The sequence below is a fragment of the Populus trichocarpa genome, chromosome 1, assembly GCF_000002775.5.
Source record: "Populus trichocarpa isolate Nisqually-1 chromosome 1, P.trichocarpa_v4.1, whole genome shotgun sequence".
Classification (NCBI taxonomy): Eukaryota; Viridiplantae; Streptophyta; class Magnoliopsida; order Malpighiales; family Salicaceae; genus Populus; species Populus trichocarpa.
Window position 1 is genome coordinate 14,683,578 of NC_037285.2, and position 115,780 is coordinate 14,799,357.

At 32.1% G+C, this 115,780-nt stretch overlaps 10 protein-coding genes and 2 long non-coding RNA genes across 21 annotated transcripts; 7 read left to right on the plus strand and 5 right to left on the minus strand.

The window, feature by feature from the left end:
- Window positions 1-12,633: 12,633 nt before the first annotated feature.
- Window positions 12,634-15,725, minus strand: LOC112329092 (uncharacterized). The gene is made up of 2 exons (XR_002984567.2): window positions 15,597-15,725; window positions 12,634-13,482 (listed from the first exon to the last, which is right to left on the minus strand). It is a non-coding gene; the product is annotated as an uncharacterized LOC112329092 (long non-coding RNA).
- Window positions 13,350-16,403, plus strand: LOC127905383 (uncharacterized). Its single transcript, XR_008059345.1, has 2 exons — window positions 13,350-13,489; window positions 15,858-16,403. It is a non-coding gene; the product is annotated as an uncharacterized LOC127905383 (long non-coding RNA).
- Window positions 16,404-21,666: 5,263 nt separating this feature from the next.
- On the plus strand, window positions 21,667-27,883 carry LOC7490955 (phospholipid:diacylglycerol acyltransferase 1). Of its 2 annotated transcripts, XM_024586239.2 has the most exons (7): window positions 21,667-22,151; window positions 23,136-23,358; window positions 23,488-23,771; window positions 24,796-25,114; window positions 25,428-25,687; window positions 26,310-26,802; window positions 27,556-27,883. In XM_024586239.2, exons 1-6 carry the CDS (start codon window positions 21,703-21,705, stop codon window positions 26,791-26,793), a joined length of 2,019 nt encoding a protein of 672 aa, XP_024442007.2. In that variant the 5' UTR covers window positions 21,667-21,702; the 3' UTR covers window positions 26,794-26,802; window positions 27,556-27,883. The 2 variants fall into 2 exon arrangements, with proteins under 2 accessions (XP_024442007.2, XP_024442002.2); XM_024586234.2 differs by lacking the exon at window positions 27,556-27,883 and having other exon boundaries at window positions 26,310-27,086.
- Window positions 27,884-31,953: 4,070 nt separating this feature from the next.
- On the plus strand, window positions 31,954-38,996 carry LOC7478112 (polyadenylate-binding protein-interacting protein 3). Of its 2 annotated transcripts, none has more exons than XM_002298067.4 (15): window positions 31,954-32,182; window positions 33,222-33,380; window positions 33,451-33,606; window positions 33,755-33,885; window positions 34,161-34,351; window positions 35,006-35,183; window positions 35,274-35,510; window positions 35,756-35,880; window positions 36,013-36,082; window positions 36,209-36,236; window positions 36,625-36,950; window positions 37,148-37,294; window positions 37,698-37,796; window positions 37,929-37,991; window positions 38,520-38,996. In XM_002298067.4, exons 2-15 carry the CDS (start codon window positions 33,242-33,244, stop codon window positions 38,547-38,549), a joined length of 1,920 nt encoding a protein of 639 aa, XP_002298103.2. In that variant the 5' UTR covers window positions 31,954-32,182; window positions 33,222-33,241; the 3' UTR covers window positions 38,550-38,996. The 2 variants fall into 2 exon arrangements, with proteins under 2 accessions (XP_002298103.2, XP_024445812.1); XM_024590044.2 differs by having other exon boundaries at window positions 31,963-32,182; window positions 36,209-36,242.
- A 6,619-nt stretch (window positions 38,997-45,615) lies between these two features.
- Window positions 45,616-50,501, plus strand: LOC7478113 (uncharacterized). Its single transcript, XM_002298068.4, has 8 exons — window positions 45,616-45,790; window positions 46,807-46,919; window positions 48,031-48,102; window positions 49,123-49,158; window positions 49,606-49,651; window positions 49,782-49,869; window positions 50,015-50,072; window positions 50,185-50,501. The coding sequence occupies exons 1-8, from the start codon at window positions 45,712-45,714 to the stop codon at window positions 50,233-50,235; spliced, it is 543 nt and encodes a 180-aa protein (XP_002298104.1). The 5' UTR covers window positions 45,616-45,711; the 3' UTR covers window positions 50,236-50,501.
- A 3,203-nt stretch (window positions 50,502-53,704) lies between these two features.
- LOC18094726 (pentatricopeptide repeat-containing protein At1g80150, mitochondrial) lies at window positions 53,705-59,054 on the plus strand. 4 transcript variants are annotated; one of them, XR_008056978.1, is made up of 4 exons: window positions 53,706-55,882; window positions 56,257-56,334; window positions 56,545-58,462; window positions 58,557-59,054. XR_008056978.1 is itself a non-coding variant. In XM_024591436.2 (3 exons), the coding sequence occupies exons 1-2, from the start codon at window positions 54,439-54,441 to the stop codon at window positions 56,287-56,289; spliced, it is 1,152 nt and encodes a 383-aa protein (XP_024447204.2). In that variant the 5' UTR covers window positions 53,705-54,438; the 3' UTR covers window positions 56,290-56,334; window positions 56,545-59,054. The 4 variants fall into 4 exon arrangements, 2 of the variants coding, with proteins under 2 accessions (XP_024447204.2, XP_052301981.1); XM_024591436.2 differs by having other exon boundaries at window positions 53,705-55,557; window positions 56,545-59,054; XM_052446021.1 differs by having other exon boundaries at window positions 53,705-55,323; window positions 56,545-59,054.
- Window positions 59,055-59,704: 650 nt separating this feature from the next.
- On the minus strand, window positions 59,705-60,964 carry LOC7478115 (O-fucosyltransferase 13). Its single transcript, XM_024591493.2, has 2 exons — window positions 60,900-60,964; window positions 59,705-60,464 (listed from the first exon to the last, which is right to left on the minus strand). Exons 1-2 carry the CDS (start codon window positions 60,962-60,964, stop codon window positions 59,705-59,707), a joined length of 825 nt encoding a protein of 274 aa, XP_024447261.2.
- A 3,176-nt stretch (window positions 60,965-64,140) lies between these two features.
- On the plus strand, window positions 64,141-65,572 carry LOC7490956 (glyoxylase I 4). The gene is made up of 3 exons (XM_024591482.2): window positions 64,141-64,394; window positions 64,551-64,656; window positions 65,026-65,572. The coding sequence occupies exons 1-3, from the start codon at window positions 64,240-64,242 to the stop codon at window positions 65,281-65,283; spliced, it is 519 nt and encodes a 172-aa protein (XP_024447250.2). The 5' UTR covers window positions 64,141-64,239; the 3' UTR covers window positions 65,284-65,572.
- Window positions 65,573-71,578: 6,006 nt separating this feature from the next.
- Window positions 71,579-74,909, plus strand: LOC7478116 (peptide deformylase 1A, chloroplastic/mitochondrial). Its single transcript, XM_002298071.4, has 4 exons — window positions 71,579-72,029; window positions 72,515-72,604; window positions 72,712-72,779; window positions 74,355-74,909. The coding sequence occupies exons 1-4, from the start codon at window positions 71,628-71,630 to the stop codon at window positions 74,593-74,595; spliced, it is 801 nt and encodes a 266-aa protein (XP_002298107.4). The 5' UTR covers window positions 71,579-71,627; the 3' UTR covers window positions 74,596-74,909.
- A 10,304-nt stretch (window positions 74,910-85,213) lies between these two features.
- On the minus strand, window positions 85,214-90,612 carry LOC7478117 (probable polygalacturonase At1g80170). Of its 5 annotated transcripts, none has more exons than XM_024601684.2 (9): window positions 90,426-90,611; window positions 89,142-89,273; window positions 88,867-89,037; window positions 88,762-88,782; window positions 88,406-88,613; window positions 86,563-86,644; window positions 86,370-86,478; window positions 86,119-86,235; window positions 85,214-85,808 (listed from the first exon to the last, which is right to left on the minus strand). In XM_024601684.2, exons 1-9 carry the CDS (start codon window positions 90,462-90,464, stop codon window positions 85,530-85,532), a joined length of 1,158 nt encoding a protein of 385 aa, XP_024457452.2. In that variant the 5' UTR covers window positions 90,465-90,611; the 3' UTR covers window positions 85,214-85,529. The 5 variants fall into 5 exon arrangements, with proteins under 5 accessions (XP_024457452.2, XP_024457441.2, XP_024457434.2 ...); XM_024601673.2 differs by having other exon boundaries at window positions 86,563-86,641; window positions 90,233-90,611; XM_024601666.2 differs by having other exon boundaries at window positions 90,233-90,610.
- Window positions 90,613-97,666: 7,054 nt separating this feature from the next.
- Window positions 97,667-98,479, minus strand: LOC7490957 (uncharacterized protein At1g15400). The gene has a single exon (XM_024603670.2). The coding sequence runs from the start codon at window positions 98,373-98,375 to the stop codon at window positions 97,998-98,000; it is 378 nt and encodes a 125-aa protein (XP_024459438.1). The 5' UTR covers window positions 98,376-98,479; the 3' UTR covers window positions 97,667-97,997.
- Window positions 98,480-106,938: 8,459 nt separating this feature from the next.
- Window positions 106,939-111,876, minus strand: LOC7490958 (uncharacterized). Its single transcript, XM_002299567.3, has 3 exons — window positions 111,727-111,876; window positions 109,889-111,187; window positions 106,939-109,145 (listed from the first exon to the last, which is right to left on the minus strand). The coding sequence occupies exons 2-3, from the start codon at window positions 110,933-110,935 to the stop codon at window positions 107,061-107,063; spliced, it is 3,132 nt and encodes a 1,043-aa protein (XP_002299603.1). The 5' UTR covers window positions 110,936-111,187; window positions 111,727-111,876; the 3' UTR covers window positions 106,939-107,060.
- Window positions 111,877-115,780: the final 3,904 nt, after the last annotated feature.

Below are 115,780 nucleotides of genomic sequence, written 5' to 3' on the forward strand. Positions count from 1 at the left end.
ACCCAGCATCAAATGATAAAATAAAAAAATAAAAAAAACATTGAAAAATAATCCAAAGCAACTCGTGTTAATTTGACTAACCTGCAACACACAATAATCTCAAAGGAAGGAAAGAGAAAATGAATAGAAAACTCAAGGCCTAATAATTTAATATTAAATAACAAAATTAAAAAAAACTGAAGTTAAATCAGGCTAATCTTCAAAACTAGCAATTGTGATCATGAGAACAAGATGATCCTACAAAAGACAAAAATAAATCTTGAACAAAATTGTTAACCTTAAAAAAAAAAAGTAATCAAGACAATAAGAATCAAATCTGGTATAAAAATTAATGAAAGAAATTGAGGGACAAAAGTGAAAGAAAGAAAAAAAAAATCAAACCAAGAAAAGGATAAAAAAAACAACAATCAAGAGAATGAGTACATGTTGATATGAAAACAAAACAAAAATAAATGAAAATGGATGAAATTAAAAAAAAAGAATTTAAAAAAGAATTCAAAACAAAGAAAAACCAATCACAAGAAAAATAAATCATAATTGAAAAACAAAATAAATGGGAGAACAACATGAAAGACAAAATAAATGGGAGGAAAAACCTAATTTTTTGCTAACCCGACATGAATTTAAAGGAATGAAAAGAGAAAATAGAAAGGAGAAAAAAGGTCAACCATTGTGATTTGAATAACATGTATCACTCCATTCGTTTCCGTTAGACATTTCAAATGATACAACAGTTAAAAAGTTTTTATCACAGAATGATGCTATATGCGTCGCTCGAAAGGTGCAAGAACCATCTACTCGCTAACATTTGTCTCGCACGCATTAATAATTTATTTATTTATTTTTATTTATAAAAAAACTAATTTGTCCCTATTCAGACAGAATATAACAACACTAATTTCTCACATTCTATAGCAAATGACTGAGCTCTTTGAGGTTTTTTGTTTTATATATAATAAAGGAACAAGCATGACCTGCGGGTATATATAATCAATGACCATGACCGAGAGGACATAGGTGGCAGGTAAAGGGTTAATGCTGCCACACGAAGGTGGCAAGGAGCCAGTCTCTTAACAGGGATTTCGGGCTGGCACTTTTCGAGCACTCCATGGAGAGTCCTGCATGGCTGGCCTTTCCAGGTTCTATCAATTCAGGGGCGAAAAGGGGAGTGGCTGCATACAATGATGATGGCGATAGGCACTGCACGGAGCACTCATGAAATCCTCATTCGGGAAGAAAAGCTGCCCTCTTTCTGTTCGCTAACTTCTATACACTGCTTAGAATCAGTAAATCCCATCTGGGTTTCGCAACCACCAACTGGCGGTGGTCCAAAGGGAGCATTTCTAGAACACGTCTTTTGTTAGCAAAAGTTAAGATTCTTAGGGTTTAGAGATTTCGATAGCTTTGGTTTTCTTATGGATTTGTTCTGTAAAGATTGTTTAGGTGAAATTAAGAATATCATCGACAGAGTGTTTTGATATGTATTAATTTGATGTCTCATTTATTTTTTATTTTTTTCTCTTTTTTCTCTCACAACTGATTTAATTAATGATTCACAAACAGGCATATGGTCTACAAAGAATGTAAGATGGGATTGGAGTTAGCTTTGCCTAGTCCTTCCAACAAGGTTTCAAATTAAAGCTGCAAGCAACTCCAGACCAATATAAGCTCTAATCTTATATATGAAAATACCTATAATAGTTATAAAACTCAACAACTTTAGCATAAATCATAAATAATTATCAACTTTTTCTATTGATTCTGATTTGTTTTTAAAAGTATTCGAAACAAAAACTTATAGACAGGGGCAGACCAATAATTGTAGGGGTGAGCAAAAAAATCAAAAAACCGAATAAACCGAGAAAACTGGAAAAAAAATAACCAAAAAAATCGAACCGTGAATAAAAACCGATTAAACCGATTAAAATTTTGAAAAAACCGACCGGTTCGGTTTTGGTTTTATAAGCCTGAAACTGAAAAAACCGAACCGAACCGAACCGAAACCGGAAAAAAACTGAGCCAAAACCGAGCCAAACCAGAAAAAACAAACCGAAACCGTCCGGTTTGAACCGGTTTCTGTTTTTTTTTTTTAAAATTCGGTTTGGTTATTTTTTTTATATAAAAACCGAACCGAACCGAAAATGATCACCTCTAAATAATTTTAGCCCTTGAATTTTTAAAATTTTCATAATAATTAGGCATTTAGCCCCTCCAAAAATAAAATATTTACTCTCTAAAATAAAATTTTCATAATAATTAGGCATTTAACCTTACAGTTTTTATGATGATATCCCGGTTAAAATTCTATAGTTCCTCTACTGTATATAGACACGCACACAGATTGGTAAATATTTAAAGGAAGCATGCATGCTAGTTTAAATTCGACTAATTTTTGAAAGCATCAAAACAAAATGAGAGGGAAGCTTTTAAGGAGCATAAATACCTACCCATCTAATAATTCTAAAGCAGTGAAACACCCACCACTAATAATAAAAAAATAAATCGGCATATCATATAAATAATCAATTAATTTTTAAAAAATAAACACTTTGAAAAGCAATCGTTACCATATTTTTATATACCCTTATAAACTACTTGTTTGTGTGATGATTTTTATATAATCAAGAGTTTTTGTGTTTTGAAAACGAGTGTTTCTTGAAAATTTTGAATTTTTATTTTTCAAAATAATATTTTTATGTATTTAAATTATTTTAATAAAATAACATCAAAAATAAATTTTAAAAAAATATATTATTTCAATATATTTTTAAATAAAAAATATTTTAAAACAAACACTACTTATAAATCATAAATGAGAGGAAGGGACATGCATGGATATGTGCAGAGGGTGGACGCATTAATTTGAGGCCACCAAAAAATGCATGACGGACCTTGTGGACGATGATTACTGATCTGATGTAACTGACCACAAGAAGGGAAAGTTATGATCTGGTAGGACCATCCCTCACCCCCACCACAAGGCCTCTATTTCCCTGCCGCATCCTATCGCTTCTTGGTGGTGATTTTTATTTACACCTGGCGGGACCCATCTTAGACTTGTTCAAGATTTTGAGAGAGATCCACCAACTTGTATCTTCAAAATATTTGCTAGGCTCCACAAAACCCGGAACCAGTGACATGTCACTTGGCTGAGTGAATGGCTGGCTGGCTATATGACGATTTGTGTTCCTTGACCCACATGTGAGACCCCAATAATATAATGAAAGTAAAGCGAGTGAGAAAGCCAACAAACCATTATTCATTAACATTATCATTTAATATTAATGAACAAGTTATTTAAAAATTATGCATTTTAGACTGATATCATTATAAAATACAATAATCTTCTTAAAAATAGTGACATGTTTTGACAATTATTTAAATATTATTTTAATAAATTGATTTCAATAGAATTTTTTTATCAAAGTTTTTTTTAAAAAAAAGAAACATCTTAGAAAAGCACCAAGCACGAAAGCCCAAGCATGTAAGGATTAGAAGGGCATGACTGCATGCCTTTTTTTTCAACGAGCAAATAATATGTTGTTCACCTCTTATTTTTTTATATAATAGATGATTCATTGCTTGTTTGGGTAGATAACTTGTCATCTTTTAGTTGATTTTTTGTGGTAAAAAAATCAGGATCTATGCTTCTAGAACTCAAATTATCTCAAGAACCTTGATAAACTCATTTCAAATTTTTTCTTAAAAAAACTTTACGTGTTCTTTGAATTAAGTCTAAAATCAATCTAATCTCGACCTAACACCTTAAAGCCATGTGATTGGTCTTGATTCAATCTTCAAGGTTTCAAACTCGACCTTTGGACCCAATCTAATATGCCTCAAACTTGGTCCAAACCATGAGCGCTTCAAAACTAATCACAATCCAAACCTAGTCCACACCATAGACGCTCTAAACCTAATCACAATCCAAACTTAGTATGCTTGAACTTGAACCTTAGCTAACACAGGATCTTCGAATCCTCGCTTGAATTTTGAGTAACCTAGACTTGCTCTTGGCCCGGACTTGGTTCTAATTTTGGTTTTGTACCCACTTTTAGGTACTCCAAACCCAATTCCAACATAAACCTAAACTCCCTATACTTAATTTTTAGACTCCTTGAAACTAGTCTCAGCCTAAATTTAAGTGATCCGAACTTGGTTTTAAACTCAATATGATCATTGTATAAACCTTAAGCCCCTCAAACTAGATCTTATCATGGATAATTAGACATTGGGGATTTTTTATAAGCTTGAATCATAGACGCCCCAAAACTAGTTATAACTCACCAAATACCTTCACAATCTTAGAATGAACCTGAGCATCCATATGAGGCCTTCAAACATGTTATTAAACCAACTTCCAAGTACCCTGGATATCGACATTAGTCTTAAACTTTACTCTTATTACCTTGGAATTATTCTTAAACTTACTCTCAATCGCCTTAAATGAAATCCTATCTCGAGTTCCGGTCTTTTTAAACCAAAACTTAGTACAAAATGTGGTCCCTTTAAAAATAATCCTTAGCTGAATCGTAGGAGTCTCGAACTAGGTCTTAACTTAAAACTTGTCAATATAATTAACATTTATTTTGTGAGACTCTTAAATTTGACTTGATTCTCAAAATATAATATTGATAGTGTAAAAATCTAATTTTTAAAACCTGTTTTTTTTAGTCTTTGAAACTTTTTGCTACTTTTATTTACAGGAAAACATAAAATTAAAGGAATATAATATAACTCAGTGTCTGTAGTTTTGATAAACGAATTAATTAATTCTCCTTATTTTAAAAATTAATTATTTAGTCATTTGATGAGTGTTGACATCAATTGATTTGATATACATTTATTTTAAAAAGTCTTTTTTTCACTATTCTGTCCATGATATCTATTTATTTTTCCTTTCTTGTTTTTAAAAACAAAAAAAATGGAAAAGAACATAAAATGACGAAAGAAAACTAAATAATTAGTTCTTGAAACAGGAGAGACTAATTAACTTGTTTCTCTATCAAATAAAAATAAACGAGTTTTCATATGTCGTTTTTAAAAACTTGAAAAAAAAATAGTAATTATTTATTGTCAAAAAGACCTCGACCTGTGACTGTGAGCAGGACGAAGGGCATGACTATCGCGTGATAGCACGTGCAAGGCGGCCCCACACAAAATGCAAAAGGATAAGGAGGTGCCGTGGTGCCCAAAAGGGTCTCCTACCTCTGGGCCTCCGGGATTCCCGTAAAAAGCAACTCCTCGTCGCTCTCTTCCTCTCTTTGTTATAATACATAACTTTTTGACACTTGTCAGTTATTTTTTAATGTAAAAACATTATATATATAGATTTTATCAGTGTATTTTTATAGTTAAAATTTTTTAAGTATAAATTAAAAAGGTGTGTGTTAATAAATAAAAAATTATTAACAATAACTAAAAATAAAATTAGAAAAATCAACTGATAAATATAAATTAAGATATTTAATCTTGCAAGACAATATAATTTTTTGTGTGTTATTAGATCGTTTTGATATATTGATATCAAAAATAAATTTTAAAAAATAAAAAATATATTATTTTAATGTATTTTCAAGTAAAAAATACATTTTAAAAAACAATATCTACAATGAAAAGAAAAAGAAATAAACTTGCTTAAGATGTTGAAAAGAAACGGGCACCAATGTTAGGTTCAGATTCATTAATGCTTGAGAAACATGTCGAGATTCATCGGCGAGCAAGGCCTGTATGAATTCTACACATATCAAACTGCTGGTTCAGAAATACAAACCTCGTCTGTTTCCCCTTTTCAGAACAATTAGCCAGCTCCTAAACCCTAATCTTTAATTCGATAGTCTTAGTTTCCCTTTCCATAGCCTGGATGAATTCAAGAAATACTTGTCTAGGCAGACACTTGCTGCCTTGAACATTTGAAGTATATAGCCAGCAGTTATTGGCTGACATTTAACACACGAGTTAAGGAAAAGGTTGGGCGCGAGAATGCTTTTCTTCGAAGTTTTAAGGTAACAACAACTCTCATCCAACTCTCCTCTCTTCGAAGGAGGAAGCGGAAAGTAGAGACTGCGTGCTGAGAGCAGGATTGTCTATACAGAGCATACGCTGTCTTCCAGCTAAGCCTACAGTACTTTTGCGCAACTTTCTGTCCCCTTGCATATATAGCATATGTGATTGTGGGAGGTATAACGCATATGCTTAGCATTCTTAAATCAGTATTATAGTGTTCGTCTTTGCAAGTAACTTGGGCTACTCAAGTGAAAGGCTCTAGGAAAGGACTAGACGGGGCCTGCATTACGCTGTGGTATCGTTTAATTTATTTTAATTTTTTTTATTTTGGTAAATTATGATGTTTAGGTATTGGAAGAGTGTTATATATATTAAAAAAAAACAGAAAAATCAACTATCAAGGTTATAGAGTAGAGTAAATCAAATAAGTTGATTTTACTTTAATTAGATGATCATAAAAAATACATAATAATAAAAATGAACTAAAATTAAAAAAAAAATTGATAACGATAACTTTGGAAAAAAAAATGTTTTCAACAATAGAAAAAATAATGTAGTTCAATTCTTATATATGAAATTGAAAAAAAATCATATGAAAGGGTTAACAAAAAAAAAATATATTACAAATTAAAATTGAAGATGAAATTTAAACCAAACAAAAAATTTAAATTATAGCAAAGAACAAAAATTAAAAATAAAAAGAATAAGACTTAAAGTTGAAATATTAATAATTAAGAGGAAAATTTTGAGTTGTCAGCACAATTCTCGAGGGAATAAGAGAGGAAGAAAAAAGAGAGCTTCGCTGATAACAATTCATCTCATAACCACCATCACGCGCCACTCTAATAGAAAAAGACATTGTGAAGGTTCTGACATTATAAAATAGTGTTTTTGAAAATCAGGAGGTGTTGTAGGCGCTAGAGCATGCCTCTCATGTGCCAATATTTTTTTGTCTTCTAAAGATAAATCAACCATTTTATTCTGCTTGGAGAAGTAAATAGATGCAAGTTTTAAAAGATTTTGCTTTTAAATATAATTTAATAATTTTATTGTTCTAAAAAAATTGAAAAAATACATCCACCCTCGACTAATCTTATAATAACTAAAAGGCCGTGTAAAAATATCAAAATATTCTCAACACCAAAGTTATTGTTTTCTTTACGGCACAAAAAATAATTACATTATCACTATGAATAGTAAAATATATTTTTGTCTTCCATTTGAGTATTTTGTTACATGCTTTGCTTGGCTCACAGCCTGTGGCTGCAGTTAAGGATGCAAAATGGAAAAAAGTATGGTTGTAGGGTTCTAAATATATTAGTTCCGCTGCAAAAGTGTCATACAGGCATACACCATCATCACTGCGTGTGGAGAATGTTTGCTTAGGGTGATATACAAAACGTCAAGGACCATATTCCATATATAATACTGTTTTCAAAATCCTCTGTTAAAATAATGTGTGTTTTGGTATTGTTTTTTTATTCAAAATTGTATTAAAATGATTTTTTTTTTTTTAATTTTTTTATATCAGTAAATCAAAATCATTTATAAATACTAAAAAAATATTAATTTAATATATATTTTTAAAACCAAACACACTCAAATTAACATTGGAAAGCACAAATGCTTAGTGGAGACAGGATATGTTGGGACAAAGGCATAAGGCAATTTAGTGCATACAATTCTAAATAAAAATTAGTACCAAATCCAAATGCAATAGGCATATTAAGTTTAGGCTTTAAAAGGCACTAAAAAAAGCCCTAGGATCAACAAGCCCGCTTTTTTACATTACTTCAGCTTCTGTTTTGCGTTTTTATTGACTGTTTTGATTTTTCAAAAGAAACATTACCATTTCCAATTATGTATATAAGTGTTTGGTATTGTGGTAGTTTTTTTGTTGTAGTTTGAAAAAAGTTGTTTTATAAAAAGTACTTTTAGTTGAGGTTTGTTTGATATTTATATATATTTGGTTAAAACTGTGGTTGAAATTGAGATTGAACAAAAACGTAATTTAATATGTTTAGTTAAGAATGCTTTTCAAATTGAGGTTGTAAAATAATTTCAAAAAAAATATATTAATATTGGTGGTTTTTAATTTAAATATTATAAATTTAACTACTGCTATTGCATCATGAAATAAATAATACTTTATATAAAATATTTTTTATTGTTTCATTAAACTATCTACAATTCCATCACATATGAAATACATCCGACAAGGACTACAGTTTCCTTGGTTTCTTAAACGCACAACAATATTAGGTAAAATATCATCAGGAATAAAATTGGAATTGCAATCTCCGTCTAATTTATCATTAGTGTCATTGAATAATGTTAAACACTATTTTTTTTTAAATAAAACACAATTAAAAATTAAAAATAAATTTTTTTATTTTATATTATTGGGTCGAATAGGTTGGTAGTTATGTTTTAAAATATATTAAAATAATATTTTTTTATTTTATAAAATTTATTTTTGATATTAATATATAAAAATTTAATCTAATTTCTATTTAAAAAAATAGCAAAATAACGATAATTTAACCATAATCCAAACATGGCCATAATCATCATTTATAAGAAGAAAGCTAGTGATGGCTTGACATTGACATATAGAGAAAAAAATCTCTATGATAGTAGAGTATAATAAATTACTTTATCCGGGCATAAATATCTAGCACCCCATGGATTTAATTTCTTATTATGGGTAGAGCTCGTAGAAAATGAGAGCTCAATTATTTAATTTCCAAATTAGAAATCGAATTTACTGAAACAAGCGGGAAGCATATGAAAGCAGCCCTTTGCTGTTTCTTCTCACCGTGCATTGCAAACGCAGTAAATAATGGGACTCATGAACAGTAAATGTTGTTTCTTGCTTTACCAAACATTTGGCTCCTGTGTTTCGCTACAAACGCAAACGCCACCTCGTAAACAAACGGTTTCTAAAACTACTTGCTAAGAAATTGTAGCGATTTAGGGTAGCTCTGAGATATTTTTCAAATTCGATGCTCGTTTTTTTTAATTGCATCCTTGTATTCCTAATTTGTCAAAAACATTTAAGAGGAGAAAAATTCAATGCAAGGAGGGCAAAGTGTAAAATAAGAAGAAGCCTCGTGGCCGTGTAAAATTAGAGGAAAAAGTTTTCTTTGGTCCTTATACTTTTCTTTTCCTATCTTCATAGTCTCTATAATTTTTGTAATTTAAACTAAACTCAAAAGTTTGTTTCTTTTACATTTTAGCCCCTGTAAGTGAGAGAGAAAAGAGAAAGACACCAAATTCCGGGTTGAAGAGAGAAAATTATCGGTTAACACAGATTTCAACCGTAAAATCATCAATCTTGATGTCAACGAGTTCTTTTCGGCGAGAGGAGTTTGATGGCGATTGTTTCGGACCTTAATCTTTTCTTGCCTCGAAAAACAAATCGAGGTCGAGAGAGAAAAACCTTTCCTAATTTAATTTTGTGTTTTTAAATTATTTTGGAGGGTCTTGGAGTTGATAACTGGGTTATGAAAGTTCTAAAAGTTGTTTATTAGGTGTTTTTAAGTGAAAATACGTTCTTAGAATAGAAAGAGAAAATCAAACTCAAATTTTCCATTACCAGAGTGGTGGTCGGATTATAAAAAATCAAGTGACATATCATTTGTTTTTTTAAAAAAAAAACTCATTGGCTATTTTTTTTTATCTTTAGAAAGTTGCATCATGTGATCTTACTTGACTTTCATGCTACAAGATACAGCACACCCCTGACTACTTGTTATTTTGCTTTTATACTATATTTTCCCTCCAGGTTCCATGAGTCAGGGCAGCCAACAAAGAAGCAACGATCCTTGATATCAACAACCATAGAGGTACCTACCTGTATTTGACCTGATTTATCACTGTTTAATTCAACGTTTAGAAATCACAGCTATTGGTTCTCAAAATCAATACACGCAGTGAAAACGATAAATTTAAGGTAATATTCGGGAGTCACTAGGATCCTGTTAGACAAATTTTGAGTTATTTAAGAATTTATTACTTGAAAATCTAATCTTCTCCGGCTTTGAATAATTCTTTAAATACTGAGTTATTGCAAAGCACAAGCCGTCCAATTGTCCCGTTTCAAACGATAATCCACGCGAACCACCGGTAAGAAATCTTCTTAATCCCCATTTAGAAGAGGGGGATTGCTATACCTAGAGTGTTAGCTCTTTATTCCGTGACTTATGCAGTTTTTCTGTCTAACAGATAACCTATTTAAAATAAAAAGGCATAGTTTTATATTTATAGTGAATCATAAAAACCCTATAAATGGTAAAATATATATTTGCCCTTTAAATAATATCCATATATTATTTAAGGATAATTTTAAAAATTTAATCAATCAAGTCCCTACTTGATTATTCTAATACTAGAATTATAATATTTGAATTTAATACATTCTAGTACTTAATTTCTAAAATTATTTTCAATCAAGTCACACTTGATTAATTATCCCAATTTAATTCCTAAATAATGGTTCTTAATATGTGTAACCCATTAGGTTCCTAATACGTTGGCTCAAATATAAATTATAATTCTAAATAAATACAATTAAATAAATTAAGCAATTTAATTTATTATAAATTCAATAATTGATTAATTTATATTTGAAAATCAAGTGCATCATCTAGTAACGTGTCATAATCCCTAAAATATTAAAAAAGTCATAAGTGGTTTGACTTAACATTTCAATGATCGGTTTCTCAGTGTAATTATTATTTAATAATGTTTCGATTTAGATATTTTAGCATAAAGTGTATCTACCATGACAAATCATATTTGTTCGTAACATTACAGTCATTGATCATTTGAATAATATTTGAAACTCTTTTCAAATCTCATTTCACCTCGCGTAAGGATTTAACAATCAATACTATTTGAGAACACGTGAAATATTTTTTCTAATTCATCTAAGGTGATGAATAATCTCTTAATCACTCAAATACCTTCATATAGTTTATGTTATATCCAATGTCTTCCCATTTGTTACCTTTACCAAGATAATGTGTAACAAGATCAAAACATAACACTCCCTGTATAAGATAACTTGGTGACTCAAGTTTAAGGATCACTTATACGACCATCATGTGAGCTTTTCCATAAACACAGGTGGTGTCTCCATATGAAATTCTCATACGGGTCAGTTTAGTGTATATGTCTTATAACAAGCACATACATATTAGTTTTAGGTACCCCTTATATTCCAGCTTATGAGAACAACTGCTTCATTTCATAAAAGAAAGTACATAATATATATCAGTCATTACAACTCTAATAAATGTCCAATATTAAAAGATCATTGACCAAGAACATTTAGGAACAACACTTTGATGCAATAGAAATCCTATAATTATAACATCTTTATAATTTCATTTGCAAAATATTTTTGTTCCATGGATTTTATCTTTGTTGTAGATTCATCTATCAAACATTAAATTCATAAATTAATGAATTTTAAAGATAAATAAAGATTTTATTTAATAAAATTAAATATGTTTTACATAAATAAAATAGTGTCACGTGTAACCAATTGATTAGCTACAGGACATATAAACAAACAACAACATCGTCCACATCTAATCAAGCTATTTATTTTTTTCCTTTCCTTTTCTTTATCATTGTTATAACCTGATTTTTAACATTTTTTTCTTATTTTTTCCAAAAGAAATAGCAAAAAACAACAAAAACAAATCCAAAAAATAATTTTTTTATGTATTTGCATCGTATTTTGCATTTTCAATGTCTTTTTAAAAAAATTCAAAAATTTACTTTCGATTTCAGTTTTTAAAGCGCTCATTGTAAAATCATTGATTTATTTTTCTCCTCGAGTCGATGTTAACGTTGCCTAAAAAAATAAAAAAATATTTGGATAAAGAGACCAAAGTGCAAAGGAAAAAAAAAGAGATTAAAGTGATTTTGAGTTGATTGGTCACTAAATTTGCTTGAAGGCCAAGCAATTGAGATAAGAAAAGCAAATTACAACATCGTCCATGTCTGTTCAAGTTGTTTCTTTTTTTCTTTTTTTTTCTTTATCATTGTCATAACCTGATTTTTAATATTTTTATTCTTATTTTTTTTTTAAAAAAGCCAAAGAATAGCAAAAAAACAACAAAAAAAAATCCAAAAAATAAATTTTTGATGTATTTGCGTTGATTTGTTTTTTTTTTTTTTTTGCATTTTCAACTTCTTTTTTAAAAAATCAAAAATTAAAAAATTTACTTTCGATGAGTTCAATTTTTAACGTATTTATTTTAAAATTATTTATTTATTTTTCTCATCGGGTCGATGTTAACATTGCCTATTAAAAAAATAAAAAAAAATATTTAGACAAAAAGACCAAAATACAAAGAAAAAAAATGAGGAATGAAAATGATTTTAAGATACTTAGTCACTAAATTTATTTGGAGGCCTGCCTAGCAATTAAGAGAAGAAAAACAAATTATTTTTCTCACACACAAAAAAAAAAAAAAAAAAAAAGATTTGATATGAGCATTAGAAAAAAAAACATAAAAAATTAGTTTGAGCATAAAAAATCATACAACACGAAATACTCTTTCACCCACCACTCACCAGCATACTCACACTAAAAGAAAAGAAACAAACAAATACACGAAAAAGTTTCTCTAACCTCCCAAAGGCACACAAAACCCGTGAGAGGAAGAAATATATATATCTTGTTTTATTTATTAAAAATAAAATAATATTTTTAATTTAAACTATATATAATCTATTTATTTCTGTTACTTTGAATTGCTTTCACAACAACAACTGTTTGAAGGAGCAACATCAGTGTAGCGTTGCAGTCGCCCCTCTCAGCAGTGCAGCAACTGACATCTTCCTCAGCTGTTCGTGGGATTTATTTAATCATCTTAGAAGAGCAGCTCTGCACCAGCACAACCCTTGTAACTTCATCTTCACTGCACAACATTAGCAACATCTCGGTCTTTATTAGCTACCAGCAAACAACTGTTCTTTGTTCAGCAACAGCTGCAGTTTCCTCCTCAGCAGTTCAACAGCGGTGACCGACATCCTCTTGCAGCTCCTTCTTCAGCAGCAAACAGCCTCCCAGTCCATTGAAGCAATACAGAAAGAGCCAACCAGCTGCAACAACGGCTTTTCTCTTCGATCTGAACACAGTAGCGCAGAAACATCATCTTGCTCCAGCAGTGTAGCAGTCGTTAGCAAAGCAGGCAAGGTGCATCTCTTCTGAGCAGCAGTGCCAGCCGCCAGCTCCTCCAACACCAGCAATAGCCTTTCTTCTATGCAGCCGAGAGCGCTAGTGTTCCAGTGACTGAGTTACAATTCTAGTAGCCTGCTCTCTTGTGTTTTTTGCCATTTGAAGTAGCTGGAGTCTCCATCAGCAGCGGTTGAAGTCTTCAACAGAGCAACTTCTTCTTCGTCCAGCAGCGCAGCTTCACTCCAGCATCACCGTGGCAGATGTCAACACTCCAGCTTCTGTGAGGTAAAACTTTTAATAAACTATAGGTATCTTTTTACTATATATTTGTTGCTTCGGGTTTGCCAAAGGGAAGGGAAGAAACTGCCTTCATAATGCATTTTCTTGGTGAGAAAAACGAAGGGAAAAGGAAGCATGTTGTGTTGTACCTAAATGAGACAGCAATGGTGACTTTTTCTTTAGATTGCATGGCATGAAATATTGTTGAAATGCTTCATTTTGATCTTCTAAAAAGCTGAAAGAGAGCACCTGTTATTGTTGATGAGCTGAATTTTTTTTTTATGTTGCTGCCGGTCCAAATAGACCAGGCCAAGACTGGACCTGAGCCCAGCTCATGTAGCTGATCTGAGCCTATTCTTGTGTTTTTTAGGAGTGTTTCGCCAAACACGATTTTAAAATATTTGTTGTGCCTCTGATTTTGGATAAGAGCGTGTATTTTCTTTTAACACTTGTTTGTTCCTTATCTTTTTATTTTGCCAAAGAAGATCTAAATAGTTTTTAAAAATTCTGAAAAAGTTTAAGAATTATTTTAAAATTATTTATGGGTATCTCACTTATTCTTTAAATTTTTCACTATTAGGATTGTAAATTTGTTCTGTAAGACTGAACTAGTATTAAATATACCTGCTTTTTTTTAAAATCTCAGAAAAAATACAAAAAATAAAAGGTTCCTGTTTTGAAATAAAATACAAAAAATATATTTTTTATTCATGTGCATATGACCAAGTCTCTCAAAAAAATAATAAAAAATCATATTTGTATAAATAATAATACAAAAATTTAGCATATTTAAATACAAAAATTCAAGAAAAATAGTTTTGTTGATATCTTCGCATGTATTTTTAGATTTACTAACCACTTTATGAAATCTACGAGAACTTGACCTCCATTTTAAAAATACCATAAAAATTATTTTGTTTGTCTGAATATCAAGGATTACGAACTTATACATAAGATGCATTCCTAATATGAAAAGAAAAATGCAAAAAATATGTTTTGACATTAAAATAGTTAGGTTTTAACATGATAAAATAAGAATTTTCTTATCGAAAAGAACTTTTCTTAAACCTTAGATAAACCAACTGTTAGACAACACAACTACACATTAGTTTATATCAAACAGACAAACACTACAATTTACTTTAGGTAAGATATACTAAAAGTGATATGTCCTCCCTATACATAAAACTCTGAGATCAATTAAGTTTTTTACTGACCAAAATATTAAATGACGACTCTATCCTTTTTTATTGATAAAGATCAATAATACTTTAATCTTTCCACTTATCGCTACAACAAAGATCTCATTTCGAAAGGATTATCACTAGAACACAACATACATGCAACAGAATAGTGTCGCACCCGACATCGCGGCGGCCTTAAAAATAAAAGTATATCATGGAAAGAATGGATTTCTGGCATCCTATTCTTTGATGGGGAACGGTCTTGTTTAAGGAGTCGCCACCTAGTATTATGGTCACTAGAAACCCTAACTGGTCAACAGAGATTCTATGGTACGAGAATGGTTACATAAAAGAGAAGATATTATCACCCCTTAAACGTTCTGCCTGAGGCAGACTGCATTGCTGATTTTGTCTTAAATTGCTAAATGTTTATTAGTTTACGCTATGATAATTTGCTTATAATATTCCTGACTCTGGCGTCAGTGAATATTCAACTACGAATATCTCCAACTCTGGCGTTGGTAAATATTACGTAGCTATAAAATAAATTAGATCAATATTTTTTTATTTCCTACTCTAGCGCCAGTGAATAAATAAATAAAAATAAATTTATTTTTAAGCATGCACATATTTTTATTTTTCTAGCTAAATAAAATAAATATAACAAATAAAAATAATATAAATTTAAACCGGTATTTTTATTCCTGACTCTGGCGTTAGTGAATAAACCAATAAATTTACATTATTTTTATTCATGCATACACATTTTTTTTTGTTTACTTTTTTTTTTTGGGGGGGTTGGGCTGGACCCAGCCAGTGGCCCGGCTGGGCAAAGCAACACGCGTGAGCTAATTCACGCGTGTTGCTCACTGTTCAATGTGCTAATTATTTGGAGAATGAAGCAAAGCGTGAGGAGAACGATTGCTTACCTGATCTGCTGGAGGCGATGAAGACGACGACGAAGTTGATGTTAGACTATGTGTTTTCTGCTTGCGTTTTTCCTTTTGCTTTCCTTGTATTTCTGTCTGAGTTTATTCCTCTGTTTCCTCCCCCCCCCCCCCCCCCCCCCCCGAATTCTCTCCGTTTTTGGTCTCTCTCTCGCTGTAAGTTCCCCTGCTTGTCGTCTCCTCTCTTTATGCTCACTTCTGTGAATTTGTTTTGACTGATTCTGGGTCTTTCTTTGTCTGCAGGAACGAAGGCAATGGTTGTTCCTCTGCTTTTCTCCTTCTCTTCTCTGTGTATATTTTTTTTTGCTCTGTTCTTGTTCGTGCTCTGCCTCTCCCTTTCTTTCTCCCTGTTTGCGTCTTCCTTTCTGTCCCCCGCGTCTTCTGCCTCTCCCCTTTTGCTGGTTTTGCCTTTTTTCCTCATGCTCTGGATCTCCTTTTCTCTCAGTTTTTCCCCAGTTTTTCCTCAGTTTTTCTTCCCCTGTTTCTGTTTTGTTTTCTGCCCCTGTCGTTTGTTCTTTCTCTAGCTTTTATAAAGCCGGAGAACGTGGTAATGATCTTGGGAGTGAGCCATAAAAACTGGGGACTTGGACTGCATCGTGTCCCACGAGCTGCAGTTACAGATTTCCTGCTGAACCAGTCTCTCTTGGGCGAGGAATAAGGTGGAGAATAGTGGATTCAGAAACGGCGTCGTTTTCTTGAAATGTCCATTTTCAACTTGGCCCCTAAACTTCTGACATTTAACAATTAGGTCCCTGATTCCTTTAATTAAGTAATTCCAAGTTCAAATGAGCCTCCAAACTTCCAATTTATTTTGTCTTGGTACAAATTTCAATATTCCTCATTTTTTTCATTTCATATTTGTTTTTAAAAAATAAAAATAAAAAATTAGGTTATGCATTGGGCCTAAAGATTCATTAATTTAAAGTTTGTTAAAAATAACTCAAATAAAAATCTATAAATTCAAACTGGAATTATTCAGTTTTAATAAATATAAAACCGAACCAAACTTAAACGGGTAGATCTTTTATTTGGTTTGATCCAAAGTTATAAAACAAAAACTCAATTCGATTAAATGACTCCAAACCGAACCACTGGAACCGAAGCTCATCTTTAATTACGAACAAGGATCACGAGTAATTATTTTTACAGTGAAATGGTACATATTTATTTAGGCAGGGAAATTGCTGAGATAAATGCATGGTGATGGGTGATGGTCGGTGTTACTGATACCTTCTTCTTGCTATATCCTGACAGCACAATCCTCGTCCTCACATACTTTTCAGAGCCATCAGTGAAGCAAAACCCACATCTTCTTGCTATATTCACGCCGCACACCTATAAGGGTCCTATCTTTTTTCATCCTACCCTGATTAATTTGTTTGGCTATTATTTCCTATGTGCTGCATCAATTTGATTATTAGGTTTTTTTTTTTTTTTTTTTTCTAAAAGTGGTTTTTATGGAAAGTCCTTTTTTTAAAAATAAATTATTTCTTGATTTGATAATATTTTAAAAAATAAATTGGAAAACTCTTTTCAATGTCAATATCATAAAAAATTAGCCTAAAAATAACTTATTAATATTTTTTTCAAGTTTATTAAATGAATAAGGATCAAATTTAACAGATAAAAAAGTTGAAGGATGAAATTGAAAATAATCTAATTTTATAAATTATTTTCAAAAAATTAATTAGAAAACAACTAAAAAGTAAAAACAATGACTCGAGTAAACCCGAGTTAACTTGACAAACCCGTTACCCGGGTCATGAAATTGAGATAACCCAATAAAAAATAAATTGAAATAAATTATGAAGCTCAATTCTCAAACTACCTAGTATTGAAGGATAAAATTAAAAAAAATAATTATAGTCAACTCAGGTTAACCCGCTAAATTCATAACTCGAGTTATAAGAAGGAAACGATCTCATAAAAAGTAAATCAAAACAAATCACGAAGCCTAATTTTCAATCAACCCAATGTTGAATAATAAAAATAAGATAAAAAATCAATTAGAAAAATTTTAAAAAAAACTCGAGTCAATCGAGATTACTTGTTAAACCTGTGGTCTAGATCATAAAACTGAGATGATCTTATAAAAAGTAGATTGAAAAATAATTATGAAGATTAATTTATAATAAACCTAATATTGAAGGATGTAATTGAAATTGATAAATCGATTAAAAAATAACATAAAAATAACATGATTAAACTCAAGTTAACCCGCTAGAGCCGTGACCTGAGTTATGAGATAAAGATAATCTCATGGAAAGAAAACCAAAACAAATCACAAAGTCTAATTCTCAATCAATCAACTATTTAAAGGTTAGAATTGAAAAAATTCAATTCAAAAACAAAAAAACTCGAGTCAACCAAATTAATCTGTCAAATTTACAATCGGGATCATGAAACTGGATAACCTCTAAATATATAAATAAATAAAAATTATAAAGTCTAATCTCTAATAAACTCAATAATAAAAAAAATTAAAATTAAAAAAAATTGAATAGCATCATGAGAGGAGGGGTATAATAAACCTTCTCCTCTTTTAGTTTTTTTTTTTTGTTAATAAGTCTTTATATGATGAACCAAATTTCTAATAAAAAAAATGTCCATCAAAATAATAAAAATAAAAATAAAAATAAAAATGAATAAAGAAAAGAGAGTCTTGTATAAGAAAATATATTTTTTCTTCTAAATTTAAATACTTTGATTTTTCACGAATCGCTATTTTAGTTGCTTTAAAATTGTATTGAAAAAACCATGTTGTTGATAAAAAAGAATTGTCTACGTTGAATTAAAAAATAAATATATAAATAAGAAGAAAAATTGTAACCCAATAAATATATCTTGACTTTATAATTTAAATCATTGAGATTTTTCAAGTACTTATTTTAACAGTCCAGGATTAAATAAAAATAGGTTCGGAGAATTACCCTGCAACATCTGCCTGCAAAAAAACACTACTTTCTCTCTAATAACCAAAGGCTTAACTTTATCATTTTACACACTGAACAAACTCTTAAAAACTATACAGCCTGAGTTTTGTATTAGGGGTGAGAAAAAAATCAAAAAATCGATTAAATCGAAAAAATCAGAAAAAAAATAACTGAGAAAACCGAACCGAAAAAAAAACCCGATTAAACTGATTAAATTTTTGAAAAAACCGGCCGGTTCGGTTCGGTTTCGATTTTATAACCAAAAAACTGAAAAAACCGAACCGAACCGAAACCAACAAAAAACCGGAAAAAAACCGAGCCAAACCGAAAAACCGAGCCAAAACCGAGAAAACCGAGCCAAAACCAGGAAAACCGAGCCAAACCGGTTTGAACTGGTTTTTGCCCTAAAAAAACCGAACCGAAACCGGTCGGTTTGACCCGGTTTCGGTTCGGTTTCAGTTTTTTTTTTCAAAAAAAAATTTCGGTTTGGTTACTTTTTTTGATAAAAACCGAACCAAACCGAAAATGATCACCCCTACCTCGTATATGTTAATTTCCATCTTAGTCACTATTAAGTCTTTTCTAAGATAATTAAAATTAAGTTTAAAAGAGCTTAATCACAATTTAATTTCAGTTTCATATAAGTTTATTTTAATTGCATGTAAAAAGACGTTATCAGTTTAAGAAACTGCCGACCGTTTCTTAAGCACAAAAACACGAGGTTACCTTTTACGACCCATCCTCCACCACTCATTCATTCAATCGAGAATAAGAGATATATTAGGAGATATTCTTGGTAGAATTTATTTTTTAAAAAATATTTTTTTAAAAATTAAATCTTTTTAAAATTTAGTTGAATCTCACTTTCAAAAAATATTGGATGAGGATATTTAAAAATATGATAGCTATGATTTAAAATATATATTTTTAGAAATAATATTTTTGATATTAAAATAATATTTTTTTAAATTTTTTAAAATTATTTTTGACTTCAACAAAAAAAAAATTTAAAAATATATATAAAAATTAATTTAAATAAAAATATTTTAAATTTTAAAAAAATTATAATTTCAACAACATTTTCAAACGTGGCCTTTACATGCCCGGAGACCCATCACCCAATAACAACCAGCCACGCCACATCTTTTATTTGGCCATCACTATGGGACCCATTACAATCTGTCCGCATCCAGTCACACGTACAGCACGTGTTGTTGCATGGATCCCACGTAAACTTTCTCTTCACCATCCGATCCAACCTTACGGTCAGCAAATTTCTCAGTCAAAAGAGGAAAAACTCGATGCAGAAAGTTTTTAAAAATATTTATTTACATAAAAATATATTTAAATTATTTTTTAATATTTTTTTATTTTTAATTTCAGCACATTAAAATTATTAAAAAACACTAACAAAATATCAATTTAATATATTTTAAAACCAAACACATTTTTAAAACACAAAACAAACAAGCATATTTATTTTGGTGGATTTTTACTGAAATTTGAAAACATTACAGTTATATAGTTTGATTATGGGTCACTGACTTTACATATATTTACCTATCTCACCGTAAAATTTCATTTTATTGTTCTGTTTGTTAATTAATTACTCTGTTATTGTACTACTTGTGTATGATATGGTCAAAATGTGACCCAATAGTATTATTGATTTGAAAATAAAAATAAAAATAAAAATTCATAACATCATGTGCTTATTGTTTTATAAAAAAAAATCATATTATTATTTCATGATCAGCTACTTACGATAACTATAAATAATTATTCTTATTTGACTGTTTAATATAATTCACTTAAAAAATATCAATAATTGAATTTATAAGAATTATTAATGAATTCCATTTTTATAATATATAAAATACAATATTTTTTCAATAAAGATATTTATAATTTGGTTTTATGATACATAATATTTTTAAGAGTATTTTTATTTAAAAATATATTAAAATAATTGTTTAAATTTTTTTTACATTAATTAATTTTTTTCGCATACTATCACCGTTGAAATGGTAACTTTATGTTACTTTAAAACGTTTACACAATCATGGATCACATAATTAACAAGAGGCCAATGTTTTTCCTTAATTATCATTCACTTCTAATTTAATCTATCAAAATCGTGCCTTTTTTTATTTTTATAATAAATGAACTTCCTAACTTTTTTATTTTATTTCAAAATGAATTGTTGTCCTGTTAAAGCAAGCAACGACAGGATTTGAGAATGTTTGGAAATACTGTAAAAACCATGTTTCTACAAAATTCAAATTGTTTTTTTTGTTAAAAGTTAATTTTTTTATTTATTTTGGATAATTTTGATGCGCTGATCTTAAAAATAATTTTTAAAAATTAAAAAAATATCATTTTAATATATTTTAGCATGAAAAACACTTTAAAAAATAATCACAATCACACTCTCTTACATTGTCTTAATCTTGTTTTGACTCAGGAGTTATTATTATTATTATTATTATCCACGAGAAAAAGATAACCAATGATTGTCCCACAACATGTGCCTATTACAGGAAGTGAGGAGATGCTAGCACCTTTCAGAACATTCGTGATCATTTTAACTTTCCTTACTAATGGAAAATACTACATTAACATGGAAAAAACACTAGTAGTTAGAGTATGTTTATTTTTCTGTTTAACAAATATTTTTAATTTTTAATTATTTTTTTAATGTTTTAAAATTATTTAGATGTATTAATATAAAAAATAATTTTTTTAAAAATTATATTATTTTAATATAGTTTTTGCATTTGTTTTAAGTATTTTTTTACAATATTTTTGATTTAAAAAAATATTAAATTAATATTTTATAATGTTTTATAATTTTAATATTCTAACTTAAAAAATAAAAAATCTAAAAAATTAATTATTTTAATATATTTTTAAATAAAAAATTATTTTAAAAATCAACAAACATCCCTCAACGTCGGACGTTTTCAAATAAAAAAGTTTTCGAGTTTGTTTTTAATAGATAAGACAAAACCCATCTTAGCTTAAAAAGCCCATTTTTATATTTTGTTCGACTCTCTCAGTTAAACTCAAATTGCACTGTTTCTCTATTTCTTGTACTAGATTCTGCTCTTTTTTAAGCTAATTAATCACCCCCCCCCCCCACCCCCACAGAAACAATGGCCTCTATTCGTCGCCGAAAACCCGTCGAACCCAGGAACACCTCAGTACAAAAAGAGGAGGAGGACGAGGAGGAAGAAGTAGAGGAGGACTATAGCAAAAACAAACACCGTAGGAAGAGTGACAAAAAATCCAAACCAAAATGGTCATGTGTAGACAACTGTTGTTGGATTGTTGGGTGCATATGCGTAACCTGGTGGACTTTATTGTTTCTTTACAACGTTATGCCTGCTTCTCTCCCTCAATATGTGACTGAGGCAATCACTGGTCCTTTGCCTGATCCACCTGGTGTAAAGTTGAGGAAAGAAGGACTCAAGGCAAAACATCCTGTGGTTTTTGTTCCTGGAATTGTAACTGCAGGGCTTGAGCTGTGGGAAGGGCATCAGTGTGCTGACGGGTTGTTTAGGAAAAGGCTTTGGGGTGGAACTTTCGGTGAAGTGTATAAAAGGTAGGCATGGATGATTGAATGGTTTTTCATTTGTTTTGACTTACTATTGATAGAATACTTTGTGTGTTTGGTATGTGCGTGGCTGTCCGTTGAAATGGAAATAGAAGTGGTAGGTATGGATGATTGTTGGGTTTTTCATTTGTTTTCACTTACTATTGATTGAATACTCTGCGTGTGTTGGTATCCGTTGAAGTGGAAATAGAAGTGGTTTGTTCTTTCAATGAGTCTATACATTTCTTTGCCAAATATAATACATGGGGTTTGTTAATTTGGAGGCGTTTAGGTGCTCAGTGTTTCATGAGCTCTGTTGATTAATTGTTTTCATTAAGCTTTGCCTGTCATTGTTTTCATTAGGGTTTAGTTTTTTTGGGCCTCTTTTCCTATTCTTAGTAGATTTGATTTCGGCATATCACTAATTGATTTTGTGTGATGTAACTATCACGGGAAGGAATGTGGCCAGTTGTCGAGGAGACAAATTAGTTTGTTCTTGGTTGATTAGTCAACTTGTTTCCGTTTTTGGAAATCTTGGTATCAGTATTTCATTTTTAAATGGCTTTCCTTTTTCGCAAGACTGGTGTTTGAGATGTAGAATGGAAGAAGGTGGAGAATTATTGTCAATTAAAATTGCTTCTTAGTTGGTATTGTTCCAACTATAAATAGGCAAATGCGATGTCTGATATCATGTGCACTTATGATGAAGTCAGGTTCGATCACCTTAACTGATACTTTGAGAAAATGACCTTGCCCTTCTCCTGGTTAACTAGGACCTTATACTCTACATGCTACACCGCAGAAAAAGAGTGAGGCAGTAGCTATCTGGAACAATAGTCTATAAAGACATTCCTAGGGGTAACACTGCTGGTCCAGATTAGATATCATTGCCAGCTTTCTCACTGTTAGTTGTGTGTGAACTTATGGAGTTTCATAAATGCCTTTTGTGCTTTGTCAGGTGATTCTTCATTTTCTTTGTTGGGTGTTTTTTAGGCCTCTCTGCTGGGTAGAACATATGTCTCTAGACAATGAAACTGGATTGGATCCTCCTGGTATAAGGGTCAGGCCTGTCTGTGGACTTGTGGCAGCCGATTACTTTGCTCCGGGATATTTTGTTTGGGCAGTTTTGATTGCTAATTTGGCACGCATTGGATATGAGGAGAAGACAATGTACATGGCATCATATGACTGGAGACTTTCATTTCAGAACACTGAGGTTTCTGTCTATTCTTTTTTAGGAACTTAAGTTTATCATTCGTGTCCTTTATGCTGGCAGAATTTATTTATTCTTTGAACCTGGTACTTTCACCTTGAATGAATTTATCTGTTGAACTCAATTAATCAGGTTCGTGACCAAACATTAAGCCGCATCAAGAGTAGTATTGAACTTATGGCTGAAGCAAATGGTGGAAACAAGGCTGTTATTATACCACATTCCATGGGTGTTTTGTACTTTCTGCATTTTATGAAGTGGGTGGAGGCACCAGCTCCAATGGGTGGCGGGGGTGGTCCAAATTGGTGTGCTAAGCATATCAAGGCAGTGATTAATATTGGTGGACCTTTTTTAGGTGTTCCAAAAGCTGTTGCTGGTCTTTTCTCTGCTGAAGCGAGGGATATTGCAGTTGCCAGGTCGATCTCTAGCTTAACTTTACTATAGTTAATGGGTAGCAAGCTTCTTATGGCTATAACTCTACTGTAGTTAATGGGTAAAGGCTCCTCATGGCTTGTTTAAAGATGAGTGTGACTCACACGGGGAAATCATAACTTGCAGCAAAATGATACATCATCTTGAATATTTTTCCCTTAGATGATGACCATAAATATCGACCTATTTAACTCCATTTATTTCATTTTCAAAGTCTGTTCTTTGATGACATTCTGAGATGTCCTAAAGGTCTCACTCAGTAGCCTACTTTATTACACACCTTGGACAAAAATTCCTCTTGTCTGTGACCTGAAACACTGGCAATGCATGTAAACTTGGAGAAACGTAATTTGTGCATGCCAGAAATTCCTCAATTTGCATGTTAAACGGGAGAAACTTATTACGGGCAAGTATTGTGTTATGCTATATTGTGTTCTGAGGAAGTTTTTCTTTTCTTGCACTGACATCTGAATTATTGGTTCTTGAGTGGCAACTTTCTTAGTCTAATCTCTATCTATTGTCTGTCTTAGTTATTTTCTCAAGTACAAATGATAATTGGTTTGAATGATTCGAAATTTTATTTATTAAAGGCATAAACTTTCACATTGTGATATCATTGTTGATAATTTTTTTGGTAGGGGCTAATCACAACTACAGTTCTAACGGGAACCACTATACTTCTTGCAAAGTATGAGATTTGGGTTTCTTTCCTTTGCCTGATTTTTAATATCTTTGTTCCTTTCTACTCATCCTATTTCAACCTTTTGTTCTTAAATCTGCTTTATCTTTTTTTTTTTTTTAATTTTGAGATGAGAAATGGCTCTTTTATTGCTGAAGGACAGTTGGTCATGCTATTGCTTTCCTAGAGGCTCTTGCTCTTATGGACTTACTTGGCACAATTTATTTGATTATCTGTACACGACTGCTGGTCTTAATTTATTTATATATCTGTATACCAGCACTGGTCTTGTTTGTAGTGAATGTTTTAGAACATCCCTCAACCTGCAGGGCTATTGCACCTGGTGTCTTGAACAATGGCTTTCAGACAATGCAACATATAATGAGAATGTCTCGCACATGGGATTCAACCATGTCAATGATTCCTAAAGGTGGAGACACTATTTGGGGTGATCTTGATTGGTCGCCTGAGGAAGGATATACTCCTATGAAGAGTAAGCAAAGAAATACTGACACCCAGAAAGCAAGCCAAGATGGCCCTGAAAGTGAGATCTCTCAAACAAAGAGAGCTAATTATGGAAGGATCATATCATTTGGGAAAGATGTAGCTGAGGCACTTTCATCTGACATTGAGAGGATTGACTTCAGGGTAAGTTTATTTGTTTTGCTAAATTTGTTGAAAAGACAGCTATATCTTTAAATTTCTAGCTTATCTGTGCAAGTTTTTTCCTTTTACCATTTGACCAAATTATATTATGCAGATTTAATAACTTTTACCTTTTACTCTCTTGCAGTCAGTTTTAAGATTAGAATTTTTCATTTTGTTAATTATGACTCTGTCTATTCTTCACAGAAAGATTATACTAATCTCTCATTCTGAGTTTTAGTGCTTTTACACATCAGAATTAGCTTTTAAGAAACCCCATTCTCTTTAATATGTTTTGTTCTATCTAAACATGCAGGATGCTGTTAAAGGCCAAAGTGTTGCAAACACCTCCTGTCGCGATGTGTGGACAGAGTACCATGACATGGGATTTGGAGGTATTAAAGCTGTTGCAGAATATAAGGTTTATACTGCTGAATCTATGATAGATCTGCTGCGCTTTGTTGCCCCAAAGATGATGGAGCGTGGCAGTGCTCATTTCTCTTATGGAATTGCTGACAATTTGGATGATCCAAAATACCAGCACTACAAATATTGGTCAAACCCCTTGGAGACAAAGTGAGATTCTGTCCACTTAGTCAGTTATACATGGAAACTGTGATATGTTAGTCTTCTTGGCAGTAGTTTTGTGATGTGTTGAACAATAGCGTCTAGTCATAGTGCTTGCATACACTCCCATTTCAAAGGTATGCTTATGTATAAACGTGCCAACTATAAATAGCTATATTTTTTAAGGAAGCCAAACTATATACTGATTTATAGTGCGAATTGTGCTAAGAGATATAAACCCTAAGAATTAATTTGAAAATTTTGAATGACTATTGCGCCACTAAAAAAGCTAAATCAACACTAACAAGTTTGAACATGGGAGATTCTCTGATGTAGATTTTTTTATATATATAAACATGCAGTTCTGTTAATAAACATGCTAGTCTGCAATTGTCATAGATGCACTGTACAACATTATGTTCTTGATATTTAAGATTTCTCTTTCCTTGGTGTCACAAATCCACTTTTGAATTCCATTTTCTCAAATGTTTTCTGCTATCAAGTCTCTTGGGTTGTTATTTTTTTCATTTCTTTTCCATGATGTCCAATTACCTGATTGAATGCCCTAGTGATGAGTGTCTTACAAGGTCTTCACATCGATTGCTGATAACCCCTCACTCTGGTTTTACAGATTGCCCAATGCCCCAGAAATGGAGATTTTTTCCCTGTATGGAGTGGGCGTACCAACTGAAAGAGCTTATGTTTACAAGTTATCTCCTTCAGCCGAGTGCGCTATTCCATTTCAGATTGATACGTCAGCTGATGAACAAGATGAAGACAGCTGTCTGAAAGGTGGAGTCTATTCTGTTGATGGGGATGAGACTGTTCCTGTTTTAAGTTCAGGTTTAATGTGTGCTAAAGTTTGGCGTGGGAAAACGAGGTTCAATCCTTCAGGAAGTCGAACGTACATTAGAGAGTATGCTCATTCTCCTCCGGCAAACTTCTTAGAAGGCCGGGGCACCCAAAGTGGTGCTCATGTTGATATAATGGGAAACTTTGCTTTGATTGAGGATGTAATGAGAGTGGCAGCTGGTGCTACAGGAGAAGAATTGGGGGGAGATCAAGTTTATTCAGATATATTTAAGTGGTCTGAGAAGGTCAACCTACAACTGTGATTGCAAGTGGTATGTGCCTTCTGATGTGGGGCCAATTTTTTTCTTTTTGAGAGTGCATTTTTCTTTTGGTTCTTGCTGTTCGTCCAGGTCTTGTATTCTGGTCTGAGCATTTGTGGCAATATCCATTCTAGAGTCTTGACCATAGCTGCTACAACAGTAGACCTTTTCCATGTCCTTGTTGCTCCGTGTCCATGTTGTGGATGATGTCAATCTTCATGGATCCAGCGAATCGTGGATGGATTTCTAGCAATATTGGATCTTTCATTTCAATGTCAAGCTACTTTCTTCTGCTATTTGATTTGATTTGTGGCCAATGTTTCCTTCGAAGTTGCCGCTGCCCTATGCCTGTTGGTTTGGTGTTCCTATTCGTTGTCGACTTTTTATTAGTGGACATCTGGTAACACGGTTGAAACTGTATTTTTTAAAAATTTAATTTTTTATGTTTTTTTTTTTTATGTTTTTTGGATTGTTTTGATGTGTTAATATTAAAAATAATTTTAAAAATATATAAAATATTATTTTGATATATTTCCGAGAAAAAACACTTTGAAAAATAATTCTCGGGTACTTCATTCAATCTTTTAATGAAAAAATTTCAAGGCTTTGTAATGTGACCCCAATATTTTCTTTATCTGTTCTCATTCTCCATGGCCCGGCTCTTTTCATTTCGTTGCCAAACAGCTGCACTCAATTTGGCGGTCCCTATTTCCTATTTGAAGAAAGTTTCGCTGAAACTTGTGTCATTTTTTTTTGTCAATGCAGTGTGAGGCTTCAGGACAATGTTAGTGATTCAGTCTTGACAGACCAGACATTCTGTGGGTTTGTGCTTGTCCTGAACATTAGAGCTTGAAGACAACGCAGGCAATGGAAGCGAAGCTTGTTGATTTCTTCTTTGAAAGTAATGGTGAAGGAAGCAGCAGAGCTGGTTACAAGTTAATGGATCAGTGGATATAAACTGAATCGCAGCTACTATCTTTGTTGTTTCTCGCTCTTGATTATTATTGGTTAATATTCATCAATTGCATTTGTATAATTCCTATATCTGTGTTCTTACATATGAAAATGTATTGAAAGGAAGTGATGGAGCTCAGGTGACTTGTCCTTGGAACTGTAGTTTAGGGTGGCTATATATGTGGGAACCATTTCTAGAGCTAAACGAATCCTGATAAGGATTCTGGCATGATGAGGCTGTTGTTAAAGCTGCAGAAGATGCATAATCGAATTGAGGACGGTGAGGTTGCAAATTTTGGATATTTTAAGATTGAGATACCATGTGAGGAAATTCACGTCCATCCCTGGTATTTTTCTAACATCTAATTGTCTTAAATATATGATATTTTAAAATATTACATTGGATACAAACACGTGGAAAATATGTTGTTTAGGAAGAAAAATAAAACCATACAAAAAAAATATATATATATATATATAATCATCGGAATTAGGGGGGCTGACAGGGGTAGAGCCTGCAATGGAATTAGGGGGGCTGACAGGGGTAGAGCCTGCAAGGAGGGGATTTTGTTTTTCCAGCCCCTTCTTCAATAAATTAGATTTTTAATTTTATATATATATATATATATATATATATATATATATATATATATATATATATATATATATATCATCGGAATTAGGGGGGCTGACAGGGGTAGAGCCTGCAAGGAGGGGTTTTTGTTTTTCCAGCCCCTTCTTCAATAAATTAGATTTTTAATTTTGTATATATATATCATCGGAATTAGGGGGGCTGACAGGGGTAGAGCCTGCAAGGAGGGGTTTTTGTTTTTCCAGCCCCTTCTTCAATAAATTAGATTTTTAATTTTATAAATAAAAAATTTTAAATTGCATCCCCCTAAATTTTTTAATTTTACTGTATTTAGAAAATTCTACTGTATGAACCTGTTTAAAATTGTGATAGCGGACTAGCGGTAGCAGTTTAAAGTGCTTTTCGCTTAAAAATATATTAAAATAATATTTTTTTTTTTATTTTTTAAAAATTATTTTTGATATCAGCACACTAAAACAATTTGAAAACATAAAAAAAATTATTTTTAATAAAAAAATTAAAATTTTTAAAAACACGATTTGCAACGTGTTTCCAGCCCAGAGCCTAAAACTCCTAAGGGTCTCTCAGTGCTAAACCATAAGGTAAATTAACATGTGCAGTATTTGGTAGTTTTTTTTTTTTAATGAAACTAATATAATTATATGTTTTGTTGAAGTGAAAATAGGTTCTTAGTTAGATTTTTCAAAACAAAAGCTTTTATAATTTTCTAATCGTAGCATGAATTATATTGACACAAGATTTTAGACACAAAAGATCAAAGACTAACATGGAGTTGAAAAACAAAACAACAATAATTTTTTTTTATCCCAAATAACTTTTTCTTACGTGCTTGGTAGTTTTCTTGAAATTGTTTATGGAATTTTGAAAAATTAATTTTGAGTATTTTTGCAAACACAATAACCCTAAAAACTTTGGCCCTCAATGTTCTTAAAAAAAAATTACTCCCTTCAAAAGTTAAAATCTACCTGAGTTAAATTTAGAGTTTGCTTGAAGAGTGTGATAAATATTGTTTTTTTAAGTATTGTTTTGCTAAAAAATATATTAAAATAATATTATTCTTTTTTATTTTTAATATCATCGTATCAAAACGATTGAAAAAACAATAATTTGATGCTAAAAAAATTTAAAAATTTTCAAAAACACAATTAGACTATAAAATCAAACAAGGTCTTAGGGTGTATTTAGAGTGAGGTGAGGTGAGGTGAGTTTGGGTTTTCTAGGTGCAACTCATTTAAGCACAATCCACACCTCACTAAAAGCTAAAATTACATGCTTTTTGGTGCTTTGTTTTTTGGACCCTGTAAAAAAAAAACTCAAACTTAAACTCACTTCACCTCACGACACTCTTAAATACACACTTATATCTCATTGACCATTGCGTTTCATATAGAGATTGGGTAAAATTTGAAATTTTATTTGCTTAAAATTAATTTTTTTTATGTTTTTTTGATAGTTTTGATATGTTGATATTAAAAATATTTTTTTAAAAATAAAAAATATATTATTTTGATGCATTTTCAAGTTAAAAGCACTTTGAAAAGCAACCGCTACTATATTATTACACACCTCTTCAGTGTATGTTTAGAATTGAGGTGTGGTGAGATGATGTGTTGAGTTTTTTTGTAGGTACAATCCTCTTAAAGCACAAACCACATCTCATTAAAAGCTAAAAATACATGTTTTTTGTTATTTTTTTTATCCCACAAAAACACCCTAACCACACCTCAATCCCAACACACATTAAACGTTTAACAGTGAAATCATGAGACACGTGACCCGCGCTACGTCGTGGTCTTATCAGCTTTTTTTTAACGTACAACATGGATGTTTAGGCAATTATGGTATTTGTAAATAAACAAAAAAAAAAACCCCGATGTTTGAGTCATTAACTTGTCTAGATCCAATAAGATCAAATAATGTAATAGTTTGATTTAAACCATTGACAACAATAGCAGATGAATTATAAAAAAAATAGTTGATAACAATAAACTAGAACAAATGAGTCACCATTATCATACCTAAAATGAGAAGAAAGAAAATAACGTTGGAGACTCGTCGTCATTCAACCGTGGACAATGCCCACTACCAAAAAACCTTTACTGGGATGATCAAAACCCCACTACAAAAAAGTGCATGACAACATTAAAAGAAACTGTATGAGTCGCTAGAGCAACGCCGTAAAAAAAACAAAAAAGAAGAAGTGATCATCTACTTATATTCAACCAATCAATTCTATTTAACTCAAGAATTAAGTTTATTTATGAAAATAAACTTAATATAAAAAAAGTAAAAAGACACAAAAGAACCCAATCAAATAAAAAAACAAAGGATACAGAAAGTTGGAAAAAAATAGAGCCTGATCTTTAATTAAATAAACATCAAAGGATAAAACTAAAAAACCATTAGCTTTAAAAATTATTAAATAAAACAAATAAATCATGAGCGAACCCTCTAAAGTTGAGTTAATTTTCAAAACTTGCAATCTGTGAAATCTTAGATCAAGAAGCTAAAATCCAAATAAATTAAAAATTGAAGGATGAATTCGAGTAAAAAAAAATAATTTTAAAAACTTTGCAAAGAAAAAAAAACAATCAAAAGAATAAGGATGAAATCTAATAAGAAAAAAACAATTGAGAGTAAAATCAAAAAAGAAATTAAATAAAAAGACAAAATCTAATAAAGCTAGAACTTGTTATAAATAGCAAATAAAATTTCAATTTCATAAATTATATAAAATAAAGAAAAGAATAACCAAAGGAACTTGGCCTAAATAAAAAAGAAAAAGAAGTTTAATGGTTAATCTGAAAAATTATAGGGTAGGAACAAAGACCGAGAAAGAGAGAGGTAAGAATGGAGAAGAAAAAAGGATGGGTTATCGGCGACAAATCAACAAACTTATTTATGCATGCACTATTTTTTCATGGAGAATACACTGAGATGCATTGAAAACAACCCTAAAAAGATAATTTTGGCATTTTAAATCAGCTACACGCATTGTCCTAAGACGTCAGAGTTGGCATGCTAACGCTTGCACACGCGTCAACATATTTTTTTAATTCCTTTTTATTTATTAAAATACTTAAATGACCCATCCAAACTCATTAATTATAAAAAAAAAACCAGCAACAAAATGACACAAATACCCTTTAACCTAAGGGTTAAATTATTTGACATCAAGGACGCCAATGCCTCCTCCATTGTCAGTTATTTTTTATTTATTCTAATGGTAGATATATTATTTTATTATTCAGATTTCTATGAAAATACAAAAATAATCCTTAGTAGAAGCTAAGAAAATTATTATTTTTTAAGGGTAGTGATGTAAATTAACTATATAATTAAAACATAAAATATCTCATATCCCTAACTAATTTTAGAACACTAAAATTGTCCTAATGCGAAGATTGTTTTACCTTAAATATTTTGCTAAAAGTTTTTTTTTTAAAAGGCCAAGGAGGAGAAAATACTATTTTCATTCATAGTTTTCTCCTTTTCTTTTAGGTTTTTTCCCCCCACCAAACACTCCCTACATTCGTATATACCTGATCATTCCTCCTCCGTTTCAATTTTTATCACCACCCTCTGTATTTCACATTCTCTTCAAAATAACATACCCAAAACTCCCCCCCCCCCCCTCTCGATCGATCACACCGAGTCCTATCACTTCCCCTCGCTAATACATGTATATACACTCTCCTCTCGTGATTTACGCTCTGTGATCAAAAACCCTAACTCAGCTAGTCCAATCCCCCCCCTCCCCCCACTCGAGTCGTCGACGCTGCGTCAAAAGTAAATTACAGCTTAATTAATTAAAGCTTATTGCAGGTAAATGACGATCGTTTTCGTAATTACTTCTGTGTCTCCATTGATTTCACACTTTCAGTATTTTCAAGCGTACTCAAATCAAATAACTGCTTTAAGTTTTGAATCATAATAGTTTAATAAGCAATTTGTGTATTAGGGTTACTTTAATTCATCCTTTTGTTTATTTTCTGGTTAACAACTTTAGGGTTTTATACTGTTTTATTGTCTATGTGTTGATTTTTGTGAGATGAGATGCATAAGGGCTGTCAGATTGACTTGTGTTGCTGCTGAGTTCTGATTGTTAGGAAAGGGGAATTTCTAAGACAACTAATGTTGTCTGTTTAGGGTGTCTGTGTGTCGCTCTAGTTGCAGGGTTGATGATCTTTTGGATTAAGAATTATCAAGGGTCTGTTGAGACTGGTTAGAGAATGCATTCTTATAAAAGAAGAAATCGTACTGGAAGTAAGGGGGTAAGAATTCCAGAAATGAGAGGAACGGTGTGACTGAGTTTCAGAGCAACTGAGCTAATTAAAATTCTTATTGACATGAGGCTATTCTAGATTTGTTGAAATGAGTAATGTAGTTTCCAGTGTTGGGTGCTCCTAGTTTTACTAAGTTATGCATTGGCACTTGTTTACATGTTATACTAATTTAAAGGTGCGTGTTTAAGACTGAGATAATAACCCATATTGCTAAGATCACTAAATGAACAGGATAACACAAATGAATATAGCCTTTTGAAATTGTCACATCTTGTTGGTGGTGGTTAGTATCATGTCAGTTATGCAAGTTTAGCACCAGTAACTGCATGGCACCTGTGTTACTAAACAAGGTGTTTGGTTCAAACTTGTCAGGGCTGGATAAAATTATATCTCTATGTTTTACTCCATCTATGGCCATATTGCTTCCACATGTTTGGAAATTTTTGGCGTACCCTTTTCCCCTTAAAATCTGTTTGTTACTGCATCTATATGTGCTTTCAAGGTATCTATACTTATCTTTGGCGCCACACTGTAGTGCATTGATTTGAGCTGACTTTAAACCTGTTTGTGTTTGTCAGAGGAAGGTGCTGCTGTTGAGATGAATTTGCAACAGGCTATGCAGCCCAAATCTTCTGCTAATGGTTTTGGTCGTCGGAGAACTGAAAAAGATTGGGGGACAAGGTTTGAAAATAAGGTGCAATCTGGAAAAGCACACACCAATAGACCGAGTAATGCAGGTGGGCTTCCATGGCCTGAAGCTCTTGTCATTCTAGATTATATATTCCAATTCTAACAATGTTGATATAGGTGCAACGGGAAAAGTTGGAGTTTGCGAGAGTCCTTTGCGTGATCGGCTAGTATATTTAACAACCTGTCTTATTGGCCATCCCGTGGAGGTCCAGCTGAAAAATGGATCTGTATATTCTGGAACATGTTACACAACAAATGCTGAAAAGGAATTTGGTAAGTTTTGTCGATTTAGTTTAGTTGAAGAGATTTTACACTTGTTGTTAACTGTGTTGTAAATTGATTCTAATTATGCTCTACTCTCATGTGCAATCCTGTGTTTAGTCTATTTCCTTCTCAGCATTCCCTTGCTTTTCAATTTCAGCAATAATTTTGAAAATGGCTCGCTTGATAAAGGATGTTTCTCTCCGAGGCCCAAAGGCAGAGTGTGTCAGCAAGGCTCCATCAAAGACTTTGATTTTACCTGGAAAAGAAGTTGTACAAGTTATTGCGAAGGTTCTGCTGCATTTCCTTTCTTTTATATTCTGCATCCTCAAGTATGGTCTCTTCTTGAGTGAAGTTGATTTTCAAGTTGTTTACATGTGGTTCTGAATGGAATCCTTGAGATGATATTTATTGGATAACAAAGAACAAAAAAGGAAAAAAACTGCATTTGATTAGCTAGTTAATGTTGTAGAGGACAAGTTGGTTGTGTAAGGCTATATGGATGTTTATGTTTTTGCTCTTTGTTTAGTGGTGATTTAATCAGGCTTTATGATATATGATGCCAGGATGTCTCTGTTACCATAGATGGGATGTCCAATGAGCTCCAACAAGCAAAGCAGCAAGAAATTATGATCGACTCCTTTATATCACAGTCACGACTTGTTGAAACAGAGAGAGAGCTGGAACCTTGGGTCCCTGACGAAGACGAGCTACAATGCCCTGAATTAGAGAACATATTTGACGGCCATTGGAATAGGTTGTTATATTAAGTATTTCTTTCCCCAAATTTCTTGGTAATTGTTCTACTGTTTTTAATCTTCTCTGGTAGAGTAGAATTTCAACTGACTGATTTTTTACTTTGCTATCAGTGGCTTGTATTTTTGTGAATTAAATTTGTTTTCTCGCAGCTTTCTAATCATGTTTTTCCATCCTCTTCCATTTAAATTCATCACAATTATAGTATTAATTTGAACTGGTCAGCAAGATATCATAGAAAACCTTATTCTGGAACGAATGCTTTCAATAGATTACATCCCCTGAATGATGTCTTTGGGAAGTGTGTGGACATATTCTCTGCTGTCCCTGCTTCTTAACTATGGTTAGGTTTTTCAGGATTTGATTAACTTTATGAAAATAGAGGTATTGAAGTTCAGATACAGGTAGGCTAAGGTTAAACCTTCTGTGGTTGATACAAATATATAATTGAATTGGAACCCAGTGTCACATTGGAGTTTTGGCTTGTGCTACCAATGATAACCCCCCCACCCACCCCCCCACCTTACCTTTCTCCATTGATATATGCATCTTAAAATTTCTTTTTGTTTTTTTCCTTGGTGTTTGTAATTTCGTAGCATCCCCATGTTATTTTTATTACTGATTTGAAACCTATTTTTGTTTATTGGCATATTAGGGGCTGGGATCAATTTGAAACAAATGAAATGTTGTTTGGCGTAAAAAGCACCTTTGACGAGGAACTTTATACAACAAAGCTGGAGAGGGGTCCTCAGACGAAAGACATGGAAAGGGAAGCATTGAGGATAGCAAGAGAGATCGAGGGTGAGGAAACAAGAGACCTTCACTTAGCAGAGGTGAGGTTATCCTAATGTTATTTACTGCTTCTATTTTGGTTTATTTTTTCTGCAAGTTTGTATTACTTCTTTTGTCAATTTATCCAACAGGAAAGAGGCATCCATCTTCATGAAAGTTTTGAGGTTGATGAGGAGACCCGATTCTCTTCAGTCTATAGAGGTGGAGCCATTGATGATGGTGGGCATGAAGAACTTGATGATGTAGTGTTGAGTTCTCTCAACAGTGAAACTTTTGGAGGGCCATCTGCCTCTTCCATTAAGAAGTCTGCTGATTTGACCCATGCAAAAAGCAATGTTGGGACTCGAGTGTTATCAACCTCTTCCTTGGTATTTTCTCAAATAATCACTTTCAGTTTATGTAGATATTGTTGTTTAGCATTTCTAATCAGAGCATATTTTTTACTTGCTTTATAATTCTAAAAATTATTTTTAGCATATTTTCAACATGGAGCACTATGTAATTTATTTTAAGCATTCCTTGCCTGGTAGTTAGTTTTGATTTATGTTATTTCTTTTTTAAGGAATTACTACTTATTGCCATACTTGTACTGTATTTCTATCTTTCTTTTCAGGATGAGGTACAATGTTCTCAATCAAGCACTTGTGCAGATTTGCATCATCCAGGATCTCATGATCATGCTGCAAAGCTGGCATCAGAACCTCCTACTAGTTTGTCCACTTCAGATAGTGAAAGCAGGTTGTTACTATTGTATTTAATTCAGTATTTCCTTGATGATAATTTAAGTTGCATTTCATTACACGAAAATGGTTTTTGGGAGGACAAATGAATTTGTCGTGCTGTGAAATTCTTGAATTCCATTTGTAATAGGGCCCAAGAGGATCGACATTTTGAACATGGAGAACTTGACAGCATTAAGGAGCGTGTAGAAGAGAAGATGGTGAGTCAAACTTTAATGACAATTTTTTTTTTTTGCTGAGAACTTGGAAGAGAGCTTTATTAGTTGTCTTTAATTGTGATGCCTCTAATATAAACTTGTTCTTTGTTTCTATTCATCTAATTACAGCTAACTGAGGATGCTCAATTATCAAAAGGTAAGGGTGAGTCAGTAATTCTGCAATGCTTTTACTTCATTCATTCATTTAAGTTGTAGCATGAACGTCTTTTATTATGAAGTCATTGCATTAACTTGTCAAAAAATAAAGTGAGTTATGAAAATGTCATAAAGAAACAATTATTTAAAAAATTTGTTCAGTTTACTTTCTTACATTTTTCCAGCTACACTTGGCCTATTTAGTGTGGCAATTTTTGCATAGAAAAGTAGGGTACTTGTTAGAGAATAATATAAATTATATCTTGGGGTCTCATCTAATATCTTAAGCTTTTGAGTTTAAATGATTCTTTGACAATACCTACGGTAATGGCACATGGCGCATTTTGAATTTCTTCATCTTTCAATAATCATTCTATTTTTTTCTGTAGATTCTAAGTCATTGGATGACAAGAAAAATGAATCTGATAAAGGGAGGCTATCCTCTAATACCACTGCATATACCCCTTCATCCCATGTCTTTTCAAAAAATAACAAAAAGACTAGTTCCCCTGGCCAACTGTTAGATGGTGTGGCATCAGCCAAGGGAGCTGTAGAAATGCAGCCAGTAAACTCTCGTGGACGACCTGGCAGTTCCGCATCATCAAATTCTGACCGTGCAGGTGCCTTGCCAGCTTCTAGTGGTCCTGGTTTATCACCAAGCTCATCAATGGGTTCATTATCTTCTGAGAAGTCAACGTTAAATCCCCATGCCAAGGTTTGTTTGGTTCAACATTGTATATATGAATGGATATACTTTCTATTTTTCAGCAGTAGCACAAGCACATGGAACATACTCTATTTGTCATACATATGAAGGGTACGGCATATTTTAGAATATATTATCTATAGTTCTCTGACACTGGCTAATATATTTGAGTGTTCTTTGTTTCTATTTTTTTAATTGGTTATCAGGAATTTAAACTTAATCCCAACGCCAAGAGTTTCACCCCTTGTCAAACACCTGCTAGGCCCCCTTCCCCAATGTCAGATGGTTCCTTCTATTTTCAACCTAATCTTTCTGCTCCACCACATATGCATGGGATGCCTGTGGGAGTCGGAGTAAGTACTGACATGACTTATTGCTTCTAAGATATAACTTGATTGCTTATTTGTTCTGCCTTTTGTATTTAGTTTAAGTATAAGAAGAGCTAGGTTCAGTGATGCTTTCTTGTGTCTTTTTAGTCTCCATTCTGTGGTTGGAAAACTGATGGATGATTCTTTTTCTGTAGAAATGAACTAAAAAATAATAGTGAAAAATGTAAAACTGATTTATAATATCATTCATGAATTATCTTGATTCAATGGTGTGATTCTATCTCTCAATGCTTACAAGTACTCTGGGAATGGTGATTATGTCCTTTAGATGTAAGAATATGTATTCGACAGATGGTATGGGTGGTTCTTTTTGAACTTTACATCCAATTTCAGTTATCAGAAGTGACTAACTTCCAAGATTTTGCAGCCTGGACCTTCATTCAATGGGCAACAGCCTGTCATGTTTAATCCTCAGGTTACACCATTGCAAGCTCCACAAGCATATTTTCATCCAGGTGGACCTCAGGTACCATATTTACTCGTGTTTGAGGTGATTTTGGGATTCTTCAGGGCATGTCACCTCAATGTAAAATTGTTTAGATAGTTATCCAAATGTACACACACACATATATGACTAGTTGTATACATGTAACTGCAGTTCGGGCAGCAGATGCTTCTTGGCCACCCTAGGCAAGTCTTGTACATGCCAAGCTACCAACCTGTAAGCAATTTCTGATCTTTAATTTTAATAGGGAGGACCTGTCTTGTCTGTTTTTTTTTCCTTGCTGCATAATAATGAGTGCTCTATAAGAAAGACACTGAAGCTGGTTTCATCTGCATGAGTGGGGAGCTACCATATTTCCAAAGTTATATTGAAATAGAGAACAGCGTACATAATTTGTTTTAAAGAAAGCCTAAAATAGCTGTTTTTCCATTTAACAAATAGAGAAATAGAAGCAATATTTGAAGCTTATATTTTTTTGGGAAGGACTGAATTCTGCCCATCAATTCACTAGTCATGACTTGGTATGATGTGATTGAAGATTTAAGGAATGTTTTATTTAATTATCTTTTTCCTGTGGAGGAGGATATGTGGTGGTGAAAGATGAAGGAATGCAATGCATTAGGCATATGCAGTTGGGGTGGAGCATATTTCTATTTTCTTGAAAATGGAATGTAACTTACCTTCCCCTGCATATGAGGTCACTGGAACTGGCCAACTTATGTACATTATATTGTTTCCATACAGGAAATGCCATATAAAGGACGCGAGTTTTGAGTTATTGACTGCTGTATCAACGGTTTCGTACTCTGCACATTAAGAATGGATTTTGAAGATGTTGATTGGAACAATTACTGGGGATTTAAGTCTAGTGTCCATGAAGATTCTGCAGTTCTTGACATGCCAAGTTGGGGCGGAGGAAGTGGATTTGTTCTGGGATGTATCCTTATGACCTGTGTGCCTCATTTATACTGACTGGATTGTTATTTTTTTTGTCTTGTACTTATTTTGACTGTTTTCTTTCGATAAAGTAGTTTTGGACCAAATAAGGTGTTAAAGTTTGTGTATTGTTTATGTCCGTGTATATTTAGGCAGTTGCATTGGGCGATTAAACTTCCAACTCAATGCATTGACATCTCATGCCAACCCTAAATATCTGGAAAAAGAATAGTTTTATCTGTTCTTTGTTTTATTGGAAAAATAAAGAAAACGGTTTTTTGAGCCTTTGAGGTTTGGCTCAGGTGGGTGGTTGGTAGATTTGTGTGTGTGTGTGTGGCATATCTCAAGTAAATTTGACCCGTTAAATCCCTAAAACCCAGGAGTAGTTTTCTAGCATGTTCTGTATAGGCCGACTCTCCGAAATATGAAAGGTAGAAATTGGACTGCAAAATTCTCGGACTACTACAGGCCTGCTAGTGTGGCTGATTGTTGTGTTCAAGTATTATTTTAGAATAAAAGAGATGACGATAACTAGGCGATGAGATGAAATAAAAGATTAAAGATAATAATGTGTTTGGTTTTGAAGTATAAAATATAGCGATTGTTTGGTTGATGAATGAATTTATTTTATCTATGTATTATCATAATCTAATTAATTTATTTTAATTCTTAAGATTGATTTTTCATATTAATTTGATAAAATAAAAAAACGAATATATATATATTACCAAAAAAATAAAACAGATGGTGAATTCATTGTTTATAAGAATAGTACTTCATTTTTTGTTTCTGTACTTAGTTTTTTTTTTGTTTTTTAAAAATATTCTCTAACATTGGATTTATATTAAACTTTATAATTTATTTCAATTGATTTTTCATGGGATTGTTAGTTTTATGATCTAGGTTGTGGTTGTTGGTTTAATAGGTTAAACTTGATTGACTAATGTTTTTTTTTAAATTGATTTTTATTCAATATTATCCTTTAACATTGAATTGATTTATTTTCTATGAGGTTATCTTATTCTCATAACATGTGTCGGGGATTTAGAGGGTTAACTCGGGTTAATTTTTTTGTTTTTTTTTTTTAGAATTGATTTTTTTTAATTTTATTCTTCAACATTGGATTGATTAAAAATTGAGCTTTATTATTTGTTTTGATTTTTTTTATAAGTTTATTCCAGTTTCATGACTCGGGTCACAGGTTTGGTAAGTTAACCAACGTTAACTAGGGTCAATTTTTTTAAAAAATTTCATTAATTAATATTGGATTGATTAGAAATTGAGTTTCATAATTTATTTCTATTTGTTTTCTACTAGGATTATCACAATCTCATGATCCAAATTGTGAATTTGATAAATTAATTTGGGTTGACATGAGTTGATCCAATATGTTTCGGTCTTAATATTAAAAAAAAAAGATATCGTATTGAAATTTTTTTTTAAATTAAAATATATTTTTACCGATTATTCGAGTTGTTTTTAGACCTGTCAAGTTTACCAGGTTATATTAAATTAATCTCTGCACAATTTATTTATTTTTTAATAGAAAACAAGTTACAACGCTTTGATATTTTTTGTGTTAAAAAATATTTAATTTTTTATACGAGCCAATAGTCTAATGTTTGATATGCACGTGTATGCATGTGTGTCTACGCGTGTTTGTGATAAAACATATTTAAAAAGGAGTACATTAAAACATATATAAAATATCTCGGCTTGGAACCAAGGCCAATTTCTATTGGTTCAGAATCAAGCCCAGACGCTGAGGCTAAAAAAATTAATAGACAACGTGTCATTCATTTAATGAACAATGAGTCATTTGTCATTGTCTTCTCTGACACTTTACTCACTGGAATTTGGACATATTATTGATTTCGATAAGCACTTAACGACCATTTAGGAAAATAATATTTTCGGTCTTATTTTCATAAAATAAAATACGAAAACACTCCACTCAACGTCATTAATACAAATATAACATTAAAATAACTTTCAAACAACTAATCAGCACACCAATTTAATTTTAAACTAACTTCAAATCCATATATCTTGTTTGGTTATTTTTTTTCTCATATTTTTTTATGATTTTTTCTTTTATATTTTCTAGTTTTCCAAATCTAACCGTGAAATTTAAATTAATGGTTCAAATATGAATGTAAGGATAAGATTGAAATTATGAAATGTTTATAGGGATATTTGTGAGAAAACAAAAATTAACATGTTATATTTATGTTTTTATCTCTTCTTTTTAGATGGATAGAAAACTAGCTAAAAATTATAAATTTTTTAACTTGGTTATATTTATGTTTCTGTAGCCTTTGTCCCTTCTTTCTAGAGGGATAAGAAATTGGCTAAAAATTATCAATGAAACAAAGATAAAAATTCATTTTTGTCTCATTCTCTAAAAATAAATGTATTTTTTTTGTTTCCCCATCTTTTACAAACATCAACCAAACACCACCCAAGTGATTTTACTATTTCCAAGTAAACTAGTGAATAAATTATAAAAGCAAATACTAATTATTGATTGATTTAACGAGTTGGTGGAGCCACTCATAGTTAGACTACAAATAAGTACTTTGTACCTCATGGTATTTCTTTATAATTTTCCTGCAAATCTAACTTGTGAATTAGTTAATCCATGAAAACATGGATAGTGGTATTGTTAGTGTGTATGGAAAGTAAGATATGTAATTTGAGAAAAAATGAACGGTATTATTCATAAGGAATATTGGATTATTGGCTTTCAAATGAGAATGTCAGACTAATTAGCAACCAAGATGGGTTGACCGGATTAAATGGTATTCATAAGGAATACCGTATTATTGGCTTCTAAATGAGAATGCTGAATTGATTGGTAACCAAGACAGGTTGACCAGATTGAATGATATTCATAAGAAATACCTTATTATTGGCTTCCGAAAGAGAATGTCAGATTGATTAACAGTCAAGATTGGTTGACTGGATTTAATGATATTCATAAGGAATACCAGATTATTGGATTCTGAATGGGTTGTCCAGATTGATTGGCAACCAAGATGGGTTAACTGAATTGTTTAGCAACCGATATGAGTTGGTTGGACTGGTTAGTAATCAAGATGGATTTCTAGAGTAATTGATGGTGATTATGAAAGAATATTGGAGTGTTGGTTTTCATGCAGGGATACCAGAATGATTAATTATATAGTAAACCTCAAGAGATTGTTTGGGGAATGAGTGAGTAAATGAAATAACAGGGTTAAATGATCATAAGAATGATTTAAAATATTGCCTAAATGAGATTTCTTAATGTTATATTAATTTATAACTTGAGACTTAAATAATGACATTAAATTTTGTCATAGGTAATCTACAGGCTCAACAAGAATAGTTAATAATTGCTACCTTAGTTTAGATTTAGAAAATACGGACTACCATAATGTATAATCTAGCTTTTAAGGTTGTAATTATGGATATTCTTTTTATGTAACTAATTATTGAAATTTGCAAGAACTAAAGTTGTAAATGGATCTTATGCATGACATTACATTTTGTATATTGACAATATAACTAATTTGACTTGTATATCGGTAATGTAGATTTTATTATAATTAACATGTTATTTTATTAATATTACTGCCGATGTGAAGATTAATAGTCAGAAAAGTATTATGGATTGATGAGATCTAATTAAGGAATGATAGATATAAGGAGATGAGATCTAGGATGAGTGGATGGAGAATAGATGGATGGATTTTGTATGAATATGTGGTTACAAAGTGTTTTTGATTTTGCTTGATTGATGTCGACACTTGGGACATCTAAAATACAAAGAAAATTCTGCTGAAATTTTACTAAAAATAATGTTAAATTAACGTAATACTAAAAGATAGAAACTAATCAAAACTTAAGAGTAACGTCTTGGTATATCTGGTCAACTAATTGAGTTCTAAATAAACCGGTCGATCAATAAAAAAAATTACATTGTTTGCGGATTTAGCATGAAGGATTTTGTACTCAAATATTGGAGATGCTACAAAAATTATTCTTCCAAAGGCATTTTTAATATAAAAAATAAGAGATCACGAGTATAATGTTTTTTCAGTTTATTTTGATAGAGAAAAAAACTAAAGTTTGAAAAGCTAAAAAGATTTTTCCTACACACACTTCTAATTTATATATTTAATAATTATTATTTGTAAGTTTTAGCTAATCTTTAAAGGAATATGTTTCTTCCATTTACTTGCTAATATGGGATCTCATTAATGACATCAATCCTGAATATTATCTTAGGCGTTAGTGTCTATATTATTGCTTAACATAAATATCATCATTTGATGAATACATATTTATATAGATACTTTATTGTGTGAAATAAAAAGTTCTGATACCTATTTGAAAAAAAATCAAAAATCAAATACTTAATTATGAAATTAGACAACTTCAAACACTTTTATTCTATAATTAACAAAACACTAAAAGAGCTTGGCAATCCAATGTTTATTTTATTGTACCCGCTCACCCAATGACACTATGAATTTACATAATGTCATTTTTTTATGGTCACAATTTTTTTTATTTGATCATTTCATATAAAAATGATTCAAGATTAGGCTTGATGGTTTTTTCAATGAACTTAAATTTGGGTTCTCACGGATTAAAAAAAATCTTATCAATGAGTTAATGCTTAATTTTGTGAAAAATAATTCATTTTTTTTTATAAAAAAGTTATAATAAAAGGACTACAATTCAAAATAAAGGGGAAATGTATCTTTTTTTGTCCTTAAAAGGAAAAAAAAGAAGAAATCATTCTTGAAAACTAAGGTGAAAAGAGATAGAAAAAAAGGAATTCTACATGGGTTATCTATCGGAACCACACTAGAAAAACATCATCACCATGCGTTGCTGTGAAAGGGAGCCTTTGTCAAGATGATTTCAATGACACCAAAGAAAGATTTAATCAGAGTTCAAAAGAAGTTGCACGCGCCTCCATTGGTGATTCTCCTCATGTATTTGTGCTTGTGTTACACATGCAAGACATCCTTTTCTCTTCATTCAATTTAGTTTTTGCTTATCTAATAACTCTTTAACTCGGTTTTTAATTTCATCTCATTGAGCCTAATGAAGGCCTAATTGGAAAGAGAAGATGAGAAGGTAAAAGAAAGAGATAAAATGGCCCAATTGATTTAGCTTATTGTTGTCATGTTCATGGTCTAGGGTTACGAGTTTGACAGATTAATTTAAGTTGATTTGAATCAATTAAATATATTATCATTTCAATATAAAAAGATATAATTTTTTTTTTAAAAAAATGCTAGCAAGAATGTTAATGATACCTTGAAACTGAATCCACTTCGTAACAAGACCAACATAACTAGTTGCATTTATTTTACTTGTATATTGATATTTTCATTAGAGTTAAACAAACATATGAAATAATCCTAAGCATCAATTATAATTCAGTAGTTTGGATTTGAAATGATTTTGAAATAAATAATTTAAATTTCCTCTTAGAGAGAAATAACTAAAATAACTATTAATTGTAGAAGATTTTAACCAATCACTAACTTGGTGAAATGAATTTTAATAATTGAAATATTTTTCTCATAAATATTTTTTTAAAAAACAAATTATTTTTTTAACGAAACAAATAGAAGAAATATCATATCGTGCAAAAAAATATTTGAAATTACCTTTGGGAAAAATTCTCTGTCTAACTGACATATCAACATAGCGTTTAAAAATCTCCGACATGTCGTTCAATGCTTGTCCGCAGCAAGCATTGAGCTGTTGCTGTTCTCCTACAAAAGCAACGCCTCTTCAGTAAGTCTAAGCATTGTTTTTAAAATTCAAGTTTACTCATAAAATTATAACATGTATTTAACAAATAAAATCAAATTAAAAACTTAAAAACTAGTAAAATTAGATTTAACTTGTGTAAAATTAGCCAAGTTAATAAACTCGATAAACTTGATTCGATTTTACGAGTTTATTAAATTTATGATATGAACAAAGCCAGATTCAAATTTAATCTTAAAATGTTTGCTAATCAGTTTTGCAAGATTGAACATATTTTTCAAACCGTATATTGGATAGAGCTAAAATTTTAAGGTCAAATGGAGTTCAGGAACATACTATTTTAGAGGATCAAAGTTAATAGATAAATCTTGTCAAATATATAAAACTAGACCTTTATATACTGTTTGAGACATATATGAAGCTACCACTGGAATTTTACTGCGATTAATGGTTAGCTGGAAACTAGACTAAAGCTTTCTAACCATATATCGTAGGTCCAATAAAGCATCTAGACAAGAGAGAACAATATATTTTAAATTATGACTCAAATATGCCAAAAAAATATGAAAATTAGAGATTCGGCCTACATGAAAAAATTTTAACACGAGGAATTTTTTTTATTCTATTCTATTCTATTTATTTAATTATTTTTAATTTAAATTTTTTTCTAGTGTATTAGAAATTATTTAGAGGTTTATTTCATTATTGAATTTATGTTAGTTAATTATTAGTTTAAACTCATTAGCTTGCAACCCGAAAAGAGTCCATTAGAATTTATTGTGATAGAAAGTTAGAAACAACCAAGTTGTCATCAGGTTTATTTGTACTTTTTACCATTAAGTGATTCCCTTGTATTGAAAAATTTTGTTCTGAGATTTTTTATTTCTCTATATCATTAATTTATTGATTCATGTTATATATCTTTCTCATTTTATTTAGATAATTAATTAATTATAATATTATTGTCTTATTTTATTATATATTAATGGAATTTATTTTTTTAACTGAAATTATTAATATATAATTTTTAATTATAATTTTATGATTTTATATTTAATTTTTAATTGAATTTACTATCCAAATTTATATTGTATTTTTCATGCGGTATTATAAAAAAACGTTTTTAACAACTGTAGACTCTACAGTGTCTTGAAAAGCCTAAAATCACAGAGAAAGAAAGAGGGTAGAATCAATCACAATCACAAGAGAGAAGAAAAGGAAAATGGGTTGGATCGGAGACACCGTAGACTCCATTAAATCGATCCAGATTCGGCAGCTACTCACCCAGGCCGTCAGTTTAGGTTAGTTTCTTACTGATACATTATATAATTCCTTTTTTCAGAGTTTGAATTTTGAACTCATTTGGTTCTTTAAGAGAGCGATTGTTTATGCTTTTTATCGTTATTTTTTTTATTGCCTGGTTGAATTGTGCATGAAATGTAGTGCCTGGTGGGTGAAACCGCCGTGCAGTGACGATACTGAGAAGGGCTTTAATTTCAGTTGGTTTCAAATTTGGAGCTTTAACATCATAAAGGACTGAAATTTAGGAGCTTAATGTAGTCACTGGATTCATATCGAATCGTACAATGAGCTTAATTTGTTTTTATTAGCGATGAATATACCATAAAACACCAGATGCAAAATTGCCTGAGAATTTTCATTTTTGGACACTGTACTGTCTTTATATGTTATCAGTGAATAATGGGTTTAAGCATTTGAGGCTGACTATGATTCTGTACCAATTGGGTGCTTGCCATTTAATCATTTATTGAAAACAAACTGCGGAATTATTGCAATCTGTTAATGTAAATGCTATCTCTTGCATGGTTCAATGCAATTTTCGGTTAATTAAGCTAAATCCCATTCTACTGTAATTTGTTTATATTAGTCTGGGACAGGGGTTGTGGTTGACATGACTAAGTGTTCAAATTTCCATTTTTTTCTCAATTGAAGAACCTTTCATGCAAATTCTTAGTCCATTTCATAAAATGAATAGCATAGAATAAAAGTAAGCAGGTAATACCTAGATTCTCTAATATTTGATCTGTTGTAGGTCCTTAATTATGTAAGCTAGATAATTCAGTTTATGACATTGAGTACTCCTGTTACATTTGTGATTTGTTTGCAGCTGGTTAAGTTACCTCACCTCCACTTTGACACTTTAGATAGCATGCCTTATTGAATTTCAAATTTTCAAGCACAATCTGTTCGACATTAGAGAAGAAAACTGCAGTTCTAGAGAACTCTGTGCTGGTGTTTTGTTGTATTCCTTCTGCTAGGATATCTGGTGTTTTGAACCTTATTCTTTTGGCTCTAGGAATGATTGTTACATCTGCACTGATAATATGGAAGGCATTGATGTGCATCACTGGCAGTGAATCTCCTGTGGTGGTTGTTCTCTCTGGAAGTATGGAACCTGGCTTCAAGAGGGTAAGCAGACTAACATGGGAATCATGGGAATTATTATTGGTATAAGATGATCTTTAATCAGTCGTGTTGTCTCATTCTTCACTCTTAATTTGTTATCTAAATACATGATAATATACACATACAGTAACAATAATAAAGGAAGAGACGTGCATTTTCCCCTATTTTGTCAAGAATGGAGGATCAGAATCATTTCTTTCACCAGTTTTCACAATTATGGAAGCTGAGATTGAATTCTTCCTCAGCCTTGATGTTTTCTCAGCCAAATGACCTTGTCTCTTGGAGGCTCTGAAGAAGTCAAAAGTTACCATGTCGATTTTTGTGAACAGTTACCTGTATATATGTAGCGGATTTTATGACAAAATGTTTACCCATCTTCATGCATTCCCCTTGTTTTTTTTACCTTCTCTTTTGAAGTTCTTTGATTGCGAGCACCTTTTTACAATTTAGTGGTGGTGGCCAATTTGTTTTTGGGAATGCTTTGTCTTAGCATAATACTCTTGGTATATCCTTGACAAGAATTACACACTTTTTCATAGGATTTTCATTTTAATTAGAAAGAATGGAGAAATTGAATTGAATTTACATTTTTTAACCATTCACAAATAATGGGGACTAAAAATATTTATTAACATTGCTCCTCTATGCTTGAATTTCTCTCTTGTTATTGACCTTGATAAAATTTGATTCCCCATTTCTTGTACATAGATATTGTAACTATTTGCATTATATGACCAATGCTTCAGGTTAAGCATAAACAGTGGCAACATGAAACCACATTGTGTAAATGATTTATTTGGATGCAATGGAAGACTTACAGGACACCATTTGCTTGTTATTGATGTATTTAATTACTCTGCTCCTTCTGAATATTTCCAATGAAGTCTAACATCAATCTTCAATTAGCTAGTTGATTTAGTAAATTCATTTTTGAATATTTCAGGAGATTGTTGTAGTAATGCTTCATCTAAATATTTGCAGTATGAAGTTCTTCTTAGTGCTTTAACTGTTCTCCTTGGTTTCAGTGATGATAATACTGTTTCTTTGCACTTGAACTCCTTTAATCTATAGTATTTGATCAGACTGCTTGATTAATTATATTCACTTTTTGCAGGGTGACATTTTGTTCTTGCACATGAGTAAAGATCCTATTCGCACAGGAGAAATTGTTGTTTTTAATGTTGATGTAAGTCTCAGATTTTATATATATATATATATATATATATATATATATATATATTGTTTGCATAATATTCTTGGTTGTATTCTCAGTCTGCTTTTATGTAGATTGATGAGGCTTCCTTCTGTTTTCCAGCATCTGCTTTCTTTTCAATTGCTTTGAAATGAGTTTTTGGTTTTGTGACACTATAACTCTATTATACAATCAATTTTGACTATAAAAATATTTGGTTTTGCAATATTGAGTACTACAGTCGTATAACTTGTATGCTTGATTATACTGTTGGCTGAAGTATTTAGGTTTGGATTTTATGGAAACTGAGGTCCAATGTTCTTGTCCTGAGTGATATGCTTGCGCATATGAGCATGGATATCAGAGGAACACATTTGGTTTTAGGGGCCTTCTGTTTGTGAAGATTTTTCATGTGCTTTTATTTATGGCTATTAAGTCTGGTTTGAGATAACTTAACTCAGTTTTACCCTTCTCTATTATTTCAAGCTTAGTTCTAATATTCTTATGACATTAAAACATAGTTTCCTTTATCAATAAATAGAAGCTTGCAATCTTATGATGGGAGATAATGGGAAAGGACCGTCAATTGATTGAACAATTGCATATATCAGATTATAAGAAGTTCTACCATGTTGATTTTACCTTTATATTGGTTGAAAGATGGAGTTTAATAATTTATTTTAATTGTAAATCAGTTATACGTGAAACAAAATTTTGTTTTTCATGGAAAACTATTATCAAGTTTTTACCATAACACTTTAAAAGGCAAATGGATGTTAAAATATAAATCTAGCATATCAATTAAAAAATGGTCTGTAATGTGATGTAGTTTTGAATTTTCAGTTGAGTGATTATTTGGGGCTATAGTTCAATACAAATTTTACAGATGTTCTTTGATGTTTTGTTTGTGTACTTGTAATATTTTCTCCTTCAATATTTGCTCATGTTTTGTCATGCTTCTGCTTCTTTTCCCCATTAATATGCTCATTTTGAAAATACTTTTTCATTGATCAGGGTCGTGAAATTCCAATTGTCCATCGTGTGATTAAGGTAAAGATTTGGCTGACCTTACTGCACATTTAGTTTAATGCCATATTGATATCGAAAACTACTTTGGATAAGCTGGGTGCCACTACATGTGAAACAACAAAATTGAAGTTATGCATACCGGATGCCAATACCAGTGAGAGTATATGGGTTGTGTGTGATAGTTGGGTTGGGAGGAACATGTCCTTTGTTTGCCTATCAGTTAAACACACCTCAAGTATGTGGAAATGGATGTTGACAATGTCCTCCATTTGCCAAGAAACTACCAGGATAAATAAACTATGTTGTATAGTAGCTGATATGACCTCCTTAACCTGATCTCAAATTGAAATCTTCTTTCATGAAAATAAGGGAGAAAACTAAAAAGCCGTCTCATCATTAATTGCAAACATATTTTAGTCAATTATCATCTTACTGCTATGTAATGACATAGTTTTAATTTTTTTGCAGGTCCATGAAAGGCAAGATACTGGGGAAGTTGATGTCCTCACAAAAGGTGTTGGCTTCTTCTAGATATTATCATTGTACAACCCTTCTCAATGTTGAAAATTTGTTTATGATCTCACAAAATTATCTTTTGTTGTTCTATTGAAAATCCTGATATACTTAAATGATACTTTTTCCAGGAGATAACAATTATGGGGATGATAGGCTTTTATATGCTCAAGGGCAGCTTTGGCTTCAGCGGCACCACATCATGGGCAGAGCTGTTGGGTAAAAAGTTTTGACTGTAACTCTATCTTCTTTTCCAGGATTTGTTTCTTGTGTCATGCTTTTTAGTACTCTTTTCCCCCCCCATAGTTTTAGAACTTGATAGTATCAAGTAGATTCTTCATGTTGCTTGCTTTCATTTTTGCAGGTTTTTACCTTATGTTGGTTGGGTAACCATTATAATGACTGAAAAGCCTATTATCAAGGTACTTCTTCTCTGTCAATCATTTGCCACAACTGAAATCTTGTTTCTTGACTGTCACTATGATACAAAATAAAAACCCTGTTTAATTAATGACCTTCTTTCTTTTCTTGCAGTATATTCTTATCGGCGCGTTGGGATTGCTTGTCATAACTTCAAAGGACTAATGGCTGAAACAAAATTCAAAAGCTGCAATGTAGTAGTTAGTACCCATTGTCCTGGCTTTTCCTTGAATGTATCATTTTGTTAACCATTTTATAAGTTGGACAAAAGAAAGAGTTGGTTTATTTGATACATTAAACTGGTAGATGATCATGCACCACGAGCATTGTTTTGTTAGATATTTGGTTTAACTGTTCCACGTTTACTGCTTACGCCCAAGTCCCTCGACATTTTAAGCTGAGATGCTGGAATGAAAGCCGAATTAGTGAAATGAGTTGATTCTGAGTTTTTCAAGTTAATCTTTCCCTTCACAGCCGATGTTTTTTGTTTTTATACTGCGATTTTCATCAGATAAGCTTCATCGGAGCATTTTATTTTCGAAATATTCAATTGTTTAATAAAAGGGGGAGCTGAGTTTGGCTTCACCGTTTTTATTGCTAGAGTTCCTCAATAGACTACAAGTCCATTGGTAATTGAATTTAGGGAGAGAGCAACTTGTCATTTCTCCCGCCTTACCAATCGCATGGAATTGATATATTAGAGCCGCCTGTTTCAAATTTGATTTTAAGGTCTTTTCTGAAGAGAACCCTTGTTGTTCTTAAAGCTGTCAGCACCTTCATATAACAGAACTGCAAGGGGCAAAGCCAACCTGATGAAATTGAAGCGCCTTCATGCTCTATTTTATTTATTTTTCTGGAGGACAAATTTAGTTTAATTCTTTTGTTTTTTTCTTTGGATTCCTTTTATATATATACTAGTTACATGCCCCGCGCGATGCCGCGGGTCAATTATTTTTTGCATTTTAAAAATAGTTAAGATCTAAAAGTATTAGGTTTTTTTACAAAGTTATACCCAAGAGTCTCAGGTTTGGTTGCAACGCCTGATCCAAGAGTAATGTTTATAATATTAATAATAACATTAAACTTGGGTTAACCCTTAGCATAAAAGTGTCTGGATTGCAATACCAGACCCAATAACATTGGACATGGATCTGGCTGCAAGGTTGTGTATAAAAGTGTGATAATTTAATAAATTAGTTAAAAAAAAACCAATAGGAAAAAAAAACTAATGAAAAAAAAGAAAAAAATATATGAATTAATTGGGTTAACCCTTCAAACCAGGTTAACCCGTCATACATTGAATTTGCATCGTGAAAGCTTGATAGTTAAAAAGAAAAAAACAAATTAATGGGTTAACCCAGAATTAACTGGGCTAACTCGTCAAACCAGGTTAACCTGTCAAACCCAGAATCCGTGTAATGAAAGTTTGATAACTAAATAGAAAAAAATTTAACATTAACAATTTAAATTAAACAAAAAAAATTAATTAAAAAAAAAGCATCAGCCTTTTCACAGTGGACTGCACTGTGCAGTTCACAGTCAAAGGCATAAAAAAAAACTAAAGGCATCAGTCGAGAACTACTTAGAAAAAAATTTAATATTAATAAACTAAATTAATTAAATAAAATTAATTAAAAATAACAAATAAAAGAAAAAAAACCTCTAAGAAGAAAAAAAACTAAATAGAAAGAAATTTAACATTAACAAACTAAACTAAACGAAACGAAAAAAATAATTAAAAAGAAAAAAAAAAGCAAAAAATAAAATAAAATTCATGTTAACTCGTCAAACCAAGTTAACCCGTTAAACCCGGGATCTGTGTCATGAATGTCTGGTAACTAAATAAAAAAAAGTGAATATTAACAAACTGAACTAAACAAAAAAAATTAATTAAAAAGAAAAAAAATCCGGGTTAACTCGTCAAACCATGTTAATCTGTTAAACCCAGTACTTGTGTCATGAAAGTCTGATAACTAAATAAAAAAAAATAAACATTAACAAACTAAATTAAAAAAAAATATTTATGAAAATAATAATAATAAAAAATTGACGGGTCAACCCGGAATTAACTGGGTTCACCCGTGAAACCAGGTTAACCCGTGAAACTCGAGATATGTGTCATGAAAGTCTAATAACTAAATAGAAAGAAATTTAACATTAACAAACTAAACTAAACAAAAAAAATTAATTAAAAAAAATAAAGAAAAAAACAAAAAAAATCCCAAAAAGCATAAAAAAAACAGCTAAAAAAACTTAGATAACCTTAAAAAAAAAAAAAAATTTATGAAAATAATAATAATAAAAAATTGACGGGTCAACCCGGAATTAACTGGGTTCACCCGTGAAACCAGGTTAACCCGTGAAACTCGAGATATGTGTCATGAAAGTCTAATAACTAAATAGAAAGAAATTTAACATTAACAAACTAAACTAAACGAAAAAAATTAATTAAAAAAAATAAAGAAAAAAGCAAAAAAAAATCCCAAAAAACATAAAAAAAACAGCTAAAAAAACTTAGATAACCTTAATAATAATAATAATAATAATAATAATAAAAAAAAAAAAAAAAGCCTAAGGAAGGAGTCAGTGTTTTACTGTGGACTGCACAGTGCAGTCCACAGTAAAACACTGACTCCTTTTAGTTATAGTTTAATATATATATATATATATAATGATGATGATGACTGATCGTTCAACAATTCCTGACATTCACTCATTTTTTACATCTTAGAGTGTATTTGGTATTGCGGTAGCTGTTGTGGTTGTGGTTTAAAAAAAGTTGTTTTATAAAAAGTACTTTTAGTTGAGGTTGGTTTGAAAAAATAGGTGTTTGATTAAAACTGTGTTTGAAATTGAGGTTTAAGAAAAAATAGTTTAATGTGTTTGGTTAATAATGTTTTTGAAATTGAGGTTATAAAATAATTTTTTTTAAAATATATTAATATTGATGGTTTTAAATTTAAATATTGTAAAATTAATTACTCTTATTACATCATGAAAAAAATAATATTTTATATAAAATATTTTTTATTATTCCATTAAATTATTTATAATTTCATTACGTCCAAAATTCATCCGGTAAGAACTATAGTTTTCATAACTTTTTGAACGTGTAATAAAATTAGATAAAATATTATCAGATATAAAATTGGTATTACTGTGCGCGTAAATTTAATTCACTCTATACTAGTTTTTCAAGAAAAAAATATTGTTCATCGCGAATGAATTTAATTCTCTAAACTAGTTTTTTTTTTTTTTAAAATTAATACAATTAAAAATAAAAATAAAAATAATAATAAAAAAAACCGAGAACAGTGCAAGTGAATTGCACTGTTCACGTGAACAGTGCAATTCACTCATGAACAGCAGTGAATTACACTGTCCGCAGGTTTCTACAGTGCATGCATGCAAAGCAGGTTAGTAAAATAAGTTTTGTTATTACCAAACGGCTGCGGACTGCGTTTTAAATAAAACGCAGCCGCAGCCATGTAGACAAACGGCCTCTTAAGCACACCTATATTCCAGTTGCATGTTTTTTTTAAATTTGATTTTTTTAAATTGATTTTTTTTAATTATTTTGATAATATAAAAATATTATTTAATATATTTTTAAATAAAAATCTATTGCTACTACCCATCTCTGTATTCGTATAGTCTTCTTTGTAGTGGAACTCTTTTCCATGAATGAGTTTAGGGTCAAATTTTTGACACGAAACAAAGCCCAAATCCCCTCATAACCGTTCGCAGACACACCGGCTTACCATCATCTTCCCAAAACACTAGGCAAAAATGCAAAAATCCTAACTTCAAAACCGAACCCCCCCGGTCTCCGTTAAAGAGCCAAACCTCACTCTCTCCCTCAGATCCACTCTCTCTTTCTACTCATATTTGTTTCTATAGCCCTACTCTCTCTCTCTCTCTCTCTATATATATATATATATATATATATATATATATATATCACATGAAACAACTATATTCATATACAGCTCCTAATTGTTCTGAACTATCTCAAGTTTGCTTTTTTTTTTTTTTTTGAGTTTTCATCCCTTTTGGTTTTCTATTTGCCACACGGGTTTTGATGATTTCTTCAACTCGTTGCCTGGGATCATGGTTTTAGCATACGGGTAATCTTCTGTTTTATAAAATTCCTCTGCGAGTTTTCCATATGTCGTGGGGATGCAATTTTATTAAGATTTTTGTCAAGCTAGTCTCTTGAATGTGGGCTGGCTTTTGTGTTTGTTTGATAGAAATCCTCTTTTTTTCTGGGTTTCTTGTTGAATGGATTGTGAAGATTTTTTGACATTACTGCATAGAATCTTGAGGTTGGGACATGAGTATGTTTCAATTTGAGGAAGAAATCAAGATATGCTCTCTCTGCGGGTCACTCGGAGATTCCGCAACTTTGCTGCTGCCGTTTTATTAACTCATAGCCCTGCAGCTGTATCTAATCTCATTCAGAACCAAAACCAGAAGCCTTTGGAGGAACCTGCACTTCTTAAGCTTAAAGCTGAGAGAGACCCTGAAAAGCTATTTAATCTTTTCAAGGCCAATGCTGAGAATAAGCTTGTTGTGGAGAATCGGTTTGCATTTGAAGATACCGTTTCTCGCTTAGCTGGTGCTAACAGGTTTGATTACATTGAGCATTTACTTGAGCACCAAAAGACTCTTCCACAGGGTAGGCGCGAAGGGTATATGGTGAGGATTATAATGTTGTATGGAAAGGCTGGAATGATAGAGCATGCTATTGATACTTTCCATAATATGCATTTGCGCGGATGTAAAAGGACCGTTAAATCCTTCAATGCTGCACTCAAGGTTTTGACTGGAACCCGTGATTTAGCAACAATTGAGACCTTTGTCAACGAGGCCCCAAAGAAGTTTGATATCGAGTTTGACATATTTTCAGTTAACATTATTGTTAAGGCTTTATGTGAAAGGGGTGTTTTGGATAAATCATATTTGCTCATGGTAGAGATGGAAAAGTCAGGGGTAACGCCAGATGTCATCACATACACCACACTTACATCGGCATATTATAAGAATAACAAAGCAGAGATTGGCAATGGATTGTGGAACCTTATGGTGCTTAAGGGGTGTTTACCCAATCTTGCAACATTTAATGTTAGGATTCAGTATTTGGTCAATATAAGACGGGCATGGCATGCAAATGATGTGATGCGTTTGATGCAGAAAATTGGGATTGTGCCCGATGAGGTTTCATATAATTTGGTTCTAAAAGGCTTCTTCCAGGTTGGTCATTTTGAGATGGCCAAACTGGTGTATTTTTCCTTACGTTGCAAGGGGCATAAATTTAATGTTAAAGTTTACCAAACAATGGTTCATTATTTATGCAAGGGTGGGGAATTTGATTTGGCATATACAATGTGTAGAGACTGCATGAGAACCAACTGGTTTTTGAATGTGGATACCATTCATACACTGCTTGAAGGGCTAAAGAAGAATGGGCAGCTTAACAAGGCTAAGGTAATCTTGACTTTAGCCCAGAGGAGAGTGCCACCTTTTCCTTCAAGTCATTTGAGTTCCATGCAAGCTGTATTGTCTAGAAGTTGAATTGGGGTGATGGAAATACTCAGATAAGCCTGATTCTGTAACACCCAGCTTGACAGCAGGGACTATTCTTTTCATTATATCAAACAATACGTTCACAGAACAAAATGGACATCATATCTTCATCCTTAACATCAAACAGGGGACTTCCCCTTTCTTCAATTAATTGATTTTAGCGCCTTGATTAAGTTCCTGGCGAAATGAAAGTTATAAACTTATAGTGGATGGTGCCATGATTCCTGTAAGTTTTCAGGCATTTTCTTCCTTTATTATTGTCTGTTTCAAATCCAATGATCTCTCTTTCTAATCTATGAGTGTTGGAGCATGTGCTTTTTGGACTTTCACTGTGTCAATAGTCACTCTACTTGCCGAAAATCAATGTCTCGTGCCATCTTTATTCACCTCTATCTACGTGGATTAATGACATTTTTTAAAATCATCATGCAACTTCCTCATTGTGTAGTGCATTTATTTATGAATACGACCATGTCTTCTGCCCTGACTTGTATGTTAGCCAAATTTACATCAGATGTGTTACATAAATTGGCTTTCAACTAAAATTTTGATTTGATTTTTCATTTCTAAGGTAATGCCTTTTTTGTGAAACTTTTGCAGCTTCATTTGACTAAGAGTTCGATAGCCAGCTGAAAAGGTGTCTTCTTTTTTATATCTATGACTTAGATGGCAACGTTGGTAAGCATCAAATATTTTGCACATTTTTGTTTCTTGGGCTTAGCAGATGCATCAAGTTGATTTGTGGAACTTACTGCTTCATTGTTCTAAATGCCTTCTATTTCAAATTTGAACTTTTGTTAAGTACATCACTGTAAGCTGATAAATGTTAAGAGTGATGGCTGATGTTTTGATACAATTTTTTTTTCTATTTTCATTGTTATATTGGAGTATGTGATGCAGGACAGCTGGAGGCTGTTTCAAGGCTGCAAACTGCGACGTGAATAGTAATTTTAGGGTCTGAGGTGATCTTTCGATGGTCAATAGCTATAGGACTGACTGGGCTAGAACGAGTGGATGTTTAGTAATTAAATGGAGGTTGTTTGATGGTTGGAATATGGGAGGATTTGAATTGCTGGAAATTGTAAAAACTATTAGCCACGCTAAAATGGTTTCTAGGAGTCACATTAGAGGAAAGAAAACGAAGCTTCACACCTAGAGTTCTTAGGAGTCACACCTAAGAGAAGATTGAGTTTCTGGAATTTTTATTCATGAACTGATTCTTTCTGTATTGAAAGATTACATAACCTTTATATAGAGTTCTTTGGACTTATCTTCCTATATAAGAAAATATTAATAATCTTATTTAAAATAGGGAAAACGTAATAAAGCTAATTACTCTTTAGGAATCAGGACTAATAAAATACTAAATAGAAAATAAAATCTAGAACTATAGAATTTCCAGTAAATCTGGAAATTTCACAAATAACCCTGTCTACGAAATTATACTAGAATACAATAATTTTGCTTCTTTTGTTGTCACACTACGTACGAGTAATAGCTGCCGTGGGTGTTAGTGGTTTCATCTCTTAAATAGTTGTTGCAACATGAAAAATCCAACAAATTGTAGTAACATCCTAAAAGGAGAGAGCATTTTATAGTTTTAAAAATATGGTTACCATTTTTATTATTTGAATTGTTTTTTGGAGGTAGGTAAACTATGAAAGGTTATTTAATTTGGTGAACCTGTTCTTGTGATCATACTGGGTTGACCCCAAAATAAAAATGCAAGTAGAATTGTAGAATATTTTTTCAATAAGTCTTGTATATCTTGCCAATAAGCGATTCAATAGAGTTCTTTGTTTTTGGAAATATGCATACACAAAAAAGGCAAGGATTCTTAGACATTGATTTCAGAAAAGGCTACCGGGGTCCCGATGTATTTTGGAAATAGCGAGAGGGCTCTCCAATACCCTTAACATTAAGTCTAGAATTCCACCAAGTATTTGCCTTGTTAGAAGTCAACACTCCAATATGACACAATATGCAAGGTAACTTCGTGAGCTTTATGATACGAATATTCTACTTTCCTTCTTTGTGAAGCCAAATTCACATGAGGTAGAAGGCAAAACACTTTGGTCAGCCCTTCCTTGTCACCCCCGCAATTCACCGCCACTTCCTGTTCCATCCTTTTCTAAACAACCAGCCGACTTCTCTGAAGTTGCACCTCTGGTGAAATAATGAAACAAGCTTCATCGTGCAAATATTACTAGTTATGGAAACAGAACAAGTCATCCTCTGGTGGTAATTGTTGTTTATAATCCCTTCTGGCGATTATATATGAAGGAAGACTACCGATGTGATAAATTCGAGTACATTAAGTATGGTCTAGGGGTAAATATTGCCCCACCAAGTGAAGATGAATTGTCCTTACCTATGGGGGTGAACGGCTTCCACGAATCATGCTATTTGTCACTTTTCCTATCTTCTGACCTACATGTTGAAATGCCCTGTATAGTCAATTGCTGCATGAACACTAGGATGGACTGAATCACTTCTATTCATGTATATTTAATAACGGATAGGTAAGAACAAAAAGTAGACACATTGGAGGGTTCTAATGAAATTGATTCATGAATACATGCTTCTTGTCCCGCCGTAAGGGAAAAAAGGCATCCTTTCCTGTTCTTGAAATCCATCTTTCTGTCCAAATGGTAGGAATTCTTACCTTTTTCGTAATTGTAAATGGGAAGAGAGGAGACCTGTAAAAAGGATGCTGTTGCAAAGTAATGGGGCAACGGCCACAAGATGGAATATTTTAATGGGGCTCTTTGGCAGCAGAAAATGAATTTGAATTGACACATTCTTGGTTTGTGGCTTTCTACTAGAAATTCGATCTCTCATTTGATTGATGCATTCAGTGCTCAACAGAGTAACATTTTATGGCTAGTCTCTGGTTGCAGATCTGGATAAAGTGGGATTACTAGCAACAATTGGTGCTGCATTTTTGGGCATGAACAATAATGTCTTATAATTGAGATACCTGAACGCCTTCCGCTGCGTATTGTGAATTGAGTTTGGTTGTTTATAGGATTCTGTGTTTGACCAGGCAACTTTAGATGACACTTGTTAGCACTAGTATGATGTACGAAGCTCCGTCCTGTTGCTCCAGTTTTGACTATATGTTTCATACCTGAAAAGCTTGCCTCTAGTTAGAGATATCCCTGCATACTCCGCACAAGCTTCCAAGACATAGAAAAGTAGCTGTTGACGGAGATATATCCTGCATTCCCCTGTTGTCATCTATATGGTTGGAGTCCTTTAAAAGGAGAAATTTCAAATGGTAGTGTTTTGTCATCTTCAAATTCAACTTTTTGCTGTAGAGAAGGCCTCAGAAGGCTATAATATTCATGCCGTTTATTTAATGGTGATTGGGGAGTGGCACAGGGTTTTTATTTTAAGATTTTGCCTTGGTGCCGGCGGTCTTTTTAAGATCGCCTTAGATTAACTCAAGTGAGTATAGGGAGTTAGGATTATAAAGTTTTTATGAACATGAGTCTCCTACAACCCTTGGTTGTCGAAAAAATGTTTCAGGTACCAGATCAGAAACATGGTTCGCAACCATTTTTTAATCAAAATTAAAATCTCTCATGTAATCAGCATCATCAATCCCTCATAAATTGAATCAAAATCAAACCCATTATTCACAACTAACTGTAGATAACCAACATTAGTTTTCTTTCTTCTAGTCTTCTCTCCTCTCTCCTCTCTTCTCCAACTTCTTTCCTCTCTCTTCTTCAGCTCCTTTTCCTTTACATTTACTACAAAGTTTAATATTTCCAGACTGGTTAAGGCGACAGTAATTTTAAATGCACGAAAGTCATTCCTTGATATCACACGATAACGGGGAAGAAAAACACGACTGGAAAATCACCATGTGTGCCAGTTGAAAGCAGCTCCTGATAATGAATCTGAAGCCTGTTCAAAAAGCGTAATGAATCTGTAGATATCCTCTTTTTGATGGCTGTTCTTCTGCCAAATGTTTAAAAGCGTTTGTTTTGGATAAAATCAACATCGGGCAATCCACCAAGCTCTCCGAGAACAACCGGTGTCAAATCATGTACAAAAGGAAATACAAGGAAATCACAGTTTCACAGAAGCAGTCAGGCAGAGCAGACCCTCTTCCCATGGAAAAATCTTCTTTATGAGCCACCCATAAGGCTTGCAACAACTCCTTCCCATCCAAGCCCTTAGAAGTCATCTCTACATAAGCTCTCCGGCCTAGGAATAGGGTATTATGCAACCCCTCATAAGCTCGCATCGCAGCAACCATCTTATCCATGTTCCTGAAAAAAGTGGCCACGTACGAATCACTGTTGATTAATACATAATAATCCAAAGCAGCTCTAGTGTTCCCATGCATATTTAGGAGATCCTCGCCCCTGAGAAGTGCAGATTTGGTGACCACATTGGTGTAAGTGGGTTTTAAACCTTCAATTTCCACCAGGCCATCCCCAGCTGCAAGATACATGTTTGTGTTTGTAGGGATGGAAAGTGCCTGCAAAACGAAGGCTGTCTCGTTAGGTGTGAAGGGACACTTCCCTCGTTTTCTCCAAACACGAGCCAACTCCCCAGTCCATGGTTTTCTGTCTCCCCTTGCAGCTTCAATGGCTTCTATGGAGGCAGGAGAAAGGCCTGAGTACTCACATTGGCTATATGCTACCATGTCAGGTTCAAATCGAAGATGTAGCGAAAGAAAGGGTTTTGGTATAGCTTCCAGAAGTTCTGCAGCTTTCTGTTCCAAGGTTCTTGCAAGGCGTAATGATCCATAACAAGCTTGACAAAGTGCAGCTTTTGCATACTGAGGATACCTAAACAAAATTGGAAAAGTTTACATAACAAAACTACATCCTCTTTTTCCATTTCTAAACATGTAAATAAAGTCTTACGCTAATAATATATGCATGTAGCTAAACCTATAAGCCGAACAGGGAATGTCATGTAATCACTACACATGAAAAATTGACATGTAATCTGATACCTGTCCCTTCTTTGACCTTTTAAAAACTGAACAAAGAAATCTGTGAGAGAGGACAAAAGGAGAAAGGAACCAGATCACTCGCTGGCAAAGCCAGAGACGAGTAAGAAAATTTCTCCCTTGAAATAATTTTGAGGTATCAAACATTGGATGAAAAAACAAATATTCGCATTTTGGAGCGACTCAGTGTACTTGCTGATTTTGGAGTCCAAAGCTAGCCTGATGATGATAACAGTGATGGAGATTGTGAACAAGGAGTTTTGCTAACTCCACCATTGAAACAACGTGGCCAATCCTGGGGAAAGGGACAAACACTAGCTCTGTTTTCCACATTCACTAAAAACATGGCTACAAGAAACTGGATTCTCTCTTTGATTAATGTTTGGTTTGAAGGAGTTTGTGATGTGTGGAAAAGATAATGAATTTGGTGGTGTGTAGAGTTGGATGCCTATTTATATGTTTGGCCATTTTGTTAATCAAATTACAGAATGATGAATTGACTTTCATGGCAGTGTGGTTAGGTGGTGACAGTCAAGCATGGACAGAAGAAGGAGATAAGATCTATATATTTTACCGTGATTCGGTGTGTATCGAATTAATTTTTTAAATATAAATAAATAACTTTTTTAATTACATTATTAAACTAGGTCAAATAAGTTAATTTTGAAACTTCTTGACTCAACTCTTTACCTATCTTAAATTTTTAATTAAACCATATGAGAGTTATCTCAATTTAAATTAATCGATTTCATAAATCTAAATATAACCTTAATGATCTATAAAAACATGACTTAACTTTATAAAAAAACTTCATAATGATAATTTTATTAAAATATTAAGATGATGACAGATTAAATCGATTATGGTCCCCTGCGGCTCAAGTCATGAACTCTATTGGGTTTAATAATTTTTTTTATATATAATTTTTTTAATTTAATTATATGATAAAAATAGATGCTTACAGAATTAAATACCAACCTAAAAATAAACACTTATTTGAGACAATTATCCCTATAGAAAGCAAACAAAAATTCATAATGCAGTTTATTTTCCAACCAATTTAATATTAAATGATGAAATAAAAAAGAATAAATTAAAAAAAATTAAAAGAACAAAAATAAAAACAAAAAAACATATCATATCGGTGGGTAAATTCATCAAACCTGTGAATCGGATAAGCCGGGCTAGTACGCCAAACTTGTGAACTAAGTTATGGACTTCACTGGGATTATAATTTTTTTTTCAAAACTATTTTTTATTTAACTACATGATAACAAAATTAGATGATTGTAAAATCAAACATTAACTCAAGAACGAGATGTTTTTTTAGATCACAATAACTTCATAAAAGACGAAACAAAACAAATTATAAAACTGATTTCTCAATTAACCTGGTATCTAAGGATGAAATATAAAAAAACTAATTAGAAAAAAGTTAAACTTGCTAGACCCGCAAACCAAGTCAACCGGTCAAATTTGTGAATAGGTCTATGAATTTTATAAAGTTTAATAAGATAACTTTTCTCTGAAACTATTTTTTAACTATATAATAAAAAATATACAATAAAAAAATCAAGTTCAATTAAAAAAATAGACACCCCACCAAACTCATACCCTGCAAACCCACAAACCATGCTAACCTTATAGAAAGGTAAAATAAAAAGAAACAAATTAAGAAGTCAAATTATCAATTATTTCAATATTAAAAGATGAAATCGAAAAAAACAAATTTAAAAAAAAATCATAACATAAATTCAAAGAGAAAAAAAGAAAGAAAGCAAAATACCGTGGATTATTGTTATTCACGGTGCAATGTGTGTGGGTGAATAATAGTTTCCTCACACTTTTTAATTTTTGTTATTCTATAAAGTTAAATAACATGTCTTTTCTCTAAAATTATTTTTTTCTAACTATATGAGGAAAAAAATAGACTATAAAAAAAATCAAGTTCAATTACAAAAAAAAAAAAAAAGACCCATCAAACTCATAAATCAGGACAACTTGAGTTACCTTAACAAACTAATAAACCACGCTAATCTCATTTAAAAGCAAAATAAAAAGAAGCAAATTACGAGGTTAAATTATCAACAATCTCAATTTTAAAAGATGAAATCGACAAAACAGATTTGAATTATTATTATAATCTACAATGCAATTGGTGTTGGGTGAATAGTAGTTTCCATACATCCTTTAATCTTTATTACTTTATAAAGTTTATAACATGATTTTTCTCTAAAACTATTTTTTTTAACTATATATATAAAAAATAAACTATAAAAAGCCAAGTTCAATAAAAAAAAAAAAAAAAAAAACTTTGCCAAACCCATAAATTAGGCAACTGAGACAACTTAAGTTACATTGACAAATTCACAAACCACGTTAGAGAAAAACAAAATGAAAAAAAAAATTGATAAATTTTTTTAAAAAAAATCATAAAAAAAAAACAAAAAGCAAAAGAAAAGAAAAGAAAAAAAACTCATGGGTTTAAGGAAAGAAAAAAACTAATAGGGGAAGATACGGTAGCAATTCACAGATTTTTTTTTTTTTTGAGAAACTACAATATTTTTTCACGTACTTTAGTTTGTGTTAATATGGTTTAAAATTACACCTGTTGAGATTGTCTTAGTTAGCTTAGCCGGTGACCTTAAGGTACTAACTTTTTTACACAATTTCTTGATCGTAGAGAAAGATAAATATAACGAGGAGACAGAAAGTTTATATGGAGATTTTCTTATTATTTTCTATGAATTATATATTTGATTTTCTCTTCTCTTCGTATGCATATCCTTTTTTTTTTAAATGTGAGTCAATTAAAATAAATAATAGGATGTTACGCAATATATAATAAAAAAAAATGAATTCATATTTTTTTTAATTAACAATTAACAACAACAATAATAAGTCTTTTCTTCCGACATTAATTTGATATAAAAAACCATCCTGAAGTTTTATAGTATTGGAGGAGTAACTAGCAAGACTTTATTAATTATTTTTTAAACTTAATTAGAAAAAAAAAGACAAATACAAGAAGATAAAAAATAAAACTTATGGTTCATCAAAAATAATAATAATAATTGGAAACATTCATTATTGCCAAGGAAAAAGATAAATATGATGACAAACAACTTCCGTCCAGTCAATCACTGATTTTCCGGGAAAACTCTCCGGTCTCAAATTTGTTTCCATAAGGAAAATAGCCAACCCATCATGGTTGGTGTGTTAATTAATCCAAATTCCACGTCATTGAAAATGCCTACAGCACAAAGACAGCTATTAAAGCCGTGGAGTTTTTGAGAATGGAGGCGGTGCTCATGCTATCCAACCCGAAAAGAAAATTAAAATGGGCAAGGCTACGTGTACGTGACCCGATTGAGTAGAAGCCTACTCAGCATGTGGACTCTGACCTGTCGGAATCATCCAAATCCAACAAGTGTTATCACATGACACGTGGCGTACGTGAAGAGATCATCACCACCCTTGTTCTTTTCTTCTATAAGTAAAACCCACAGATTCTATCCGTCTGCATAATCGTAGTTGCCGTGACCATTTCGACTTCTTCGCCTCATAATCATTCGCCTTTTGTTTTTGGTTCTTGGATTTCTTTGAGAATGAAGGACCACATGGGAAACTCACTCCATCTCAAGTCTTTGAACCACATCTCACTTTTGTGTAGATCAGTTGTGGAATCCATTGATTTCTACCAGGATGTTCTTGGTTTTGTGCCAATAAGGAGGCCGGGATCTTTCAACTTTGATGGGGCATGGTACGTAAATTGCCTTACACCCCCCGGCCCTTGCAACCCGACACTGTAAAGATCTCAAGAAATTGACTTTATAGCAAAAAAGAAAACATCACAACTTTCTTCATAAAGGGATTTCGTTTTTTGATCTTTCATCATTCTGTTTGATTGTTCATGCAGGCTATTTGGTTTTGGAATTGGAATTCATTTATTGCAATCAGAAAACCCAGAAAAGATGCCAAAGAAAAGTGAAATTAATCCCAAGGACAATCATATCTCGTTTCAGGTAATTTATTAAGAATCAAAATGTCAATCTTGTTAAGCTACACGAGATCCTTAATTATGTTTATTTATTATGTAAATTGGTCATTTGTTTTTTCTGGTTTCCGGTGTTAACTTAGGGCGAGGCCTTGAGTGGATTCAGGTGGATAGTTAGTCAGACTTTGTCGTAGGGTAGTAGTATCTAAGCTTGTTTGCTGCTGATGGCAGATGACTGTCAAGAATCTAACAACTCGAGTCTTGGAATCTTTGTTGATTTATACAGAGTGATTCCACCATCTAATTAACAAGTTGTTAAAAGCTAATAGGTTCTTGTTATGTGAAAAAGAAGGAATATGCATGCTAAATGTAACGCGTCAACTTCTGTCATATACAGTGTGAGAGCATGGGAGCAGTGGAGAAGAAGCTGAAAGAACTGGGAATTCAGCATGTGCGAGCATTAGTGGAGGAAGGTGGGATTCAGGTTGAACAGTTGTTCTTTCATGACCCTGATGGATTCATGATTGAGATTTGCAACTGCGATAATCTCCCAGTGATCCCTCTGGCGGGCGAAGTCGCACGATCATGCTCTTGCTTGAACCTTCAAACGATGCAGCAGGAGAGGCCAATGCTCCAGCAGGGGAGAGCAATTTAGGTGCAATATGGTCGATGAAATTCTATGAATCTTGTTGGTATATGAAGCCAGTGGTCCAGCAGGGGAGAACACAACTTGGTTGGTGCAATATGGTCAATGGAATTATATGCAGCTTCTGGGTCTCTGGTCTCTGCTAAGTGCATTTTTTATATTCCTTTTCGTTGGTTGGTTCTTGTACTGTTAATAAAAACAAAGCAAATGAGATCCTATGTGGAGATGATCATCTTGTTTCATTCTATTTATTTATTTGATGAGAAGGAATCTATTGAAAGTTTTCTATTTTGTGGAATTTTTCTTCCTTGTCCCAGTAAATAAAAATAAATAAATAAATCAATGCTTTTGGATTGGTTTAGAAGACATCAGGGCACAAGGTGAAGAGCTTGTTTGGCAGAGCTTGTTTCGTATTCTGTCGGTGGTTATTTTTTAAGATGATTTTTATTTAAAAATATATTGATTTTTAAAATTCATTTTAAATGACAGCACATTCACAAAAACAGACTAGAAATATAACTTTGTCAACATCGGCTCCTCCTGAAAGTTGGAAGCCCACTCTGCTGCATGGAACCATATAGGCCGAGAATTTTTTTTTTTTTTAAACAGTGTTGGAAAACATGACTGAAATACATATTGTTTTGATATGTTAATATATAAAAATAATTTTTTAAAAATAAAAAATTATTATTTTTATATATTTTCGAGTAAAAAATACTTTGAACTACAACTGCTATTATATTTCTAAACAAATACTATTTTGAGTAAACAAATACTTTGAACCGTATTTAATGTTTTTCCATATTGACCATGATTTTTGCTGCTCATCCGCGTCCGTTTGGGAATGCGGTGCAAACCGCGTTCCCAAAAATTTTTAATTTTTTTTTTGTAAAAAATTAATTTTTTTTTGGTATGTTTTGGATCGTTTCGACGTACTGATCTCAAAAATAATTTTTAAAAAATGAAAAAAATATCATTTTAATACATTTCGACACGAAAAATTATTTGAAAAGCAACAACAACCACACTTCAAACACCCGAAGAGGATGTAGTAGCATCACTCTTTTTGTCCAATATAAACCGACTCCATCCAAATCAATATTATTTCTAGGCCGGGCATGTCACGCTGAGTCTTACTCAATGTTATTGGACCAAGTCCATCTAGTTGTAAGTCGATCTATTTATGTCGATCGAGGACACATATCCGGTATTGGAGCGTGGTCTCACCCATCTCGTTGTATGAAATCTGGAAAAAAAAATTATGACTAAAAATTGTCTTGAATCTATCCTATTTTACAAGCTTTATTATGACTAAAATCAAGGCTGATCAAGGTTTCGTACCAAAATATTAAAACATGGGATAGTAAAATAAAACTATGATATATATAAGGGAATCAATTCAATTTAATAATTTAAATTAACAAAGCTAACAGCCAGAATTTCTTTTTTAGAAGCTAATCCTTATTTATACTAGATATAATCATAGTTCATAAGTCTTAGCAAAGAAGAAGCTTAATGCTCAATTGAGCAATTATTTATTATTCATATACAAGCTTGCTCTCTAAAACATGCCTACATATGAGATCATTATAGAGAGGAAACAAGTTACTACAAATAAAACAACACGAGATCATCATACATAACCATTACAGTATTACGTGCTCAAGGATTCCGATGGCGAACTAGAGACCTCTTGCCACCATTTGCTCGTAATTCTCAATGGATTCAAGCCTCTGGATCGTAAGTTGTTGCCTGAATTTCTTGATGAATGCCTCAGCGCTTGCATCTACGTCTTGATATGGTTTACTTGCTAGCTTATTGTTTGTTGCTTTATTCTCCACAGCATGAGACCTCACAGCTTCTCTATCCTGTTTGCAAGTATGAAAATCATTATTTCTTGCTTCGAAAGTTGTCGAGCCCTGGTGTTGAGGAGGTATGGATCTGTTGTTCTTCATCGTGGCTTTTCTTCTGTTTTCTTTTTCTTCTTTCTTTTGAAAATCACTATCTTTTATTTCTGTCATATGGGTGTGTGTGTGTGTGTGTATATAGGAGAAGTGTAGAAACTAGAAAGGGTGCAGTTGTTAAAAAAAGAAAAGAAGAAAAATCCATAAGCCGATCGAAGTAAGAAACTTCGTGAGGGTAAAAAGTGAATATTCTTTTTGTGCGGTGGCTTCTTATACTGCTTTCATACTTTCTATTGATTTTAATGATAATAAATGGATAATTTTTTCTTTGAAAAAATCATAATAACCTTGCCTCAGTTAATCCAAAATAGTGTGATAGAATGTAACCGGGATAATAAAAGATTAGCCGACCCAGGTTAATCTGCAAACCTTATCATTTAAATTACAAAATTAAGATAATTCAATAGAAAAGAAACTGAAAAAAACCACAATTTTTTTTTTAAAAAAACTAATGCCTATTGGTGGAATAAAGAAAATACACAAAAAAAAATGTTGACCCGCGTTAATTTTTCAGACCTGTTATCCAGGTTACTAGACTAGAAGCAGCATACATAAAAAACCGTGAAGCTCAATCCCTAGCAAATCAAATGTTGACTCGCGTTAATTTTTCAGACCCATGACCCAGGTTATTAGACTGGAAGTAGCATATATGAAAAACCATGAAGGATGAAATTGAGAAAAAAAAAACAATTACATAAAATAATCTAAAATAAAAAATAAGAATTAAAAGAATCATGGTAAAAAAAAAATAGAGGGCGATTATAAATTTTTGATTGGAGGGCTGAATTGAAAGAAAAATAACTTTAACAAAAGAACAAAAAAATCACAAGAATGAGGATAAAATTGAAAAAAAAATACACTATAAACTTAGATCGAAAAATAAAATTAAAAACTAATAAAACTTTTACAAAAGAACATAAGAAAATATTAGAATTCAAAAGGATAAGGTTCAATTTGGAAAAAAAGCAATATATGGACAAATTAAAAATAAATAATTTTTTTACAAAAGAGTCAAAAACAAAAATTAAAAATCAAAAGAATAAAGACCGAAGTTGAAATATTAACAATAAAAAAGATAAACCTGTAATTTTAAGGGGAGGTAAGAGAAAAGAAAAGAAAAAGTCAATTAATGACAAATTACCACACTTTCACTGACACGCGTCACACTGTGAAGAAGAGGATTCGAGAACACTACACAGTGGAAGTGAATTTTATGCCAAATAGAGGCACTGATCGCGTTCAAAGTGCATTGACAACCTTCAATTTAATTAATAATTAATCATTGTTAAAAGAATAAAATTCTCTTTATGAACATGATAATCACAAAAAAGTCCATAAACACACCAAAAGAAAGAAACTTGTAAACATGATTTAATTTTTTTTTACTTCAAAACCCTAATCAACCCATCTCACTTCAAAATAGATCCTTTTCTGTTTATTTTTGCGTTTCAAAAGTATTTTTAAATAAAAATTTAAAATTTTTATGTTTTTTTTTTGTTTCAAATTAATATTTTTTTGGTGTTTTTATATCATTTTGATTTGCTGATATCAAAAATAATTTTTAAAAATTAAAAAAATATATTATTTTAATATATTTATGAATAAAAAACACTTTTAAAAACAATTACAACCACATTCCAAAATAAACTCAATCGATTCGCTTCTCGAATCTCGAATCATGTCAGAATGCTATCGTTTAATTTCTCATCTCATCACTCATGAGTGATGATTAAATTAATTTTTCCGACATGGCCTTGTATCCTGAACGAACTTTAAATACCCTAATAAACATACATTATGCTGTTTAGACTAAGCAAAATGAAGAGTTCCCAAATTAGCCTAAAAGGATTCTGCCCCATATATTGAATTTTACCCACATGCATGTGTTTTCAAAGAAAAGGTACGGCTTAAGACTAGGGCCGGGGCCGAAAGTTAGCAGTTAGCACAAGAGACGCCTCTGTTGCCGAGACTACGGGCCATTACACCTTTCACTACACGGATACTGATGCATCCTCAGTTTATAAAAGTACCTCGAATTGCATATTGTACTATATTAAGATTTGAAGATGGAATATGTAATAATTCTCGAAAAGAAAATGAAGAATGATTAAATAGAAGCATGGATGGCATTGGCATCTATCAACTTGCTTCTTTTTTTTCTTTTTCTAAAAAATTAATTTTTAATGTTTTTTTTATCGTTTTGATGATAAAAATAAATTTTTAAATATAAAAAAATATTATTTTAATATATTTTTAAATTAATTTGAAAAACAAAAAACATTGTAAATCTAAATGGCCAACTGTTGTTTGTTAGGTACATTACATTGTATGTATATATTTTCAAATATTATTTTAATATATTTTTAAATAAAAAATAATTTTAAAAACAATAACTAATATATATCAAACGTGCCATTACTGTTATAAAATACTATAAATCATATTATGGGACTCACCTAATAGCTTAAGTTTTTGGGTTGAGATGGTTCTTTGACATCGTATCAAAGCTTTGTTGACTAAGTGGTCACGAGTTTGAATCTCACAATCCTTATATATATGATAAAAATTAAGCACAAGGTAGTGTGGTTCTATATAAGTTTCAAGTTCAAAAGCCTTTCACTTGAGGGGGTGTGTTATAAAATAATATAAATCATATCCTGAAACCTCATCTAATAACTTAAGTTTTTAGGCTGAGATGATTATTTGACAATTATTATCACAAAAAAAAAAAGATTCCAAATAGTGAAGAATCCATCATCAACAAAAGATATTCATATCCATGGGCTTCGCCAATTTGGAGGAAAAAAAGAGAGAGAAAAGAATGTATTTTAGAAACAAAATAATATCTCAATTTTTTAAGAACCTGGATTCATGACTATATATATATATATATATATATATATATATATTAAATCCTTCATTATTGAGCATAGTATTAAGTAAGAATGTATATTGAAGATTGTTTTCAATTAACAAGTTATTGACATGGAAAAAAGCTCCAATATAACTAGTAAAGAAAATAAAAACTTAAAAACCTATCAAGAAACAATCAGTAAACATTTATTAATCAAGAAACAAACACACAAGTTTAGTTTATTAATCTTAAGTTATATTCCACGAGCAATAAATCAATTGAAAATCTTCCATAATTTATTATCATAATTTGCAACTTAGCTTTATAATTATTGACAAAACGAACTGAAATTCTAAAATAACAATCAAATCGTTATCATATTGTCCGCGTTGCCCACCAAAACTAATAAGATGGTGATTTTTAATGATTAAATCAGTAAACATATAAATAAAAAGAATAATTTGGAATTTATTAATTAAAAATAAACATGTTTAGAATTTTAAAATCAACCCTGACAAAAGAAATATTTAGTTATAAATGCGTAAGAGATTAAATATTTAAATCTCCTCTGTTAAGCTTCTACCTCTCTTAATTCTCAAATGAGTTCTTTTTCCCTGAAAACTCCTTTATTTATAATGGTTTTATTCAAAGAACTACCAATGAAACATGGATAAATAATAGAAAAAAGTGTAAGATTCAACTCTTATCAACTAAGAAAAATTAAAATTTCTTGTTCAAATACAATACTTCTCCATAAAACTAGTTTTTCAAATTTATATTGAATTTTTAAGTTTTTTAAATTTATACCGAGTTTAAAAAATATATTTTAGAGGTTTTTCATAGTTTTTTCTTACAAGTTTTTTTACTATTTTCTAAATTAAGAAAAAATATGAAAAATAAAATCTTTCATTTTATATACAAGAACGTTTTAGCAATGTAAATGATTAAATTGTTTTTTTTTTCACATTTTTAAATCTAGTTAGTTTCGTAAATTTAATATAAATTTTTTTAAGTTAATCATTATATTTTTTAATTTTGAAGGAAATAAAATTAGTATTATAAAATTAAATTATCACGAATACAAAATATTAAAATGAATATTATAAATTCTGGTTTTGATTTATGTAAAAGGATAGCTGTAATGTTGATGTATTTTTAAATCTTTTTGATGAAAAGACTTGTCTTTTTTTTTTTTTTTTTCTAATAAATGAATACGTTTTCCAATCTTCTATATAAAAAAAGAAATGAAAAGAAGAAGAAAAAAGGATCACAGCCAAATGTGAAAAAGAGGCAAGTTAGTGAGTTGGGCCGGCTATTAGTGATTGGTAATCTTATAATTTTGAGGTGGTCTCGTCTAATAACTTTTTTCTTTTATGGGCTATTCCTAGGGCCTAATTAAAGCCCATCCAGCATGCTCAGATCATAAGGCTAGCCCAATGGATTTTCAGCCCAACTCGTCCCCCTCCCCTCTAAAACCCCCTCTCATGAGTCTCATCTTGCTCGCAGTCGGAGTTCAACATTCATCATCATATCATATGGAGTCTCTCCACCGATGCTCTCTCCGTCTCCTCCCGATTTCACTCGCTGAAAAATGCTTTAAACCCACCACCCTCCCAACGATATTTCGTTTTACCCGAATGCTCGTTCCAAAACCCGAGTTCATGAACCCAAACCCCCACTTCACTACCCGGAAATCTCTCTCTTCCTCTCACACAGCCAAAGCGGGCTGGCTTCTGGGTATGGGAGAAAAGAAGAAAACCAGCTTACCTGATATAGTTAAAGCGGGTGACCCGGTTCTGCACGAGCCCGCCCGGGAAGTTGACCCGAAGGAAATTGGATCGGAGAGGATACAGAAGATAATTGATGATATGGTTAAGGTTATGAGAATGGCTCCTGGTGTTGGTCTTGCTGCTCCTCAGATTGGAATCCCCTTAAGGGCTGGTTTTTCTGTTTCCCTCTGTTTATTTTTTTTAAGAAAGTTTGGTGATTGTTAATGCTGTTTAGCTTACATGGACCTGAGGGTATACAAAATTGTGAAAATGTAGGGAATGTGGGGGTCCGTCTTTACCTGTTAAAGATTTGCTTAGTACAACTTTGAATATGCAAGTTGGTGATGGTGATAGACTGAAGTAGAATTAAGTAGATTACAGCTTTGGGTTTTGTAGATTTCGAGTGATGAAAAGTTCTCAAGTGTCAGCGTTTAAGTTTTTAGTCTGCATTGAAATCAAAGGAATAGGAAAAAAACATTGACAGGTGATTGAGAATCCAAGACACCATTTTCCCACTGCCACGACATTTATTGTTAGCAAACCATTTGATGTGCTATATATCCAAAGGGTTTCAGCTCTTGCAAATGCCTTGCAATCCCAACACAAGAAATCTACTCCATGTAACAAAAGTTTCACCATTTTCATTTCTGCAGATCATAGTTTTGGAAGATACAGCAGAATATATTGGTTATGCACCCAAGAATGAGATTAAAGCACAAGACAGGCGCCCTTTTGATCTCTTGGTACGTTTGTTTGTTTGGTTATGGAGAACATTCCAATAAATATATAGATTTTCAGCATCCAAGAATTTTCACTTTACTTTTACAATTTATTAGCTAATTTGGGGCAGGTGATCGTGAACCCAAAGCTTAAGAAGAAGAGCAATAGGACCGCATTCTTTTTTGAGGGGTGTCTGAGGTAAGATGGAAGATCCATGATGAAATTTGGTTTCCTGCTGCGTAGTTCGTTTTTCACTTTTGACCTTTTACTTATGTTCCAAATAAAATGCTACATTATAACTAAATGTTCTACCATGGTACCTATTCTTATGTGCACAACACAAAGTAAATAATATGCACATGCACCTTTCGTTGTCTGAAGTTCATTAAAAAATTATGGAAAATATTTTCCAGAAGCTGACATTTCATCCCTTGTTAACAAGCAAAGAAATTGGTCCTACCTTCTCCGCTTCCTCAGTTCCCCTACTGCTTGAGTATATTGCTAGGAAATTCACTTAACTATCTTCATATAATCATGCATGGGGATGGCTTTTTACCCTCAATTTTCTATATTAAATGGTGGATTTTAAGACCCATGGAGTGTGAACCTGAAAGAACCATGGCAATTCTGTTAATACTCATGCACACACACTCATTTTAGGCTCCTAGTTTTGTTTGTGTGCTGAAATCAGATCATTCGGATATGTATCTGTGACACACTCTGATACACACAAAGTTGAAAGCTCATTCTTTACAAAGCTATATATTTTGTAAGTGCTTAAGTTCGTGCTTTTCTTTTCCCTTTCCTTTCTGTTTCCATGCATTTATATCTTGACAAATATTACAGAAGTTGAGGCTCACTGTATAATCAGGCTGCTCAAGTTAGTTTCAAGATGTAGAACACAATATGCCAGCTTAGGCACCATAAAAATTTCTAGAGAACGAGATGAATTAGCAAGATTGAAGAGAAACGAGAGAAGGGGTCTTTGCTTGGTTCTGCCATAAAACTAGAAGTCTTAGGCTTTCAATCTTAAGGGTGCAGGTTCAGGTCCCGAGAGCAGTCACTCATGCAAAATGATGGAGTGTAGGACTGCCACCAAATTCACCTCTTATGCTTCCACTCTAATGGTATCAAAACTAAGTTATGGAGATATGCATAAGAGGTGGGCACCTCTAGTGTTATCCATGCTATATTTATGAATTTTGAAGCACTTGCTCACTTACAAATGTACCCTTCTTTTAATAAAGAAAAGAGGAGGTTTAAATGTTAGAAGGCAGATGTAATGTTCTTCTCGTTGGAAGATTTCATCCTGCTGAAGTTGATCTTGTACATTTAAATAAGAAATGTTCATGAGCCTTGATATGAGAGGTCTCCCCAAGTTGATTTCTGTTTGCTAGCATTTTGGTGAATAGATGGATCAAATTTGTTCCCCCAGTTACAATGCCACGATATTTTGCATTTTGCAAACCAGTAAACACTTCTAATATATTGCCAATGAGCTGCTACCAAAATATGGTCTATAGATGCTTATGTAACAGGTAGAATAATTATCGATTAAAGGTGCACTTATTTCAATACCACTGGTTTTTTTTTCCACCAAGATACCATCCAGGTGTTATTGGTTTCCATGAGCAGATAAAAAAACTGTTAATTTCTCTATTTTAGATGTTTCATTGACAGAGAAAGATAATTGTATGGATAGCGAAAAGTTTTAAATTGATGAGCAATGTACGTAATCTTTATTTTCTTTCTTTTCTTATGGTATTTTTGCAGTGTTGATGGGTTCAGAGCAATTGTGGAGAGACATCTTGATGTTGAGGTTATAGGTTTGAGTCGCGATGGCCAGCCTATCAAAGTGGATGCCTCTGGTTGGCAGGCTCGTATCCTACAGCACGAGTGTGATCATTTGGAAGGAACTCTTTATGTTGACAAGATGGTCCCAAGAACATTCAGAACTGTGGAAAATTTGGACTTGCCTCTTGCTGAGGGTTGCCCAGAGCCTGGTTCTCGCTAGCTGGTGCTAGAGGTTAACTTTTAGTCTAAAATCCAATTTATGGGACATGGTGAAATCAATTAACTGATGCTTCCTGATCAATTTGATTATGTAGTAATCATAGCTTTAAATTCTCTTTTTTGTCTTTTGTTCTTCTGGAAGAACTCCACAGAAAAATATGATTATTCGTTCTTCCAGCATGTTCCACATGGTTTCTGCTGTTCAACGTTGAATGTTGTTTCAGCTGAAAGTAAATGGATTTTTTTTTCTTGCTGTAAACTGTTCATGGCTGCAAATTGAGATTCTGGAGTGTCCAGATGTTGGCACTACTGATAGCTTAAACTTGCATGATGTATTTTAGCATGTTCCCTCTTTATAGCAGTGACACAAATGCTATCATTTGCAACACCAAAGACTCAAAGAAACCATCACATAAATAAAAAAAACTTGGGAAGAATATCATAATGAAATTTTGATTCCGTATTTTATCGATGTATTCTATCATTCTCTTGATGACATGCAGTAATCTGTTCTGGCTTTCTTGCAGAAATCTGTAGTACACTGACTTGTTTCTAGCAAATAGGCAATGATACTGGTTAATCAACAATTTTGTTAATGCTTAGGAATCGATGCGGCACTGGTCTAAAATATTATCATAGGATTTTTTTTCCCCATGATTCATTACATTTATGCAGCCTGTCACATGAATTGTCAAATTAGCTTGTTTGCACAACAAATAGAAAACAAAATACAGGTAGCGAAAGCTGATTTTTTCTGTGAAATTGCGAACTACTTTTCATTCTCAGGTACTTGAAGCCACCTTGTCTTCGTAGCTCTATTATTGATTTACAGAAAATGTATCTCATGATGAATTTTATGTACCGATAGAAGAATGACTACAAAGAACGTATTTACAAGGTTCGAGAAAATGCAGAATACAGTCATTTCACTTGTTAATTTGACTTTCAAGGTGGCGGCATGGCCACTCATAAGCCTTCTATTTATTAAAGCAGAGATTAAACATAGCTCTAGACCCAGTTATTTGTTGTAGTATTGTTACTATATATATATATATATATATATATATATATATATATATATATATATATATTATTTTAGGGTCTACCATACAAATTTCATTGGAGTTAGGTTAGATGTATCAATCCACATATACATATAATATACTTGTACATATTGATTATTGAAATAGAATACATATCAACAATACACGATTATAGGTCATGATAATTTCTTCCATTTCTCTTCCTTGTTCTTGTTGTATTATGGTACTAGAGCCTCCTGAATGACTTCACTCATGCTACTTCAGAAAATCAATCTCTTTCACAAGCAACAAAACCTACCTTGATGACGCTACCCTCTTGCAACCCTAATGGTGTTGACTCCATGCCAACAACTCATGACAACTGCAACCGGTAACATGCTAACCACCATCTCTCTCAAACTTACAAATAATAATTATATCTCTATAAAAGAATAGATTAGAATTTTTTATATATATAGATTATGACTTATTTAAATTCATAGATGGTATCCACTCGTGTCTTGCCAAAATCATCATTACTAATAACACTATAGAAGTCAATCAGCCTAGCATATACTAGTGCATGGAACAAGATCAACTACTCATGAACAAACTGATTGCCTTCCTCTTCACTAAGGTATTGTCTCTAATCATTCGTTGGACTAGATCCATGTCATTTAAACCATTCTAGCATCGACACTAACCACTCCTTCCATAATACCCGGTAAATCTATACACTTAACCTTGATTGAAGTATGTTATAAACTTGGTGAAAACATCACAACCTACTTACAACATGGAAAGAATTATAGTGATGAATTCACAACTATTGGTAAACCTTTTGGTCCTTCAAGTTTTAATCTTTACTTGTTCAAAAGAAATTGTGAAAAGTTTAAAGATCTTAAAACAACTTTTATGATATGCATTAGAATCAATATCTTTTATTTTACTACACTTTTTATTACTAAGTCATGAATTTATCAACAAAAATAGTTTTCAACACCTATCTATTAAGCAAGACAACGATAATTTTTGCTACCCGACATCGCGAAAACCATTAAAAATAATAAAAAAATAAATAAATATCTGACATCTTATTCTTAGAGAAGAAATGTCTCGTTTAAAAAATCACCATCTAATATTATGGTCACTGAGAACCTTAATCGATTAACATAAATTCTATGGTACGAGACCAAGAACGCTAAAAGAAAGATATTATCACCTCTAAAACATTCTACCCAAGGTAAGCTATATTGCTTGTTTTGTTTTAAATTGCTAAGAGTCTATTGTGTTATGCTATTGATGGTCTGCCTATAATATTCTTGACTCTAGCGTTAATGAATATTCAACTACAAACACTTCTAACTCTGGTGTTGGCAAGTATTACATGAAGAAAATATAGGATATTTATGACTTTGATGTTAGTGAATATTGGAGTTCAAAATTATTTCTAATTCTGGTGCTAATATTCTGAACTCTTAGTTAATAAATACTAAGACTATTTTTAATTTTGGTATTAATGAATACGAATATTTTTTATTTTGATGCTTTTAATTGAAAATTTTGATATTTTTTCTTAAAAATTCGCGAACCGTGTTTTTTTTTTTTTATTGTTCAAGAATATGGCTCGTTATGAGTCTGGGTAACAAACATTTTGTTTTTAAAGGCTGATGGTTTTATTATTTTAAAAATTTGGATATATCAACCCAACATGCCTTTTAATTTTGGTCAAGTCCTAATAAACTTTGTAAACTTGTTATAAAGTCCAAATATACATGCAAAATATTTTTGTATATTTTTTTTGTAATAAAATGCTAAAACAAAAAGGAAAGTATAAAATATTAAAACAAGCCTTTTTTCTTCGTGGAAATGCTGAAGAAACAAGGAGGGATAAAAATATACAAAAATAAAAAAACATATCTTTTTTAAAAAAACTTGGCCATTATGCAAAATTTTACTATGAAAGCTTTATATATATGTTCTTATTTTTTTTTTTATGTATAAACAAAGTCTAAGCTTAGAGCCTAAAAAGTGAAAGTTTAAAATGCAACGTAAAACAAAATCAGCTTAAAATTTAGCAAACACAGCCCATAAAACACAAAAGACCCCAGTCCACATATAAATTTAATCCAAATGACCCACTCAAGCCCAAAACTAATTAAGACAAAACCTAGAAATGACAAAGCCTCACACACATATGCCTAACTTATCTTGTGAAACCTTGAAAATTTATAATTTAAATATGTGAATATACAAACTCCCATATAAACATAAGATTGAAAGTTGTAAGATCTCGATGAGTGATGGAAACCGAGATAAGAAATAATAGATAAATAATGATATATAATAGAGGGGATGACCTCCATAAAATGAATTTTGGTTTAAAATTCATAACGACAGAGAAACTGGTAACACATTTTGATGGCTAAAATAATGAGGAAAATGATAAAATGTTCTTAAGGAATAAGTGAGTTAATAAAGAATAAATTATAATAAAAGATAGTACAATGAAAATGGCAGGACTGAAGGTGCAAGCACAGATTAAAAATCAGTGACGTTACTTTGAAACGAAAATAAGCTCGATAAATAAATAAAGGTGAAAATTTTAAAATGAATATATTCCAAAATAATAAAATGACCTTAAAGGGTTAGAAGGATAATTGATATGATTTTATGTGAAGATTGAACAAGAAAATTTGGATTGTTGATGAAAAGTCATGAACTGACCAATTTTACGTTAGAAAGCAAAGCTCTCAATCCAATCATCGGATCGGGATGCAATTTTACATGAAGTCTATTGATATGTTTTCTTACCTTAGTTAAACATCTTATCTCAATCAGAGTTCAATAAGGACTAGCAATTTAAGCAGAAACAAACCGGATAGTTTACGTGAAAAATAAAATAAAATACATGAAAGCATAAATGAGAGACAAAATTATAATTAATGGAAAGTATTGCTTTAAAACAGAAAAGAGGCCAACCAGTCAAAAAAAAGAAGAAGAGAGAGACAATAGAGAAAATTCAGCTAGAGAGAGAAGTGCAGACTTTGAAGGAGCCAACCCAAAGAAGGCAATAATGCTCCGGTAGCCATATCTCTTGCAGCCACTGTTGGATTGTGCTTATTTTAGGATATATTGTTCTTATCACACACCTCTAATAACTGACCGGAGGGATTGGAAAGAACACAATTTGTTTGACAGAAATCGTCATCGGAAAGTTCTTAGAAAATAAAAGGAAATACACCTGCAGGGCAGTTTTGGTCGCATGTCGATTCCTCTCTCTTCCACCGTTGGATCATGTCTAGTTTAGGATATGTGGTGCGTCTAGATGTTTCTTTCATTCTGGACGGTGAAGATTGGAAACACACTCTTTAGCAAGGTGTTGTTCATGTTGAACAGTAGCTCGTCAATTTTCAGGTTAGCTTAGGTTTAATTCGATCTAGGAAGATTTAACCGTTGGATCATTCCAATTATATGATATATTGTGCATGAATATAAGATCTGTATGCTGACCGTTGGGTTAAAAAAAAAACCTAAGGTGGATGGCAATCTACTAGTAGTTTTGAACATAACTACTTGATGAGCTATTGTTCAACATGAACGACACCTTGCTGGAGTGTGTGTTTCCGATCTCTACCGTTCAGAATGAAGGAAACATATAGGTGCACCATATAATAAAAAATAGACATGATCCAGCGGTGGAAAAGAGAGGAATTGGCTAGCGACCAAAACTGCCCTGCAGGTGTATTTCCTTTTATTTTCTAAGAACTTTCCGATGACGATTTCTGTCAAACAAATTGTGTTCTTTCCAATCCCTCCGGTCAGTTATTAGAGGTGTGTGATAAGAACAATATATCCTAAAATAAGCACAATCCAACAGTGGCTGCAAGAGATATGGCTACCGGAGCATTATTGCCTTCTTTGGGTTGGCTCCTTCAAAGTCTGCACTTCTCTCTCTAGCTGAATTTTCTCTATTGTCTCTCTCTTCTTCTTTTTTTTGACTGGTTGGCCTCTTTTCTGTTTTAAAGCCATACTTTCCATTAATTATAATTTTGTCTCTCATTTATGCTTTTATGTATTTTATTTTATTTTTCACGTAAAATATTTGGTTTGTTTCTACTTAAATCGCTAGTCCTTACCAAACTCCGATTGAGATGAGATCTTTAACTAAGGTAGGAAAACATATCAATAGACTTGATGAAAAATTTCATCTCGATCCGATGATTGGATTAAGAGCTCTGCTTTCTAACGTAAAATTTGTTAGTTCATGACTTTTCGTCAACAATCCAAATTTTCTTGTTCAATCTTCACATAAAAGCATATCAATTATCTTTATAAACCTTTAAGTTCATTTTATTATTTTGGAATATATTCATTTTAAAATTTCCACCTTTATTTATTTATCGGTCTTATTACCGTTTCAAAGTAACGTCACTGATTTTTAATCGGTGCTTACACCTTCAGTCCTACCCTTTTCATTACACTATCCTTTATTATAATTTATTCTTTATTACCTCACTTATTCCTTAAAAACATTTTATCATTATTTTATCCATCAAAACACATTACCAGTTTCTCTATCATTATGAATTCTAAACCAAAATTGATTTTATGGAGGTCATCCCCTCTATTATATATCATTATTTATCTATTATTTCTTATCTTAGTTTCCATCACTCATCAAGATCTTATTACTTTCAGTCTTATGTTTACATGAGAGTTTACACATCCATGTATTTCAATTATAAATTTCCAGGATTTCATATTCTCCCATCCTTCAAGAAATTTCGTCCTCAAAATTTATGATTTTTACTTATACTTGCGAATATTATTGGGTACTTATTTCTCTTTTTCAATTCTTCTTTCCCGGTCTCTTTTCAATTGCGGATGTTTCCATAAAACAATTTTTTTATACGCTTCGATCTAAAAGTCCAATTGGTTCAAACCTCAGTAACATGTCAATTAGCCTTCTTGAATCACTATGGGCGGTCGGGGCAGGACTTGAAGAGGATTCAGTTCTCCTTTCTGTAGCATGGATACAAGGAACGCGTCTTGGATTCTATATAAAAGTATAAGCAATACAATTCAATAAGCTATCAACCCAACTCTTGTGTTGGTCTCGGGGAAACCATTTCACCTTATTTTCCCACTGTTGAAGCATGTCATGCTGACTAAACACACTTTTATTTTTGTTCGTCACTTTATTTCTCATGGATACATAATATTCTTATATTTACTTCTCAGATTTATAACATAACTACACCTCAAACATCATATTTATCTTATCCAATGATTATTCTTGTTAGTCACATTGTCAATGACATCTCCTTCCCAAACAAAAATATAAGTAACATATCAATTATCTTAAATATTGTCCACCCAACTAGTGAAGTATCGTGCCAGCCACTCGAGTCATCTACCATCCAGATGACCTAGTCTCAATTTCATAACCTTAGCTTGTCATTTGGTATTGTGGCTAACTAATATATTGAATACTTTCAGGATCCATCATTTAAGTCCATTACGATTAACATGTTAATTCATGTCATTATCGTAGTTCCCAATTACATTTGCATATAACCATTGTTGTTGTCAATTTTTTTTCCTTATCCCAATTTCAAGTTGCACTCGTTACAATTTAACAGCTATGATTTATCTCAACTATATAGTGTTTCAATATATAAACCATTATGATTCCTATAATTTCAAACTTAACTACTTGTTCATACAATCTTATTTTCACATCCTAATCTTATTTAAAGCCCACCAAGTAACACCCTGTATCTATAATTACTCAACTCATGTGCACAGACACTCGTAATATTAATTATCAACTCATGAATCAATGTTCATTTACATCTCGTCGTCAGCGCGTATTAGTTCCCTTCATTCCCTAAATTTGTCTTTTTTTCTAGTATCCTTATTAACTATGTATTTCTATAATCACATGTATGTACATTGCACACTCGTGACCTCCTCGCCTACTCTTACATGTAGCTTGTCAAATTATTTATTTATTTATTATCTAGTATGATGGTAACTCAGTGTTTTACCTTTAGCCCATAACATTCCACAACATGTATTATATTCATGTTCATGTGTTAACCATTTACTCATTCATGTCTACAAAGATAACAACATTTACGATTCTTAATCCATTCCTGATTTTGGGGTAGATTCTCATAAAATAATTTAATAATGTTTTTCATAACTAATTTCCAAGCGTTTACCTCACATCTTCGATGCCAATATTAAACTTGTATTGTCCATTTTGTTATGTACCAAGCTAGTATTCATTTGCATGTCAAGATAAAGTGTTGCCAATTGGGGCAAGAGCCTAATATGCAGGGTCCCACCACTGACTTAATATAATTATTGCTTAAGGCATTAATCATAAAACAGTCTCACTTCTATCTGTATGCTATATCACAAGTTTGAATTGATTTAGCACTTACATCAACACTTGCTTATGCCTAAACAATAATTATATTCACTCTAGTATTAATTCATAAATGGTTTCATCCCATTCATTTATATTTCGTCAAGACAGTAAACATTGTTGTTACATTATCATTTTATTAATATTTTAAATATATTCTGTTCATGAATCCTTGACTATCATCTAACATATATCAAACAATGGTTCCACATTTATTATTTGTTATTGATCCCACAATCACGAGGTAAGAACTCATTTTTTTAGTTACCGACTCATTTATTATTCTTAGTTACCACCAGGGATTCAATTTTTATCAACAATACAACCAACATCACATATCTTCCTCTTAGTATCCACACCCCTCTCACCTTTCTCTCATCGTATTGCCACTCACTTACTCATGTTTTTTTTGTCCTTATCTACCACTTTAAGTTTAAATTTTCTTATTGATCCTAGACTCACTACAACATCATCTTTTTTTCTTTCCACATCTCCTCTAAATGTACAAAATGAACATCATATAATCTTATGACTTAATCCTACTCGTCATTCTAAAGCACTATTAACATCTTTTCTGACTCTATCTCTAAACCATTATCTTTTACTAAGACTAAGGCCCGTTTGTTTGTTGTAAAGTAATTTTTTTTTTTTTGAAAAGTGGTTTCCTTGAAAAGTGAATTCCTGGAAAGTGAATTATTTTCCGATGTTTGGTAGTGTCATGGAAAATAAGTTGAAAAATATTTTCTAGTGTTTGGTTATGTTATGAAAAATGAGCTGGAAAATAGTTTATAAATGTTTTATTTTTTTTCAAGTTTATTAAAATAACAAGGTACAAATCTTACAAATTAAAAAGTTGAACGAGAATGAAATTGAAAAAAAATCTAATTTCATAAATTATCTCAAATAAAATAAATAATGATCAAAATAATGAAGATCAAATATAAAAAATAAAAAAAATTGAAAGATGATGAAATTAAAATAACAATAATTATAATTTCATAAATTATTTCAAATAAAATAAGTAACAATCAAAAGAATGAGGACCAAATTTGATAAATAAAAAATTTCAATTAAAAAATGATAAGAGAAAAGCAAAAAACAATCATAAAAATGAGGATCAAAGTTAATATAAAAATCAAATTAAATCAACTTTTAAGGGATGAAATTTAAAAAAAAAAGATTCAAACAAAATATATATCAATCAAAAGTTTGAGGATCAAATTTGATATAATCAGTAAATAATATGATATTTCTAATTTTTTCACAACTTCTGGAAAGTGTTTTCCGTCCAAAATAAAAGGAAAATACTTATTTGAAAATCAAGCTAAATTTTCCTTTGACTGGAAAGTGTTTTCCGTTGATAAACTTTTCTAATGGCAAACAAACACAGGAAAGTTTGGAAAATGATTTACAGGAAACCACTTTCCGGGCAAATAAACACCCCCTAAATGATATCCTAAACGACAATCAACTATGAATATTAAAATGTATGCTTTGACTTCTAATGATACTTGGTTCTTGGTACCATAAGATCCTACTATGAATATGGTAGGTTGTGAGTGGGTATACAAGATTTAACGTAGGACATACAAAACTCTTAAGCACGGCAAAACATATTTAGTGGACAAAGGTTATTATTAATAATAAAAAAGGTTGATTTTCAGTAGATATTTAGTCTAGTGGTGAAGCCTTGTACTATTAGGACAATGCTTAGTGTTAGTGTTACTCATGGCTAGTCGGTACATCAACTTGATGTCCAAAATGCTTTCATTAATAGGTTTATTGATGCAAATGTGTTTATAGCTTAGCCCTTGACTTTTTTGATCCTCAGTTGCCACACCATGTTTACAAACTTAGTCGTTCTCTTTATTATATCTGAAAAACACCCCATACATGGTTTGATCGGCTTAGTCAGTAATTGGTCTCCTTTGGATTTCATAGCTCTTAAGTTAATACTTATTCATTCTTCGTTTTATTAAGGCTATGGTATTTCTTTTGGTTTATGTTGATGGTGTTTTACTAACTAGTGGCATTTTGGTCTTTCTAAAGCATTTTATTACACGTTTAAGTACTAAATTTACCATTATGATCTTGGCCTTTTTAATTATTTTCTTGGAATTGAGGTTTCTTCCACTTAAACGATCTTGTCTTTCAAAACAATAATATAATGATGATCTTTTAATAAAGCTAGTATGTTTGAGTGTATGTCAATCATAGTTTTAAAACCCGGCCCGGCCCGGCAAGTCAACCCAGGACCCGGCCGACCCGAGGCTGGAACCGGGCCGGGTTGAAGAAAAAATAGGAAAAGTCATGACCCGGTGTGACCCAGCCGACCCGACGGGTTGACCCGACAAAACCCGGTCAAAAACCCGGTTGCAACCCGTTGACTTTTGTTTTTTTTTTTTTTACTAAAATGACGCTGTTTTGAATTTTTTTTAAAATAGGGATTGATCCAGCCGACCCGGTGACCCGGTCAAAACCCGGAACTCGGGCCTTTGACCGGGCCGGGTTTAAAAATTATGATGCCAATTACTACTCCTATTGTCGTTGGTTCTTCTTTGTCCAAATCAACTAGCATTCCTTTTTCGAATCCTACACAATTTAGATGATTAGAGGTGCTCTTCAACACCTAATATTCACTTGACCTAATATATGCGTTGCAATTAACAAGGTATGTTAGTCTATTCATTCTCTCATGGATATTCAATGGTTGGTACTTCATTATTTAGATTGTTGATAGTATTAATGGCCAAAAGTCCACTAGTTATTATGCTATTCAACTCGGCATAACTTGATCTCTTTGATATCTAGCAAACAACGCATTGTTACTCACTCTTATACAAATGTCAAATATAAAGCTATTGTTAATTCTACTATCGAATTCAAAATGATCAAATCATTACTTCATGAACTTATTTGTCTGCTAATTCAGTGTTACATGCTCACTTGAAACATGTGGTTGCTCAAAAGAAACTCTGAGTTCAATTTATTGCTTTTGATAATTGGATCAATGTGCTAAACAAACCTAACCTCTCTTATCATCTCCGTTTACGTTTCTATGATCCAAGTTAGATATGGTACCTATCCCATTCGTTGAATATAGTACCTATCCCATTCAACTTGCTGAGAAGTATTGAAGTAATATGATCAAACATAACTTTAGGCTCAACTAGATATAGTTATCTGTTGTATTATTAGTAATATAAAGCTCATTAAAGTTAGCCAGTGCTTGTTGAATCAATCCATGTGTATATGCAATACACCTGTACATATTGATTATTGAAATAGAATACACGACAACAACACACGATTATAGTTCACGGCAAATTTTCCCTTCTCACGAGCTGGTTCTCTACCCTTGTTCTATTACCATGTCTTAAACTTGTCACAGAGAATTGTGTCCTAAAAAACATGGACCATGATTCTCTTATGGTTTGGCTTTTTATACATCCATTTAAATTGTGCAGTTTGTTTTCAAAAAAACTGAAGGAGGTGGGATGGGACTTTCTCCTTGATGAAGCCTTCGCTGCATGAGAAGCAAGGAGAAGGGTGCACTAGACCCCGACTTGAGCCATAAGCTTGCCAACAAAAAGACCTTGTCGTTCCCCCTGTGAGTGACAGAAGTTGGACATCTTCCAAGTATAGTCCTTTACAGGGTAAGTCGTCGCTGCAAGCAAATTTTATAGCTTCCTCAGTTGCTGAAGTTCCTTTGATGCGCCTAAAGGATATATTCTCCACTTTAACAGCTGAAGTCTGCATTCCACGGCATTAATAAGTCCTATAATCTCTTCAATTCAAGAAATGCATTCAAATTATATACTAGCCAAAAAGAATCATGCTGCGGTAGCTATCCAACACAACTGTCTCAGTGGCAATTAACTAGGACGCATTCCTTAAGGCTACTGACTGGGAACATGTCACTGTAACCCTTATTGTTGAATGTTTGATCATCGTGTGATAAGTGTGTGGTGCTGGCCCAATCTATATGCATTTACAGGTTCAATATGATTCATAAAAAGTGTGGCCCATTGCTTATAAAATCTGATAAAGGTCAGTACCATACCTGATTTGCACATGGCACGTGTGCATCACAATAATACTGATCTATTATAATTGGATTTGATACGTTTTCCATGAATATGTTCTGGAATGTGATATTTGTGGCATTACCACCACCTCCCTGGTGAAGTTCAAAGAGGTCAGGATTCGATTAATTACAAATAATTCACTAGTTAAAACATCTGTCTATCTATTCAGAGATGCACGTAGAGATTTGTGTGTGCTCAAGTGTGTGGCAGAGAGATAGAACTTTACCTGCCATGTTTTTATCCGCACCCCGTTATCAGTGTTGGAAAGGAAAGCTCCATCAACCATTACATCCCGCACCAATGATGATGAGTTTGATTTCCCCAAGCTCCCAATGCTAATGAATACAAACAAGAAAAGGTTAAGAACTTAAGACGTTCATGATACTGCAGTGCTAGAGAGTGCTGGACTTTGTTATTACCTTATACCATGGCCTGGCCCACAGGCAATGTTTCTGATTTTGATTCGTGAAGAGTTGCTGACTATAGAGATGCAATCATCTCCTAGATGCAAAATTGGAACTCGTGATAAGATTTCCACTCAAAATACGCATAAAAAATGCAAGTGTGAAGCCTCAAGCTTTTTATAATTGTTAAGAATGAGAAAATATCAGAAACAGCATACCACAAGTTCACAAGCTTCATTTGAAAGACATGGAATTGGAAAAGGGATCATCATGTTCTGTTCCACCATATCAGTAACTAAAATAAAATAGATACACTTCTTTTCTTTTCTTTGTTTTTAAAAAATTTGAGCACCATTTATTTAAAGGAACCAAATATCAACGAATCAATATATCTATGGTCAAATCCAAGGTAAGTGACTTTTTGATACAATGGAAAGCTCTTATAGACCATTAACTGAATTTGAAGTTCACTGTATGAAACTTGTGATTGATTGAATAGGGTGTATCATAAGAATATACATATGATGCTCTATTTAAATTTGCACATAATGAAGTGATGTTTTGATGGCAAGCTCCGATCCAGGCTAACACATCAGTATAAAAGACTGCAACTGATATTGACCACCTATATCTTGTGTTCATCGATAGTTTTCTTGGGAAATTCATTAAAAAATCAGGTTTAGGCCTCCATAACCCAATAGCCTACATCTCCCAAATCAATCCTCTGCACAAACAATATCATTCTGGTCCTTTATCTCACGATTTTTTTTGTGAACCTCGGGAAAAGAAAAAAAAATTCATCCCTAAAATCCCAACTTAAGATGATGTAATCTAGCTAACCATCTTTTTCTGAGTTAGAAAAGTTTAGCTTCAAGAAAATCCAATTCGAGATTCTTTCTCCAAACTATCTTCAATTAAACATACTGTGTTATACTTTAACGGGCAGCTTCTTATGGAGAAAATATAATGGATATATGGAACATTTTACTTCTGGTCTGAGCATGTAAGGTTTGGTCCTTTCTCGGTGATGGCTAACTGCCTGTCTGCTATCACAGACAACTCACCTTTTAGTTCGTTTATTACCTTCACAGGCAGCAGGGTACTCCACTGCTAGGAACTGGGGTGCCAAGTCACCCCAGCAGCCCCTGGGTTGACAAGGGCCCACCTTGTCTTTTCAAAAAGTGGCCCCATGCATGGTAGCCCATGAGAATTAAAAATTCACAAGCTATTCAAGGGTAAAACTAGAACCCCAGAACCTTTTTGTATCATCATAAGCCAAGTCTTAACCACTTGTGCTCAGCCTAACCACAGAAATATCATGTACTTGTGCATTTAACGAGCTACAAGGAACATATCCATTAACAAGCTGATATTAATAAGGAGTAGAAAAAATATTACAACAGAGAGGTCATCACACATGTTGAAAAATTATTACAGCAGAGAGGTCATCACAAATGACAATCAAAGAATGAAACAGACAAATAGTGTTGCAGCAGGTATTTTTATTTCATTCTCAATCAAACCTGATTAAACTATTATCATTAGCCCAAATGAAAAGACACATGACTTCCAAGTGCAGCTATCAAAGCAACTAAAAGAATTGTTGAAATGAACTCAAATGAAATAAAAATATCTGTTCATAAATGAAGATTCCTGCATGGCATGTCATAAGCAAAATTATTAACATACTCTCTTTGTTTTGCAGTTGCAAATAACATTATCAAATTATACTTATAAAGAAATGTCTACATGCATCAAAAAGTTGCAAACTTATGAAGCAAACACATAAGGAAGAGAAAACACATTTACGTCATGATGCTAATAATAAAACTATGTGCCAGTTTCCAGAATTACCAACCTGTTCTAACAACACTATCCTTGATCTTTACTCCATGGGATGCACTGATGTGGATTCCATCAGTATTGGGGCTAACAGCAGGTGATGTCACTATAAGATTGAAAGTCATAACCCTGAGACAATTAGTGAATGCTACGTGCATCTTTTGACCACAGACCACCTTAAGATTCTCGACTTTCAAATCCTTGCACTTGTGGAAAGTAATGGCCTGCAGCACGATTGCTATACTAGATTAGAGTGTTTAAAACGTGAAAGGAAAACATTATTTTTGAGGAAAAAATAGGATGAAAGGTACAACAGCAAGAAGTAAATTAATGGAACTAACTGCATTGCTCAAAGAATAAAGCAGCACTAACCGTTGGAGCATTTCGGCATGGCTGTTGCAAACAATTGAAGCTATAGTTAAAAAAAATGCACAAAAAAAAATATGAGAAAGATTTAGCTATGAGTCATAGAAATACATTGGTTTTGTTGATCTTGCAAGACTGAGCCCACCATAACCATCCCCTACCATTGACAGTTCCTCCCCCTTCTACTGTAAGGTGCTTTACCCCATGGAAGTAGAGCCACTTGCGATGATTTAAACCTTTCCAAGCAGCAGGGTCTTCAGGAGCAACAATCGTACCAGAGATCTATTAAATCACAATTCCAATGCAGTAACTGATAGGGGAACAATATTCACATAGAAGGAACAAATGATGCAAATCACAACAAAACAGTTAGTTGTTATGCTTACATCAAGAGTGACCTTTGATTTACAAGGCCCTCCGAAATCAACCGGATGGACCAGAAAATTATAACCAGCTGGAATTACAATCCTTGTTCGACCCCGGAAAGAACAAGCCATCTCCCAAGCTTCTTTGAAAGCCTGTAAGCCAAGAAATAATACCACATCAAGAGAAGTTATACTTTACAATAACTTTGCACATGGTTAAAATACATAGTAAGACATAAAAAGTCCAAACAAACTCTTAAAAAGATCTGACATTTCTGCTTGAAAAGCAGATAATTGGCTGCTTGGTATTATGCAGTCTATTGCATCTCAATAGGCAGGTTCGAAACTCTTTACCAAGACTTGGTAAAGAAAACATGATGGCTGATCGTATAGCCAGGTAATGGAGGAAAACAAAGAGGAAATAAAAAATTGTTCAGTTTTCACAACAACAATTGTTTAACCATTAAAATTGAAATGACTGACTTTCATTTGTTATCGAAAATTTGCTGAGACCATTCACGTGCACAAAGACGAGAGCATCATTTTGATTTCTTACAACATTCATTTTCTTTGCATTCCAATAGAACAGAAAGAAATATATTAACCCAAACCCCACGTTGAAATCAAAATCTACAACCTGAAGCTCATAACAAGTTCAAGTTTTCCTCGAACAGAAAATTAGCTGTGCTCAAGAAATATGATGTTCTCTAGTTGCAATAGAAATTAAAGTTTTGTTGTCTAAACGAGCTCATACATTCCACCAAAAAGAAAAGAAATGGGAATCATTCAATTAGACATGGTACGCCCACACATAAAGTTACTCAAAATTGTCCAAAATATACACGATTTCTAATTTGCTCAGAATCTCAAAATCGAATACCCCATACAGAGCCATGAAGATTCTAAACAAAAATCATGCATTCTTATAAAACGGGCATCATCCAACATGTAACACCACATTGACATTGACAAAAACAACCTATCAAGTCGAATGATCAACACTCAAGTAGAGTAACCAAACCACGTCGCACAACAGAAGACACAGATCAAATAAAACATTAAAAAAATAGAAACGTAGTGTGTATAATGGAAACTGTATAATGATGACATGCCTGAGTATCATTACTAAGACCATCTCCTTTTGCACCAAAATCACCGACAACAAGGACCCTTTTGGAACTGGGTCGGATTCTTGCTGGCGCGGATTGCGGGAGCTGAAGGAGAGAGTCAAATCCTTGTACACATACAAAACATGCACATATAAGCACACGTATAGTGGTAGTGCCTTTTGGACAAGAACCAAACCTCAGGTTGTTCATGTTCTGTCAGAGAGAACATGGGCATCAGAAACCTGGCGCCGACAGTTTTATGAACAGCAGATAGATCTAGTGAATCTATCTAACATTCTAAATTGAAAGCCGCTGTCACGGGCTTATTCTTTTCTTGATGCTGTGACGTCGTTTGAGGTCTTCCCGTTGTCATTCTGTTAAGCATTGCCCAATGTCTGTGCTGTGTTTTATAATTTTATTATTGGTTTAAACAGTTCATCTTTTTTTAAAAAAAAAAAGTTAATATTACCTTATATCCAGATGAAATCGTCATCTCTTATGTTATTGAAATGTTTTTACTTTGGTTTTAATTCTTGTCTTCTGATGCTATATAAAAAAAAACTGTTATTTTTAAGTGGAATTTTAGCTCCCTAATTGGTTTATTCAAAGTTGTCAATATTGTTTCAGTAATCATTCGGGATTTTCAATTGGTATGAAAGGTTTTGATTTATTTTCATTGTTGTATGAAAATAAAATAAAATGATAATTAATTTAAGAAAGTTATATGAAAAAATTAAATAATAAAATATATATTTTTATTTTTATTGAATATTTATGAGCAATTGTTTTTTTATAAAAAAAAACATTTATACGAGGTTCATATATAATTATTTAAATATAATCATATAAAAAGTTCTAATCTTATATTATTTTTTTAAATATTATATTACTAACTTTATTTAAAGATATTTTTATTGAAAAATTGTAAAACAAATAAATTAAAAATGAACAAAAATAGGGTGAAGAGCCAGGAATCAAGCTCAGGCCCACGAACATAATTGGGTTTGGAAAGTTAAACCTGCGAGTATATCCTTTTAAAAAAATCAAATATCATTGGCTTTAAAAGGCTAAGCTTGCGTGTTTTTGTTAATTTTTTCAAACTCAAACGGGCATTATTTGCTTGATATTTTTTGGCAATGTTTATTTTTGTGTTTTAAAATATTTTAAAAAAAATTTAAATTTTTTTTATTTTTTTATTTACTTTAAATTAATAATTTTTTGGTGTTTTTATATCATTTTGATGTGCTGATATCAAAAATAATTTTTTAAAAATAAAAAAACATTATTTTAATGTATTTCCGAGTAAAAAACATTTTGAAAAGTAATCACAACCACACTCTCAAATAGGCTCGAATTCATAAACAATATACAACGTGTTCTTTGCCTATACAGAGGCAGTGTGCCATTCACCGCAACTAATTTAGCCACCAAATATGGCTAGAAAATTAGGTTTTGATTAATTTTATTCTTCAAACTCAAATTTTAACTTGTTTTTTTCTTCTCAAACACGATTTTCAATCTCAAAACACCCTAAAATCAATCTCAATATTCAAAATCACACGATCAAATCAAAACAAACTTTACAGATTTAAATATTTTTTTTGATATAATTAAATATTTAAATCACTTCCATCAAACTTTCCTTTTTATTACAAACCTAAAATGAGTCTTCTTTTTTTATTGTCAAACAAAGATTTTCTTTCTCATTTTTTTTCCGATGATTTTCTCTTCTCTATAAGATTTTAGGAATTGAAACGTGAGAAAAATAAGATTTTATGACTAATATGTAAGAAGCTAAAAATTACATGGACTAAAGATGAAAAAAAAAGTTACAGTGACTATTCAGCACTTTATGAACAATTGAAATTGCACTGAGGATTGCAAAGTACAATGTGTCTGTTTATGCAGTAGGGTGAACATGAAAAACCTTCATGTTTTTTTTTTTCAAATTTATTTTTATTTTTATTTTTAATTACAAACAATTTGAAACCCTCCCTCGTATCAATTTTTTTTTTTATGCTCACTAGGCTCATGACAGTGGCGGTATGTTGATATGAGCATGCCCTAAAATCTGAATCTTAAGGTCTGTAGGTTTCTTACACTTCATGTATTGTGGAAGCAGGTTTTTCTTAACTTATTTAATGGGAAAAACATATAAAACACCTCCTAAATCTTAATAAATTCATATTAAGTGGCGCTTGGGCACATCCCCTATGCACACATGGCACTTGGGCTATGTCTATGGGTTGGGGACACCCCCAACGTATACATGGGGCTTGGGCTCTGCCTATGGGATGGGCACTCCCCAGCGCACACGTGACACTTAAACGGCGTTGGGTTGGGGACAAGTGGCGCTTGGGCTCGCCAAGACCCAACTATCCTTGAGCCCCGCATGTTATAAAAGTCAAAATAGCCTTGAGTCATTGGCTGTGCAGGGCCCAAAATAAACTTGGGTATTGCATAAGCAGGACCTAAATAGCGTTGGGTCCTACCATCATCAGAATCCAATTTTTTTTGTAAATAAATGTTAAGCCCGCGGCGTTGCGCTGGCCACCTAATTAGTAGACACTAAGCCGAGTCGATGGAAGTCTTGTTGGGAAATATGGTATAAACCGTATTCTTTTAAATTTTAAATTTTTTTTGCTTAAAATTAATTTTTTTTTTATGTTTTTAGATCGTTTTAATGTGCTGATGTTAAAAATAATTTAAAAAAAATAAATAAAAAATTTATTTTAATATATTTTTAGGTGAAAAGTACTTTGAACCGCAATTCCTACTGCACTAATCAAAGAAGATACCTCTATTTTTTTTTCCTTTTCTTTTTTATCTTATTTATAAAAGAAAATTGGCTTGAAGAAGATTCCTGCTAGTCTGGTAAAGTGGTACCTGGAAGCAGGGTTTATTAAGCTCATGTTTGGAAGCACGCCTCAAACGAAAGTTAGCTAAAATTTATTTAGTTTTGTTTAAAATTAATTTTTTATATTTTTAAATTTTTTTTGATGTAATAATATTAAAAATAAAATATTATTTTATGTTTTTATAAAAAAAAAATATATTAAAAAATAATTTCTACCAAACTTTTAAACATTCTAAAAAATAAATCAATGATACGTGCATATGAGTCTATGACCATACCCAGGGTTAACGAGTGGAGTGAGTGACTGGGTTAGGGGTGATCATTTTCGGTTCGGTTCGGTTTTTATCAAAAAAAAGTAATCAAACCAGTTTTTTTTAAAAACCGAAACCGGTTCAAACCGAAACCGGTTCAACCAACCGGTTCCAGTTTGGCTCGGTTTTTTCCGGTTTGGCCTGGTTTTTTTCGGTTTGGGTTCGGTTTTTTAAGTTTCAGACTTATAAAATCAAAACTAAACCGAACCGATTGATTTTTAAAAAATCTAATCAGTTTTTTTACTTTCAATTTTCTCAATTTAATCAATATTTTAATTTCTTTGCTCACCCTGGACTGGGTTAGCGAGAACTCAGTGGAGAGCACATGTCCTCCATCAATAATTGAGCTTGTAACACGTCCACATTGATGCATGGATGTCGCTTTTCAATAAGATGACGTGGATGAACCCAGCTACAAAGAAGTTGAAGTCAAGTGTTGTCTTTTTTTATTGCACATTTAACACGAACCAAGATAAGGCAAAACACATAAACCATGAAAAATAATTTCGTTGTTTATTGTTTCCCATTTCGTACTTGATTTATATATATATATATTATGAATGTTGATTTTCTTTTCAGTATATGTTGTAGAATCATGATCAATCTTAAAGTGGGACATAATCAATCAAAAATTAATACAAACTAAAATATGATAAATTATTAATTAACTATCAAATTCTTATTATTTAGACCCTTTTTTTTTTCTCTGCATGTTAATCTAGGATCAACGCATATATTTGTTTTAAAGAAGAATATCAATGTTTTATCAAATATATTTCAGTGTTATTGTAATTTTGTTTTTTTAAATATGCATCTTAGATTGATTGACCATCGATTACCAAGCCTCTATTATTTAATTTTCTTATAATTAATCATTGTTTTTTCTTATAAGGTTGCATGAAATGTATAATAGTGGTTATTTTTTATAATATTTTTTGAAAAAGAAAACAATAAGAAGTCAAAAGCGTAGAAAATAATATTTTTTTTCAGGTTATAAAAAATACAAAACAACGAACCACATTAATTATTTGGGAAAAATCGAAATTAATAAAATAATAAACAACGGGAAAAAACAAAAAGTTAGGTTGCGAACGTAACTGGTCTGGCCGCATCTAAGCCCACGCTCTTGGGTTGGACGCGCGCCCTAATGGCTAGAAAGAGAGAGAAGAAAAACAGAGATAGGCGGATGGCAATGCAATTTTCGACGCTGCTCTTCAACTTTCGACAATCATTTTGTTGCTGAAAAACATGAGGGCAGCTGTTTCTTTTGCCCCCATCACTCGAGTTCTATAATATTTCAATATACTTTTACTTTTGTATTTTAAAAATATTTTTTATTTTAAATTAATATTTTCAATCAGAGAAATTTTCAAATAAAAAATATTTTAAAAAAATTATTATCACAATACCAAACATTAAAAATTAAAAAACACTTAAAACCTCAAACCACGCTCTAATCCACCTTGAAAACTGAACTCTCCTCTCTCTTTTCCATCTCTGGCCTCCTTCTACATTTACAACCTTGTTATAATTCAAATGAAGTTTAGGGATGATTTCATATAAGTTTAGAACTTCAAGGATCAAAGTGAGAAAAACACAATATTTTTTTTATATATAAAATTTACTTAATTTTCTTAAAAAACAACATTCTTTTGTGTTAATGGCTCAAACGATGTCGTTTCACTATAGCTAAAACCCTTCAAGTACAGTAAAACACCATTCCCTTTACTCAATTTTTTTTTTTAATGGTTTTATCCAGAGCCGCGTGTAGGATAATCATAAGAGGGTCATGTTTCACCGAAAAAATTAAAATCCATTACAGTCCCTATGTTTTAGGCTCATTTTCGTATTTATCCTTTAATATTTTTTTAATAGGCCTTTCAATTTTTTTTAGTTTTTTTTTTAATTATATTCCTGAAGCCTAGTGATAATTCCAACTTGGCTCTTAATATTTTAGTCAATGCTCGACCACTGGTGTCATAATTATGTCGAGTACTAATTGTAAATCTTGCAACCTTAGGAATAAGAAAATAAAAGCATATTCACAAGCTTGGTCTATAATATTTAGTTATGTATCCATTAATTTACTTCAAATTAATTTCAAGTTCTGTGAATCTATTTTTTTTTATATAATAGAAAGGGTTATCTCAAAAGAAGAAGAAGAAGAAGAAGAAGTTGTTTTTTTATTTTTATTTTCTGAACAATTAAAATTCAATAAAATATAAAAAATAGAAAATAAGTTGTGATTATCATAAAAAATTTAAAATCCCTAAGGAGATCATATGAATTTACATAGATAATTTTAGTAAGGCTCTTCAAATTATTTTTTTCATATGTGATTCCAAAATTAATCTATTTTAATCTTGTTTAGGTGTTACATATTTGAGCATGTAAATATTTTGAGAATCATACTGAGACTCTTGTTGAGCCCTAACAAAATTTGAGATAATTCTAATTTTTTTTGTTAATATTTAATGTTTAAAGTTTTTTTTTTAAAATACTTCTTGACCTATATAATTTTCAAAATTATTTTTGAAAATAGATTTAATTTTTATTTGCATATTCTTAGCTCAAAATACCAAAATAAAAAAAATTAAGTGGTTTTTGTTTAATGATAACAATCAAATTAAATTGAGGGACAATATTTGATCAATTTAAGAATATTGGATATTGTTATCTTTTGTTCAATTTCTTTTGCCTATAATAAGTACGCCTATAATAAGTATTATTAAAACATGAATCCTCTTCTTTTTTTAAAGAAATTCCTTTTAAGTCTGAATTATTTTCAATATTCTTATTATAGGCATACTCATGAATAAATATCTTTATAAATAAAAAACTATCATTGATATTCTTTTCAACGTACACTCATAAATAAATATCTTTATATAATATATAACTAGGATGTTTTTTTCTTTGGCGGCACTCATTACTATATAATACTGATTGTGGAGCCACGATGTTTTTTTCATTGATATTTTATTTTCATTCCATCTTAATTAACTGGGTTTAGTGCATATGTGGAAAGTATTATCTAAGTTTGGTAAATAAGTTTGAAAGCAAAACATTTAGAGAATTTAAGTTTTGGAAATATTGTCATTTGAGAGAGAAAAAAAAAACTCCAAATAATCTATTAGTATTTTCATATTAATTTGAGTTTAAAATAGGTTAGTTGTTAAGGTGATTTTGTAGCTAAAAATGGGGATTTTGATAATGCAACAAAAAGTTTGGCCGAAAATTTACAATTTAAGTTATTAGATGAGGTTCCAGTATATAATTTATATTATTTTTTTAACATAATCTCTCAAATAAAAATTTTTTGAACTTAAAATTAACATAGATCCATACTACCATACCATATCAAAAAATCATCTCAATTTAAAAATTTAAGTTATTAAACAAAATTTTAAGATATGATTTATATTATCCTCCCATATAATATAAAACATAAAATTAAATTTTTATGATATTTTAAACAAAAATAGAAGGGACAACACATAATAGAAGCAAATAATTAAAATGGACGGAAGGTTTTTTAAAAGTAACAGGTACTTGAAAACTAATTTGTGCATATAAAACACATTATTTTTAAAATTCATATGCTATAGAATGGTATTTTTATTAAAGATAAAGTTACAGAGAAAAGCCAAATCAAAACCCCATCAAGGGCATTATAATCCGAGCGCATGTGAATACTTGGGCACAAAGAGACAGGATTGTCTGTATATGATAGTTTGTACTTATTACCTAGAGACATTGGATGCAAAATGGGATGCTTTGAAAGCTTTCGAACATCACAAATTGACTCAAGGAGCATGGCCTTTTCTACTCGCCTTGCCCGACATGGCCGACATGCAGGGTGTGTTTTACACACAAGGAGTCGTAATGCTGTAGTGGGGTTATCGTGGTTCACACTCCGGTGAACGGAAAGTAGGTCCGAATCAGAATAAAACTACAGGGAAGTAGGTGGATCACCTAAACCACTTGCTAGTTGCAAGGGCACTAGCTACCAATTACTACTATTAGTAGAGTAGTTAACGTACTGCAATAAACTGTTTAACAGGGCCCAACGATCTTTGGTGATCCCGATAAATCTCTGCCAAGAGGAAAAGGTTTAGATTCACCTAGATTCTGCATTTCTTTTCAATATTTGAGAGCGAGGGAAGATCCTAAAGTCTAATCTTGCCTGAAAAAAGAAAGAAAAAACTCTAAATCCCATGTATCAAGAATTAAGATTAAAGATCGAAGGCAACCTCCATGAAAGAGAGAGGGTTAAATTTTGATTTTGTATAGAAAAATAGAAATCCTCAAGCACCAAACCATATAAACATAATTGGAAGCTCCCAAGCACAAAACCATGCCTAAAACTAGACATATATATGGAGTAAAAGAACATATATAGTCGGCCACAATAAATTAAAAGAACACATGCAATCCATAGCTTGGTTTTGTTCTAAAGAAGGTCCTATATCTCACTTTATTAAGATGAACGCCGACAAGTTTTAAGAAATCTACAAGCCTAGAAAATATATGAACATACCCGTACTATAAATAACCACACCTCATTTCGACCGGAATAGTCCATCGGGAATTACGAGAACTATCGAGATCTACCGATAACGGCTTTTTTCCGATGATTCTTCCCTGGTTTCCCGAAAGCACCACAAAACCCACATGTAAATACCTTTGGAGAGGGAGGCTCTATTGCCGGAGACACCCTGCCGGTGCGGTAGCCACGTTGTCCACCGTTGGATCGACTTCTCTCAATGGTGATGTTGGGCGTCGTTGCTGATCTTGAAGATGGCCTGGCATCATTTTCTAGCTTGATTTCTGTCCTTTGATCACGCTTTGGCTGTTCTTCATGTTCTTGTTTTTGGTTGACTTGGTTTAGCTCTCCGGAGATATACCTATCATCCCAGATAAGCCCAGAGGAACCTTGCCTCCTGAAAGACACATCAGATCTTTGCAAACCAGCCATTAATTCTCTCTCTGGACCTTTCTTGAATGGGCTATAAAAGAATGAATGTATACGACTTTTCTTCTCCTAATGTATATATATATTTATAGAAAGGGACAAATGTAAAAGAAGAAGAAGATAAACAAGGGCCGAGTCGGTTTGGTTTCGTTAAGATAGAAGAGGACGTCACAACGAAGCAATTTGGTCAAATATATCAAGACTTATCTTTTTCTCCTCTTTTTCTATTAAGATTCATGTAATTCCAACATTATCTCCAAAAGTTTCATAGTAATTTTTAATGAATAATTTTTTTTTTATAACCCGGGATGTTCGGGTCAGCTTACGTACACCACGACTAGTTCCCGGACCCATTGAATACTCTGCAAGTCCAATAGACAGGTAAGACACTGCGAGAGTGACATGCATGCACATAGAGAGTCGAACCTGGATGCAGAGGTAAAGAATTCCCTACCAGGACCGCTAGGCCACAAACTCAATTGATAGCATAGGAAGAAATCCTTTTCTTTTAATATGTTAAAATAATCTTGAAAGTCTTTAGTTTAATTCGTAAGTTCGTTTCCTCTGTTATTATTTAAGAAAAGAAATTTATAGCTGTTTTTTTGTTTTTGTTTTTATGAATGCTAGCAAGATATCTTGCTTAAAACTTGATTGTAGATATCAATTTAATTATAATATATGAAAACTAATTCGAAAATAATATATTTGTTAACTATATGATATTTATTTCAAAGAAATATAATAAATTGAATTGTTGTCACAGCAAATGAATTTATTACTGTACGTGATTTCATATATTATATGATCAATTAGTCAGGTTTAATACGCGGGCACATTCTTGATCATATATTAATTTATGTTTTCAACATAGGTGACCTTTCCTCGCTCCTCGTCCACGAGAAGCCGCCTTGTTTTAATCTATACCATCATATGTAACATTATTATGAATTTTTTTTTTCAAGAGTTTTAAAGTGAAGCCAAAACTAGTAATTTCATTGGAATGAAATTGCTGGAATCAAGATTCCAAAGCTTGTTTGACAGCATATAAAAAGCTCATCATAGACAAGAAACTTTGTTTGATGGATGTTTATACCCAGAGGAGGTTGCATATACACTTCTTTAATAAGATAGTAATAACGAATTTATATTATGGGTCAGATTAATTTTCTAAAAATAAAAATTAATAAAAAAATATTCAGATTGTATAAAATTATTTGATATTTTTATTAAATTTAACCCAGTTAGTCAATCTTGAAATTTTCTGATTCGACTCCTTGTCTAATTTGGATTTAAAATTAAATTATATGAGAGTTGCTCTGATGTAACTTAGTCTACTTGATAGGTTCAAAGACATCCCGACCAACCTGTAAAAAACATCTGATGATTAAACCAAGAAAAAATAATGAAATTGACATAAAAAACCCTCTCGACCCAACTTCTTGTCTAGCTTAGGTTTAAAACTAAATTGTATAGGAGTTGTCCTAATATGACCCAGTCGATTTGGCTAATTTAAAGACAACTTAGTTGATAGGTAAAAAAACATTATGAGGATAAAATTAAAAAAAAATAATGAAATTGGTAAAAAAAACTTATTGATTAGCCTCCTTGCTCAACTCGAGTTTAGAATTAAATCGTGTGGGAGTTGTCCTAACATGATCCAACCCACTTGGTCTATCCAAAAGCAACCTGAATGACTGTTAAAAAAATATTTGAGGATGAAATTGAAAAAAAATAACCAAATTAAAATTTAAAAAAGGAAGAAAAGAAAAGAAAAGAAAAAGATCCCAAGTTTTTTAGTATGGAAAGTAATATTCTTGAGTCATTTATTTATTAATCAATTTTTTTTTTCAAATAACCTTAAAAATGTAACTTTATTTTAATAAATTCTTATATATATATATATATATATATATATATATATATATATATATATATATATATATATATATACTATACTAATCTTAAAGTTTGAATTCAAAAGATTAATAAAGAGAGCAAACATCTTTGACCAACTTTTTTACCACTTTTTAAAGTTCAACAAGATTTCTATTAAAAAAAAGGCATTTTTAACATTAGTTTAACTTAATTCACCTACAATATGGTTTTTACCTAGTGTTATTTGGTTTCTCCCATGATAACTAATAATATATAAATCTATTGATAAATAATTAACCGTTTTCTCTTCTATAAACAAATTTTTGTAGTGTACAATCTAGCCGATTGTATGTCAAGGATTGCAACCATAGTTTTGAAATCCAGCTCGGGCTGGTGGGTTGATCTGGGACCTGGCCGACCAGATGGAATCGGGCCGGGTTGAAGAAAAAATAGGAAAAGGATAAACCCAGCGTGACCTAATTGACCCGGCAAGACCCGGTCAAAAACTCGGTTGCGACCCGTTGACTTTTGTTTTTTCTTTTACTAAAACGACGTCTTTTTGATTTTTAAAAAAATTGACCCGGCGACCTGATGACCCGATCAAAATCCGGGATCCGGACCTTGAACTGGACCGAGTCTGAAAACCACGGAGAGAATAAGTTTCGTCTACAAAATTTTTTTTTTTTAAAAAGAAAAGAATATTTACATATTATTGCCATCGAGCACCCAATAAGCCCAGAGGTCTACACCCACATGTTGTGCTAGCTGGTTAGCACTCAGCTCTCATCAAAGCCATCTCAGAAACCGATTGATTTTAGTCATCTTGCCTTTCTTTTCATCATTGATTCAGTTAATTATTATTTTTTTCAAAAAAAAAAAACTAGTCAACTGTATTTTCTGTTTATAAAATAGGAATTAGAAAATATTGCAAAAACTTTATTGTACTCAAAATGCCCTCAATATTTTTTAAGAACCCTAATGCTTAAAAGGGGTGATTTTGAGATTATAAAATGGTGTGTGTAATCTCTATAATACCCCAATTGATTTGTTTTTTATTTACCATTAAAATAAAATAGCTTTGAAAACATCTTGAAGCACCTGCTCTGTCTGACTGTTCTTCGTTTTGTTTTGGTGGCTGTATCAGCGGGATGGTGATTAGGTATCTTTGAAATTCTAAATCTTGCAAAATGACAAAACTAGCCAGCCATTATTATTTAATCTCCACAAATTAATTCATAATAAAGAAGGGAAAATAATTTCATTAATTGCGGTGAGTGAACGGCTTGATTCCTCCTTGTATTTGTCAAGAGTGGAAATGATGTCAGAGTAGAAAATGTCAACTACTTGAGAATTCTGCAAGGTTGTTCTAAGAAATTTTCTCGACCAATAAATGCGAGGCTCTTAAAAGTATTCAGATGAATTTAAATCTTATTGTTTGAATAAAAAAGAAAAATAATAAGCTCTATGTAGCAGGTTAATTCGGTCCCCACTCAGAAAAACCAGCTATGGAAAATAATATTGTACATTCGAGTGAAAATACTGTTAACTAGACTTTGCTCCTCGAACTAAGAAATTTAATGCTAACTATTAGGGTTATCAAAATCTTTTTTGTAAATTTATTAATTATTATTAAATTGACTGGGAAAAAATATTTTTTTTATTTTAATTACATAATAAAATGATTAAAATATAAATTATGTTATTTGTGGTAAATACTATTTATGGGTCTTAGGCCCTGTTTGTTTTTGTATTTTAAAAGTGATTTTGAAAAAAATTAATTTTTTTTATTTTTTTTGCTTCAAATTAATATTTTTTTAGTGTTTTTATATCATTTTAATGCGGTGATGTTAAAAATGATTTTAAAAAAAATTATTTTGATATATTTCTGAGTGAAAAATACTTTAAAAAACAATCGCAATTATATTTTCAAATATTTTCAATTATATTTTCAAATACGTTCTAAAAAATTATGAAAAGGATATACACACTTTATGTTAGCAATGATATAAATGTACGATAATAATGAACTGAATTAATGTGGAGTCGACCAATATAAAAAAAAAAAAGAATCTCCCATCCTCGCAACTGGATTGTCCATATATTTCCAAAACACAATCAAGTTGAAGCGTAAATTAAAAGTTCATGCAACTAGGTCAAGTAATTATGGACACGGCGGAGGAGACTCTCGAAGGGCGGTGCAGGGCCGGTACTGAGCATGACCCATTAATGTTGAGTCCAGTCCTCCATGATCTGCACAATTACCGACCTCCATGCATGGTGGTTCATCAGAACCAAGATAATTAAAGATAGAAGATGCATGGGCCATTTCTACCTGTGAGAATTCCATTTATAACTTACTGACTTCCCTTCCGCCTGCAACATATACAAGTTTTCTTTTCAAAGATGGCAACTCGTTCTGCAATTGTTTTCTGGAGGAAGTCAAGGACTTGGGATTTTTTAGCTTTTGAATGATATTTGGTCGCACCTAAAGGTAAAAGGATGTGACCCACCGCCTTAACTTTTATTGATGATTAGGGTTTTGAAAGCCGGTAAGCTGCCATCATTGTAGCAAAGCTAGTTTGGAGTTTATGTGATTTTGTCGGTCCAAAACACAATCAAGCACCAATTTGTAAGTGTCTTGGCCTCATCATAACATCATCAAAAAAAGAGTTTTCATTTTACCTCGATCGACAACCAATCATGTTGATCTTCATGAATTGGCCTCGTAACATGCCATTAAAAAACTTGTTAAACCCATGATAAAACATTAAGCTAAAACCAACCTCTCATTACTGACCCATGTCCCAGCAGCTAGCTAGCTGGGTGTCTTATACTTTCCTGCAAGTCTCCAATTTACACTGCCTGCCTGTCTGTTAATTAATATAGCTAGGATGAATCAGCCCATGAAATTTCAGATTTGAAAAACTAAAATTTATTGGATGATATTGAGAATTCGGGCGTTTAATTGGACGGATTTTCTTGAGTGTGTTTGGCATTGCGTTTGAAAAGCGTTATTAAAAAAATTGAAAATTTTTGTTTTGTTTTAAATTAATATGTTTTTTATGTTTTTAAATTATTTTGATGTGCTGATCTCAAAAATAATTTTTAAAAAATAAAAAAAATTATTGACATACTTTTCTAAATAAAAAATACTTTTAAAAGCAACCACAACCACACTTTTAAAGAGAATATCCAGTCTGATTCTAAAGATTTTGAATTCTCATCATCAGCAAGATTGAACAAGAGAGAGAACCAAAGAGTAAATTACAAAAACTAGCGTAGGAACAATCATATACTCTGTCCCCTTACGCTTGGGATTTTCTGAGTGTAGTCATCCCTAGCTCCATATTTTCTTGTTAAGTCCATCCTTAATTATTGCTGGATTAGAATTTGGTCATTTAAGACTTCACTGATCTCTTCGCCCAAATCTTTCAGCTACGATACAGGGTATATGGTTTCGTTGCTGGTCAGACAAGTTTTTTTTATATATAAATGGTATTTAAAATTATTAATATATTTATAATTTATAATTAAAATTCTGATTATGAACTTTAAATTTAACATGTACAAATAATAAATAAATAAATAAATATTAAGATGATAACATCTTAAATCGATTTAGATCTACCCGACAACCGGGTCTTTTTTTTTTAATTTCTCCCTCTCCCTTTTTAATCAAGTCGCTTGTTAGGTAATTGACAAGAGATGGGAGTTTGTTCTAAAAATTGATTTTTTAAAATAAATTTTCATAAAAAAAAACATCATTAAGATCTATATAAACTATCTAATAATTTTAAAACCCCCAAAAATAACTAAAAAATCAAAATAAATATATTTTTTTTGTCATGTTTAAAAGGGTGTTTGGGATAGAGAAACAGTAGTAATATGTAGAATTTTATTTTTAATGTACAACCCATTTAATGCACAAAAAACTATAATCAAAAGCAAGTTTTTCTTACTTTTTGTGTGGGTCTCATTAAAAATAATAATAATAATAAGCAAATCATACTTCTGTCCCAAACACACCAAGGATTAAAAAGGTAAAAAAACCTATTTTTATTGAATTTCTCTTGCGAAAAAAAAAAACTATTTTCACAAAGATCTTCTTTTTAGATGGTTATATTATGGCCAAACAAAACTTTACTATTTTACAATGAGTTTCTTTATCCCTTTTAATGTCAGGTTGCATGTCCAAAATAAAAACTGTATGATTTCTCATTTGGCTGGCATTATCAAGGAAAACTCAAACCTTGAGTGGCGAGTTGCAAATTATTTGTGGAAAACGGATTTATAATGAAAAGAAATATTCTGCTCAAAAGTTAACTCGCAAATCAACTGCTCTCTGGACTGATATTTGAAACTACATGGCATAAAAATCACCATCATTATGTTTCTGAAAAATGGATGATACAGAATCTACCAGTGCTTCACTGTGGTCTTGACTCTGGACTGGTATTTGAAAACAACATGGCATAATAAGTAGACAAACGAAATTCAACCAGAAAGAAAAAAAGTAGACAGACAAAGGGTAAAAGCAAGACCTACTTTAAGTACATGTTGAGAATCCAATTTTGCAGTAGCAGATTTTGTCAGCCAGCAAGATTGAATGCGGAAACCGGTATCCTATGACCAGAATCCAAGATGATGAGTACTGCAAAATGTGCTTTGCTGGGATTATAAAATGTATCTGTTCTATTGAATTCCTCGAAAAAGTGTCTTCTTGCAGAGGAAGCCGAAACCTTATAGGTGGCACTTGGAAGTCATATAGCTTGAATATATATACCAGTTGTGCTGGCCCTTTTCCTTCTGTTTTAGCAGAGACCTGGGGAAACATAATCACGCTAAAGATTTGTTCATTCTAAACCTTTTCCAGCCTTGTTTCGAGGATTCATGATCTGCTTTGGCAATTATTGGGATCTTCCGTTTGCAAAGGCATCATGCATGAATTCAGAATATATCTAAAGCCGGTTTTGTTTTTTGTTGTTTTGTTGCTGAATTGTTGCCAGAGAAAGTTGTCGGCTGAACTGAACAAAACTACAAAGTAACATGTTGGATTTGTTTCAATGGCCTAGATTTTATAGCTAAAGTCATTGTGCATGCCAAGCTTGTTCGCCATTCAATGCACTTAAACGAATTGATGCTGAACAGAATATCAATGGTGGGCTCATCTTAACTTTCTAGCGGAGATTGTCTTCTTTGGAGTTCGTTTTCCGATTTTAAAGATGAGGGTTTGATGGAAGAGCTTTCAGGCTGACATTAGAATAGTGTTTAGCAATTTTAAAGATGAGGGGAGGCCATGGAAAACTATTTTCTTGTGAATGAACTGAACTGGTGTGAGTAGCCTGATTACATCATGAAAGCTAATCCAAGAAAAGCTGTACTGTTAATATCAACAAAAAAAGAATTTTACGGATGATGTTCAGACACAAATATCCACTTGCCCTCGACTGTTACAAAACGAAAATAAATAAAAAATTGATTTAGAGATGGAAAAATTAATACTATATTTAAGATATTTATTTGTCTTATATAGAAATAATACTTTTAGGATATAATTAAGTCCTCTAAACCTATAAGAAAATAAAAAAATTAGATAAATAAAAAATACATTTGTTTTTTATATAAATATTCTCTGTAATAACAAATTTATTAAACTTGAAACATTATAATAAAATATTATGTTTGTTAATATTATGACTGTTAATGAAATTATTTAACTGTTGATGAAACAATTATATTTTAAATTAAACAAAATAATTGCTATTTAGTTTTATCCTAACAGTCACAAATATCAAAATTAATTATGAAAATTAAAGAAATAAATTAATATCACTGATATATTAAGTTATCTTGATCTCCTAACTTAGGTTGCAAGTTAACTGATCAAGTAAGTTTTTTTGTTATTTTTTAAATTTAATATTCTTTTTTTCCCTACAATTTTGTTCTTTAACATTTGATTGATTATAGATTAAAATTTATAATTATTTTGATTTATTTTTATAGAATTATCTTGTTCTCATCATTCGAGTTATAGATTTAACATGTTAACTCGAGTCAATTCAATATATTGTTGTATTAATATTTGAAAAGAAATTCATTTAATATAACATCATATTAATCTATTTTTAAAAAATGTTATTTAATATGTATCATATTAATTTTTTTATATTAAAAAACATGTTGTCAAATCTAAATTTGTTCAATCCTATTATCGGTTCATCAATTTTATATTCTTTTCCTGCCTTTCTTGTACTGTTATCATTTCTGAGGAGCTGGCTTATCTTTTCTCAGCATTCATTTGGCCAAGCAGTTTCTGGTCAAAATTGTCTTTTACAGGTTGAATTTTACACAATTTTGAAGTTCTGCCACAGCAAACTCTTTTCCTCTGGTTGTACATTTCACTCACAGAAACAGATACAAACATCTAATAAAAGCCTGTTCACACAATGATCATTTCTAGAGCCAGCAAGTTGGGAGATGGCAAACAAGATCAGTCCATCTGAGAACTCTTCCCACTTCCACTACACCATGCCTGCAATTCGTTGATGTTATTGTTTTTTTAACAAAGAAAGGAGGATATCAGCACCAGGTGGAGGATGGAACCTGTTAAACATTTGTTTTTTTTGGAGATTTTGCTTTAGAGAGTCGCTAGCCATCATGACAATGATAAGTGAACTTACCAGCACTCACAGAACAGAAACAATAAGCTGTATTCATTCTTTCAAAATGGATTGTTTACAAGTAATGATTCGAGGCCATGTCTTGAAGAGTCAACTAGATGAAAGAATAAACTTGGTTCTCAGACCTGATTGCTTATTTTCTGTATCTACTACTGGAACCTTTTGAACCCTCAGACACACAAGCATCTACCGATGCTAATATTTGAGTCTCAAATTTATGCCCTTTCAAGCAGGCCCTTATCTTCCTAACCACTTGTTGCTTTATCACCCTACGCTCCATCATTGACAGATGCTTACATTTGTCCATGCCCTTGAGGAATCCAACTATTGTTTCACCAGATCCCCCGGTGTTTTTTTCCAATTTTACAAGCTTCTCCACCACCTGCAACGACAACATTTGCTCTAAGCAGGATTTATTTCCTAGCTCAACAAGATCCAAAATGCAATGAACATTCACTTCTTGTGTCTTTATTGATTTGCTGTCTACTGATTGAACCATCCTATCTACGAAACCTGTTTCAAAGATATTATTCAACACAAGGATCCCACCATTGCTAAAAAGCATCTGGTGCAATGCTGTATAGGCTGAATCCTGCAACTCCACAACATTGCATTGCATCATCTTAACTAGCTCGGGGACAATATCATGGTCTAGAAATTTCTTAATGCATGGTTCTCCACCAGAGAAAGCTAGCTTCATCAGTAAGAAGGCAGATTCAGATCTAATTGAGTTATGTTCTGAGTGCCTACTTTGCAGAAGTTCTGATAGCCTGTTGACAAGGGGACTATGTAAAATCATTTCTCTGACTCTAGAATCTGCTGACTTCTCAATAATCGGTATGAGATCTTGCATTGCCTGCAATACCTGCCTTTTATTTCCATCTAACACCTTATAAACGAGATCTTCAAAAGATAGTGGCTTTGGCGAATGGGGAACTGTTCGATCTGACAGAACAAAAGTTTCCAGACGATGCCTAACTTGCCATGGCAGAAGGTTTAGATTAGATGGCTGAAGAGAAACATTTTCAGGAGTGCGAGCCACCTCATAAAATCCCTTCAGTGTGACAATGGCATGGTGCTGTAGTACTTCAGATCCATTCTCAAGCAATTTAATAAGTTTTTTTTCGATCCCAGAAGCAAACATTCTCTCAACAGCATTCGACTTTCCAGCTTTGGTCAAAGAGTTCAATACTGTAAACATGCTCTCATGCCATTTCTCAGCACTGGAGGAGAGCAAATCAGCTAGCTGGTTAAAGGGAATGCTATCGAGCACCTTGTCAACTGTCCCAGGGCTTCCAAATTCTGCAAGCTTTGCAAGGACGATTAAAATGTGGATTTGAGTTATGGGGTTCTCCTCACAATACTCTAGCGTTGTTGCCAACCTATTGATTGCACCAGTAGTCTCAAGGGAAGGAAAATAATTGCAATAATCACTCTTGCTGAATATATTTGTGATGGCTTCTGTAGTCACTGCAATCAGACTCAAAGAATCAGTGGAGATCAAGTCTGCAATCCTAGGGCCTAGTATTCTACTAAATTTTTCCCTGCTAACTTCAAGCTCAGACATGGATTTGCTAGCCATAAGAGCGTGGATGAGTGCTTCTAAGGTGGTGACCACCTGCTTTCCTTCCAAGACATTAAACAAAAACTCCATCCTTTCTTCAGCAATCTTTTTGACATTTTCTTTTCCAAAAATAAGCAGCCAAGGACAAATAAAAGCAGTTTCATCGGGTGAATATTCATTTAGTAGTATCTCAGTAGAGTCATCTGCCTTGCTAGCAAGATACAAAGAAACCATGTCGTGAACTAGGTACAAGGGATCCATATCAGTTTTAATCAGTAAGGAGCCTTCAACAAGCTTGCAGACAATGAGAGGGAACAAGCTCTCGTCCCCAATGACTGACCAAACAGCCTCCAGACAAGCTTCTGGTACGGGTTCTGCCCATGAAAGCGAAGCTAGAGCTATGAAGAGCCTTTTAGAATCTCTAGGCATGGCTTCTAGACTGAACTCAAATGACCCAAAAATAGTTAAAGTGCTCTCAGCTTCCTTTTCATTTACATATGAGACAGGGCCAGGTGCACATGTGGCAAATGTCGATAAGTTTGTGATCGCCTTTTCCCACTTCTCAGCTCTTACTTCTTTCCTAAGGGCTTTACCCATAACAGCAACTGTCAGAGGGTGGTGGCCACAACGTTCAAGCAAGGTCTCTGCTATGCCCTACCAAATAAATAAGAAAAAAAAGAAAAACCCAACAATTTATTAATGGAATCAGCAATGTGAAAGCATTTCGCACGTCTAGATAATTTCTATATGAAGCCCGCATATAAGTGCACAATAGTACGATGGTAATACGGTATGATAAATCTGCTGATGGATCACAAGATTTCAGTTGTAAAATTAAACTTACACGAGGATGCAATAGAAATACATATCTATGTTAAAAGTCTTTTGACAGAAATCAATGAGGCTCACAACGCGGTTAGCAGCTCTCAAAATGATAATTATATAAGTTTTGCAGGTAAAGAACTTGAAAATTTGCACAGCTTTAATGTTGTCTCGCATGCACATGCAGACACAATATTTAATCAGAAACAAGTATAAGGAATGCTGCAACCCCCAACTCCAAGTGCAACAGTATTGATGTTCTTTTTGCTTGCACTATGCAATTGTGACATTGAACCTGTGCTGGGGAAAAATATTGCACAAAGATTCAATAGGCAGGTTATTATCTTTTCTTTCAGTGGTTTATAATCATAAATGGAAATTTGGAGAGAATCTCTTGTAGACTTATCATGAAAAAACACAAAGGGATCTCTCACTATATTGCAAGAAAATAAACAGGCAATGAAGATAAAATTGAGTAGGGGGAAAACAGGAGAGAAGGAAAGAAAAATTAGAGGCTGAAGGACTTGGAAATAATAAAATAAAAGAACATGAAATGAGGTTTATTTGACTCATACCGGTAGTTCTTCCATGCCAAGAAGACTATGGTATTGAAGAATTGCCTTGCTTATCTCCCTTGTGTCATCTTTGCTCAACTCAACTTTCTCGGCTTCTGTTATTTCACAGACTGCTTCATTTCTTGTTGTCACTAAATACTTGCAATCGTTATCATATAGCTTTGCAAACCGCTCAACTATATCCTGCTCCCACACATCATCAAGAAGTATGACAATGCTCTTTCCATACAACGCTTCTTGGAGAATACAACAAACATATTCAAGATCTCCACTATTTTCATCTTTAATCTTCTTCCAGAATCCAATTTGTACCAGAAAGTTAGAAATTTTTCTTGCAAGCCGTCTCTGGTACTCATCCTTATTTCCATTGCAAGCATTTCTACTACACCATTGGCCAAATCCAAGTTCAACTGCTCCACCCACAAACTTTGTAGGAGGGTTCGAAGCAACTTGTCGAGCCAAACATGACTTTCCAATACCAGATAACCCAACAATTAGAATAACCCGATGAGAATCCTCTTGTTCCAATAAGTTTCTCACAAAGTGGCATTTACTAGAAAGTGGCCATCCTTGTTCGATCTTTATTTTCAATCGAACTGGGACATCTTGTGCTGTTGATTCTATCACCTTCTGAACATGTTGGGTTAACCTTTGAGATTCAAGCCACCAATTCAAGTCATCCCTAATGGTATTTATCAGTTTGCTGAGAGGATCTCCAGCCATAGAACTCCACACGACCTTGGCCAAATTCTTGATCCTACTTCTTGACACAATCCTTCTTGCCTTCGTAATGTTTGGACGCAGCCGTTCTATCAGGGCATTCAAGCTTTGGATTTGGTGATCTAACTGGGGGTTATGAAGCTTGTAGACATGTTTTTGCCTGATTCCGCGTGTCAAATTCTCGAGATCATAGACAAATTCCTCTAGGCTTCGGATTCTCTTTGGAGCTTCGTCAAGATTCCTAGAAGCCTGATCTAATGCACTGACAGCCCCTACCATACTTGAGATTATTTGTGTTGCAGAAGAAATAACTTGCAAAGCTTCCATTGCTACTCAGAATGACAGAGCTTGCAAATCCCAAATGATCCAGGGAGGAAGAAATAGTAGAATTCTCTTAGTTTAGGAGGAAGAAACTGGATTGTTGCAATAAATAAACCCAATAGCTACAATCCAATTTAGCCAAATAGGACAATGAGTACAAAATTCAAGATTCAGGAAATTCTCCACAGCATTCAAGAGAGCAGTTGCAAGATACTCCGATAAATCCATGTCTCATCCACGGAGGTGCGCAAATCAACTCTACAAATGTAACCAAAAGAAATAATAATAATAATAATAAAAAAATCAACTCTACATAGAAATTTGATGAGAAAAATTTCCAGGCTATTAACATCAATGAAATTTCATGATGTCATGCTAGTTGATCCAGCAGATTAGACACTGAGGAAAAAACTAGCTCCGTATAAAAGTTCACAGTTCCACACAAGACGCGGTTGAAGTGAATCCAATCAAATATACAGACTCTTCTACAAACCTCCTATATTGACCCACTTAACATTCAATCATTCATTGAGAAGCATGATCTCCAACATATTGAAAACATTGAATAAACATTATTCTTAAACCCAGTTTCAATGCAGATAATCTACATTAGCTCTAAAAGTTAAAAAAAAAAAAGCAAAAGACAGAGTCTTCAATAAGGTAAAAAACAAGTGGAATACTGCAAAACAATATCAAACCAGTTCCTAAATCAAGAAGCCTAAGACCATGCAGGTTTGACCTTCAAGTACTGCATTTAACAGATCAACTAAAAAGCTTGGTAAGGAAGTTAGCCATACCTATTATGGTTGTGAAGAGTTTTATTTGATAGTACTGTGAGAACAGTTTCTTACTTCTCCGGCGTAGGCATGTCCATTCTATAACTGTCTGTCTGTCTGTCTGGTCTCATCAACTGACAGAGGAACCTTCAAAGAGATGTTCCCACTGGTCAACTAAACGTTGCTTGAAAAATGGGGTTAATTATACGTTTGGTACCTGTATTTTCCATTTCTTCTTAATGTGATCCTTTTCATGTTTTCCCTTTTCAATACGGACCGTGTAATGTACACCTTGTTCCGTTAATAATATGGCCTCTCCATCAGCTAAAGGCACAATAGTCATTGAACTGGGGGTTGACCCAGTTAAAGAGTTAGGTTCGGTCACATGAGTTGACCCAAAATATTTTATTTTTATAAGTTAAAATATTTAAATTAAAAATATTTTTTTTATCTCGTATTAGAAAACATAATTTTTTTTTAAACATAAAATATATGTATTAATAGATTTCTAATTTTTCATTCAAAAAATAAAAACTTCTTCTAATATTTATATATTAAATTTTAATATGAGTTCGTAATCAGCAAAGAAAGTGCAGTAGACTTGTGTATATAATGAAAAAAATATATTTAATTGCCTCTTTTATGCCGGCAAGAAACACCTATACTTTTTAAACTTTTTATCTTCTTCAATAATTTGTTTTTGTCCCTCCATTAACTAAAATCATTATTTTTTTATTGTTATCCATCCCTAACTATCTATTATCACATAAAAATGTTTCCTACACCTGAGCTTAGAAAAAGAAAAAAAAACCAAACAAACCCGGATAAATCTCCTCCGATAAATCTCCTACACCTGAGTTAATATCCTAAACTTATAACTTGTGAAATCGTAGGCTTAGGTTCAATTAAAAAGTTCAATTCCTAACTAATTTAATGTTAAAGGATTGAATAAGAAAAAAAAATATTAATTTAAATCCAAAGTAAAAAAAATAGCAATAAAAAAATGAGGATCAAATCTGATGGGAAAAAAATCTCGAAGGAGGATGAAATCATAAAAAAATACCAGTTTAAAAAATTATTTTAAATAAAACAAATAACAATCAAAAGAATGTGAACCAAAACTAATAAATTAAAAAATTGAAGGGGAATGAAATTGAAAAACAATTATATTTATAAATTATTTCAAATAAAAAAAATAAAAAACAAAAGAACATGGACCATATCTAAAGAAAAAACAAATTGAAAGGGTATTTAAAAAATTTAGAGGGTTAAGCATGGAAATAAAAAAAAAAAAAAAAAAAAAAAAGGATCGTTGATGCTACGTTAGAAGTCAATAAGCTAAACATGTTGCCTAAAAAAGAAGGGTCTGCCAAGAGAATTCAAACCACATCAAAAGAGATCATCTTTGGTTATCGCAATTCACAACACACACAATTTGAAATCGATGAGCAGCATACATGCTGGCAGCCTGACACATATAATATACGAGTCAACCAATTTTTGTTTTTAAATTATATTTTGAATTTATTAAAGTATAAAATTATCCCTTAATCAACTTGATTTTAACTAAAAAACCATGAAAGAAAATTCAAAAAACCCTTTGAACACCAGTTAAATAAATTTTACTTTTAAGAGTAATTTTGTCATTGCGTTGTGCTTTAAAAATGTCAAAGATTCAAAAAAGCTTCCAGGTAAATAAATATTGTTTTTAATAGTAATTTAGTCATTTTGGTGCTTTAAAATTTTAAAAAGAGCGAACTATTCTTTTTTAATCTGAAAATGTTTAATGCACGTTATGGAAAAAATCATATTAACCCTAATAACTATACCATTGAATTTTTTTTAAGGGTCAATTTTTCATCCAATCCATAATGTAATGATTTTACATGCATAGAGATTCAATGATTCCTTTTAGCTTTTCTTTTTATATATAAATTATTAGACTTTTTTTATTGTAGGAATATATTTTTTTTTATTTCAGAATTTAAATGTTCAATTTATTACAAATATTTATTTTAGTTGTTGTATAGTTAAAAAAAAATCCCAACCTTCTGAAAATCAAGTAAATTCTCCATTGATACGTGGGAACACGTACAGAAGGATGATTTGGTCTTATCCACATGGAAGTGACTAGGAGTGTTTAAAAAAATCGACCAACCGATTAAACCGAAAAAACTAAAAAAACATTAACCGAAAAAACCGAATCGATAGAAAAAAGCGAATAAACCGATTAAAAAATTAAAAAAAAACCGCCTGGTCCGGTTCGGTTCCGGTTTAAAAAAACTTAAACCGGTTGAATCGGACCAAACCGAACGGGTTTAATTAAATCTAAAAAAATATAAAAAGAAAATCCTAACCCTAAATACCCCCCTCCCTTTCTCCTTTCCTTTTCCCCTAACCCTTCATGATCTCAATCTTCAGGGCTTCAGGGAAACATGAATCATCTCGAAGGGTCAAATCTGAACTTCTGGTTCAGATAGATAGTGTAAACAATAGTCCTGAAAATGGTCATCGGAAAATAGTGATGGTTTTGGCAGCTACAAACTTTTCTTGGGACATAGATGAGGCATTAAGATTGTTTCATTGTCTTCTGGTAAATATTTTTGAGATTTTTTTGCCTTCTCGAATTCTTAGATCCATCCTAAATGGCAATCTATCCAAGATGTAGTACAACATCTCGTTCCTCCACTGGCACAAAGCTCAGATTAAGGTATACAACGCCGGTAACAAAAATGTTTTGGTTTTTCTGGTTTTGAATGCTAAAAACCGACCCGAACAAAAAAAAATCGGTTCGGTTAAAACTGGTTCTCGGTTCAGTTTGGGTTATATTAACAAGGACTATTATTTTTCGGTTTGATTAAATTTTTGGGTTAAAACCGGACCAAACCAGACCGTGAACACCCCTAGAAGTGACAATATTTCAAAGTGTGAACAATTTGAAAAGCATTTGAATGAATCACGAGTTAACAACTCTTACAGATACTTTATATCATATAAATGATATTACTTTTACTTTAAATTCTAATAATATTTATTCATTTTCTTTCTTACATGTTCACACAATAAGAAGACTATAATAAAGAAAATTTCAATTAAAGTATATTCATCCTAAGTCTTGCCTTTGCCATAATTTTGTTTTTTTAAAAAAAAATTAAAATAAAATAAATTATACAATTTTCCCATTCAATTTCAACTAAAATGAACTTTAAAAAAACCCCCACATTTATAGGCTTGTTACACCAATCATGTTTATTAATTTCACCTTTTATGTAATCTAAAATAATAATTATTCTCACAAGATAAAAAAATTTTCAAAATTTTATTTGTTTTATTTGTTCAAATATCTATTTTAATGATAAGGAATTAAATAAAAAGAGATTTCGATAACTGGCCAATAATATTACGCGGGGAAATAACTATTTTTATTAAAAAAGTATTTTCATCCCTCAAGTTTTTAATTTTACACCTAGTACCTTGGAGGTTGATGAATTCTCCATGCATAAGTATCCACTATCAACTTCTTTATAAGTGGAGAATATTGTTTTCTCGGTGCATACATGATTGTTGCATTAATGTCAATCCGTCACTAGTTGAAGTGTTTAATTAAGTTGACTTTGGAAATAAAAAAAACTTGTTCATTTTCAAAACTTCATCAGCAAGGTACTTAATCTCATTGATATTGGCTTCAATAATCATTCTCTTTTTTGGATTACTTTATAGAACCCTATTTTGTTCAATTATCACTATTTCATTTATGAATTGTAACATATATGAAAATAGTATCATGTGAATAATACTTTCACTAAATAAGTTTTTATGAAAGATTAGAAGGGTCACAAATAGTCCTTTAAACAAAGCTTTCTAGACCATTTCTATTCACCGCACTGAATTTTCATATATATAAACAATATCATATACATGAATAGTGTTGTATACGTGAACAAAACCAACCAAATAGCTTTGATGCTGCTCTTAAAAAGTATAAATTTATTATTGTCGAAGACCATCTTGAGATTTCAAAACTTGTTGACTAATAACTTCAACCTTAAACTTTTTGTCCAAAGCTTTTCAAAGT

Excerpts from the sequence above, each read along its gene's own strand:
- LOC7490955 (XM_024586239.2), top strand. The coding sequence starts at position 21,703 with ATGGCCTCTATTCGTCGCCGAAAACCCGTCGAACCCAGGAACACCTCA. Across the intron at positions 23,772-24,795 it reads AGGGATATTGCAGTTGCCAG|GGCTATTGCACCTGGTGTCT; the intron begins GTCGATCTCTAG and ends CTCAACCTGCAG. Across the intron at positions 25,115-25,427 it reads TTGAGAGGATTGACTTCAGG|GATGCTGTTAAAGGCCAAAG; the intron begins GTAAGTTTATTT and ends CTAAACATGCAG.
- LOC7478112 (XM_024590044.2), top strand. The coding sequence starts at position 33,242 with ATGAATTTGCAACAGGCTATGCAGCCCAAATCTTCTGCTAATGGTTTT. Across the intron at positions 35,511-35,755 it reads TGTTATCAACCTCTTCCTTG|GATGAGGTACAATGTTCTCA; the intron begins GTATTTTCTCAA and ends CTTTCTTTTCAG. Across the intron at positions 36,243-36,624 it reads TCAATTATCAAAAGGTAAGG|ATTCTAAGTCATTGGATGAC; the intron begins GTGAGTCAGTAA and ends TTTTTTCTGTAG.
- LOC7478113 (XM_002298068.4), top strand. The coding sequence starts at position 45,712 with ATGGGTTGGATCGGAGACACCGTAGACTCCATTAAATCGATCCAGATT. Across the intron at positions 46,920-48,030 it reads TGGAACCTGGCTTCAAGAGG|GGTGACATTTTGTTCTTGCA; the intron begins GTAAGCAGACTA and ends CACTTTTTGCAG. Across the intron at positions 50,073-50,184 it reads CTGAAAAGCCTATTATCAAG|TATATTCTTATCGGCGCGTT; the intron begins GTACTTCTTCTC and ends CTTTTCTTGCAG.
- LOC18094726 (XM_024591436.2), top strand. The coding sequence starts at position 54,439 with ATGCTCTCTCTGCGGGTCACTCGGAGATTCCGCAACTTTGCTGCTGCC. Across the intron at positions 55,558-56,256 it reads GGCAGCTTAACAAGGCTAAG|CTTCATTTGACTAAGAGTTC; the intron begins GTAATCTTGACT and ends AAACTTTTGCAG.
- LOC7478115 (XM_024591493.2), bottom strand. The coding sequence starts at position 60,964 with ATGTGGAAAACAGAGCTAGTGTTTGTCCCTTTCCCCAGGATTGGCCAC. Across the intron at positions 60,465-60,899 it reads CACGTTGTTTCAATGGTGGA|GTATCCTCAGTATGCAAAAG; the intron begins GTTAGCAAAACT and ends AATTTTGTTTAG.
- LOC7490956 (XM_024591482.2), top strand. The coding sequence starts at position 64,240 with ATGAAGGACCACATGGGAAACTCACTCCATCTCAAGTCTTTGAACCAC. Across the intron at positions 64,395-64,550 it reads TTCAACTTTGATGGGGCATG|GCTATTTGGTTTTGGAATTG; the intron begins GTACGTAAATTG and ends TTGTTCATGCAG. Across the intron at positions 64,657-65,025 it reads ACAATCATATCTCGTTTCAG|TGTGAGAGCATGGGAGCAGT; the intron begins GTAATTTATTAA and ends TGTCATATACAG.
- LOC7478116 (XM_002298071.4), top strand. The coding sequence starts at position 71,628 with ATGGAGTCTCTCCACCGATGCTCTCTCCGTCTCCTCCCGATTTCACTC. Across the intron at positions 72,030-72,514 it reads AGATTGGAATCCCCTTAAGG|ATCATAGTTTTGGAAGATAC; the intron begins GCTGGTTTTTCT and ends TCATTTCTGCAG. Across the intron at positions 72,780-74,354 it reads TTTTTTGAGGGGTGTCTGAG|TGTTGATGGGTTCAGAGCAA; the intron begins GTAAGATGGAAG and ends GTATTTTTGCAG.
- LOC7478117 (XM_024601666.2), bottom strand. The coding sequence starts at position 90,439 with ATGAACAACCTGAGGTTTGGTTCTTGTCCAAAAGGCACTACCACTATA. Across the intron at positions 86,479-86,562 it reads GGGCCAGGCCATGGTATAAG|CATTGGGAGCTTGGGGAAAT; the intron begins GTAATAACAAAG and ends TGTATTCATTAG. Across the intron at positions 86,236-86,369 it reads TGCGGATAAAAACATGGCAG|GGAGGTGGTGGTAATGCCAC; the intron begins GTAAAGTTCTAT and ends GAACTTCACCAG.
- LOC7490957 (XM_024603670.2), bottom strand. The coding sequence starts at position 98,375 with ATGGCTGGTTTGCAAAGATCTGATGTGTCTTTCAGGAGGCAAGGTTCC.
- LOC7490958 (XM_002299567.3), bottom strand. The coding sequence starts at position 110,935 with ATGGAAGCTTTGCAAGTTATTTCTTCTGCAACACAAATAATCTCAAGT. Across the intron at positions 109,146-109,888 it reads TTGGCATGGAAGAACTACCG|GGCATAGCAGAGACCTTGCT; the intron begins GTATGAGTCAAA and ends TTTATTTGGTAG.